The sequence below is a fragment of the Cricetulus griseus genome, chromosome 4, assembly GCF_003668045.3.
Source record: "Cricetulus griseus strain 17A/GY chromosome 4, alternate assembly CriGri-PICRH-1.0, whole genome shotgun sequence".
NCBI lineage: Eukaryota > Metazoa > Chordata > Mammalia > Rodentia > Cricetidae > Cricetulus > Cricetulus griseus.
The window spans coordinates 56,790,634-56,934,226 of record NC_048597.1 but is presented as its reverse complement, the minus strand read 5'-3'; the positions used below and the strand labels follow the sequence as shown (position 1 = coordinate 56,934,226).

Below are 143,593 nucleotides of genomic sequence, written 5' to 3'. Positions count from 1 at the left end.
GTAGGTGAGAGGGGGTTTAGAAAGTATGTTTATTACACCTATAAGTTATAGTTTAGAACTATATCACAGGAAGGAAAGCAGAAAGGCAGGCAGGCATTCAGAAGAGACTTACACCCTTCCTAAGGGACTGATAGTGTAGCCAGGTAGGATAACTGAGATTTTTAAGTATTTGTAGAGAAAAGAATGTTAGTGACTAGCCTGAATTAACAGAAAAATTAGGTTTTAATGAACTATTTCTCATTTTATAGGTAAGACATCCAATTGATGGGAAACCTCTCTATCGAGACAGCAATTGGATCAGCAAAGTGTACGTTGAGAAAAGTAGACGGGGCTCTAAGCCTACTCTATCCTAAGCCCAGTTCCACCCATGGGGACTTGGTTATCAGGGAAGGGTGCTGCCTGGTAGGTCTCTGTTTCAGAATACTTGCTAAAGATTGCTCTTGTTCTCCTTTCAGTGAGGATCTTTCCCTTGACAATGCTGCTTTCCCCTTTCTTGCATATTCTGGAATCCCAGCAGTTTCTTTCTGGTTTTGTGAGGTAAGACTGAAGAACTCAGAAACATTTTCATTAGATTTTATAATGATTAAAACCAAATTTCTCAGTATTTAAGATGTTCTTTAACTTGTAATTATTTTAGATACCCATTGAAAGTATTCCAGGTGCTGAAAAATGTTCTCTTAAGCAGCAACTAAATAAGTGTAGGGTAACTGAGACAATGTTGAACTGATCACATTGTTATAAAAGCCAGTGAGAAGGCACTGAAAGCCAAGCAGAGCAGACAGAATTATTAACTATCAGTTATTGATCCACTAGAGGCTAGGACCCAAGTGGGCTTGAATCACTTTGGAAAGTCTAGGGAATAATGAAACACCTAGATTTGGAGATTGACATGACTGGGATTTATTTTACTTAAGAAAGGGTTACTGTGTTTGTGGGCATATGTTAGGCCCAGTGTGTATGGGGGTCAGAGGACAACTGGTGAGTTCTTTTTACTATATGAGTTCTGGACTAGAACACTGTGCTTTCTTACATGCTCTCTTACCTTGATGGTACACCCAGAAGGTAAGGCCCCTGCTCTTAGCTCTCACCCATATAAAAAATAGCCTTTCTTTGTCTTCTAGAATGAGGACTATCCTTATTTGGACACTAATTTGGATACCTATGAGAAACTAATTCAGAAAGTTCCTCAGCTGAACAAAATGGTTCGTGCAGCAGCAGAAGTAGCTGGTCAGTTCATAATTAAACTTACCCATGACATTGAACTGAACCTGGACTATGATATGTATAACAACAAGATACTGTCATTTGTGAAGGAGCTGAACCAATTCAGAGCAGATATCAAGGTAAGTGACTCAGTTTTTAACTGGCCTATATTTTACTCTACTTAAATGCCCTTACCCCTCCTCCTTGCTACTTCCCCAGCTTCTGGTAACTGCCATTCTATTCATCTATGAAATTCGATTATGTGTGTGTACACATGTAGTTTTCTGTAGAATCTTGATGCAGTCCAGGCTGGCCTTGAACTTGGAACTGTCCTCTGCTTCAACCTTCAAATATTGGAATTATAGCTGTGGACCACCAGTTACAGCAGCTTTTTGCTTTTTTCCTCTAGCATAGATTGTAGTAGCATCTTTTTGTCAGGACTGCCAGCACTCAAAAAGTGCCATGGAGACTTTTTATTAATTATAAGAGCTTGAGCTTTAGCTCAGGCTTGTCTCCAACTAGGTCTTCTAACTTAACTTGTTTCTGTTAATCTATATTCTGCCCCGTGGCTTTTTTATCTCTTACCATATGTCTGACTTAGTACACACATCATTGGTGTCTCTTTGCGTACCTAGATTCATCCTCTCTGACTTGCTTCTCCATGCCTGAAAGTCTTGTCTAGCTATCTTGGCCTTTCAGCTTTTTATTAAACCAATTACAGTGACACATCTTCACGGTATACAAAAAGATTATTCCACAACAGTAGGTTCCATTACAACACTTGACTAGATAAACTTCTTTTTGGTTTTCTAGACAGTGATCATCTCTTTGTGTAGCGTTTAGCTGTCCTGGAACTCACTGTAGACCAGGCTGTCCTCAAGGTCTGCCTGCTTCTGCCAGGACTAGGAGTCGATCATTTAGATCCCTTCAAAACAGTTACTGGATCTTAGTTATGATGGGTTTCTTGAAATAAACTGTTCAGAAAATGGAATTTACTAAATAGAAAAAGATTTTCAAGTAATATCAAAGTGTTGGAAGTTTCCCCCATAGGGAAATTAAACTGGAAACCATATATGCTTTTTTCTTAATTATGCTGAATTTCATATTACTTTCTACATGAGGCTAAAAATAGATAATTGAATTATCTTTCTGGCTCAAAAATGAATTTATTACTGTAGTTTATAGGGCCTCTGATATAAGGTGCTGAAGTGTAGCTTTTTGGGTCTTGAATTTACATGTGAGTCATTTCTTTTAGAATTAATAATGGTCCAATCTAAACTGGAAAGATGTATATAGTAACATATAGATGTAGTATAATTTCTACATCTAATCCAGTATCTAATTCCAGTACTCAGGAAGCTGAGGTAGGAAGATTGTCTGGAGTTCCAGGCCAGCCTGGGCAACTGTAGTGAGTGCTGGCTAACCCAGGGTTATAGAGTGTGTGATTAGTGCCCTTAAAGAAACATAACATCTAATGAACTATCTAATAGTTTAATCTGTCTTTGACAGGCAATGGGTCTGAGTCTACAGTGGCTGTATTCTGCTCGTGGAGACTTTTTCCGTGCTACATCTAGACTGACGACTGATTTCCATAATGCTGAGAAAACAAACAGATTTGTCGTGAGGGAAATCAATGACCGTATTATGAAAGTAAGTATGTTCTTAGGAAAGAAGGAGCTGAAGTAGGTAGTTTTTTTGTTGTTGTTTTGGTTTTGTTTGTGTTTTTGGTACTTATAGACAGGGTTTCTCTGTAGCTCTTGGATTCTGTCCTGGAACTCAATCTGTAGACCAAGTTGGCCTCAAACTCAGAGATCCGCCTCCCTCTGTCTCCTTCCTGAGTGCTGTGATTAAAGGTCTGTGCACTGCCTCGAGGCTTTTTTTCCTAAGTAGGTAGTTTTAGTTAGCAATGCTATCTATATAAAAGTGGCGAGTACTGGGGGCCACTTGTTACGTGTGAATTAAACACACAGGGAATGGAGAGATGGCTCAGTGGTTAAGAGCACTGGCTGTTCTTCCAGAGGACCTGGGTTCAATTTCATGATCTTAAAGTAATATCTAACCTAGACATACAAGAGACATCAATTTTGTGTTTTATGTTTCAAAAACATTTAGAAATGGCAAAGAAAGCTCAGGAGTAGTAAATTTATGTGTATGAGTGTTTTGCTTACATATACATATACATACCTGTATGTTCCTGGTATTGGAGAAGGCTAGAAAAGGTTGCTAATGATCCTGGAGCTGGAGTTACTGCAGTTTTAAACTACCATGTGGGTTCTGGGATCCACACCCAGGTCCTATACAAGAGCAGCAAGTGTTCTTAACTTCTAACCACTGAGCAATCTCTCTAGTCCAACCCTAGTAATTTTTCAGAAGAAATCTTTAGTATTAGTCATGAGTGAAACCTTACTTATTATCCTAGTCAATTTGGGAGAAACTGGATGTGTTATAAGATTTATGTTAGTTAGGAATTAGGCTGGGCATAGTGGTGTGTAACTTTCAGTTTTAGCACTGAGGCAAGTAGATCTGAGTTGGAGGTATACATAGAAAATTCAGATCCATCTGTAACTATAAAGTGAGACATTGTCTCACAAAAGCCAACCACATCAGAACCCAAGAGACAACTCAGCAGGTCAAAGCGATTACTGTGCAACCTTTGTAAAGGTGGCAGAATTGACCCCACTATGTGGCATGTATACTCAGGTACACAACACATGCAGGGTCTCACTGTGTCACCCTAGCTGTCCTGGAACTCACTTTGTAGACCACACAGGCCTGAACTCAAATCCACCTGCCTCTGCCCCCCAAGGCAAGTAGTTGGTGCACCCTGACTCCATACATTACATTTTTTAATTAAGATATCTCTATACTCGTTGGGTGGTAGTAGGCAGAGGCAGGAGGATCTCTGTGAGTTGGAGGCCAGCCTGCTCTACAGAGCAAGTTCCAGGACAGGCTTCAAAGCTACAGAGAAACCCTGTCTCAAAAAAACCAAAAATAAAAAAGTTAATAATATAACTAAGCTCTCAGTAGTCTCAGCAAGTTTAACATTTGAAAGGAAAATGAGTCACAAGTTAAAGCACTGTGCAAGCTGCCTTTCTTTTGTAGGTGGAATATCACTTCCTGTCACCCTACGTATCTCCAAGAGAGTCTCCTTTCCGACACATCTTCTGGGGTTCCGGCTCTCACACTCTCACGGCTTTAGTGGAGAACTTGAAGCTTCGTCAGAAAAACAGTAGTGCTTTTAACGAAACACTCTTCAGAAACCAGTTGGCCCTAGCTACTTGGACTATTCAGGGAGTTGCAAATGCCCTCTCTGGTGACATTTGGGATATTGACAATGAGTTTTAAATGTAACATAATTAAATAAGAGCAGGGCAGTCTGTTTCTAGACTTGTACTGGTTGTGCTAAATTTTCATTAGAGCTCAAATCTAATGTTATAATTCTACCCGATCATCCTGATACTAAATGTCTTTAGGCAGCAGCTTTTAGTGCAGGGTTGGACCTACACTTGAAGTTACAGTGGATAACACTTTCCATGTTCATGATATCGCCTCAGTTTATCTTTAGAATTTTGAGTTCTTTGTAATAACTTCCTCTTTGCGTTGTGGTCATGAAAATGTGGGAACCAATTGTAAGAACTTTGCTCTAAGTCTTGAGGGCATTAGCTAGTATCTTTTGAGGTGGGAGGACAGTGGATGCTGAGGATCAATGTGCTATTTGTTCCCCACCTTCATCTGACCCTCATTGGGATTCTCCAGATGAGCTGTGTGCCCTTAGGATTAGCTGGTTTCCATTCCCTAAACTAGACAGTTACTTTAACTAGAGACGGTACTTGTTTCTGCCAGCAAGGTTGACATAGGTCCTTCTGATAAAAGGAAGTTTGTCTGCTTACTGCAGGAATAGGCCTTTCTGGTTAACCTTACATTATTTATGAGGAGACCAGGAATCAAAGACGACATGATGTTTTCTCTCCTCTGGCATCTGCCCAGTAGTCTTTAGTTCTTTGTTTTGTTTTTCCCGACATTTTCTGAAAAAGAGCAAGTTTTAGACTCAGTTTGTCAGACTTTAAAGAACACACTGCCAAATTTTGGCCAAAGTGTTAGTCTTTGGAGGAAGCTCTCTATCATTTTGGCACTGAGATATTTATTGTTTATTTATCAGTGACAGAGTTCACTATAAATAGTGTTTTTTTTATAGAATATAATTATCGGAAGCAGTGCCTTCCATAATTATGACAGTTATACTGTCGTTTTCTTTTAATAAAGCAGCATCTGCTAATAAGACCCAACAGATACTGGAAGTTTTGCACTTATGGTCAGCACTTGCAGGCTTTAGGAGAAAGTTACAAGCCAATTAGTACAAGTACAATTAGTTACAAGAAGTAGAAGAGAATTGAAAGTAACAAGGGATTCCTAATCCAGTTGGACTTTCAACTGTCCAAAAAAAAGGATAGTTCTCCTAGGTGCAGTGAGTTGTGGCCAAGTTAAAGGCTGTGGTAGTACTTACATCTGAAAATTTTTACAGCTCAATTTATTCAAGATGTAACTCAAATTCAATATTGCAAAATTTCCAGTACCTTTGTCACAAACTTAACTCACATTATCGGGAGCAGTGTCTTCCATAATGTATAAAGAACAAGGTAGTTTTTGCCTACCACAGTGTCTATATCGGAGACAGTGATCTCCATATGTTACACTAAGGGTGTACGTAATTATCGGGAACAGTGTTTCCCATAATTTTCTTCATGCAATGACATCTTCAAAGCTTGAAGATCGTTAGTATCTAACATGAATTCCCAACTTCCTGTAACTCCTTAGTTTTAGTTGCAAAAGCATTTGTGGTCATTAAGCATTTGGTGGGTAAATTCAACTGCTGTACAGAAAAATCATTACTTCCAAGGTCTTTTTTTTCCCCCAATTTAATGTGGGTGTTTTGTTATCTCTGGTTTCTCGAAGTTTTCTGTTTATGGAATAGAAGCATACATTTGTAATGTTTGCTGGTGATAAATGAATTTTAACTATCTCCCTTTATTTGCATGTTATTTCCTAAATGTAGTTCAAGCAGGTTTGAATCCATTTTTGGCTTAAAGTAAGGGAATTTTGAAAGATAGGGAGTAAGGAATTAAGGGTGTTGGGAAACAAAGATTGCAAAAGGATCTTGATGTACCTGCCCATCACTATCAGTATGGTAGCTATAAATTATATAGATATGAATGAACAAGATTTAAGATCACGTTAACAAGGACTAGTTAGCCATCTGCTTCTAATCAGTTTTGTCATGGGGCAATTCAAAGCCACCACCTAAGAGTCACTAGGATCTCAAGGTTCTTGGCACCACTCACCCAAGTGACTTTACAGCCTCACTGAATTGTTTTCTATTCAAGTCCCTTCAATCTTCACAATTTTTCTCTTGTACCGATATTTGACTATCATCATACATAACCTTAATGGGATTTCAAGGCACATGAATAAAGGGCATGGGGTTTGCCATAAATCTCTTTAATAAAAATAGCCTTTACTGTGGTGAGGGTTGTTTCTAATCAAAACAGTAAGTTGGTAAGAGGTTTCGTATTCTTAGGTAAAATGTGTATCTGAGTGATAACCTGTTACTCATCAGGTTATTCTGGTAAATTTTGATAAGAAAGGAGTGAGCTTTTGTCATGATGCGCTGCTTTAGGATTCCCATGACCTTTACTGTGTTAGCTTTTGAATGTCCTTTCAATTTTGAACTTGCCAACCTACGCTCAGCTATCTTTGTAGACATGCCCTTATAAATGTATACAGCCGGTATGTAACAATGTGAAGATTCCTTACCTGACTTAATAAAATGCTTGGATATACTGAGTTGTCAGACTCTTTCATAGCAAAACTGGGCATAGAGTTCCCATGGGCCCCAAGTCTGCCATATCCCTCCACCATGACCAACCTCACTCCAGAGTGGTAGTTAGACAGTTATCATCCAAAGACCAGCTAGTTGCATTATTGCTCTCTATTGGTAGACATTTTGATGTAGCTCCTTGTGTTTAGTATATTCAGGTAGATTCCAAAGCAACAAAAATTGGTCCAGAAGTTGAAGGCTCAGAGCACATACTGTTCTTGCAGAGGACCCAGGTTCAGACAGGCATTGGTGGTAGGAGTGTGAGGTAACACATCATATTGTTTCCAGTCAGGAAGTAGAGGTGAGCCAGGCAATGGTGGCACAGGCCTTTAATCCTGGCACTCGGGAGGCAGAGGCAGGCAGATCTCTGTGAGTTGGAGGCCAGCCTGGTCTACAGAGCAAGTTACAAGACAGCCTCCAAAGTAATACAGAGAAACCGTGTCTTGAAAAAGAAAAAAAAAAAGAAAGAAAGAAACCTAAATAAGAAATAGAGGGGAACTCTGGTGCTTAGCTGGTGGCTCATGGGAATATCCTTCAGGACAGCCATGTCTTGTAGCATTAAGTTGTGCTCACCTGGAAAAGAGCACCCCAGCTGGGCATCCTCAAGTGGATGGGAAGGATCATTGTTACCCAGCAGCTCCCTGCAACCTTTATTTCCAGCTGTTCCCCAAGGTGGCCTTGGGGAGAGATTAAATAGGTGGAGAACACTGGGGAAAGAGGGGAGGCGGTTTTCATATCTTCTGGTGAAGACTCCTGGTGTGGCATTTGGCAGGGTCATCCCACTCCAGTAACTTCTCACTTATGCTCTGCAACTGGTTCCCCAAGTGAATTTTGGTGAAATGGTACCATAGTTTGTAGCCTGGACCTAGAAGGTATAGGTGCTTACATCTACCCCAGGGAAGGAATTGTAGCAACAGCTGGCTTTATCCTGTATCCTTTTTATAAACCAGTTTTGGACAACTTCCATAGGATAATGCTACCCACATTCATGATGGGTTTTCCCTCCAGGTAATCTCAGGAAATTGCTTTATGGAAAATGCCCAGAGATGTTTCTGAATCCTGTCAAGTTGACAATAGAGGTTAGCCACAGTTCAGTTACTTTGCTACCTCTGGTTCCATTAGTGATGTAGGAGAAAAAAATGTGTGCACATGTTCATAGGAAGGTCAGGGGACAGCGTTTGGAAGTTCTCTTCTATCTTGTTGAGGCAGGGTCTTTCTTGTTTCTGCCAGTCTGGTACTCCAAGTAAGCTTCCTGGCAAGCTTCCAGGAGGCCAACACCTACAGTTACTGAAGCCTCTCCTAGAAGCATAAGAGAGCAAACTTATCGAGACAAATAGATTTGATTATCCTGACTAACTGTGAGAAGCAAGAAATTGGGTGGCTGCATGCATAGCACTTTTGACAGTTTGTGAGAAAATAACAATGCTGGCTGATCGCTTCTAGCATCTCTAGATAAAATGGTCAAAGACAAGCATGAGCCCCATGATAAAATTAACCAGCTTCTTCTAGCATCTCAGCATACAGTGAGGAAAGACAATGAACTCTGATAAAATTGACCAGGCTCCAGATACACAGAATCTTCTCTCCAGAAGCCACATTAGCTCATTTCAGAAAATCAAACCCAAACCCCCAGTAAGATTGGCTGAATTAAGATGAAAATTCAAGTCACAGCCTTGGAGGGTGCCAGCAGTTAATGTACTGGTTGGTAAGGAACAGGATGCTGTCATAGGATACAGACTCTCGTGAGAGACCCTGCTGAGGCTGGAGACTTGGAATTCCCAGATTCTCAAGGCTTTATCTAACCTCAGGAAGAAGTCTCCCCCCTCATGCCCAACCCCTGATGTATTGCTCTACCAGCCTTTGCCTGGGGAAATTAATCCTTCATTGTCTGCCTAACCAGTGTAGAAGACTTTGCTTGAAGGAGATGCCAGACAAGACAATACTGATGTCACTGATGGCCCACCAACAGTTGCCTCTAGAACTATAACCAGACTTAAGGCTAAGCAAGCTCCGGGAGGGGAGGCAGAAAGTGTAGCCCATGAGTAGGTGTGCTACAACACTAAGGAGCTTAATGAGTTTTCTAATTCATTCAAGCAAAAGTCTGGAGAAAATGTGTGGGAATGAATTGTTTTTTTAAGGGTGTGGGATAATGGGGAAGGAACATAAAACAGGGTCAGGCTGAGTTTATTGATATGGATCCACTAAGTGGAGATTCTAGGTTTAATATAGAAGTTTGTACAGTTAGAAATGGTGTTAAGGAGAACAATTCCCATGCAACGATATGGTGGCTCACAACCATCTGTCATGGACTCTGGTGCCCTCTTCTGGCGTGCAGGCATACATGCAGGCAGAGCACTGTATATATAATAAATAAATCTTAAAAAAAAAAAAAAAAGTTTTTTTAAAGATTCAAAATGGTTCGAGAGCACCAGCACATTTGAAGAACTTTGTCATAGCCCTTTTCCTTGCGCCAGACCTTAGGGTTGGAGATGCTGCTCAGTTGGATAAATTAAATACAATGGATTTAATTGGGCCCTGGGGTAGCAGGAGCCAGGTGGCAGCCCTGAACCACCAAAGGCAAGATGATTGTAGCTTTTGTAATGGTCACCATAGACCAATATCTATAATGGCCTGACCTGTTAGTGGTCAACACAGGAAAAGTGATTTTCATGGTGGCATGACTCCTATGGACATTTGGTACTGGCTAATTGGTCACGGTGTTTCTAAGCATGAAATAGTAAGAAGCCTACTGAATTTCTTTTTTTTTAAACATTTTATTTATTTATTATGTATGCAACATTCTGCTTCCATGTATATCCACACACCAGAAGAGGGCACCAGATTTCATAAGGGATGGTTGTGAGCCACCATGTGGTTGCTGGGAATTGAACTCAGGACCTCTGGAAGAGCAATCAGTGCTCTTAACCTCTGAGCCATCTCTCCAGCCTGCCTACTGAATTTCTTGTTTGCTTTGTATAAGCAAATAAATTCTCAAACTGATGAAAGGAAAAGCTACACTGAATTGTGACAAGAGGGAATCTCAGCCCGTGAACCAACTTCCAGACAAGCCAGTTTTCAGATCCTCTGGTCCTCTGGGTGGGGTGGGGAGAACCTAAGACAGTGGTTCTCAAGTTGTGGGTCAAATCCCTTTGGGGATTGCGTATTGAATATCTTGCATATCGGATAGTTACATTACGATTCATAACAGTACAAAATTACAGTTATGAAGTAGCAATGAAATAATTTTATGGTTGGGGGTCACCACAATGTGAACTATATTCAAGGGTCGAAGTATTCGGAAGGTTGAGAACTCTTTTTTTTCTTTTTTAAGATTTTCGAGACAGGGTTTCTATGTGTAGCTTTTGTAGACCAGGCTGGCCTCGAACTCACGAGATCCCACTCTCTCTACCTCCTGAATGCTGGGATTAAAGACGTGTGTCATCACTGCCTGGCTAGAACGCTTAGGTCCTAAGAGTTTTTCTGTTGGCCTTTCTCCCATCCTTCCCCAGTGGCCTTTTACAAGGGTAAGTAACTACACTGGAGGAAAGAACCAATCAGACTTTCCAGGGTCTATTGGATGCCCTCCAGTTAAAGTAGGGGCTTATACAGGTCAGATAATTAATTGAGTTTTGGCTGAAGTTCAGCTATCAGTGCTGGACTTACAGATGTGTGTCACCACATCAGTCTTTGTTTTTGTTTTGTTTTGTTGTTTTTTGAGACAGGGTCTCTCTACACAGCCATATAGTTGTGACATGTTTGTGTTGTTTCCTCTGACTGAGAGATGCCCTTGAGGAACAGAATGTAAATGTTAAGGATTTTTGTGTCTTCTATTTGGTTGATTGGTTGTTTTGAGACAAGGTTTCTCTATAGCTCAGACTAACCTCAGATATACTGCATAGCTCAGGCTGGAATGCCTGACTGCTTGTGTATCTTAAAATAAGACTTCCATTGAACATTATGAAATGTTTGGCTGGATATAAAGTTCTATTTTGAAGTAATTGGTGTTATTTTCTTTACTATATTGTTGAAAAGTCCTGTATGTTTCTGACTCCTAACTACTCAGGTTCTAGAGACTGAACCTAGGGCCTTACACATACTAAACAGACACTCAACCCTGAGTCACACATTCACACACATGCATGTGCACACATACTTGTTGTAGAATATTATTTCAACGATGTAAGGATGTGTTAGCTTTGTTTATGTTGTAGAGTATTGCTTTAACTGCGTAAAGGTATGTTACATTTATTTTTGCTTCATTTGTTTAATGATGTAAAGATGTGTGTTTAATTATGTAAAGATGTGTTGCATTTGTTTCACCTTGCTTACCTAAGGCACCTGACCAGCCTCAGAAAGAGCTGAATGGCCAATAGCTAGGCAGGGGAGGGCTAGGTGGAGCTGGCGGGCAGAGAGTAAATAGCAGGAGAAATCAAGGCTGGAAAGGAATGAGAGAAGAAATGAAGAGAGGATGAGGGAGATGCCTGCGGCCAGAAGCCTGGCAGCTGCCAGCCAGCAGACACGGAGTAAGACATACACAAAGAAAGAAAAGGTAAAAAGCCTGAGGCAAAATGAAGATAAAGAGAAACAGGTTAAGTTAAAACAACTAGCCAGACTCCAAAGCTACACAGAGAAACCCTGTCTCGAAAAACCAAAAAAAAAAAAAAAAAAAACAAAACAAAAAAAAAACTAGCCGGAAGCCTAGGCCAAGCATTCATAACTAATAATAAGTCTCTGTGTCATGATTTAGGAACTGTTTGGTGGCCCAAAAGGAAAAGCCTGGTACACACGCGCATGCATGCACCTGGTTTGTTTTTTCTCTAAAAATATTTATTCTGGGTCTGAAAAGATAACTCACAATTAAAAGCACTCTTCCAGAGGACTCAGGTTTGATTCCCACCACCCATGTGGTAGTTTATAACCACCCATAACTCCAGTTTCAAAGAATCTAATGTTCTCTTCTGACCTTCAAGAGGAACTGGACCCACACATGGTGTAATACATAGGAACCTACAGGCAAAATGCTCACACACATAAAAATAAATAAGGAAATCTAAAAACCATGATATTTTGTCTTGGAGACTTTTTCATGAGGGATTATATAAAGACTTCTATGATTTTTAGCTTTCCTAGAGTCCCCTGTTTGAATATTAGGCTGTTTGGACTCTGTTAACTTACTCTTCAACACTGTGTTTCTGGCAATTTGATTTATGCTGGGGGAAAGTTTTTCAACTTTGTTTTCTAACTCCCTCTTGAAAATTTTGCTACTATAATGTTAACTTTCAAGAACTACTTTCTCTCTGAATATTGCGTTTTACACCCACGTATTTTTTGTAGGTAGAGCATGTGAATAGGGTTCTTTTTAAATATATTTTCACCACTCCCTCTCTCCTCCCCTCTCCTCTTCCATCCTCCCCCTGCCCCCCACCATACTCCCAATTTACTCAGGAGATCTTGTCTTTTTCCCCTTCCTAGGCAGACCCATGTATGTCTCTCTTAGGGTCCTCTTCATTACCTAGTTTCTCTGGGGTTGTGGACTATAGGTTGTTATCCTTTGCTTTACATCTAATATCCACTTATGAGTGAGTACATACCATGTTTGTCTTTCTAGGTCTGGGTTACCTCACTCAGGATATTTGTTTTCTAGCTCCATCCATTTGCCTGCAAGTTTCATGAGGTCATTGTTTTTTACTGCTGAGAAGTACACCATTGTGTAAATGTCCCACATTTTCTTTATCTATTCTTCGGTTGAGGGGCATCTAGGTTGTTTCCAGGTTCTGGTTATTACAAATAATGATGCTGTGAACATAGCTGAGCAAAAATCCTTGTGGTATGATTGAGCATCCTTTAGGTATATGCCCAAAAGTGGTATTGCTGGCTCTTGAGGTAGATTGATTCCCAATTTCCTGAGAAATCACCATACTGATTTCCAAAGCAGCTGAACAAGTTTGCACTCCCACTAGCAATGGAAGAGTGTTCCACCTACTCCACACCCTCTCCAGCATAAGCTGTCGTTAGAATTTTTGATCTTGGCCGTTCTGACAGTACACCCACATATCCTTGTCTCATCGATGCAGTTTTATTTCATCACTCAGTATTAACATATGTTTGAGGCTTTCTCCTGGTTTTGCATCTCACTATCCCTGAGTTTGTTCATTTTTCCTTTTCCAAATGTGTGAACCTTTTCCCCAAGTATGTGAAGTTTGGTCATCTGTTTATATTTGAGGAGGAGGAGAGGGAGGGAGAGAGAGAGAGAGAGAGAGAGAGAGAGAGAGAGAGAGAGAGAGAGAGATGCATTTGTCTCCCCGAGAACCCCTCAGAAGAGTACTTGGCAGGGCTCTGACACTTCACCGGGCACTAGTATCTACAGGTCTTACTCCTAAATGTGTCTATTTCTCTACAAAGGAGTTTCTGGGAAACTTTTTTTAGTCTAGGGCAGTGGTTCTCAACTATTATGAGAAGATCCATAGTCTGTAAGTTAAGATATCTTTATTTAGATAAACACCAGCCAAACGCAAGCCAGAGCATGCCGGGGCAGCAAGGCAGGCAGGCCAGAGAGAAGGGGCTCCCATGTGCCTTGCAGCCCCTTAAAAACCTATCACTCATCATCCTGACCTCACCTTCTAGCAGGCGTGGCTTACACTGTCCCCTACAAATCACTGTAGGAGGAAAAGCCACTTCTTCTTGCACGTGTTCACGTGTACTTCTCCTTCCAGAACTTCCTCATTGCTATAGAAGTGGGGCTGGAGTCGTGTTCCCTTAGACAGATCATTTCTAATTCTAACATAAAACCCCACACCTGGGCTAGGGCAATAGCTCAGTAGTAGAGTGTACAAGGTCTTGGGTTCTATTCCCCATCACCTCTACAGAGAAGGTATGTATGGAATAGAAACTGAAACAAACCTCTCCCATTGTCTTAGGCTTCCCATTGCTTTGAAAAGACACCATGACCATGGACTCTCTCTCTCTCTCTCTCTCTCTCTCTCTCTCTCTCTCTCTCTCTCTCTCTCTGGTTTTTGTTTTGTTTTGTTTTGTTTTGTTTTTCGAGATAGGGTTTCTCTGTGGCTTTGGAGGCTGTCCTGGAACTAGCTCTTGTAGACCAGGCTGGTCGTGAACTCACCAAGTGCTGGGACTAAAGGCATGCACCACCACCTCCCGGTGACCACAGAATCTCTTATAAAGGAAAATATTAAATTGTGGGTGGCTTACAGGTCAAGAGGTTTAGTTTATTATCATCATGGCGGGAAGCATGGTGGCATGCAGGCAGACACGGTGCTGGAGAAGGAGCTGAGAGTTCTTCTGGATTGGCAGGCAGCAGGAAGAGAGATGCTGTGCCTGACTTGAGCATTTGAAGCTCAAAGCCCACCCCCAGGTGACTCACTTCCTCCAAAAAGTCCACATCTACTCCAACAAGGCCACACCTCTTAATAGTGCCACTCCCTATGAGCCTATGCAGGGCCATTTCCATTCAAACCATCACACCCATTAAGAGTGTATATTCCCCAGCCTGGTTTATAGAGCAAGTTCCAGGACAGCCAAGGCTACACAAAGAAACCCTGTCTTGGAAAACAAAACAAAACAAAAGCCATTTTTGGCCAAAAAAATACTATATGCTGCCGCTATGATGAGCAAATATTTAATTGTGAGGTGGAAAGATGAAGGAATGGAGCTGTGAGTACCTGGTGGGGAGGTGACAGGCATGAGAGAGGGCTACGGTGAATGGGGAGCGTGTCCTGCTGCGTAGGGCTGGTAGGGTTGTGTGCAGCAGTCTGGATCTTCCACAGACTCAGGCCCCAACCTGCTGCCCATCCGCGTGATCGTCCTGTTTCTGAGCAATGACAGGACATCCGAGGTGAAGAAAGGTTCATTTTCTGGATTGGACCTCCTCAAAAGATCTCTATTGTTGGTGCTGCCCCTGGAGGCCATCTTGGCCTCTGTGATCCATAGCCCCAGGCCACCTGAGGGCCATGTAGATGTCTGTGGGCCATGCTGTGGCCTAGGGCCATGCCTGGGTCAGTGGTTCTCCGTCAGCTGGGGCAATGCCCATGTCTGTGGCCAGTGTCAACCACCAAGGGCCATGCAGATGTCTGTGGTCTGTGCTGCCACCTAAAACTATGTTGATGTCCTTGGCCAGTGCTGCCACTGAGGGCTGTGTCTGTGCTTGTGCTGCAGCAGAGGGCCATGGTAATGGCTGTGTTCTGTATTGCCACTGGAGACCATGCTGTGGGCCTTGACACATGCTGATGTCAGAGATCACGTAGACTTTCTGTGGTCCATGCTCCTACTGGCTGTAAAGGGCAAGGAAGCTGCTTTTACAATGGTTTTGATGACTCACAGTTGAGAAAGAGACATAGAAGGCTTCTGTGACAACCTTTACTCCAGTATCACCTGCCCCCCAAATAAAGTAACAAGCTAGGCAGAAAGCCATCGGAGAAAACTCTTAAAAAGTGTATGATAAAGATGCTGAAGTGAGCCGTGTGTTGGTGGCGCACGCCTTTAATCCCAGCACTCAGGAGGCAGAGGCAGGTGGATCTCTGTGAGTTCGAGAACAGCCTGGTCTACAAGAGCTAGTTCCAGGACAGCCTCCAAAACCACAGAGAAACCCTGTCTCGAAAAACCAAAAAAAAAAAAAAAAAAAAGATGCTGAAGTGAAACTCTTCACAATGAGGCTTCTGGAGGGGGTGCAGGTTGGGAAGGACTCAGTTTTCTTCAAGGGGCTGGTCATATGAGTTTTGGGTAACACAAATTGGGCCAAGTGAGTATATGGATAACACAAATTGGACTTTGAGGGGGCCGGAGGAGGTCACAAAGGTGAGAGGGTGTAGGCATGGGAGGACCTGAAGGTGTGATCAGGGTTCATGATGTGAAATTCCTAAATAAACAATAAAGATATTTTTTTGAGAAGAATATGCTCGGGTCTGGAAAGATGATTCAATGGTTAAGTGTATTTGTTGCTCTTGCAGAGAACCTGGGCTTGATTTCGAGAACCTACATGATGGTTCTCAACTATCCATAACTTCAATTCCAGGGGATCCAATGCCTTCTTCTGACCCCCTAGGCACCAGACACACATGTGGTACACAGACATACATGAAGGTAAACACTCGATGTTTACCGCTGTATTTGGTATGTATGAACCTGAGAAGGCGGGGCCTAAATATGTCTCATGCAATAGCCAACTTTATTCAGAGCATCAGGCAATTTTATACTCTGAGGTTTAAAAGGAATCACTTGAGTGAGGTGTGCAATCACAAGAGCAAGCCACACATGGCAAAAACATGTTTTTCTATAGAGGCACATGAGTAACAACAGCTGACATAAGCTCACTCCTCTGCTACGCCTGCTACACCTGGAGGCCCACGAGAACACATTCCAAGAATAATTCTGTGCTCTGAAGACACAAAGGTCACAAGACTTGTTTTCTTAGAGTTTTCTCACAAACACTCAAATTTCTCACGTGACTCCATTTTTGGACTGTGTTCTGACAACTCATTAACGTAAGATAAAATAAGCCTTTAAAAAAATTAAAGGAATCTTTCTTTTCTTGGTTTTTTAAGACAGGGTTCCTTTTTAGCTTTGGATCCTGTCCTGAAACTCTCTCTGTATACAGGCTGGCCTCCAATTCACAGAGATCCACCTGTCTCTGCCTCCTGAATGCTGGGATTAAAAGTGTACACCACCACCAACCACCCAGATGAGAATTTCTTTAAGCCCAGATTCAGTTTTTGTCCTTTTAGGGTGCCTTTTAGGGTGGGGCAGGGCTGGGGGTGCTGCAGTTGGTAGAGTGTTCACCTGACATGTGTAAGACCCTGGGACTCATCCTCAGTGACTTATAAACTGGGTGCTGGGGGTGATGGTGCACCCAGCACTCAGAAGTAGGAGGCAAGAGGTTAAGAAGTTCAAGGTCATCCTCAGCTACCTAGAGTTTAGCTAGCCTCAAAAAGACAACCTGGAAGGGGAGAAGGGGAGGGAGAGGGAGCTGGGATTGACATGTGAAGCAAGCTTGTTACTAATTTAAAAAAAAAAAAAAAAAAAAAGGACAACCTGGAACGAAAATCAACACCTGGCTCAGGGCAGCCTCTGAGCTGCTGGTTAGCGTTGCTTCCTCCTGTCCACAAGTGTATTGGTCAGGGTTCTCTAGAGTCACAGAACTTACAGAATAAATCTCTCTCTCTCTCTCTCTCTCTCTCTCTCTCTCTCTTGAGAGAGAGAGAGAGAGAGAGAGAGAAAGAGAGAGAGAAAGAGAGAGAGAGATGTTTCAAAAGGGGGATTCATTGGAATGCCTTACAGACTGCAATCCAGCTAATCCAACAATGGCTAGCTGTGAACAGAAAGTCCAAGGATCTAACAGTTGCTCAGTCCCACAAGGCTGCGCATCTTATCTGGAATCCAGAAGACGTAGGCTCCCATGCCAGTGAATGAATGGATGTGTGAGCAAAGGCAAGCAGGCAATGAGCACAAGCTTCCTTCTTCTATGTCCTTATATAGACTGCCAGCAGAAGGCATGGCCCAGATTAAATGTGTGCCTTCCTGCCTCAAGATCTGGATTAAAGGTGTGAGTCTTCCTGCCTCAAAGGTCTGAACTAGAAGTGGATTCACCCACTTCAAACCAGGCAGAAAATCTCTCTCAGGTGTGCCCCCCATTTCTGTATTACAGTTCATTCAGGATACAGTCAAGCTGACAACCAAGAATAGCCTTCACACCAAATATGGGGAATATCTTTGCAAACTTCTTCAAGGGCCATTTTGATAAAATGAAATGTGCCTTCTCATGGTAGGCCTGGACAAGGCAGGAAATGCAATAATTCTGTACAAACGGAAGCTGGCTGAAGTAGTGGCCACCGTTCCCATCCCTGGGTTCCATCTGGAGGCCATTGGGGAAAATAGCATCGTCTTTACTGTGCGGGATGTGGCGACAAGGTCCAGCTACTGTTGCACCAATACTTCCAGAACACTCAAGGTTTCATTTGGTAGTTGACAGCAACAGCAGAGTGTGTGAATGAGGCCCATGAGAAGCTCATGAGAATGCCGGCCAAAGATGGGCTCTAAGATGCTGTTCTCCTGGTGTTTGCCAACAAGCAGGACCTCACAATGCCAAGAATGTGGCCAAAACCACAGATGAGCTAAGGTTGAATTCTCTACAGGGACAGGCACATCCAGGTCACCTGTGCCACCAGCATGGCTGGGCTTTATGAGGGACTAGAGTAGCTGTCCAATCAGCTCCGGAACCAGACCACTCCCTCCTTGCTTCCTCTGTCTTCTGCTTCCCTTTCATGTGGCAAATGATGTGACTCTGTGGTCTATTGAGGCAGTTTCTGGTACTCCTGTGCAATATGGCTTAGCTTCTTTTTTTATCGTAAAAAGAAAAGTCATCTCACTACTAGTGCCAAGAAGGGATTTTGGTGTCTCAGTGCCTGGCCTCTGGAAGCCAATGGGCTGAAGATTGGTATGGGAATCTGTTTGCTGGTTGCTTTTTGGAACACACTCCATGTATTCTAAAAAATAATTAAAATATAAGACAGTCAGGGCCTGGAGAGATGGCTCAAGAGTGCTCATTGCTCTTGCAGAGGACCAGAGTTTAGCTTCCAGCAGCCCATGCCAGGCAGCTCACAACCACCTGTTAACTCCAGTTCCAGGGGATATAGACAAACACACACACACACACACACACACACACACACACACACACACACACACACACAAAAACAAATCTGTAAAGTGATGCTAAAAAGTTGGGCTTGGTCTAACATGCTTTTAATTCCAGGTTCTTGGTGAGTTCAAGACCAGCCTGATAGCCTGATCTACATAGTGAGTTCCAGGAGAGCTAGCACTACAAAGAGAGAGAGATCCTGTCTTAAATACATAAATGAAAATAAATAAATAAATAAATAAATAAAGCAATGCTAGATGTTGTGATGTTGTGTGGTATTCACCAGAGAAGCATGCTCTGACATGGATTTAACCCAACAGCTTCAAGTCTTTATTAGATGCCTGGCACCGACAGTGGGTGTTAGGGATCCCAGTATGGCTCTGAGCTTTTAAGTACAAAAACCATGTTCTGGGTTGACATACTTCAGTTAACAAGAACAGTTGACCAGAAGCAGAACTACGGAAGCTAAAAAGCAAGGTTAGTACATTAGAGACTTTCCCAGAACTATATGGACTTTGATGAATTAGGTCTTTGTTTTAGTTTTGGCAGGAGGTGAATGGTACCTCCGACATGGAGTTAGTTGTACTAAGGTCTGGGGCCTGTTACACCAGACAAGAAAACTTGAATACATAGAAGGGAGACTGTGCCTAGTATAGCTTTTGCCATATAGCCTGAAGCTAGTCCATGGGGTTGGGCTGTTTCCCTGTGAGAATGAACTACATCCACAGCATGGTCACAATGGAGCCTTCATGACTTGCTTATCTTTGGGTCACCTGCATTCTATAGCATTGTGCTTGTATTCATGCTCCTATGACTACCTAGGGGTGAGCTGAGACCTCTATGAGGTTGCAGGGCCCAGCCTTGTCTTTGATTAACGAATGACTGACTGGGCAGCAGAATTCCCAGCTTGCTCTTAGACATACTTGGAAATGCTGCCAGGAGGCCTGAGTCTCACCAGCAAGAACATGTGCCAACTGGGAGGCTTGGTTCACTCAGAACCAATTCCTTGAGTGTGCTAGCTCTACCTGTGAAGTAGCTTCTTCCCTCAGCCTGAAAGAGACTGATTTAATGACTGGCTTAGTTAGGGTTTCTATTGCTGTGAAGCGATACCATAATCATGGAAATTCTTTTTTTAATATATATATATATATATATATATTATATATATATTGACCACCTAGCTATTGACCATGTAACCCCTTACTAAACCATTCCGAGTGACAAACCTTCACAGTGTACAAAGGGATTGTTCCACAGCAGGAAACCTCAGAAATGATTTACTTGGGCATTGTGGACCCTTCCACTGCTTTCAATAAACAATTAGTAATCAACCAATAAGCAGACAAACACAGGATACATTTGTAATCTTTTCCTCTTCATTCAATAACCTAGAGGTGCCTCTTGGGACCTGTATCAATCTGTTTACCCTGCAGACAGCCTCCCAAACTTGAGCATCTGTCCTGATTGCCCCTGTTAGTATTCCTCTTGGTCTTACCACCGGACCACGTGAAGCCACTAATACTAAGTCGTCTTGGGTGACTAAAGTGGCATTCCAGGAACCTGCTGTCTTATTAGGGACATGCCTGTTCTCGTAGACACCGTAGGTCAGCACCCTCACTTTTGCTGTCCACCGCCCTGATTTCTGACACACTGATCACCTTGTCTTCTGGAAGCCCGATTTCCAAGAGTGGTAACTCACAGACCTGTGTTGGCTTCTATTTTCACACTGTTGACCCCTGGGTACTTAATTTCCCACTGTGTTGCCGTGATGAATCAATCCCCATAGGTCTTACCCTGCTGTGGTTTACCAAACCCAGAGGGATTACCAGGGAGGAGCCATGAAGTCGTTAAGTAAGAGGGGATGTGATGAAATTGAGGTTTTAGGAAGATTAACCAGCTATTACTGAGGAGGCAGAGTCTGAAGTCAGCAAGGTCATCTGGAGAACGCTCACAGTAATGACACCAATCAGGGGTGTAGATGTGGCAGTATTATCTCTTCTAATCCTAACATCCCTCTGAGAGAGGATCTGAGAAACACGCTGGCTGGCCTGGTGAAAGCGTCTTCCCCACACCACATCTGGCATGTCAAAGGTGTGTGGCTTTGAATGAAGACTGCCTGGGGAAAGCCGGGACTTGGGTGGGACACGGGTTCTCTTTAGGTGTCCTGAAAATGGTGAAGTGAAGCAAGGGGATGAAAGCCTGTGAACTCAGGCACTGCTGTGGTGCTGAAGGAAGAATTGGCTAAAAGAAGCTGCAGAAAACCAGAGTCTGAGGCAGGCAGCCGAGGCGCACGCCTTTAGTCCCAGCACTTGTAAGGCAGAGGAGGCAGGCTGATGGCTGTGAATTCCAGGTCAGCCTGACTACACACTGTGACCCTGTCTCAAAAACAAACAAACAGAAACAGAATCTGTTTTCTGGGTCAGTGAGAGAGCTTTGAGGTGGGGTGAGATGCTGGATTTGCATTCGGGATGTTGCTAACTCCTCAGATCCACCTGACCAAATAGAAATGCCCTGCAGTCAGCTGAACATTGTTACCAGGAGGTTGCCAGGGGGGCAGGAAGAGCTACATATGTGAGCCTAAATACCTCATAGGTAGTAGGGTGGCAGAGTGGAAACAAGCTTTCTAAACTAGAGGGAATCCAAAAGCAACTGTAAGAATGGACTGGCCTGGGATGGGCACCGTTGTGACAGCAGGAGAAACACAGGCAAGGATTGTGTGGTGTCTCCATTTTAACAGAGGCGCTGAAGAAAGGTACACGGGTGAAAATAAAAATACCCCACTACGGCCACGCAGAACAGTGGGGTCTCATTAGTCTTGACTTCCCAGAAGTTTCTTTGTTGTTTTGTTTTTGATCATGTAGTTTTGCTGTTTGAAACGGTGTTTCTTGCAGTCCAGGTTGGCAGAGGATGACCTTAAATTTATCTTCCTGCCTTTACCTTTCAAGTGCTAGGATTCCAGGCAGGGCTCACCACACCCAGTTTACTCAGTGCGACTGTGTGTTAGGCAAGCAATTCGGCTACATCCCCACCTGCTTGATCATGATAACACCTGACCCTGCTGGACCACAACTGGACAGTTGGTGGAGCACTATCCTAACTCTAGTTGCCCAGCAGGGGGCGTCAGATCTCAGGACTCCTTGGTATTTCCTTTAGGAATACAGCCCATGTTGACCTCAGGGTTTAAAATCTTTGGACATTTCTGGCTCTTACTCCAGCTAGGCAGAGGAGGCAGGCATGTGGGAGAAGCTGGCAGCAAACTGCTCCTCCTATGCCCTAGTATAGTTTTGAAAACTGAATTCCCCGGGGGCGTGTGAACAGGGCCTGCTGAGTAAGTAGCTCCCAGTAGCTCTGACCTACTGATAGGTATGGGCACCGTCTGTTCTTGGTTCTGAGAGAGTCTGGCCTGGCTTATCAGATACTCTCGTGCCCATGGAATCATCAGAATTCTGTCCTTCACCTTCTTCTAATGACCCCTTCCTGACTCCAAAATCCTTTGACTCCAATCATTGACTCTGATAACAGAAGACTTGTTCAGACTTGTTCCAGGCACAGGGTACAAAGGCCAAAATATCTGGTCTCTCTGCCTCCCTACCCAGTTTCAGCAAGCACTGTCCATTTCTGGTAACATGCTGGAATTGCATGAGGAGCTCTTAAAAGCTATAGAGTTGAAAGCTCTGGGAGTGGAGGTATAGGTTACAAAGCCTGAGGAACCCATATACTCCTGAATTCACATGGCAGAGGGAGAGAACCAATTCTGCATGTTGTCCTTTGACCCCCAAGTATGTAAATTTGTGTACTCACTCACACATACCTGTAGAAAAAAAAAAAAGAAACCCAGAGATGCTAAATTCTATGCCAGAGATCACAATTTAATTATGATAGGATATACAATATTCTTTACATTTTTTCGTGAGAGATGGCTCAGTAGTTAAGGGTATTTGTTGCTCCCAGCACCAACATGGCAGTTCAAAGACATCTACAACTTCAGTTTTGGAGCATCCAGTGCCCATTTCTGACCTCCTCAGACACCAGGCACACACGTGGCACACATCCATACACAGAGACAAAACACTGAGGCACATAAAATAAATAAATCTAAAACAATTAAAAATAAAAATACATTGTTTTCCATGGACCAGTACCTGAAAAAAAATCGATGGAAATGTCAGGCTTCAGATTCCCTTTCCAACCTGCTGAATCCAAATCTGCCTCTCTCAACATGACGCCCAGGTGGCTATGAATCGCTGCTCCAGTTAATATACCATTCCCTTCATGCATAACCATAGGGTTATTCGTGTCATGGCAATGGCTGTCCAAATTTTTTCCTTGTAACCTACAGAAAAAAAAAGGTTTTTACATTAAGATGCAGAACACATTCATATATATATATATATATATATATATAATCAAAAATGTCATAAAAACAATATGCTCACTACCTATGCTACACACTCATCCACCCCACAAGCATTCTTGGCATCTGTGTTGTGTTAGGCATTATTCCAACTGCGTGTGCATAGGAGAAACATTCATGCTGTGGTGGAGTTTAGACTCTGCTGGGGTGGGAAATGGAGAGTGTCAGGAAGTCAAAAAATAAGCCTCGGATCCCAAAGGCATGCTGGAAGATTAGTAAATCCCTTCATTAAGAAGCATCTTGAGTAAGGCTGACTCAGAAACTGGTTACATTCCAGAACCCTGATATGAATGCCCTTGAGAAGAACAAAGCTTTTGGATTTCTCTGGGCCCATTTTTGTACATTTTGTATTTTAAATAAAAAGTCAAAACGAGCTCTGTTTTGGTATTTTCTACTTTTTTTATACTTTATTTAATGTGCATTGGTGTAAGGATGCCAGGTCCCCTGGAACTAACTGGAGTTACAGACAGGTGTGAGCTGCCATGTGGGTGCTGGGAATAGAACCTGGGTCCTCTGGAAGAGCAGCCACTGCTCTTAACCACTGAGCCACCTCTCCAGCACCCGGTATTTTCTATTTTTAAAAAGATTTGTTTTTACATGCATTGATGTTTTGACTGTATGTTTGTCTGTGTGAGGGTGTTGGATCCTCTGGAACTGGAGTTACAGACAGTTGTGGTGGCTGGGAATTGAACCTGGGTCCTCTGGAAGATCGCCCAGTGCTCTTAACTGCTGAGCCATCTCTTCAACCCGGTATTTTCTATTTTATTGTCATTTGATTAAAAAAAAAAAAGCCAAAGCACTGAATTTAATTCAGGTCCTGCTGGCAGCCTGCAACAGTCGTTTTACAACCTTGCTCTAGTCAGAAAAATAAGGGGGTGGGGTGACAAAAAACCAAAACCTTGGTACAATGATTCCAGAGCATCCTCCAAGTCTTGGCTGAGTGTCTTCTGCAGGTGTGAGCCAATGTGTCTGCCACCCCTGCTTTGCCGTCTTGTTCACAGTGGAGATTCTTCAGGGAACCACCAACCCTGGAGCAGGTTGGCACACTCTGTTTTGAACTAGACCCGACAAGCCCTTCTCCCTGTAGAGTCACTCCGCTGTAGGCAGCTCTCTTAAAGCTCCAGGTCTGGGAAGAGTCTGGGTCGGGCACCTCCTGGGTCTCCTGAGCCTTCAGCTTCTAATCGGAAGCTCATTTCCTCCATTATGCCATCAGCTACCCTGGTAACAGAAATCTCCCAGTACAGTTCCAGCACTAGATGCCCTGGTGAAGGACAGGGCAGGACAGAGGAAGCAGGAAACTTCTGGTACCCTCAGATCTGAAGCTCCAGGTAACCATGCACCAGGACTGTGTGAGGGGCACAGATCTTGCTCTTGTGGGTGATTGGATGAGAGATGGGAGAAGGGGGGGGTGAGCTTACGGAAGGTCATCAGGACCTTCAGGATGGAGCTGTGCTGACCCCTTGCTCTGTTTGATTAGGAGCTGGATTTACTGGCAGGGGCATTTTGGCCAAATCAGTTGTTTGCATCTCTTGACCACAAAAATCCAGTTAGTCCCGATGTTTCCTGCAGCATAGCTCCTGCACTGTCATTGTTTTATTTTGCTTGAGTGGTTCAGAGAACAGACTATGAAATCAGACAGTTGGGTTTGATTTCTGGCTTTACTACTGTCAACTGAGTTATTCTGAAAAAAAGTCACTTAATCACGAGGCCTCTGTTCTATCACTGTAAACTGAGAATGGTGATGTGCACTCATGGCTGTGGGGTGCGAGGGGAATGACGCAGAGTGCAAGGCTGTGCTCATAGGCTCTGTAGATCTTAGCCACTGTCATTCCTGAGGCATACAGTACGAGGAGGTTGGGGACAGACTCTCTGCTGCCTCCTACCAAACACATTGAATCCCTTTTTTCCCTGAGGCCAGGCAACAAGAGGGAAGACTCTAACTGAGATACAGACTATTCACCCCTTGGCTCCTGGGCAAGAGTCTCTACCAAATGAACTGCAAGGAAATGATTCAGCTTGTTTCTCTGTTCACCTCACAGAGCAAGCCACCATGACCCAAATCCAGATTAGGTCCTGTCTCGCTTATGTGGAACTCATCTTCTGATGAGTTCTGAGAACTCATCAGAACATCTTCTGAGAACTAATTCTGGTTGTCCTACCTATCTACCTCCTTGGTCATAGCCTTTGATCTCACTGCTGGACAAGTAAGTACAAAGCAGGACCAAGGCCACCTGCCCACTCCCTGAAAGCCCAGCACTTAGGAGTCAAGGGCTGATAGGGAGAAAAATCAAACTTATTAAAATGTTTACCCTCTGATCAGATGAGTGGAACTATCACCCCCCAAAAAACAAAAACAAAAACAAAACGATTAAGTGCATAAAAGAGCTGCTATCATCATTATTTATTTATTTATTTATTTATTTATTTATTTATGTTTTGGGGGATAGGGCTTATCTGTATAGCCCTGGCTGTCCTGGAACTCTCCCTGTAGACCAAGTTGGTCTCAAACTCACAGAGATCCACCTGCCTCTGCCTCCCGAGTGCTGGGATGAAAGGGGTGCACCACCACCTTTTACAAGAAAAGAATAAGAGGGAACTGGAGAGATGGCTCAGCAGTTAAGAGCATTGGCTGTTCTTCCAGAGGACCCGGGTTCAATTCCCATCACCCACGTGACAGCTCACAACTGTAACTCAGGTTCCAGTGGATCTGACTCCCTCACAGAGACTTGCAGACACAACACCATTGCATATAAAAATAAGAAAAAAATTAAAAGAAAAAAAAGGGGGGGCAGGTCCTGGTCTGGTTAGGGACAGGAAGAACTCCTCATCCAGGGTTTTTATCTTTTGTTTCTTTGTTTCTTCCTCCCTCCCACTCTTTCTTCCTTTCCTCTCCCTATGGAACATTTGACCTTAACTGCCTGGGGTTAGCTCCTGTTATTTGTCAGATGTACAACTTTTCTGTAAGTTAAAACTCCCAGCATTTTGCATGCTTTTTGTTAGGTGACACACAGGACTAGAATAAGGACTTTATCAGAGATAAGTTACCAGATGTGGAGTTTGTAAACCTAAAGTATCTGTCAACATCTTAATCATTTAGGGTCTGCTTTTCTGGAGCATTTAGGGTGCTATGAAAGGAGTGGAAGTCAAGGCTAACCCACACACAAAGGACAGTTGCTACTCCTACCTTCATGGTTGGCCTTCATCCTTATTGTCTTATTATGCCCACTTTATAGATGAGGTGGGGACAACGACGGGGCTCAGGGGCACTGAGCCTGTGGGTTCTAGGTCTTACTGCTCAGGCCTGCTTCCATTTGGATTAGATCACATTGCACCGTCACTGAATTCCACTCTATGGTTTTGTTGTTGTTTTTTCGAGACAGGGTTTCTCTGTGTAAGAATTTTGGTTGGCTACTCACTCTGTAGACCAGGCTGGCCTGGAACTCACTGTTTCGGCCTCCCGAGGGGATTGAAGGTGTGTGCCACCACCCGGCCCCACTCTATTTTCTCTTCCCGGGGAGAGAGGGGCTATATACACTTGCAAGGAAAGAGAGGACCCAAGGGGGGGGAGGTGATGGCATTGCTTGGGTCCAGTTTTTTTGTTTTTTGTTTTTCGTTTTTCCTGTCTGATTGCTAAATCAAAGCAGAAGCAATTGAGAACAGGCAGAAGTGAGTTTTCACCCCCACAGAGTAAATCCGCAGCAGCTGAACCGCCACTAGAATTCCACACACTCAGGAGGCAGCGGCAAGGAGCTTGGGTTGCATCCTGAGACCCTGTCTCAATGTGTCGCCCCTCTCCCCCGCCGCCCCGTTCAGATGCTCATTCTAGGACTTCCGCTCACTTGACTTTGTTCATCCTAAATTTTCACCTTTCTTTCAGTATCGTGTGTGTGTGTGTCTGAGAGAGAGCGGGTATGTGTGTATGAGAGAGTGTGTGTTTGTGTGAGAGAGTGTGTATGTGAGAGAGGAGAGAGGGAGAGGGAGAGAGGGAGAGAGAGAAAGAGGGAGGAGAGAGGTGTATGTGTGTGAGAGTGTGTGTGTGAGAGTGGGTGTGTGTGAGTGTGTGTGGGAGAGGGAGAGAGGGAGAGGGAGAGGGAGAGTGGAGAGGGAGAGGGAGAGGGAGAAGAGAGAGTGTGAGCGCGAGCGCGAGCGCGCGCGAGCTCGCGCGCAATAAAGAGCCAGGGCCCTTTAAGAGGGCGGAGCGACTCCAGTGGGCCCCACCCCCCGGGGCGGCGCAGGCGCGCGCGCGCGGGCTCTGGGAACCCGGCTGGAGGGCCGCCGGCTCGCGGGCCGCAGCACCTGCGGCGCGGCGCCCGGGTGGCCGAGGTTGACTGCGGGAGGCGGGGGGCGGGCGCGGGGGCCCTCAGCCCTCTCGGGGCCGAGGCGGAAGCCGCGGGGCGGGGGCGCAGGGCAGCACCATCTGGAGGGGCGGGAGCGCGCGGCCTCTGGGGGGCAGGCGTGTGCGCGCCGCGGCGGGCTGTGGGGTCGCCGGCGGGGGGGCGCAGGAGGAGCGTGGCGGAGTGAGCCCCGCGCTGCCGGAGCAGCAGCCGGCGCGCGTCGGGCGGCTCAGCTGGGGGCCGCAGCTTCTCCGCGGGCTGAAGCTCGGCGTGGAGGAGCAGGGCGGGGTGGGTCCGGCGGTGCAGGAGGAGGGCGGCGTGGGGCTGGGGGTGCAGGAGCGGGGCGGCCGCGGTCACGAGCCCAGCCTGGGGGTGGTTTGGGGGCCGCCCGACGCCGCGGACTGGAGGCGCCCGGCGCGCTGGACGGGCTCGGCCGGCGGGCCAGTGGCGCAGGAGGAGGGCCTGGGGCCCCGCAGGCAGCAGCAGGAGAAGGGGGGAGGCGGCCCCGCAGTGCAGGAGCGCGGCGAGGCCCGTGCCGGGGTGCAGGAGCGCGGGGAGGGCAGCCCACGCAGGCTTCTGCGGCAGCCGGAGGAGCTGGCCGAGTTGGCAGACGGCTCCTGTCCGCACACGGAGGAGCTCGAAAGTTCGGACGAGCGCAGCTGGGAGAGCTGCGGGCACCTGGGCAGGGAGGCGGTGGTCCTGGGAGCATCCCCCGCGAGTGGGGACAGACTCGAGCTGTTGGGGAGGGCCAGGCCTGTGGGACCCCGGGGGCCTGAAGGAGAGGGTCGCCGGGGGGTGCAGGAAGCAAATTGGCTGCCCGGGGTGCAGGAGGGCCAGGTTGTGTGGGCTGTTCAGGAAACGTATCTGAACGGTAAAGGGTCCCCAGGGCGAGAGGAATTCCAAGAGGGGCACAGGACCCGCAGGCGCAGACGGCGGCGGAGGTGGTAACCTGCAAGCTACCTCGCTGGCATCAGTAGTCTCCAGTGCCAAGAGTAATGCAGGAGGGTATAAGGGTTTGGGGAGCAGAAGAGCGCTGTGAACCTGACCTTTGGAAGCCATTGCCGGAGGGCAGGCACTGGCCTGCAGGATCCTCTCTGCTACCTCAAGTCTGAGCATCCTCGAAGCAGTGTCTGCCTTGGGCAGCTGAAAACTCAGGTAAGAAAGGTCAGTTTTGTTCTCAGCTGGAGTTGATGTGTTTGGAAGCACTGGAGAATGGACTCCTAACAGCACTCTACTCTCAGGTTGACCAACCCGGGGAGCACCCCAACACACACACACACACACACACACACACACACACACACACACACACACACACGCAGCTGCTGTAGTAGTCAGTCACCTCTTTCAAGTCTAGACTGGCTGTGGAACTGTTTGAGTGGCAGAGGGAAGGGAGGGTAGGGTAGCCCCAGGGCTAAAGTTGCAGGGAAGAAGTCATCCCCTCTACCTGTCTGCTGGTGTGCCTCCGTGCAACAACTGACTGTAGTGCAGTCTGCATTGGTGGCCTCACATCCTCCAGAAAAGAGAAGTGGGTAGTATTGCATTATCAGTGCCTTATCTTGTAGTCTTGTGGGTCACGTGAGGGTGGCAGTCAGTAGTGACTTGGGCACGAGCCTGACCTGCGCCTGCCACACGGTTTTGTCACGGTTGATTATGCTATGGGCCCAAAGCCAAGGGATGGGTAGAAGAGCAGAGAGCAACTGGTGAGGTCTTCTTCTCTGAATGCAACGAGAGGAGGGTGTACCAGCGGCTGCTACCCCCTCTTTGGCCCAGGCCTGACCTCACTCTGTGGAAGGACCGTGGCAAATAGGAGGCTGTGATATCCTACTGAGGCCCTTTCATACCTCCCACCCAGTCTTTCTTGGCACAGCCTAGAGGTGGAAACTACATGGGCCAGGGTCAGTGTCTACATTTGGTTTCTTGTTGACACAGGAACCCACCAGCTCCTTCCTGGTCCATAGTGGGCTTAGCTGGCAGTTTATAGCCTCTTTCTTTCCCACCCCTGTCAAGAGTTCTTGCATCTCTGCTCCACCAATGGGGATTGATCCAGAGTTCCCTTAGCTGGGAATGTCTGCCCCAGCCTACCTTGTGCCTGTGAGTCAAGTGACTCCCATACCCCCGTTCTGAACCAGACTGGGTGGAGAGGAGAGGGTTCTCCTGTGGTGGTGGCTAGGACTGGCCAAGGAGCTGGTTTGCCGGCTCAGGCAAGCCCAACCTGTCTGTCAGCTTCCTCCCGTGCCTGTCACGATTGCTGTCTAACATTCTGACACTGGAAGTTTAGCTGCTGTGTCCATGGTGCCAGGAGCTCCTGGTGTGACCAGACTGGCTTCAGTGGAGAGAATTCTGCTCTTGGCATGTATAGCAAACATCTTCACACCTACTTTAGAGCGACTTTCCTGAACTTTTGGATGAACAGGAGAACCACCTGAGCTTACTTACAGTACCTATCGTTTAGTGTGAATGGAAATCAAATAGTGACCTTTTAGAGTATGGCTTCTTTGGCTCAGCATCATTATTTCAAAACTCACTCATGTTGTTACATGTATCATTATTTCATTCCCTGTCATTGCTCCATCTTTAGATCCATGTACCTGGTGATGGGTAGGTTTCAGACTTAGTATTACAGATACAGCATCTTTGTATGATTGTGTTAGTCTTTATGTGGATATATGCTTTGATTTCTGCGAGGTAAATTTTTTAGGACTGGAATGTTTGCATTATATTGTAGGTGAACATTTACTTAATCTTTAAGGGACTTCTAGACATCACATAGTCCCATTAATAGCTATCATATTTTCATTTCCACAAACCAGTTAAATTTCATTTAAAATGTCTTTTTGTTTGTTTGTTTGTTTTTCGAGACAGGATTTCTCTGTGTCACTCTGGAGACCAGGCTGGCCTTGAACTCACAGAGATCCGCTTGCCTCTGCCTCCTGAGTGCTGGTATTAAAGGCGTTCGCCACCAATGCCCGGCTTAAAATGTTTTTTTTTTTTAACAAGTGAGAAAATAATATTAAAAATAAATAGCTGGCCATGGTGGTATATACCTGTAGCCCCAGCTACTTGGGATGTTGAAGCAAGAAACTTACTTTCGCCAAGAAGCTAAAAGCCAGCCTTAGCAACACAGCAGGACCCTAGCTCAGCAAACAAACAGCAACCTCCCCTCATCCCCAAAGAAAACCCCAAACCTGCCAGACAGGCTGCTTTTCAAAGTGGTTGAGCAATTTTATAAACCCACCATACATTGTATGGTGGTGTCTTTAGACGTCTAGGAGGTCTATGGTGTATCTGATATGGCTGTAATTAGTGTTCCCTTAGTGACTAATGTTGGCATCGCTTCATTAACTCATTTGGTGGGTATCTATTCATATTAGCTATCTGTTGTTCAGTGGGGTTTTTTTTGTTTTAAAGAATTATATTCAGAATATAAATGTTTTATCAGATGCATAATTTGCAGATAGTTTCTTATAGTTTGTGGCATGAATTTTAGTCATCTTTCTCCCCTTCTTCCTTTATTATCCTCTTTGCTTTTTTTTTTTTTTTTTTTTTGGTTTTTCAAGACAGGGTTTCTCTGTGGCTTTGGAGGCTGTCCTGGAACTAGCTCTTGTAGACCAGGCTGGTCTCGAACTCACAGAGATCCGCCTTCCTCTGCCTCCCGAGTGCTGGGATTAAAGGTGTGCGCCACCACCGCCTGGCCCCTCTTTGCTTTTTTAAAAAAATTATTTTTATTTTATATTTGGTGGCATTTAGCGTGCATATCTGTGTGAGTGTGTCAGATCTGGAACTGGAACTAAAGACAGTTGTGAGCTGCCATGTGGGTGCTGGGAATTGAACCTAGGTCCTCTGGAGAGCCGCCACTGCTCTTAACTGCTGAGCCATCTCTTCAGCCCCTTGCTGTTGTTTTAATTTAATTTTATTTATATTTGTTTAGTTAATGTGTATATGTTCATATGTGTGGAACCCAGAGAAAAACCCTTGGGAGTCAGTGTTCTCTTCCTATGATGTGGGTCCCTGAATCTAACTCAAGTGGTCAGGCTTGGCAACAAGTGCCTTTACCCAGTGAGCAATCTTGGTAGACTTTTTTCTTTTTGTAATCTTTAGACAGAATCTTATGTATTCCAGACTTCAAACTCCCCCTGTAGCTGAGGATGACCTTGAACCAATCTGGTGCACATAAGATAAAGACAACTGTCTAGATTAGGTTATCTTTTGCCACCTGTAGGATCCAGAACTTGAACTCAGATTGGCTTTCAGTTTTCCGTCCTGCCTCAGTGCTGAAACTCCCGATGGGTACTACACATGGTGACCATTGATGGAGCCTGAATCTTGAAACCTCGCAAAACTGACTTAGTTGTAACAGCTTTTAGCTTTTTTGGAGGGTCTACTTTCTTGGTAGTCTCCATGTTATCAGCTAGCAAAGACAGTTTTGTTTTTCCTTTCTGACCCCTGTGCTTGTAGTCTGTTTCCTTTTCTTTGGGGTCATAATGGCTGTGTCATGTGGTATGGAAGAGTAGATACCTCAGTGCTGATCCCTGAGGAAAACATTAAGTATTTCACTGTTGAACATGTTGTTAATTGTAGGTTATATTTTTTATGTACAAAAATGCATCAGTTTGAAAACTTCCCATGTGGGCCTATTGGGGAGAGTTTTAATCAGAATGATTGTTGGGTTTTCTGTTTTGATTTGTTAATGTGAATTGCATATGTAAAGAATACACACACACACACACACACACACACACACACACACACACACACACGCACACGTTTTCTACGTGTAAGTAAATTGCTAAGGTTTTTGTTTACTGTGGGTTTTTGTTGTGGTTGTTTTTGAGGTTGGGCATCTACAACCCAGAATGGCCTTGAACTTGCTGTGTAGCTCCAGCTGCCTCAGTTTTCCTAGTGCTGGGGTTACAGGTATGTACTACCACACCTGGCTTGTTAAGATCTTTTGTAGAGTCAGGCATAGTGTTGCATGCTGGTAACCCCAGCACTCAGGAGTTCGAGGCAAGAGGACTAGGGTAGCCTGGGCTGTGTATGGAGTAACACTCTATGTTCAAAAAGGACTTATGAATCTATGTTTACAGATGGCTTTTTTTTTTTTTTTTGTATGACTGTAGCATTCATAGTATGCCTCTTTTACTTATTATAGTTTACCTTCAAGTGATATTAGTATAAGAACCTTAAATGATTTGCTTTCACTTATCCCTCTTATGAAACAGTTGTTACAAACCCCATACTATGTTGATACTGGTTTGTTTAAACACTCGATTTATCTTTTAAAGTCTTTTGAATAATAATGAAAAAACACTCTAATTACTCATGCTGATGAGAGCAGGCACTTTCCTGGTGTGTGCCAGTACTGTTCCCTTCTTATTCTTTGAGTGGTCCTTTCTCTGTCAGTGCCTCCACATGCGAGAGAGCAGTGCTCAATGGATCCTCGAGGGGGCCTTTGGCACAGCTATCTGGGGCTGTCTCCTTTCTGGCACTCTCTCAATTGTAAGCATCTAAATGTTTCCTGGTGTCTATGCTCCAGCTTCTCAACTTAAGGTGTTTTAGCTCTCATTTTGATCAGGATTGCAGCCCATTATTTTCTTTCTTTTTAGATTTTACTTATCTTTATGTACATTGCATGAGTGTTGTGGCTGCATGTATTATGTATACCACATATGTGACTGGTGCCCATCAGAAGTCAGAAGGAGGCATCTGATCCCCTGGAACTGGAATTACAGACAGTTGTAAACTGCTGTGTGGATGCTGGGAACCTGACCCAGGTCCTCTGTAAGAGCACCAAGTGCTCTTAATGGCCAAGCCATCTGTAGCTCATCCCCCTTTTGCAAAAGAATTTTATTGTCATACCTTTTTTACCCCCTTGAGACAGGGCTTTATTGTGTATTCCTAGTTGGTTTGATATTTACTCTCTAGACCAGGCTGACCTTGAATTTAGAGAAATCCATGAGATCCATTTGCCCCTGCCTCCCAAGTGCTGGGATTAAAGGTGTGCATCACTATGCTTGACTTTTATGTATTTATTTTTAAGCTCATTTGACACATTCAATTATGTAAAGAAAAATGTATGCAACTGCATAAAAAGAGCCACATTGTCATATTACTAAATACAGAGCAGTGGTTAAAATAGAGAACTGTAGAGTGGGCTTCAGGATTTAATGATAAAACACCCTGTACAGAAAGGTTTCAGGCTTCTAACCAAACTGAATCTCCAGTATTGTAGTGCTTTAAATAAAAATGGTCCCCATAGACCCATTGGGAAGTGGCACTATTAGGAGGCATGGCTTTGATGGAGGAAGTGTGTCACTGGGGGTGGGCTTCAAGGTCTCAGAATCTCAAGCCAGGTCTGGTGCTTCTCTCTCTCTTCCTGCTGTCTTCTGATCTGGATGTGGAACTATCCTTCTGCAGCACCATGTCTGCCTGCGCTCTGCCTTGCTCTCTCCAGGATGATAATGGACTAAACCTCTGAACAGTAAGCCAGCTCCAATTAAATGTTTCCCTTCAGTTGCAGTGGTCATGGTGTCTCTTCACAGCAATAAAACTCTAACTGAGGGCTGGAGAGATGGCTCAGAGGTTAAGATCACTGACTGCTCTTCCAGAGGTCCTGAGTTCAATTCCCAGCAACCACATGGTGGCTCACAACCATCTGTTATGAAATCTGGTGCCCTCTTCTGATGTGCAGATATACATGGAAGCAGAATGTTGTATACATAATAAATAAAATTAAAAAAACTCTAACTGAGACGAGTGTTAAACTTTCAAACTTCATTCATTTCTTTCCTTCCTTCCTTCCTTTCTTTCTTTCTTTCTTTCTTTCTTTCTTTCTTTCTTTCTTTCTTTCTTTCTTTTTTGAGACAGTTTCTCTGTGTAGCTTTGGAGCTTGTTCTGGCATTCACTCTGTAGACTAGGCTGGTCTCCAACTAATAGAGATCTGCCTGCCTCTGCCTCCTGAGTGCTGGGATTAAAGGCGTCGGCCACCACCACCCAGTGAGATTGAGACTCTTTATACAGGGTTAGGTCCTTGCACTTTTGAATCCATCTCCCTAGCCCACTGTATGTTTTGTTTTGTTTTTTTTTTAAGACAGGGTTTCTCGGTGTAGCTTTGGAGCCTATCCTGGCACTCGAACTCACAGAGATCCGCCTGCCTCTGCCTCTGGAGTGCTGGGATTAAAGGCGTGCGCCATGAACACCCGGCCCGCTGTATGCTTTCTTATCTGTGATATTAAAGTGACACATGAACACACACACACACACACACACACACACACACACACACACACTCACACTCACACTCTCACACTCACAGGCTATGGCCCTTGTGTGGAGGTCAGAGGATAGCTTGTTTAGGTTGGTGCTTCTTCCACTCCGTGTTTGCTGGGGTCAAACTGAGGCTCAATCTTAGGTGACCCTGCTGGGAGACTGGCATGAGTCTTAACAGTTGAGCCCCCTCTACATCCCAGTTGTTTTTGAAACTTTGCTACCCTGGTTTAAAAACAAAAACTCCTGTTCTTATTTTGTGGATATACTTTATCAATTTGAGCATTTTACTGAGTTATTTATCTGAAGGTTTGATCAGCAGAGCCTGTTTTGTTTTCTTTTCTCTGTTGCTTTTGTGTGTGTGTGTGTGTGCTTTTTGTTTTCTCCCAAGCCAGAGGCTTTCCTTTGTTACTTGGTAAATTTTTGTTGTCTGCTTCTAATCAAGGAAGACATTTGTGGGGACTATGGTGCTGGGTGTTGAGGGTGGCTGGTTGACAGTTTTCTATGGTGACTTGGATAGGCCATTTATTGGAAGCCTTTAGTTTGGGTGTCTTTACATCTTTCTTGTCCTGGTCAGAGTCCAGAAGACATCACTTGTCTTTTGCCAGCATGGAGGCCCCAGGTTTCTAGAGCAGGTAGAGAAGGGAGCTGTCATCTTGGCATTTACTGTGTGTTCTGCTTGTTTGAAATGTTGCAGTCCCTGTTGTCAGTAATGCCTCCTGGGATACTGTACAGAGACCTAGTGTATTTCTCTATGGAGAGAGAAGGGCCTCTGCAGGTTAGTGGAGGGCCAGTCACCTGGTGACTTGTGTTGGGAAGGTAGACAAAGCGGTATTGTTTTCCTTCTAACGCATCACCTCTTGGTATCCACTCCTGATGACTCCATCTATGCTTTGGACCAGGCATATCCCTTGTCCATTCAAAATCTCATTTTGCTTGTGACCAAACAGGCAGAATACAGTGGGATGCTTCTACCCCCAGACTCTCCTAGGGCCTCCAGCCTGCAGTGATTCCCATGTTCCAGATGCTGGGGCTTTGGTCTGAAGGGTGTGGACAGTGCACATTGCACTGTCAGTGTTCTGCAGTGCACAGTTCTGGTGCATCTTTGCTACTGTTCCTTTCCTTACGCCGCTGCAAGGGCCCAACAATAGGCCTCTTCAGCTCTGGGCTATTGCTGTTGGAGTGGGGGTGGGCAAAGCAAGAGCCAGAAGTAGGCAGGGTGGCCAGCTGGGTGGCCCTGCCCAGCCCTGGAAAAGCTCTGGCAATGGCTGACTCTAGTGGCTGACTGCATTGTCTTTTGACCCCCCTCTTTTCCCTGGAGACAGTGCTGGGCCTTGGTGCCAAGAGGGTGACTGGACAGGACACTGGGTGAGAGGTCTGAAGTCCTGATGCAACAGTGTATGTCACACATGGACAGGAAACCTGAATAGCTGTAGGGATTTGTCCCTGGTCACACATTGTTAGTTAGGGTATTGACAGGAAGATAGTAGAGATCAAGGAGCATGATAGGACTCTAGGTGACCTGTGGATAGCAGGGTTGATGTGCTTCTCTTTAGCTGGTGGAGCACAAGTCATTACTTCATAATCAAGACCAACAGGCGGGGTGTTTAGTGCAGGCTGAGGATGCAGATCCTGCACACCCCCTGGAGGTTGGAGTAGGTTCACCATGGGAGGGCTTCCATGACCAATGATTCTATTTTATTCTCTCCCCCTTACACTCTGCCCTCCCCTCCCTTTCCCCCTCCCCTCCCCTCCACACCAATAAGGCTGAGATCCTGATAGATTCAGGCCTCCATCTGGACAACCCATGTAGCATTTTGAACCCAGATGTTTCCCTGCAGTCCAGTAAGAAGGCCTTGTAAAGACTGGTTCAGACTCTGCTCTGACTGAGTTGTCCTTGGTTCTGAGATGTCTATGGAGCAACAAAGTAGTTTAGTGAATGGGGCAAAAGTATTGAAATGATCGACAGCCCCTCTTTCCATGAGGGAGTTGTCTTCTCTGGATTGAAAACAGTGAGGAGAAATAAGGCCTGGTGGTACACATGGTTAATTGTCACAGAGGCCAAAGTCTTAGAAGCCTGCACAAATGACTATCTCAGTAGAATAATATACCAACCAAAAGAGTTACACAAATGATAACTCTTTAAGGACTGAAATATGATGCATTTTTATATGTTTGCATGTTTTGCCTGCTCGTATATCTGTGCACAATACATCACATGAGTGCAGTGCCCACAGAAACCAGAAGAGGGCATCAGGTCCCCTGGAACTGGAGTTACAGGCAATTGTAAGCACCATGTAGGTATTGGGAATTGAACCGGAGGTCCTTTGGAAGAGCAGCTGTACTTTTAAGCACTGAGCCATTCATCCAGCCCCATGATGGATAATTTTTTAAAATATTTTTGCTTCTTCCACATGTTTTTGTTCTCTTATTTATGTGAAATTCCTTCAACAAAACAACAAGGGAGCTTAGTAGAAGCAGCCATTTGGGGATTAAAAAAAATGGGGACTTAGAGAAATGTTAGCATTTGACTATAGGAGTTCATCTTGACTGGAAGAGACTGGGTATCACAAAGGAGAGCTCTTCAGTGTGTGATCCCCTTGGTGTAGGTGAGAGGAGTGCGGAGGAGGTTGAAGGGTGGGTTCTGGCCTGGGGTGGTTTGTGCTATTTGCCATTGGGATGCTGGCAGGTATTGGAGTAGGCAACCCTAGCAGGAGTTAGCATGAGTGGAGCACTTTGTTGGGATCAGGGCATCATCCTGCTGCAACTACTGTGTAAAGTCTGATGTAGGAGTTGAGAGCTGCAGGATGGCAGTAGGACCTAGGAATGAGGAAATGACCCCCAGGGAATTAACTCTTCTTAGAAAAGAAGGAAGGGTGAGGTTTAAAGTTTTTAGGAATAGCAGTTAAGAAGGAGAATAATAGAAGCTGATAGGGATGGAGAGTTATTTTCCTCTGGGGTGTGGCTACTGGTAGGTCGCCCATACTCCAGTGGATGGCTCAGACCCATGAGCATATGGGCAGCACTAACTGGACTCAGTGGGTTATAAAAAATAAAATAAAATAACTGAAATAAAAGAAATACAAAGGCTCAGAGAATGAATGACACTCAAAAAGGATATAGTAATTATAAAGACAACCTACCTTAAAAGTTAGGAATGCTATTTACATTCTAATACTTTAAATATTAATTTAAATATCTAATGCTTTAAAATATTCTCTTGTTCTCTAGACATTATTTCATTAATTGGATTTCAAGTAAAATATTCTTTAAAAATATAAGAAGGAAGATGAGTCGCGCGGTGGTGGCGCATGTCTTTAATCCCACCACTTGGGGAGACAGAGGCAGACAGATTTCTGTGAGTTCCAGGACAGTCAGAGCTACAGAGAGAAACCCTGGCTTTGGGGGTGGGGAGGCAGGAGAGAAGGAAGAGATTTCAGGCTGGCCTTGGTCTGTAGGCCCAATATCCGTAGGGAAAATAGCTCAGCCTGGCCCAACCGCAGGACCTCAGCTAGCCAGCTCCTTGGGAGTGAGTGGGCCCCTTGTCCCTGGAGATGGAGAGGGTGTGGACAGCCATGGTGTGTGTCTGAATCACTCCCTTCTCTTCCTTGGCCTTTGGCCAGCTGCCTCCTCAGACCAGTGATGTCATACCACGCTGACCTGAAAGTGTGGGGTTGTCTGGTACAGTCCCCTCTGGGATGAGGTCTTGAGGGGAACCAGCCTGGCTTTGGTCCAGAACCTTGGGCCCTGCATACATAGAGGTGAGTTGAGCAGATCTGACTTGGTGGGGTTCATATGGGAGGTGAGAGAATCCCGTGGCTGTGGCTGGAGAGGAGCTGTGGCCTCCATTTCTTTCCTAGTATGTTATTGCTCCCGTGCTTACTGGAGAGGAAGAAGGGGAAGGGGGAAGCTTGGTTGTTGGTTTGGCATATATTCCCAAGAATATGGTAGATTGTTTTGGCAGGGGAAGAGGGTAGGGGGAACAAAATCCTCTTGGTAGGAAGTTGCTTGTCATGTCTACTCTGTGAATTTGGGATTTCACTGGCTCTGTTGGTGAGGCAGGGAAGGTGGGTGGGCTCCTTTTAGTTATGAGGTATGGAGAGATAAAGGGGGAGAGAGAAGTACAGTGAGGGTATGTATGTGGACTGGGTTCCCAGATCTCAGAGGTAGTTTGGGTTCTATGGATTGTTTTGAGTAAGACCTTCATTCGGCCTGCCTGGGCAAAAAGGGATGAGCAAGGCATAGTCAGCTTTGCTTTCTCATCAGCCTGCTGATTTTGGATTCTTGTAGCTGTTCCCCAGTCTAGTTTCTACCATTGTCGTGATAAGATACCAAGGGAACTTCCAGGTAGACTAGAACCCCAGGGCCTGGCAGAGTCCTCGCCCTACTGTGGCTGCTCCAAGATGGGCTGTGTGAGGAAGAAGCCTGCTGGGAACTCAGGGAGTGCCCTCCTAGGATATCTTTCCTTTGCCAAGGGACTGGTGCAGGGATATCTACACAGCTCTCTTCAATGCCCCATCCCAGGGAGTGGGGGAATGCCCTGAACTCAGCTGAGCTCTAAATACCTGTTTGGAAGGAGTCAGAGGATGCCTCAGATTCCATAGGAATGAGGGCATGCACATGCGTGGTGTGTGTGTGTGTGTGTGTGTGTGTGTGTGTGTGTGTGTGTGTGTGTGTTACCTTGGCTCCCTGAGGGTGGAGGGAGGGAAAAGCCTCTGCACTGGCACTTCCTGCTAGCTGGCAATAATCTTACCCCAGGGTTCAGAGAAACAACCTTTCCCAGCATGTGTTGGAGTGACTTCTCCAGCAGTCTGGGCACTCCAATGCTGAAGTCACAAGAGTCTGGCCCCAGTGCACTGGTCTGTTTAGCATGTCCAGGCCCAGTGCTGTCTTCAGAGCTAAGGGCAACGGGATGGCCCTGGTCTGGGCAGAGTGTCTGGGTCTGTCGGCCTTCTGGGGGTGGGGTGGGGGTGGGGTGCGGGTGTGAGGACGACAACAGATAGATAGACTGATGGGCAGTTGGTCGGGGATGTGGCTTCCAAGACTGGGTGAGGAGTGGGTTCGGGGGTTTAGAACTTATAGGCCTGCCCAGCAGGTGGGTTCCAAGCATTCTTGGAGTAGAGTAGACTTGGGGGTTGATGGTGGAGGAAGATGTTTGAAATTGGTAGGAAGGGCTTGGTGAAGTAAGAGATAGGCTTCTGTGGCTTCTTTAAGTGACTCCCATATTATTAAGTATTAGAGTGTTTGGATCTCCGAGGTCCTAATTGGTGGTGTCCTCATGTGCAGAGGAGCAATGGCTCTGAAGTCAGAGACAGTGGAGCCTGTTCTCTGGTTTCCTAAGGGTCGTGGCTGCCACTGCTTGCTGGTTAGCTGCTTGAGAGGTGACTCTACAAAGAGACGAATAGAAACTGGGGGAGGAGGCTGTGGGGAGGGGATACCCGCAGGCCCAGCCGGAGCAGCGGCTGTGATAACCTGCTGGTTGTAGACCTGGGCCTTTGGAGTTCATGCAGGTGCCAGGATTGGATCCTTTCCATCCAGCCGAGGCGCTTTAGCAGCCCCTCCCCTCCTGGAGGATGCTCGAGTGCTCGAGGCCCGCCCCCCCCTCCCCCGACGCAGGGGAGTGACGCTGCGGGTGCTGCTGCTGCTGCCGGTGCCGCTGGAGGGGCGGGGGCTGCGGGCAGCACCGCTTCCCTCCCTACCCCAACGGTGGGACTGTGGGCCCAATGGGGGAGAGGTCTGCTTACCAGCGCCTGGCTGGGGGCGAGGAGGGACAGCAGGTAATGGGGGTAGCTAGATACCTGGAGCTCAGGCCTCATCTGGTGGCGATCTGTGGGGCCCAGCTCTGCACTCTGTAGCCTGAGTCCAGGGTACCTGTGCTTTTTTTTCTCTCTGTCCCACCCGTCACCTCTCAAATCCTTAGGGCTAGGAGGCTGGGCGCAGAGTGGTGTGTGTGTGTGTGTGTGTGCGTGCGCGTGTGATGTCATGTCATGTCTGAGGTGGTGGTGAATTATAGATGCTGGTGTCTGACTCAGTGAGCATGGATCACTAGGGGCTCAAATAAGCTACCCTTTGGGCTTCCTGCATTGTGGGCTAGGAGCCTAGGAAACACAACTAGTATTCAAGTACACTCTGTTATAGGAAGAAGCTATGTTTTGGGCGTTCCTATTTATTGGCCCGTTGAATATGTATATCAACCCAATATTCCTGTGTGCTTTGGAAAATGGCACGGTATTCACAGGGCCGTTTCCTTTCCCTTAGAGATTTAGCACTTTCTTTCCTAACCGGGAGAGGGCAGTAGCTGGCAGGAGAAGGGAAATGTGACTGGGAGTTGAGAGGCAGAAAGGTCAGGGCTGTTTTCCCAGGCAAGGAAGAGGTCCAGAACTGATCTGGCTTCTGACCCCACAATATACGTACGTTGCCACTCTTCAAGTCTCCATAGCTGGATTCTGGGTAAGCTTCCATGTGTTCTTCTTACCTAGACACCTGAGGGAAGGATCAGGCATGGGGTTTTGGTGGATTTGGGGCATGCCTTTCTGGGGTGCTTAGAGTTTTTACATTGGCCATTCTAATCAGCCTCAACTTGCAGTAGAGGAAATAAGCCTGTTTAATTTACCGACAGGCCCAGGTCTTCTTCAGGTGGTATCTTATGGAGAAGGCTAGGCTGTAGCCTTCTCCAGTCTGAGGGTGTGGTCAGCCAACCTGTGGAGAAAGGCAGCGTCCATGTATCCTCAGCCTGACCTTGTCTTGAACATTAGCTTTGACCTCAGTCCTCACAGTGATTATTTGCTAAAGCCCAAAGAGAAGCTGTACTGGGCAATCCACAGTCTTTGTATAAATTTTGGCAGTGGGGAAGCGCTATTGCTGGTGCCCCCCCCCCCATCAGAATAGGAAATGGCTGTCCTTCTAGCTAGGGAGTTCAAATACTGGAAGAGATCCTGGAAAGAGAGTGTGGGATGCTGACTCCCCAAAACTCTCAACCTTAGCTGCCTCCCTCATGAGCCAGCTGTGGTTCTCTGAGCTGGCAGCCAGCTGGGTAGGGACAAGAGAGCAGTGTACAAGAAACAGGGGCTCCTTACACATGGCTGAGGGGAGTGCTGGGATCTGGGGAACAGAGAGGACTTCCTGCAGCTGTCAGGTGTATCTGGGAGCTGCAGCAAGAGGGTATAGAGCAGCTGGCACCCTTGAGGGGCAGAGGGACCATTTGTCAGCTATAGAAATATGGGGGGCCCACGGGGGCTTGATGGAGTGCCTCCAGGGCCCCCTAAGCTGAGGCTGTGTGGTGCTCTACAAGATCTATCCTGCAGCCTGAGCTCCTGTAGCTTTGAGGTAGGAGCATCCCAGCTGAGGGCTTAGGACATGTTTGTTTATTTGGAGAGAGTCTTGGATCTTTGCCAGCTAATCTGGGGAGTGGGCACCCTGGTTGTTGTGGGCAGTACACAAGGCCATCCCAGGGGAGGGGTGGAGATTCTCACCCCCTCCCCCTGGCTGGACTGTCCCACTCTGGCAGGCTGCCGGCCTCCTATTTCCGTCGGGCACCAGGGTAACAGGGCCACATTAGGGTCTGAGCCAGGAGACATTCAGCCAAGGTTGGGACGTGTATGGGGGAGGGTCTTTGAAGGATCTGTCTGCAGGGTCCAGGAAAGACTCTTGAGTCCAAGCCCCCAATTCAGGCTGCATTCAAGTCCCCATAGATCCAGAAAAGCTCTTATGGGGGCTTGTAACCCCTTTTTATATATACTGTTTGGTTCTCAGCCCCCATGCTGAAGTCCCAGGAGTTGTCTGCAACCGTGAGGGTTGCAGTGGAAGCTAGAGACAGGGAGCCTTGTGTATGGGGAGTCAGTAGGGCCAGTGCTGGGAGGAAGAGTGCCCCCCCCATTCCTGCTGTCCTCTTGGCAGTGATTCAGAAAGGTCTTTTTTCAGCCAGTGTCAGAGCTGCTCAGCTGGGGAGGGAGGGAGACAGGGAGGGAGGGAAGGAGGAGGACAGGCGGGCAAGCAGGCAGTGGGGGAAGCCTGCCCTCCCAGAGTAGGACTAGAGCTGTGAGCACTGCCCTGAGAGGAGACAGGACAGAAGACACAGCCTGTGACCAGCTGTGGAGCACAGCCACCACTCCATTCTTCCCTGTTTCCTTCTTCTGTGTGGGATTTGGGGGATTCCTAGGACAGGTTCCCCACCCCCTGGTCAGTTTCCTTTCTGGGCAGAGCATAAAACTCAGAAGCTGAGGCCCCTGTCTGCCCACTTTAGCTCTGACTTGCTTAGGGGCTTCAGTTCGTGGAGATGCCGGCAGCCCGTCGGTTCCCTGGCCTTGAGCTCTCCTTTCCTCTCCTGGCCAGACTGCGGCGGCGTCTGTACACAGTGAGTGTGTGTGGGGGGGCTGGGGGCGGGAATTGGACTGGCTGTGGAGGTGGTTAGCTCCTCAGTAGCACTTTACAGAGTGGCAAGTGGTAGGCATGACCGAGGGACACCTTCCTGAGGCTTGATGGGAATGTAGGCTGAAGTGCTTTCCTTTCTAACTGCTGTGTTCATTCTTGGGTGTGTGTCTGTGTCTGTGTGATGAGTCTAGCGTATGCTTACATGCAGGCCATGGAGCCGCATGTATCATACACAGCTGCTGCAGATTCCCTACCATGCAGTGAGCCAGACGAACACAGAATTAGAGAATTGGAGACTGTCCTAGCTGTGCTTCACAAACAAAGAAACTTGGACTGGAGGGAGATTTAAGGGAGGTCACTCTGGGCTTAGCAGTAGAAACAGGACCAAACCCCCACCTGACTCCTTTTTCTTCACCAGAATGCCAGTGTTCTTCCTAGGCTTCATGTCTCTCCTCTCTCACAGCTGCAGGGTCCCTGGGTTGGGGACCAGGGAGGGGAGTGTCCAGCTGAGCAGAGAGGTTAGCTAGTTGATCAAGGAAGGGGAACAGGCTGGGCTGTGTTTTCTAATTAGCATCAGGAGGGCCTCTGGGTTTCACTGAGCTTCCCTGACTCTTGAGGGTGTTACTTTGAGCTATTGTCTGGAGTCTGGGGAAGAGAATGAGGAACCTGGGGTCCTAGGGCTTGAAGGTGTGGGAGGAGCAGAAGACCCATGGCTGCTTCTCCTGATGGGGGCCAGTCGCCCCTCATCTTGAAGTCCTGCCATATGGCCATTGGGGCCACTTTGCTTCAGGGCCAAGGCAGTGAGTGAATGGTGGAGCCTGGTCCAATGATTTTTCACTGTGCACCTTTGGGCTTTACTCTGGAGAGCAGTGGTGCACATCTGCTTAGCCCCCACACATGGTTTGCAAACAGATGGTTTTGTTGAGGGTGAATGAGTCAGTACAGCTAAATGTTTAGAACTGGCGTAGTAACTGTAGTTCTTTCAAGTTTGTTTTATCTTATTGTTTTATGTACATGGGTGTTTTGCCTGCATGTGTGTCTATGCATCATGTGTGTACTTTGCCTGAGGAAGCCAAAAGAGGGAGTCAGATCACCTGGAACTGGAGTTAAAGTTGATTGTGAGCTGCCATGTGGATGCCGGGAATTGAACTGGGTCCTCTGGAAGAGCAGTGAGTGCTCTTAACCTCTGAGCCGTCTCTCTCCAGCCCTAAAATATAGTTCTGAAGTATTAATATATTATTTTCTTTTCACAAATAAAATTAATAGAAATTTTACATTTTAATATATGTAGGGTCAATAAACATGGTGCTAACTATAATACATAGAGAAATAAGAGGAAAGGAGTTTGTAACACTTTATGTATTCTGTCCTGTGCTAGAGGAATAAGGAGGGAGCAAAGAGGCTCAAACCCCAGGGGAGCCACTCAGAGAAGTTTTGAGATAATAAGGGTATATTCTTTACTAGTGTTTTTAATCTAGTCAGTGGACTTTTGCTATGTTCCTAATAGATGAGAATTTTTCTCAGTTTACATAGTAAATAGTTTACACAGTTCCAGCAAAATCAGGCCACATTAAAACTACAAAAGCATCTTGTTGTTTAAATGTAAAATGGAATCTAAGTCTAGGTTTGGGTCATTCTAAAGGTTTTCACCTGCATGAACAAAGTTGTGTGGAATTTGTGTTCGGGTCTGTCCTGTGCATTGCAGAATAACTTGTGTTCTTTACCCGTATTACCTGCTAAATTTCACTAGACCTCACCCCTCACCCCCCCACACACACACTATGACAACAAAAATATTCTCTATCTGGAGGGTTATACAGCCACTTAGCCATCCAAATAAAGAGTTACAGCTTAAAGTTTGAAAGCCACCCACCAGCCCAGCTAGCTGCCTGACCCATTCTCCTTGGTGGTAGAGCCAGGGTTTGAACCCAGAGCTTGTCATTCCCATTGGTTACTCTTTGTGCCGCCCTGAGCTGCAGGGAAAGCCTGAGCCCTCCTGATGGGAGCTGTGGGGGCAGGAGGCTCATGCTGGCCCCACTGCTCTTGCTGCATCTGTGCTGAGAGTGCTCTGTGTTCAGGAGGGGCTCACCTGGCCCCCAACCAGACAGCTGGCCTTGTTGCCATCCCCAAAATATTTTTGAGGATAATATTTCATACAAATTTAGAGATCTCGTACTGTAGAACTGACAAGTTTTAGTTAAAGTACTGGGCCTCACTCTTGTGACAGCTGTTTATGGGAGGTGAGCTCCCGTTTACTGGGATGTCTGAAAACCCTCTCCAGCCCACACCTCTCACTCTTCATCTTATGGCCCTCTAGGCACCTGGGATCAGTGGGAAAGGCCTGGTGATGTCAGGCAGTGAGAACTGGATTGAGGTCTTTCTGTGGGGTCTGATGAGGGCTTCAGTGGATGGATCTCAAAGGGCCATTGTGCCCCACCCCAACTTTTTTTTTTTTTTTTTTTTTTTTTTTTTTTTTTTTTGGTTTTTCGAGACAGGGTTTCTCTGTGTGGCTTTGGAGCCTATCCTGGCACTTGCTCTGGAGACCAGGCTGACCTTGAACTCACAGAAATCCGCCTGCCTCTGCCTCCCGAGTGCTGGGATTAAAGGTGTGCAACACCAATGCCCGGCCCCCACCCCAACTTTTAAGTGGGATTTTAGGAGTAAGTTGACTGATGCTATTAATCTGTGATTCCCCGAGGTCCCTGAGTGTGGAGGTTGATGTCAACCGGACTTGACTCGTCTCAGCTGCCCCATCTCAGCTGTTTTAGAGAGCAAGAAAGTGCTTTGAGTTCTATAGAATGTGGGGAGCCAAGGGCACTGATGGGCAGGTCTCCTGCCACCTGCTCATCCTGGTCCCTCAGCTTTTCTTCCTTTTCCACAGAGGTTGGGGGGCAGCAGCATGCAGCCGGAGGAGGGCACGGGCTGGCTGTTGGAGCTTCTGTCTGAGGTGCAGCTACAACAGTATTTCCTGAGGCTTCGCGATGACCTCAACGTTACCCGTCTGTCCCACTTTGAGTATGTCAAGAACGAGGACCTGGAAAAGATTGGCATGGGCCGGCCTGGTAGGAAGACCTTGAGCCTTGCTTTATCCTCTGACCTTGTATGTCTTTAGCGTGGCCCAGCACACCAAAAATCCCTTTGTCATAGCTGCTTAGAACTTTGTCACCACCCCTAGACCCAGAGCCCCTGAGATGAGGAGGTATCAGTAGACAGCTGCTCACAGGATTCCCTGGGAGTGGTTTGTAGTTGTAAATGTGAGTTAGAATTTGAGGAGAAGGGCTGTTCAGGGCTAATCGCACACACCTTTTCTGGCTTTCCCCTCAGCACTGGGTACTGAATTTAGCGCCTTGCCTGTACTACCCAGGTGCTCTGCCCGTGAGCACATCTCCAGACCCACCCCCCCCCCTTTTTTTTTTAAAGAGCTTCTAGGAACCCAGGTCTTTCACATGCTGGGCAAGCACTCCACTACTAAACTTTAGCTCTACTCCTTTGTGTACTTTGTGTTTTGAGACAGAATCTCAGTAAGTTACCCAGGATAGCCTTAAACCTGTTGTGTAGCCCAGGCAGACCATGAACTTTAGTCCCTGGTAGCTGGGATTGCAGGCCTTTGCTACCAGGTCAGTTTTCTAGTCCTCCTTCTTTTTTGATCAGATGTTCGTGGGGTGTGTTTCCTGTGTCTCTTTTGTAACAGAAGAATTATTTCTTCTGTTTCATTCTGAAACAGTGGGGTCAATGCCAAGAGATCTACAAAGAGAAAGGAAGACAAAACTCTTAGATGGGGCAGAGAGATGCCTCCATGGCTAAGAGCGTGCACTGTTAAGAGTCAGGTAGCTCGAGACTGCCTGTAACTTCAGCTCCCATAATGACACCTCTTCTGGTCTCCATGGGCACTTGCCCACATAAGGCTTACACATACACACTGACACACACAATACATAAGTAATAATTTAAAAATCTTTTAGAGAACATCTCTCGGATGGTTTGCCAGCACACAGAAACTTTATCTTTCCATTTCTTTCTAAACTAAAACTAGCAGTTGCCAGCTGCAAGTCATGGCATTCTCTGTGGAACGTCAGGAATCATCAGGTTGCAGTGGAACTCACTTGTTCAAGAACACAGTGGTGGGTCTAGCGCTCAGGAGGTGCAGGCAGGAGGATTAGTAGCTCAGTAGTCAGCTACATAGCAAATTCAGCCAGCCTGGGCTACTATAGACTGTCTCAAAAAAACACAGTCAGAAACCTTGAGTGTTCAACTCAAAATAGCCAAATGTTTTATAAGCTAAAAAAAGGTGACACTAACTTATGCTACTTTGGGTCTGGATAGTTGATTTCTGTCTTAGTGTTACCATTGCTATGATGAAACACCATGATCAAAGCAGGTTGTGGAGGGAAGTGTTTATTTGCCCTACACTTCTGTATTACTCTTCATCATTGAAGGAAGTCAGGGCAGCAGCTCAAGCAGGGCAGGAACCTGGAGACAGGAGGTGATGCAGAGGCTGTGGAGGGGAGCTGCTGACTGGCTTACTCCTCGTGACTTGCTCAGCCTGCTTTCTTATAGAACCCAGGACCACCAGCCCAGGGTTGCCCCTCTCCCTTCAATCACTAATTAAGAGAATACCCTACAGCTGGATCTTCTGGAGGCATTTTCTCAATTGAGGTTCCTTCTCTTCTGATGACTCGAGCTTGTGTTGTGTTGGCATGAAACCAGCTAGCACAGTGTCTGATGTCAGTAGTGTAAGGAAATTTTACAGGAAGTAAACCTTAGAATGGAGGAAATTCTGTATATCTCCTTACCTGATTTGTCTGGAGAGTTGGAGACATAATTGCCCACCATGAGTGTTCAGTGTTGGTGAAAAACACTGAACAGTTTGAGAATCATCCAGAAGCAGAATTTGGAGATTGGGTGAATGAAATTCCTGGTTGGTTGAGCAACTGATTCAGTTGGTGTCCTCGTGTTGAGCTGTATCTAGTAATGGGCCTACCCTAGGAACTGAGGAAGGCTGCCAGGTGGACAGCAGTCTCTGGGCGAGCCTGTGAGCTCTCTGACATCCCTGGGCTCATTTTCCTTCCTTGCAGGTCAGAGGCGTCTGTGGGAGGCTGTGAAGAGGAGGAAGGCCATGTGCAAACGCAAGTCGTGGATGAGCAAGGTGTGTGAGTGGAAGGGCCACGCTGCTGGCGGGCCTAGGAGCCGCCTCCTGTTCCCCAGCAGGAGTAATCTCACCAGTTCCCTCACACTTTGTACAGACCTCCCTCCTCTAGGCTTTTATCTGGCAGGGCACTTGTGGAGCTGCATGGCTAAGTGCCTGTCTCCGGTACAGATGGACACGTGAACAGCCTATATGTAGTGAGGGCTTCACAGCCTCTCTGTGTGCAGGGACAGGGACTTGTTGACAAGCGTTCCTTCCTTTGAGAGTCAGGCCAGTGTCCAGCCTGGGGTAGCCGGTACTGCCTGGACATCTTGGCTTTGACACGCTGCCCGGTGTCCCCCATGTTCTCTGGTCTTCAGGCTGCTTTGGTCATCTGGCTGTGCTGACAGCTTCCTTCCCCACAGTTCCCTCCACCCATCCTAATTTGGGTCTGTGGTGTTGTGACTCAGTGGAACTTTGCCCATTGTCTGGAAGACAATGAGAGAGGAAGTGAGCCAGCCAGGGCCTCCCTCCCCACTCCTGGCCTCAGAACTGGGGTGGGGGTGAGCAGGACAGAACAGCCGTTAGGGATTGGGCAGTAGAGAGTTCCTGGCGGTAGTCTGGCAAAGGGGCTGTCTCTTGAGAGCCTGTGGCCTTTTCTGGGGACACAGTCCTGGTCCTTTGCCCAGGTTTTAGTAAAGGATGAGTGTGCTGGGCTGATTGGCGGTAGAAAAGAAAAGCAATGTGGGATTTTGGGATCTATCCATGGCTCATAGTAGGTCCCTGGGTGATCAGTGACCCTCTCCAAATTGTCAAGTCTTCAGTAAACCAGCATTGGCCTAATTACCCAGATTACCTTGCAGGGCTGTGGGAAGGGTCCTCCTGGATGCAATGGCTGAGGTAGATCTTTTAAGCTGAATATTATTAGCAAATATTAAGAACTCTAGTTACTGGGAGGAAGGAACAGAGTCCAAAAATGTCCCCAGATTTGAGTGGCACATGCAGGTAAGGCTGGCCAGCCCTTAGGGAGGTGAGAGTCTGCAGCCTGGAACTAGAGCTTTGGCTGCTACAGCAGAGGTGGTCAAGTCAGACTACCATGGCCAGGTCTGCTCACAGTCCTTCTTTTCCTGTCTCTTGACCTTTGACCCTTTCCTTCTCAAAAATAGGCCTCAGAGACCCCTCTAGTCTTCCTTTCCTCTCAGCCTCTGACTCTAGGCGCCCCTCCAGAAACCCAGCTGTCTTCCCAGGCCCTTCTCCAGCAAAGACTGGCTTCATCTGCACCACACACACACACACACACTCACACACACACATAACACACACCCATGGTTCAACCTCAGACTAAAATTATCTTCTCCCCTGGGCAGGATGAAGGGCAGCCGACTCCCCAGGGAGGGTAGAGACAGACAGCACCAAATGGTTAACCCAGAGAAGGGGCCAGGGCTAAAAATGGACAGGGAGGTGTTTGGAGGGCCCCTCAGGCTCCTACCCTCTCTGTGTGCTAAGGGCAAGAGTGTATGATGGATAAGAGGTTCATGAAGGGAAGGGTAGGATGGGGAGGAGCCGGAGACCAGGGGTCAGGGGCTGGGTGTACCTAGAGGACTTTGTACTTATCTCTGTCTTCAGAGACCAGTTGGGGGTGACTTCAGCCACAAGTTGCATTTTTATGTGTTTTTGACCCCTACCCTGAGGCTTCAACTGTGGGTTCCCAGTTAGGGTATATACTGGAGGGGAAGTGTGGGCCTTTAACAGGCTCCCCTGAGGCATCTTGGCAAAGCCAGGAGCTGTCTGAGGCTTACCAGTGGGGTGGAACTGAGGAGTTCTGGGGCCCTGCGTTCCATCTGGCTCCTGGCTGCTTTCAAACAGGTGTTCAGTGGAAAGCGGCTGGAGGCTGAGTTCCCTTCCCATCACTCTCAGAGCACCTTCCGGAAGCCCTCACCTACCCCAGGGGGCCCTGCAGGGGAGGGGACCCTGCAGAGCCTCACCTGCCTCATTGGGGAGAAGGACCTGCGCCTCCTGGAGAAGCTGGGAGATGGCTCCTTTGGCGTGGTGCGCAGAGGCGAGTGGGACGCCCCTGCGGGGAAGACGGTGAGCTCTGGGGTGGGCCCATCTCACCTTCTTCCAGGAGATGACTAACCAAGAACAGGTTGTAAAAGTACTCACCCTCCAGCCATGTTCAGGGTTAACTAAGCACAGTGGTTTCTTTTTTCTAGTTTAAAATAGTTTGTTTACTATTATAAACTGGACACTCAAAAACCAATGGTCTGTAGTTCCCTTACTTGACTGAAGCAGAGCTGCGAGCTGCCTTCCTTCCACCCCCACCCCTGCAGGTGTTTTGTTGGGTTCATTTAAGATACATCCCCTTTGCCAGGGGATGCTGCTGTTTCAAGCAAATTACTGTTCTGTCTTTATACTGCTCATCTCTTAACTTACTGTCACTGCTAACGTGGGAATTTTCCTAGAAAGAGGAGGCCTCCATTTAATGACCTTTAGAGGTCAGTCAGCTGCTGTCCCCATGCCAGGGACATAGTATGTAAACTGGTGGCATGCTCACCCACTCAGGTGAACAGGTCTGAGACAAGGATCTTTGTGCTGAGTAGGAGCAGTTAGTTAAGTGTTGGGGACCCTGCTAATCCTGCTCTGGCAGGTGAGTGTGGCTGTGAAGTGCCTGAAGCCCGATGTGCTGAGCCAGCCAGAGGCCATGGACGACTTCATCCGGGAGGTGAATGCCATGCACTCACTAGACCACCGAAACCTCATTCGCTTGTATGGTGTGGTGCTCACACCACCCATGAAGATGGTGAGTGCTTAGGTAGGAGGGAGGGAGGGAGGAAGGGAGGGGAAGAGGGAGGGACAGAGAGCAAATTGCAGGTTCTGGGCCCCCAGATGTGCTCTTCTTCCTGTCTGTTGTAGTGCACCACGTGCGGCAAAGGGGTTTACCTGGGTCTTGCCTAGTACTGTCACTTTTAGATTATCTAGTGCTCATTGACAAGGAGATGTGCTCACAGGAAGGGCCAGCTTTTAACTGGAGCTGGTCTTTGGAATATCTAGTGTGAGCCTCTTTGGTGTACTAATGTCTGGGTCTGAGGTTCCTGGGGTGGCCGAGGGACAGGCCTGAGAAGCTGTAGAACTCAACTCGTGGTGGCTTTTTGCACACAGATTAGGGAGGTACATTGAGTATGGCTATGACAGACCTCCAGAAAGAACCTGGAAGCCTTCCTTCTCAGAGACAGGCAGAGATCTACAGATGTATCCTGTGTCTTATGTCTGACCTCAGGTGACAGAACTGGCACCCCTGGGATCTCTATTGGACAGGCTACGTAAACACCAAGGTCATTTCCTCTTGGGGACTCTGAGCCGCTACGCTGTGCAGGTGGCTGAGGGCATGGGCTACCTGGAGTCCAAGCGCTTCATTCACCGTGACCTGGCTGCTCGAAATCTGCTGTTGGCGACCCGTGACCTGGTCAAGATTGGGGACTTTGGACTGATGCGAGCTCTACCCCAGAACGATGACCACTATGTCATGCAAGAACATCGCAAGGTGCCCTTTGCCTGGTGAGGGGCAGGTGCTGCTGGCCTGTAGGGCCTGAGCTCTACCCCGGTCTCGGAAGACCCACAAACTTCTGGGGACTCTGTTACCCACCACAGGACTGTGTCTGTCCTGGCCTGTCCTTATCTGTTCTGGGCCTGGGGTGCCTTTCTTATGTACTTATATGTTTGTACGCCCATCCAAGGAATTCTCCAGTGGGATCCTGGAAGGTACAAGGGTAACTGCTCTTGAGATCCAAAGGGCTTGGTACTTGGTAGGGTACTAAAAGTCTTCCTGGAGGACTTGCTGTTAAATTTACAATGTAGGGAGAGTAGCCAGACAAGAATGGTCAATAGATGTGTTTAGGTCAAGCTGGCAGCAGGAGAGAATAGATCGTGTTTAAGTTAAACTGGCGGAAGGCTGGGAACAGATCTTGAAGGCTGTGACTAATGCGTCCGCCTGCATATTGTGGTGGTACCTGCCCTACCTTGGGCCCTGTTTGGGCTGGTCCTTTGCTTAAATCATAGTGTTTCCTGGTGCCAGAGGTAGCCAGAAGGGGGTAGCAGGTAGGGGTCCCCAAGAAGCCTTCCCTTTGACCCTTATCTTTTGTTAGGTGTGCCCCTGAGAGCCTGAAGACACGGACTTTCTCTCATGCCAGTGACACCTGGATGTTTGGGGTCACACTGTGGGAAATGTTCACATATGGCCAGGAGCCCTGGATTGGCCTCAATGGCAGCCAGGTGAGGGGCCTAGGAGTGGGGTCTCCATAGGGTGGGTGGGAGTAATCCATCCCTGGCTCCCAGCCTGATCTTGTTGGACCTGACTCTTTTTCTGATAGACTTTGATCTCTAGATGCTCTGTGTTGATATGACCTCTCTGAGAGCTTAGCCAAGAGAAGGGCTGCTGAGAATGTCACAGGACAGGGATGGGGGTGGGAGGACATGGATGAGAGTTGAGTCCTGGGCAAGGCTAGGCTGGAAATAAAGATTTCGGGCCCTGTGGACAGAGCCTTCCTAGAACTTGTGCTGTGGTGAGCAGACACAGGCAGCATCTTCAGCTGCAGGTCAGATCAGGGGAGACAGAAGTGAGGAGGTGAGAGCTCTGCTGCCCCTGACCTCTGCATATCCTGGCTGGCAGATCCTGCATAAGATTGACAAGGAAGGGGAGCGCCTCCCCCGGCCTGAGGACTGCCCCCAGGACATCTATAATGTCATGGTCCAGTGCTGGGCCCACAAGCCAGAGGACAGACCCACATTTGTGGCCCTTCGGGACTTCTTGCTGGAGGTGAGGGACAGGTGTGCCCACAGTGGCTGGGGAGTGCAAGCAGGGGGTAGTGTGAGGCTTAGCCTGGACTGGACAATGGCCTGTTTCTGCCTCCAGGCTCAGCCCACTGACATGCGGGCCCTTCAGGACTTTGAGGAGCCAGACAAGCTGCACATCCAGATGAATGATGTCATCACTGTCATCGAGGGAAGGTAGGGCTGTGGCCTACACTGGGGCCCAGGATTGAGAGGTACATAAACAAGCTCCTTCTGCCTCCAACAGTTCCATGGCAGCAGGAAGGCAGGGGTGGGCAGTGTCGGTGACAGGCCTCACACTACCGAGAGCTGCTGGGATGGATTTTTCCTGCTAACCCCAGCTGCCTTTTCCCACTGGGCTCCAGCTCTGGCTGTATTAGGGCCAAACTGCCATTGTGCCAGGGTTAGGTCGCAGCCCAGCTTGACCTCAGAGCTGGAGGCCAGCACCAGACTTCCCGAGTGTTCTTCTCCTCTGTGTTTCCAGCATAGGATTCTTCCCCTGATTCATTTCTTGAGAGAAGGTCTCATGTAGCTCAGGCTGGCCTTAAACGTCTTCTCCTGCTGCCTCTCCTCCCAAGTACTGGCTTGTGAGTGTGAGCTGCCTTACCCAGCTGCATAGGAATTTGACTACTCACCTTGGTACCTTTCAGACCCCAAGCAGACCCCCCCATCCCTCCTGTCAAGCTTCCCAGGGTCCCCCAGTCACAGCCTCCCTCCATCTGCTGACTGGACCTCCTGCCCCTCTCCATTTCCAGGCCTTCCTGGTGAGGACTGCTGTGTGTCTGACTTACTTGAAACTTCTGTTGTAGCCTCCCCACAGCCTTCTACCTGTGTGCCCCACGGGGTTCTAGTTCCAGCACCTGCCCTGGCCCTACCCTGTGCTGGTCCTGCCTCCAGTCATCTGTGTGTCTGAGGAACTGGTTGGGGGTGGGATGTCTTTGCTTTAGCAGTATGGGTAAGTGTTGAGAACCAGGAAGAAAAGTGAAGCAAGGGAGATTTCACCATTCTCCCCCTGCTGACTCAGAGCTGGGTAGATACTTGCAGGGGGCCTACCGGGCTGGTGAGTGGGGTGAGTCGGGCTGGTGAGTGGGGTGAGTCGTAGTCTGAGTCAGCGGAATGGGCCCTGCAGCTGGGTGTGTTAGATTTACCTGTATCCACTGTGGCCCCTGTCCCACTGCCACAGGCCAGGGCTCTCTCATGTTTGGCTCGTGTTCCATTCTTGGAACAAGAATGATGTTCTAGTAGGTTACAGAGAATGGGAGAGGGTGGTGATAGAAGAAAGAAAAAACTACTAGGGGAGACATGGAGGCAGGAAGGAACCATGTGTGGGTTTGGACCTGAGGGGCAAGTAAGGGGTTTAGGAGACAGTACTCTGGAAATAGTCTGAGACAGGAAGATTTCAGGGTGGGTGGGGGACCTCCTTGGAGGTACCTGGCAGAACCTTAATGCTAGAAGTTGGCCTGTAACCATTCCCACTTCCAGGAGCCAGAAAGCCCAGGACCCAACTCCCTTTGTGCTCCTGTGGCCTCAAGTCTTTACCAGTCTGTTTCCCACTCCAGTTGAAGCCTGTGTTCCCTGGGTTAACACAGGAGCTTCCTGTGTGTCTCTGAAAGTGGTGCCCTGGGTCACAGAGAGCAAAGCAGGCTGCAGGAGGCGCCAGGGGAGTGTCTCTTCCTGGGAGATTGTCCTGGGTGCACTCTGTCCTGCCCTTCTGCCCCAGGCTCCCACTGACTTCAGCTGCTAGGACTGCCACAGCTGATGGTTCTTCTCCTAGAACACGTCCCTCTGAGTTGCCAGCTCTGGCTTGGTCCCTGGAACTGCTCAGGAGGTGGGAGGTGAGGGGCACAAAGCCCCAGCAGCCAGCAAGCCTTGGGAGTGGGCCCGTGTACCTGTGTTCCTGGAGCTTTCCTCTGCCTTTTCACCCCCGGATTGCTCTGTTTGTTTGCCTGAGTGTCTCCATGTCTCCAGGTGCATGGACTTTGAGTATCTCTTTGGGTTGGGTTTGTCCACAAGACTCTCTCTTCCTCTGGGTCTTGCCTGTCTTCCTTGAATTTCTCTTTTCTCAGGCTGTCAATATGTTTTCTAATTCCAACTCTAGGATGCAATTTGTCCCAGTGCTCAGACTCCATAAGTGCAGTCCTTTTCAGGGTATGGGGCAGATAGAGGACATCTATGTATTCTGTGATCTGAGCTCAGGGGGCTCTGTCTAGATTTGGAGGTATGCGGAGCATGGTAGGTAGCACATGGTAGGCTTTAATCCTAGCATTTGGGAGAAAGAGACAGGAGGATCTCTGTGAGTTCCAGGCCAGCCTGATCTACAGAGGGAATTCCAGGACAGTTAGGATTACATAGAGAGACCCTGTCCAAAAACAAACAAAAAACCCTAAAAAAATAAAAATAAAAACAGACTTGGGGATAGAAACGATGATGGGACTTTCTCAGGGGTCTTCCTTGGAGGGTAGGATAGCTGACAGCCCCTTTGTGTGTTATTTGGAAGTGTTATTGAGTGGGGGCAGAGATTTTGAAATCCGCTGTCAGGTTCTTGGCCTGGCCTGGCCTGCCCAACAGCCTCCACTTCCTGTGGTAGAAGGGGTGGAAGGCACCAAGCCTTTGCCCTTGGAAGAGACAAGGTACAGTTGTGTGTGTTGTGAGCAGAGTATTTGGGTAACATTTCTACCTCTGCTGAGTTAAAGAGCACCTCAGGAGAAGGGCAGAGTAGAGTCTAGGGCTAGCAGCCAGGGAAGGGAGGGGCTGCCTTGTGGGGGAGCTGCTGGTGTTGGGAGAACAGCCCAGGGTGCTGGGCAGGCATTGCTGCCCTGTGCTTTTCATGGACAGCTCTGGTGATATGTTAAGGACCCTTTCTCTCCTTGGAATGGCTCTGCTATTTTCAGATGAGATTGTTCCTTCTCAGGGTGTTGTCCTTTCTTTTTCCTTCCTTCCCTGCCCTTCCTACCCTGAAGGCAGGGAGTAATGACAGGGTTGCTGTGGCTAGTGGCGGGCCAGTGGGCAGCCTTAGTGACCAGAAGGCAGCTGTGGCAGTGCATGGCACCTCCCCAGCCCCTCTGCTGTGGCTGATTCACTGGAGGCACTTCTGGGTCTGGGACAGATGATGTGACCGTGAGGACACAGGGCAGGACAGGCAGTGGTGGTGCGGATATGTCCCAGCAGCATGACTGTCACCACTGATGCCCTGATCCGGACTCTGTCCACATCTTCAGGTATGAGCAGCAGATGAGACGCAGAGGCCTCAGCAGTCAGCTTTGGGGCATCTGGAGTGTTCAGAGAGAGCTCTATTCTTTCCTACTAGTTTGCATGCTTTGTAGGCCTCAGCTGGGCTTTGACTGGGTCAGACATGGGTTTGCTCCTGGTAGTGCCAAACCCCAGGGAAGAGAAGACCTGGGTCTCCATGTGCTCCTATTCTACATCTTGAAGATCTGCATGTGAGGGCTGAATAGTAATTGGAAGGCATGGTCCTAAACTCATAGGATTCCCTTTGGTTGCTCTATCATTTAAAATTCCTGGAACCCTGCTGAGGGAGAGGATCTAGTGGCCCCAAGACCAAGGCAGGACCCCATTGGAGGAAGGAAATAGGTGTATTGTGAGCGTGCATTGGTTTTGCAGACATGATCGATTTGAATCCTGGGTCTGTGGCAACCATTCTGGTAAATAGGTTAGTCATGTATGACACTTGTTGGAACCCATTTCCTTGTTTGTAGACTGTAGGAAAAGCTACCTGACCTACTCAGAGGAGCTTAGGGTAAGGCTGAGCAAATAGCCAGGCCCTCTTCAGGGAGTGGCAGGTTTGCGGGGTTGTTGTTGGACAAAGTAGACTGGTGGGTGGACTGATCTTGAGGTCTTATCCTCAGTGCTCACCCGTTGCCATGGTAGCCAGCTTCCATAAGTAGGGACCTTGGTATGAGAAGGGTCCCTTTGCCTGGGGTCACTTCCACCCCCATACCTTGTATTCAGTGTGTTTTCTCTGTCATACAGGGCTGAGAACTACTGGTGGCGTGGACAGAACACCCGGACGCTGTGTGTGGGACCCTTCCCTCGAAACGTGGTGACCTCTGTGGCCGGCCTGTCAGCCCAGGACATTAGCCAGCCTCTACAGAATAGCTTCATTCACACGGGGCATGGTGACAGTGACCCCCGCCACTGCTGGGGGTTCCCTGACAAGATTGATGAGTGAGTACCCGGACAGAGACACCGACCAATCTGGTCCTGGGCTCCTGAGATTAGCGGCCCCTCACCACACCACACGCACAAGCTCTTGTAGTTCTAGAGATGGCACTGTCTGTTATTGGTGAGGTGAAGGCTGTAAGTGTGCTCTGAATTACGGTGCTGTTTAAAGCAAAGCCATACCAGGAGCTGGCAAAGAGCATCCCAGAGACTTTCCCAAGGCCAGGAGTGGTCAAAGTCTTACCTTGTTGGCCTTTCCAACCAAGTGAAGTCTATCATGAAAGCCCCCAGTTTCAGTTTTTCCTAAAGTGGAAAGCTGTTGGGCAGTGAGACTACCTTTGCCCCTTGGCTGTGGGTCACCTGCAGAAAGTGTCACCACACTTTGGCACTTACACATACTCTGGTTTCCTAACCCAAGCCCTCCAGCTGTGCTCATTCATACGATTCTTCCTGTAGTCAGTTGCTTTTCTCTCTCATGACGGGTTGCCAACCTCAGGGGCACCGATGCGAGCTTTCTCCATCCCTGGGCTTATTTATCATTTGTCTTCAGGGATCCTTCCTTTGGTGTGACACTTGAGCCACATACATGTCTCTACTGTGTTGTTTCTCCTGTGCCATTGTGTATGACGGTTTCCCCTTTCCTTGCGATTGCCTCCTTCTGTACTCTGGTTTAGAGGACGCGTGGGTTAAGCCCAGCACTGCACGCTGACTCTGCGGGGGGGGGGGGGGGGAGCGACATGCTGCAGGCCTCTCAGCCCTGCACTGTGCTGCAGCTTTGCCTTAGGACAGATGTGTAGGTGTCTGAGGCATGAGTAAGCAGAGACCTTTTCTGCCCTTGGTCCCAGCTCCGCTGCGGGTTCTTAGTCTTACCGTCCTCCCGTGGCTCTCGCTGCATGCCTTACTCATTCTTTTCTCTTTTAGCTTCTTTTGTTCTAGAATCCCAGCTAGCAGACAGAGTGGCATATGGAGCTGGGGTGGGACAGAGGAGGTGCCAGAGGAGGGCCCAAATTGGCTGTGAGTGCCGAGGGAGCCCGTGGGGGTAGGGAGGCCAGGGTGCTTCTTGCTGAGCTCCCCAGTCTTCTCTTTTCCCCAGTACCGCCCTGCCATATCTGTGGGGCAGAACAGCTCTGTCTGCATAGTTTTCCACTGTCCCAAGGATGGATGGACTTGTTTTTTACTTGCTAAAAAGTCCTGTCACCCACCAGAGGAAGTACCGCTTTCTGGCACATGGGGAGATGCTTCAGAAGCAGTTCTCTCAGGATACCTGCTTCCCAGTAGCATTTTCCTTCAGGGGGTTCCAGAGTTCTAGAGCTCTGAGCCTATGAAGTCCGGTCTCATGTCTGTACAGGTCCAGGCAGGAGGGAGTTTGCTTCCCAGAAGTGGGCACAGGCTTTGGTGTGTGTTTGGGGGGGTGGATCTTAGGGAGCAGTGTGCCTTCTGTCTATTCCCAGAGTCACTCTGCTTGGGGCGGGGGTCACAGTCTTCTTTATTTATTATTATTATTATTTGTTTTTTTGGTTTTTCAAGACAGAGAGTATGTAGCTTTGGAGCCTATCCTGGCTCTCACTCTGGAGACCAGGCTGGCCTCGAACTCACAGAGATGCACCTGCCTCTGCCTCCCGAGTGCTGGGATTAAAGGCGTGTGCCACCAACGCCCAGCCACAGTCTCCTTTAGATAAAGGGTGACATCACTGGGAGCCATCTGGGGAAAATACAGGATTAGAAACTTCATGGTACCTTAACCACCCCAGGTCAGCTCTGTTAGCTCTCATGCTAGGTCTCTGTCTCTGTGGCCCTTTCTCTAGCCACTTCCTCCTCAGGGCATGGTAAAATAGGCCTTTGTTCTTCCATTCCCCACACTCCAGAACATCAGGCTCTCAGAGGGCTCTGCTTGGGTCCTCTGCTTCACAGGAGCCAGGTAAGGGCCTATGAAAGTAGGGGAGGGACAGGGGCAGGAGGCCCTTGCAGGAGGCCTGCACCCTCTGCCCCACTCCTGTTGTACCTCAGCCAGCCCAGCCTCATTCTTCCAGGCTTTAATCAGCTTTAGTGACTAAGTCCCAGATCCCAGATCCTGACAGCAAGTGTAGGGCTGGGGTGAGTGGGGTGCCTACCCGGCAGCTTAGCCTCCTCCCCATTTCCTGTGGTTCAGCAGGGAGCTGCCTCCTGCCCACCCTTCTAGGGGCTAGCAAGCAGCAGGTGCTTCCCTCAGTTCAGTCTCCCAGGAGGGTCTGAAGAACAAGTGTATGCCAGCAGGTAGAAGCCTGGCACAGGTTGGGGGTGCAGCCGGGGTTATCAGGGGTCGGCTTTGCCCTTGTAAGCTACTGGAGTCCATGAAGGCACAGGCTTTTCAGCCTGGGTCAGGTGTGCTATCCCCTGTGGAGCCGCCTCCAGTTGAAGATGATCGATTCAGATCCAGGAGTCTGGGAGCCTTGCAACCCAGCTTCCTCTAAGATGTCTTAGTCTTTGCATGGTCCTCTAAACACTCAGGAATGTTTTTTTGTTTTGTTTTGTTTTGTTTTTGGCTTGACCTTAGGGGATGGACCCAGCATCCATCTGCCAGAGGCGTCTCTGCCACCGCTCCACCTTCTGACCTGGTTCTCTCCCAACAGGCTGTATCTGGGAAACCCCATGGACCCGCCTGACTTGCTGAGTGTGGAATTGAGCACCTCCCGACCCGCCCAGCATCTAGGAAGGGTGAAAAGTAAGAGCCCTTCCATGCCCTGGTGTTCCCAATTCACTGGCTACCTAGAGGAGGTCACTGCTGTAAGCTACCCTGAGCCTGCTGTTCTACTCTGGGGACAGTTGGGTCAGACAGAGCAGCAGGTGGGACAGCTGGATCCCTGGCTCTGGCCAGGCGTGGGGTGGGAGAAGAGAGGCAGCTGTATCCGCAGAGGTGGGTATCCTTGGGTTGGTCCACACTGGCCCTGCAGCCTCAGCTTCCTCCTCCCTCCTTCCTCACCAGGCTGTTCAGATCCTGGCTTCCCTTACTTGCCTTAATCATCTCTTCTCTCCCAAGCCAACACCCCACACACCACTCTGGGCTCCATCTCAGCCAGGGGCCCCATCCGCCTCCCAGACCCTGTGCCTGTCATTCTGGAACACCATTGTTCCATCCTGCCTCCCCATTCCCTCCCACCTCCCATCTTCAGTTGGGTTTGTACGTTTGCTCACTCCTGTTCACCTCTCTCTCTCCCCCTCCCTCCCTCCCTCCCTCCCTTCTTCCCTTCTCCTTCCTTTCTCATCTAAACTCTTCCCTCTGTCTGGCGCTCTCTCCCACCTCATCCCTGCCCTGCTTGGTCACCCTTCTTTTCTGCCTCCCCTGTCCGCATGGACTTTCTTACAGGGGAGCCTCCACCTCGCCCACCTCAGCCTGCCATCTTCACTCAGAGTAAGTGGGGCTGCTCAGGGTGCCTTGGCCCCTGCCCCCGCCCTCTCTCTCCTCTCACTACTCCTCTCCTGGAAGGTACAGAGCCCCAGTGGCTGGCTGTGTGGAAGGGGAAGCGGGTGTGTGCTGTGAGCTTTTGCTGCTGAACTGGCCGGGCAAGGCATGCCTGCCTCCCCCATCTGTACCCTCAAAGCTGTGTGGTCCTGCTGTGGCTCAGCCAGCTTACACTTTCAGACCTGCAGAGGTTGACTATCAGGATCTCTGTCCTCTGAGGGAGGTTCCTGTTGGCCCATGCCTGCTCTAATGGTGTGCCACAATAGAGGTGGAGAGAGGGTTACTAACCAGGCCCTGAGCAAGGAGTTCAGGGCTCTTTTGTTATGGAGGGAATGTCAGAGACAGGTGTGAGTGGGGTGTTGCCTGCTCTCACTTAGGTAGAGTTGGGTGTCCCTTCAGCTCACTTTGAGGCCTGAAGGCAGACAGAGCTGGTTCTGTTCTGTTTGCTTAGGGTCAGGTATGTCCGTGGTGCCGAGGCTAACCTGTAGGGGAGTTGACCGTGGGGGCATACTTGGCTTTTATTTTTGCATATCCTACATTTCCTTGTTCCCCATTCATACCTGACACTGTCTCCCTGTTGGGGTCTCCCTTTTTTTAAATCACAGAACCAACATATGACCCTGTGAGTGAGGACCAAGACCCCTTGTCCAGCGACTTCAAGAGGCTGGGCCTGAGAAAGCCAGCCCTGCCCCGAGGACTGTGGCTAGCAAAGCCTTCAGCCCGAGTGCCAGGCACCAAGGCAGGCCGCAGCAGTGGGGGCGAGGTCACACTCATCGACTTTGGCGAGGAGCCTGTGGTCCCAACCCCACGGCCCTGTGCACCCTCACTGGCACAGTTGGCCATGGATGCCTGCTCCTTGCTGGACAAGACCCCACCACAGAGCCCCACACGGGCACTGCCACGACCTTTACACCCCACACCTGTAGTAGACTGGGACGCTCGCCCGCTGCCCCCTCCTCCTGCCTATGACGATGTGGCCCAAGATGAGGATGACGTTGAGGTCTGCTCTATCAACAGCACGCTAGTGGGTGCAGGACTCCCTGTTGGGCCAAGCCAGGGCGAGACCAATTATGCCTTTGTGCCTGAGCAGGCCCAGCTGCCCCCTGCCCTGGAGGACAACCTATTCCTTCCACCCCAGGGTGGCGGCAAGCCACCCAGCTTGGCCCAGACTGCAGAGATTTTCCAGGCACTACAGCAGGAGTGTATGCGGCAGCTACAGGTCCCCAGTGGCCAGCTGACCCCCTCCCCAACCCCAGGAGGTGATGACAAGCCCCAAGTGCCACCCCGGGTACCTATCCCCCCTCGGCCCACACGTCCACGTGTGGAGCTATCTCCGGCTCCCTCAGGTGAGGAAGAGGCAAGCCGGTGGCCTGGACCTGCCTCCCCTCCCCGAGTGCCTCCCCGGGAACCCCTGTCCCCTCAAGGTTCCAGGACCCCAAGCCCCCTGGTGCCACCTGGCAGCTCACCATTACCACACCGGCTCTCTAGCTCACCTGGGAAGACCATGCCCACCACCCAAAGCTTTGCCTCAGACCCTAAGTATGCCACTCCACAAGTGATCCAGGCTCCCGGCCCGAGGGCTGGCCCCTGTATCCTGCCCATCGTCCGCGATGGCAGGAAGGTCAGCAGCACTCATTACTACCTACTGCCGGAGCGCCCTGCTTACCTGGAGCGCTATCAGCGCTTCCTTCGGGAGGCCCAGAGCCCTGAAGAGCCAGCCTCCCTGCCTGTGCCCCTGCTGCTGCCCCCACCCAGCACCCCAGCCCCTGCTGCCCCCACTGCCACTGTTCGACCTATGCCTCAGGCTGCCCCAGACCCAAAGGCCAACTTCTCCACCAATAACAGCAACCCAGGGGCTCGGCCACCAGCCCTGAGGGCCACTGCTCGGCTGCCACCGAGGGGCTGCCCGGGGGATGGGCAAGAGGCGGCACGGCCAGCAGACAAGGTCCAGATGGTGAGTACCAGGCCCACTTGAAGGTGAGGGGCAGGGGCCTAAGGGACCCAGAGGAATGGGCCCAAGTGGTGCTGATGGGTGGGTATGCCCAGCTGCAGGCCATGGTGCATGGGGTGACCACAGAGGAGTGCCAGGCGGCCCTGCAGAGCCACAGCTGGAGTGTGCAGAGGGCTGCCCAGTATCTGAAGGTACCATCACTTCCTGCCTGCTCTGGCGTTCAGGGGCCCTGAAAACCGGTTCTGCTGTACCTGACCCTCCCTGCTGGCTCTGAGTCCTGTGCCCGACCCTGGTTTGGTACTCCAGTACCTCTCATGGCCCCACTACCCTCTGACCCTCAGGTGGAGCAGCTCTTTGGGCTGGGTCTTCGGCCGCGGGTGGAGTGCCACAAAGTGCTGGAGATGTTCGACTGGGACCTGGAGCAAGCTGGCTGCCACCTGCTGGGTTCCTGTGGCCCTGCCCACCACAAGTGAGTGAGTCACACACTCCGCCCCATCTCCCTCGCCAGGAGCACTAACCTTGGGGTATGCCACTATAGGAAAAGCTTACCTACTTCCTGAAGGACCATCCATAGGCAGGGAGTCCCCAACTGATACCCCGGGGAGAGGGCACGTGCAGGGCCCCAGAGACAGGTGGTTTGGTTGGAAAAGAACTAAATGAATCCACCTTGGCTTTTTAGACACTTGGTTTTTATCATGAATGGATGAGTGAAAGAGGCACCCTGGGCCCCAGGTGGAGGCGCTGGCTTCCCAAGTTCCTCTCAAGTGCTTCACAATGCAACACTTTAGTCCTGATTACTTAACCAAATATTTCTTACCTCTTTTATCGTATCGCTGTTTGACGTGCTGATTAGTACTGAGGAGAAGGGTGGCTCAGTGAAGAAGTTGCTTGATGGGAAAGCCCGAGAACCTGAATATGAGTCCCCAGACCTGTGTAAAATATGAATGTAACTTGAGCCTTTGTAATCCCATTGCTCTACGGAAGAGATGGGAGGCAGGGACAGAACAGCCCCCCAGAGATTTAAAGGCTGTCTAGCCTGGCATACAGTAGCAGAAAAACAGGAGACCCTGTCTCAAGAAGAAAGGCAAGTGCCAGCACCTGAGGATGTCCTCTGACCTCTACATACCCACTCTGGCACATGCATGCCTGTATTCATGCACAAACATGCTCACCCTCTCATGCCTTTTCCCATATATGTTAATGTTAATGCTTTTTGAAGGAGTAGACATCCAAAAAAATCTCTTACTAAAAGTTTATATATGTGTACTCATATAAAATAAAGCATACAGGTCACTATTAATCGGAACCTTTATCAAGCCCCAAAGCGGCAAAACAGGCAGGGGTGAAGCCTGCTTCAAGCCAGAAAGCTAGTGCTGCTGGGTGCTGGGAGGCAGGCGCCTTGGGGTCTGCCAGTCTGTGCTGTTCTTACACAGTAAAACTTTGTACTCTAATCAGAAACAATCAGAAACACAATGGGAGAGGCTATGCCTTTCCGCACACTGGACAGTCACTAAGCTGTAGTGTCTGCTGGTGGTTGTCCCTGATTTGCATCCCGACAAGCTTGGGCTTCCTGTTGGAAACTCCAGTACGAAGTAGTACTATTTCCTTAAGTCAAAGTTTATCAAAAAAGACACTTTAGTCTTTCCTAGCCATCCACCATGGTGGGTGGGTGAAAGACCTGAGCTAATATTGGGGGTTAGCTCGTTAAACAACTATAATAAAGCCTCATGCAGTTTGCATCAAAAAAAAAAAAAAAAAGACACTTTAGAGTAAGTTCTAAAACTTGCAGGGTTTTATCCATGGTACCCAAAGGCAGTAATTCCCTGTGCTGCCCCTGAATTTCCCATTTAGCCCATGTTGATGGATGAACTTTTTGGTTATTGCCTATCTTTCAGACGCTGACAGTTGTTGCAGAGCAAGGGTCTGCCCTAAAGGAACCACTTGAACCTGCCTGTGGGACAGGTTGGGAGATGCCCAGTCTCAGGCCTGCTGCAACCAGTGGACAGTGAGACTGAGGCAGCGGGAGGCTGGAGCCCCACCTTGCTCACCTCACTCACTCACCCACCCGGCGCTGTTCTGCACACCTTGGTTCAGCCCTCAGTGCCCCAGCCAAGAGGTGGGAAGGAGCCTTGTGACGGCAAGATGGGAAGCTGCCTGGCAGGCCCTGTGTGTGACCTGCTTCTGGCTCCAGATCAAAGCTGGGCTAGTGGCTAGAGTGTGCCCCAGGCTTTGCCCTAGGGGACTGAGGAAGCCAGGCTTGACTTGGGCAAGAAGGATGTGTTGGCCACGCAGAAGGGTAGGCCAGCATCCAGCAGGCCCTCCTCTGGGCTGGGCCCTTTTCCAGGGAGCCCCTGTAGGCATTTGGAATGTTGGACAGAATGTGACCTGTGGCTTCACTGTGAACTTGTGTGTTTGGCTGCTCTCGGGGATCTTATACCTGGAAACAGCCCCAAGTGGCTCAGAAGCAGAGAAATGGCAGCAGGTTCTTCTGGCAGGGCCCAGGGCCCAGGGCCCAAGGCCCAAGGCCCCAGGTTGGAAGGAGACCCCAGGGGCACCAGTACTTTCCTGTTTGACCCCTTCTCTTCCCCTGTTGCTGTTCGATGTGTTCCCATCCGCCCCCTGTTGCCAAAGTTGCTGCCCCAGCTATGGATATCTGCTTCTTCAGAGAAATAAATTCCGTTTCTATTTTATGTTACCCGCTCATACCTGCCTGTTTCTCTGCTTGTGTCCCCTAGTCTCCACAGGGGGCTGCTGTCCAGAGCAAGCAGGTTTTTATTGCCTACAAGTGGAGAGAGGAACTGCAGCCTGGGAGAGCCTATGTACCCTTACAGAGCTAGCCCAACTTGTTTCATCTGGTCTAGGAATGTCAGTCTTTGGGGATTTTGTTCCATGAACTTCTGTAGGGCAGACCACACTTCAGGAGACAGTCTAGTAGCTCAGTTAACTGGAACTAGGTCAGAAATGGATAACATCCAGGGCTTCAGTAGGTCCAAGCTTTTGAAGTCTGTTTCTCTGAGTAATGTATTTACATGGTTCTCAATTCAGAAGGTGCTGGAGAGTACCCAGCAGGGCACCCACCCCAGCTGCCCACTTCTGCTGCCCTCCCTGCCTTTATCATCTGTTTCTTGTTCATCCCCCTTTTGAAAAATCTTACAGGAATTTGGTTTGGCTTTTTGCCGCCCTTAGCAGTCACAGCCACTGTGGCCGCACACTGGCAGCAAGCTCCGGGCTGATGATTGAGGCTGCGGTATTGTTCAGTGGTCACCCCAGCAGTGAGCTGGCTATATGGTAGGCAGCCTCCTGATCCTTCCCAGACTGCCTCGAGCAAATGGTGGTGATGGTTCTCATTTACATGTCTCACTTATGAGTAAGGAGACTTTCGAAAAGTAAGTTGGATGGCTGGAGAGATGGTTCAGTGGTTAAAACTATTTACTGCTCTAGCAGAGGACCCTGGTTCAGTTCCCAGCATCTCCAGGGCACCTGATGCCTGATCTCTGGCCACCACACATGCAGTGCACATACACCTGCACAGGCAAAATATTCATACATGTAAAAATAAGAAAGATATGTTTGTAAGAAAATTGAGCTGGGGGTGGGTGTTGCAGTGTTAAGAGTGCTCTCTGTACAAGCCTGTGGACCTGGATTCGAATTCTCAGCAGCACTGTAAACTAAGTAAAAAGCTGAAGCCAGGAATGGTGGTGAATGTAATTTCAGCATTCAGGAAGCTAAGGCCAGAGAATCGTCACAGTTTCCTGGTCAGCCTGGGCTGGGCTGGGCTGGGCTGGACTGGGCTGCATCATCAGATCTGTCTCCAAAAGAAAAAAAGAAAAAGAAAAGGCTGGAGAGATGGCTCAGAGGTTAAGAGCACCGACTGCTCTTCCAGAGGTCCTGAGTTCAATTCCCAGCAACCTCATGGTGGCTCACAATCATCCGTTAAGAGATCTGGTGCCCTCTTCTGGTGTGCAGATAATATATGGAAGCAGAATGTTGTATGCACAATAAATAAATAAATAAATAAATAAATAAATAAATAAATAAAATCTTAAAAAAAAAAAAAAGAAAACAGAAAAGAGGGGGCAGCTAGATGATTCAGTGGTTACAGACATTTACTATGTAAACCTGAGTTTGATTCCTGGAACACACACTGGAAGGAGAGAACTGACTCCTGAAAGCCGTCCTCTGATTGTCACGCCACACATGTACACAAACACACACACACACACATATATACTACACACATACATATACACCATACACTATTAATATCCTTGGCTTTATTTACTTATTTGTATATTTATTGATGCTTTTTAAGACAGGGTTTCTCTGTGTAGTCCTGGCTGTCCTGGAACTTGCTCTGTAGACCAGGCTGGCCTGGAACTCACAGAGATTAAAGGTGTACACCACCACCATTCTGCCGTGGATCATTTTAAAAGTAAGATTATTAATTTCTTGCTTGTTTTTAGGAAGCTACCAGGAAGCCCTTTTGAATTCCCCAGATTATGTAAATGTTGGGAAGAAAGATAAGTCATGAAAAGCAAACTGGCAGCTGGGATTTGTTAAAGACAGCAGGCGCGAGGCACGCTGCTACTGTCCTTGAAGGCTCTCTGTGGAGGCAGAGCCAAGTGCGAGGTCTGTTCGTGTTACATGACAAGACCCTACTTAAGACAACCACATAGAAACATTCAGGGTGTGCTGGGCCACTGGGGCTCTAGACTGCAGTGGGTGGGAGCACAGACACTGAGAGATGGAGTCTTCAGACCCAACCATGCTGTAATTAGGAAAGGGACTGGTGGCCTATGCCCAGCTGGCACAGCCTACAGAGTTCAGATAGATGTCCTCTCAAGCTGACTTGTTCTTCACCCTCTGAAGAGAAGAAAACAGTGGCAAGTGGATAGGGTGTGTGTGTGTGTGTGTGTGTGTGTGTGTGTGTGTGTGTGTGTTGTATGTATGTGTGTGTATGGTATATATATGTGTGTGTGGTGTACATATGTATGTGTGTGTTGTGTGTGTGTGTATGTGTGTATGGTGTATATGTGTGTGTGGTGTATATGTGTGTGTGTGTGGTGTATGTATGTGTGTGTTGTATTTTGTGTGTGATATGTGTGTGTGGTGTGTCTTTGTTGAGGGGGACAGTTTAAGTTCCCTCGCCTAAATGAGAAAGCTGTCCCCATCAGACCTTAAATTCCAGGCAGCCCAAGCCACATTATACAATATGTGTGGTCCTTTTGTCATGCAAATCCTGATTATATTATTTCAGTTAAAATGAAGTCATAAGGAATTATGGAAACGATGGATTCTAGGTAAAAATGCCTAGAATCTAAAGTTAACTCATTTTCTAGAGCCCTTGCCTAGATGGGGGTGGAGGGGTTGCTTATAAAATAAAATAAAAATTTAAAACTCTAAAAATATTTGTTAGCCATAACGTAAGTGGAGAAAAGTAAGCAGTGTTAGACCAAGAGATTGTTTTTTTGTTTTTTTTTTAAAAGATTTATCTTACTCATACAAGCACTTTGCCTACACGTATGTTTCTGTTCACCCCAGGCATGCCTAGCACCCGTGAAAGTGGTTACCCGCCATGTGTGTACTGTGAATTGAACCCTTCACAAGAATGAGTGCTCTTAACCCACTAAGGCAGTCAAATCTCTAGACCTGGCCCAGGGTCTTTATTCAGCTCTTCTTCATCTCAAAAAAGTCATTTAACCACGGGGTGGTGGTGCACACCTTTAACTCCAGCACTCAGGAGGCAGAGACAGGCAGATCTCTTGAATTTGAAGCCAGTGTGGTCTACAGATCAAGTTCAAGGCCAACCAGAGGTATATAAGGAAACCCTGTCTCTGAAAACCAAAAATAAAGTCATTTAACCTGGGTTGGAGGGACAACTCAGTAAGTAGTATAGTTTATAATGGCCTTGTAGTGACTTACAACTGCTTATAACTCCAGCTCCAGTGTATCCAAAGCTATCCTGGTCACAGGCACTGGCACTCATGTGTATACACCCACACATAGACAGACACACAGGTATAATTAAAAAAATAAGCTAGGCATGGTGGCATATACCTTTAATCTCAAGTACTCAGGAGGTAGAGGCAGGTGAGTTTTGAGACTAGTCTGGTTCAGGCCAGTCAAGACTGTCTAGTGAGACTCTTAATAAATAGACAAAATCTTTAAAAGTGTGAGAGAGCCCTGGCTGCTCTTCCAGAAGACCTAGATTCAGTCCCCAACACCCATGTGGCAATTCCCAACTGTCTGTAACTCCAGTTCCAGGGTATCCAATCCCCTTTTCTGGCCTCTGCTGCCATGAGGGAGACACCCATACACAGAACACAATAAAAATAAATGTCATTTAGCCTTCCTGAGCTTCTGGATAGAAGAGCCACTTTACCAGAGAGGATGCCTGTGGGCCTAGAGATGGGGAAGGCAGGCACTTTGTCTAGTGCACCAGCCACAGTAAAGCACCCACTAAAACCAACAAAGGGCAAACATCAGCTATTCTACACCATCTGAGCCCTGTTCTCATTTCCCCTTAGCGTCCCCGCTCCCACTTTTTGACAACAGAATGTTCTTTTGTTACATCCAGAGATATCTTACAGACCAATTTTCAACTCCATTTAAGATTAAGAAAAAAAAAAGACTGTGTCATAGAGAATGTGTTTCAGAAAGGCTTTCGCAGGGGCGGGACGCCAGAGCAGCTGCGGCTCCTGGGGGATCAGGAATGCAGTGCACTGCTCTTGCTGAGTTTCCTAAACTCCAGGCCTTCCTGCTGGCTTCCCCCAATCGACCTGCCAGCTTGTGCAGCATCTCCATGTGTAGCAGAAGCTGATCTGGGTTTACCAACCCCGGGGAATCAACTCGGGATTTGTTGTGCAATCTGTCAGCCCTGCTGACAGAACCAAGGCAAGCTGAATAGACAGTCTGTGCCCCTGGGAAAGAATGACATCATACAGCAAGATGGTGAAGCCCCGTAGTCTTTGTGTGCTCGGGGAGGTGGCTCCCCAGATGGTGATTGCTGACTTGGTAGAAGTCCGGAAGATGAGAGGGGCGGGCATGTGTTTGAGAGGTTAGCTGCCAGCTCTCATCATGGACTGGTTTGCTCTGAGCCTTTTCTCTTCCTGTTTTGGGCAGTAGACTGAAGGTGCTTCTCAGATCCTGGTTAGTGACAGGTCTTGGTCCTGAAGCTGCTGAATTCCTTTTATTCTGTAGGCAGAGGTGATGGGTTCTCTCTTTAAGCCAGACGGATCTGCTTAACACTATCCAGGGTAGCCAAAAGGAAAGAAAAATCTAGCATGCGCCCCCTTGCACTTTGAAGGCAAAAGGTGTTTTTCACTTGAAGCAAGTTAATTTTTACAGAACTTTCAACTTGGAGACTTGCTTCTGAGCTTCTCAAAGACTGTCCCAGGGCTAACAAGTTTTGGGTGAAATGATAAGATCAAGAACTAAACCTTAAGGTTTTTCTTTAAATGTTTCCATTTATAAAAATCTCTTAGACAAGTCTCCCTTCGTTTTTGGTAGTAGTGGTAGTAACTTTGCTCCCAGACCTTATATTTGGATGCTCTGTCTGCATCCAGAACTGCTTGAATGATCTTTGCAATCCACTTTGGGTTGAACCCCTGAGCAATTGACCTTTGTGTCAGCAGCGCCACCTATTGAAAAATGGAGACACTGCATTTTTTAACTAAATCTGAGAGCATAGGATTGTATGAAGTCATTGCCCAGCAAACCATTAAGTGTCCAAACCAAGGGGGCTGGAGAGATGGCTCAGTGGTTAAGAGTACTGACTGCTGACTGCTCTTTCAGAGGACCTGTGTTCAATTCCCAGCACCGACATGGCAGCTCACAACTGTCTGTAATTCCAGTTCCAGAGGATCTGATACCCATGGCAAAAGCACCAATGCATGCATATATATATATACACACACACATGGGCTGGAGAGATGGATCAGAGGTTAAGAGCACTGGCTGCTTGCTCTTCCAGAGGTCCTGATTTCAAAAATCTATAATGAGATCTGATGCCCTCTTCTGGCATGCAGGCACACATGCAGGCAGAACACTGTATTCATAATAAATAAATCTTAAAAAAAAAACCAAGCAGGGTGGTGGTGCACGCCTTTAGTCCCAGAACTCCCAGAGGCAGAGGCAGAGGCAGAGGCAGAGGCAGAGGCAGAGGCAGAAGGTGCCAAATGGGGGTATCTAGGGTCTAAGGTAAAGAGAAAGGGCACATGAATCCTGCCTGTTTCTGTGAACAGGTTCGGAGGCTCTGAAGGAGGGATGCGCTGAGCATGTGGCCTCCCAGCCATGTGCTAGGATGCCGAGGGCTCATCGGGGAGCAGGCAGTCACTCCTCAGGAAGTCCTGACACCACACCACTTGGGGTGCTTGGGTTTCTACTGTATTTGTCTCTGTTCTTTTTATGACTGTCTGTCATATTGCCCATTGTGGAATTGGGGCAGTCAGCAGAGCACAATCAGAAAAACACGGGAAATTTGGGATATTAGCTTTATTGGTGCACATGTGTTATGTATTATAAAAATGAGGGCATTGGCATGAATTGATTACAAGGGGCGGTGTGTGTGTGTGTGTGTGTGTGTGTGTGTGTGTGTGTGTGTGTGTGTTTGTGTTTGGTTTTAGAGACAGGGTTTCTCTGTGTAGCCCTGCCTGTCCTGGAATTCACTCTGTAGACCAGGCTGGCCTCCCACTGGGATTAAAGGGGTGCACCAACATGCCCGGCTAGCTGCTGCTGCTTTTTAAGATTTATTTATTTTTATTTTATGTGTGTGAGTGTTTGTATGTATGTCTGTGCACCACATGTATGTCTGGATTGCAGGTAATTGTGAGCCACCTGATTACTCTGGGAACTGAGCGTGGCGCCTCTGCAAGAGTAGCAGGTGCTCTTAATCACCGGGCCATCTCTCTCTCCAGCACCGTAAACTACAGATTTTCATCTTGAACGTCCTTGAAACACTACATATATTGCATTCTATGTATAGACTCTTGTTGTGTAAGGCATTATTTTCTTAATACTCTATTTTTTGCAGATATTTAAATTTGAATTAGGAACAAGATTGTTTTACAAGACAATCCCAGTTCCCTCTCCCTCCTCTCCTCCCCTGCTCCCCACTAAAACCCTACCTATCACATACCCTTTCTGCTCCCCCTGGATGGTGAGGCCTTCCATAGGGTGTCATTAGAGTCTGTCATATTCTTTGGCATAGGGCCTAGCCCCCCCCCACCCCGTGTCTAGGCTCAGGGAGTATTCCTCTATGTGGAATGGGCTTCCAAAGTCCACACCTATGCTAGGGATAAGTACTGAATTACTACAGGAAGTCCTGTAGATTTCTGAGGTTTCCTCACTGAAACCCATGTTCCTGGGGTCTGGATCAGTCCCAAGCTGCTATTCCAGCTATCAGTCTGGGGAGCAAGAGTTCCCCAATGTTCAGGTCAGTTGTTTCTGTGGGTTTCACCAGCCTGGTCTGGACCACTTTGCTCTTCACTCGTCCTTCTCTGCATTTGGTTCCAGTTTAGTTCAGTGATTAGTTGTGGGTGTCTGCTTCTACTTCCACCAGTTGCTGGATGAAGGCTATATGATAGCATATAAGTCAGTCATCAATCTCATTATCAGGGGAGGGCATTTAAGGTAGCCTCTCCTCTGTTGCTTAGATTGTTAGCTGGTGTCATCTTTGTAGATCTCCAGACATTTCACTAGTGCCTGATTTCTCTGAAAACCTAAAATGTCTCCCTCTATTATGGTATCTCCATTCTTGTAATCTTCTATTCTTCCCCTGACTCAGCCTTTCTGCTCCCTCTTTTAATGAATTATTTTAACATGTTTGTAAATGTATTTTCAGGAAAATAGATCTCCTTTTCTATAGTCTGAATGTCTCTTAGGAAAGGACGTAGATTCTCAAGGTATTTTAAAGATACCTGGGAATGCTAGAGCAGATGGTCTAGCTGCCTGGAAGGCTCCTTCCAAGGCTCCAGGGTGGTGGCTGTAGACTGGCAGAGGTTAGCTCCCGAGGTTGCCCAACCTTTCCACAGCTCCCCAGGTGGGGAGATGCCCTTGGCTCAGCTACCTTCTCTGGAGCTGTCTGAAGATGTCTCATTGTTTCTACAACCCCAAGGGATGTGTGGTTCTCCACTGGGGCTTTCTCATTCTGACATCTGAGGTAGGGACAGAACCACCTGTCCTGAGGAATCCTGAAAACCCCTCCAGTGCTTTGGTGGAGTCCCTCCCCACCCCAGGGGAGGTTTGCTTACCCCTTGGCCTATGTAAACAGTCACATGAGGTCCAGCACCTGGAAGGCCTGTCCTGGACTCACTCGACTGAAACCTGTGCTACCAAGATCTCCAGACAGAGTAACTGTGCAAAGCTCCGAATGAGGGTAGCCCTGCTCTGACCCCACAGAGATGGCAGGCCTTAGAGTCCTGCCTGGATCCAGGATCCCTACCCTGACAGCCATCCTCAGTTCGAGGCCAGCCTGGTCTACATAGAGAGTTGCAGGACAGCCAGGGCTGCACAGTCTCAACCTCCTGCACCCACCCCCCCAAAAGGTTCAACGGTGGTATAGCATGGGTCAGAATTGCCTTCTGTTTGAAGGCTGAATCACAGTCCCCCGAATGAATCCACTACATTTCTTTGCCTATTTCTATGGACTTGGGTTGCTGCCACCCTTTGTCGGCAATATGCTGCCGTGGGCATTAGTGTGCCCGTATCAAGACTCTTCTTTCAATTCCTTTGGGTATTTGCCCAGACACAGGATGGCTGGGCCGCATGGTAAGTCCATTTTTGATTGTTTGGAACAAGTTTACATTCATACTAGCAGAGCACACACATTGCTCTTCCTCCATGTCCCTTCCAGCACTGGTTACTTCCTGTAGGTGTGAGTGGCATCATGGCATGGCTTTGGTCCCCACAGAGCAGCCAAGTTCTTTGCCTCAGGTTGTTCCCTGTCCTGGTTGTCCTTTCTTGACCCTCACAGCCAGCAGTCTCGTCTCTCGAAGTTGGGACTTTCTGTCCAGCATGTGTGGGCCCAGTTCGCTCTCCACACTCTGTCCAGCCTCCTTCCCTAAGATGTTACTAGCTTGTTCCTGAAGCATCAACGTCTGTGTTGTCTCCCCTGCCCCAGCAAGGGCTCGGCAGTGTGTGCTTTCCATCCTACAAAAAAGCCACCTTCCCTACCGCTCCCTTCTAGCCCAGGCTGCCCCATCCCATTGGCCACCATTCTCTTCACGGAGGTCCAGTCTAGCCCTGAGCTACCCTGGTGGTGGTGGCACTCACCCAGTCTTTGGGAAAGGGTTTGTGCTGGGTCCTGAACCTCTTAGCATGTGCTGATTATGTCCTGTTTAACCACAGCCTAGGGCATAGAATGCACATCCATTTCCCTTGTCTCGAACACCCAGCTCTCACTTAGAACAGTTCTTATTTCTAACCCCTTCCTCTATGAGAAGTTTTCAAATGCAAATATGTTATCCATGCATGCATTCATAAACTCTCCAAAAATGAATCCCACCAAATGAGCTCCCTGCTCCGGCTGCCACTTGGCACTGTGCTAGTAGCTGGGGCTGTTAACAGGCACTGAGATGACTTAAAGTGAGATGACTATTGTCCCCCCACCAAAATAAAAGACGGATCCTTGCCCCAAGTAAAACATTTCCTTTCTTTGCCAAAGGAAATTCTTCATTATGAAGCTTCAAGAACAGAGAAATAAGATCTCCGGCTCATTGTTAGTTCTGATCCTTGCATGCAACCACTGTTTACTGTATCACTGTTTCTACTCTTGTGTGTGTGTGTGTGTGTGTGTGTGTGTGTGTGTGTGTGTGTGTTTACTCATAAACAGTCTGTGTGCTGTTGGTCATTTGTAGAGGTTGTGCCTGTTTCCATTTATTTATTTGAGACAGGGTTTCTCTGTATATCCCTAGCTGCCTTGGAACTTGCTTTGTAGACCAGGCTGACACCTGCCTCTGCCTGCGCCACCGTTTGGTTAGATTGACTGTCACTCGGCTCCAGGGACCCACTTATCTCTGCCTCCCCAGTGTTGGGGTCATAGCTGCATACAGTTGTGCCAATTTTAAATAAAAAAAACACATTTAGTTCTCTCTCTCTCTCTCTCTCTCTCTCTCTCTCTGTGTGTGTGTGTGTGTGTGTGTAAATAGGCATGCCATGGCATAAGTGTGGAGGAAAACTTAAAGAAGTCAGCTCTGTCCTTGCATCATGTGTGTCCCCAGAATGGCACTTGGGGCATGGGGCATGGGGCATGGGCAAATGTGGGTACCTACTGAGCATCTCTCTGACCCACTCTGGCCCACTCACTCAGCGTTTTAAATGAGATCTGGGATCCATTCTTGGGTCTTTACTCTTGCATGGCAAACACCCCATTAACTGAACTGTCTCCCTACCTCCTGACCACACGCCTATCTGCCTTCTGTGAACTGTGATACCAATGTCACTCCATTTTCAGGTCTGTTTAATTTCCTGGATCTGTCTCACACAGGTGTGCCCCTCTGATGAGTGGGTTCGAGCCCTGCATTGGCGCTGGACTAGCACAGCGTTCTGAGGTCTGTAGTTTGGGCGGCTCCATTGTCACGTCTCCCACACTTCCTTCACTGGGTTCCAGCTTGGCTTCCAACGGGTCTGGCCCCAAAATGATGGTGTCTGCCTCTCTGCCCTGCTATACACTTCATCATCTGGGGCCAAGCAAAGGGAAGGTGGAGAGAAAATCAGAGGGGATCCCCATGATTCTGGGTGGTAGACTGTCTGGTTGGAGAAAAGTCTCCTCCTCAGGAGTTTTACGCCCTGGCTGGGCCCTTGTAGTAGGCTTGCTGCTAACTGAACCCCCACAACAGACCAGCATGGGCAGGTGGTGTGGATCACTTGGAGGGAGGCGCAACCTAAGATCAAGAACCAGGGGCCTGGCCTCAACATCCCTGCGGCCAAAGAGAGCCAAAGTGCGCCTGGGTAAGGGACCTTAAAGGATAAGGGGACTTGCTGTGCAAGCACAAGGATGGGGAGTTGAGTCCCAGCACCCACATAAAAAAATGGTCCTGTTCACCCACATGTCTATAACCCCAGTGCTGTGGGGAAGATAGACTGGTCCTGCTGGCCAAGGGTCCAGTTCCAGGTTTGGTGAGAGACCCTGTTTTAAGGGAATAAGGTGGAGAGTGATAGAGCCGATCCTAAACCCTCCTCTGGCCTCTGTGTGTGCACAGTCATGCCAGCACCCACATCACACACACACACACACACACACACACACACACACACACCTCATACCACACACACATATACACACATACTCATGCACACAAAGAACCAAATTGGTGTTCGCAGGGTGGGAGGAAATTAGACACTGATTTTCAGTTGTCTTAGGGTTTTTATTGCTGTGAAGAGATACCATAACCACAGCAACTCTTATAAGGAAAACATTTAATTGGGTGGCTCACAATTCAGAGGTCCAGTTCATTATCATTATGGCGGGACATGGTGGCACGCAGGCAGACATGGTTCTGGAGAAGGAGCTGAGAGGTCTATATCTTGATCTGCAGGCAACAGGAAATGAACTGTGTTACTGAGTGTAGCTTGAGCATAGAAGACTTTAAAACCCTCCCCCCCAGTGACACACTTCTTCCAACAAGGTCATCCCTATTCCAACCATGCCTCACCTCCTAATAGCACCACTATCTGTGAGACTATGGGGGCCGATTACATTCAAACTGCCACAGCTGGCAGATGCCTCATGCTCCTGCTTCAGTTTGAGATACCTCAGAAGGCCACCTCTCTGAAGGTGCCATCCCAGGGCCACCTCAGAGGGAGGACACCAGCTGAGGCTAGGCTGTGCCAGTCTCACAGCTCCACCTCCTCCTCTGTGGGATCTTGCAGGTCTGAGACACACCCCATTAACACCTGAACTCTGCTCTCTCAGAGTCTGTCTGCTGGGCTGGGGGACTAGATCCAAGATGGCACCTGCCACTCAGACGAGGAATAGAAGAAGCAGACATAATGAAACCTGCCCTCTACCTGTCACTGCACACACCAGGCTGTGCCCTGTCCCACCTCTGGCGGCACAGGGAACTCTGTGCTCTGACAAGACCCCTCGGGTGCATGCACCTTAGAGCTTGAGAAAGAGGGTGAAGAACAGTTCTTCACCCTCTAAGAGGGTGAAGAACAGTTAGAAGGTCCGATGCATGTGCCCAGGGGAATTCTGCTCCAATGTGGCGCCTGGGACTACTGCCATCACCTCCATACCACAGCGGCAGTGCTGTGAGTGGTGAGATTTCCCATGAAGTTAACAGCTCTTGGTGACGTGCCAAACAAAACACACAGCTCCCTCAGTTTGCACAATGGTTGAGTTCCTGGAAAATTCAGTTTGTCTAAAAACTGTACAAACCTTCCTTTGTCACGTAGACTACGGGACATTTCTTCTCAGGCATGACTATGTTGTGGGGTCCCTAGGCCCTGCCCTTGTACTCTCTGGCATTGTGATAATTAAAAATAGCCTTGGAATTTCTCAACTTGTCCCCGAGGAGTGGCCACTGCCTTTCCCTAGAACAAGTGTTCTCTTCCAACGGCCTGTGCTCGGAACTTTGTGTTTATTTATTGAATCAGCTTAAGATGCCAGCACCAAAAAACAAAAACAAAAACAAAACTCCAGGTGGTGGTGGTGGTGCACTCCTTTAATCCCAGCACTTGGGAAGCAGAGGCAGGCGGATCTCTGTGATTTCCAGGCCAGCCTGGTCTACAGAGCGAGTTCCAGGAGAGCCAGGGCTACACAGAGAAACCCCATCTTGAAAAACAAAACAAAAGAAAGAAAACCAAAATTCTGGTCATCAAACATTTTCAAGAGGCCACACAGCAAGGTCTGGTCTGGGCCTAGTGTCGCCTTCAGTCAGACCCTTGTTTTCTGTCCCAGGTTCCTTCTAACAGTTAAGCCCTACATTTTGGGCTCATTCACTCCTGTGGGCACAAGGGAGCTGGGGTAACTTGAGGCTGAGAGCAGCTGGGCCTTATTATTTGTTACCGAGACAGATGCCTAGCAAAAGCAACCTAAGCAAGGGTCAGCTTTTAGTGTTAAAGCTCACTCATCATGATGGGGGCAGGGGTCATAGTGGGCAGAGCATGAGGTGGCTGGTCATATGGAATCTTTACAGTCAAGAAACAGAAAAAGATTTTTACTGGCCCTCTGCTCACTTCCTCCTTTGTATTTTATCCAGAATCCCAACCCACGGTGGGTGGTGCTACTCAAGCTCAATGTGTGTGGGGGGGCACAGGGGTGGGGCTGGGGTCTTCCCTCTTTAGTTGAGCCACTCTGAAGATTCCCCTGCAGACTTTCCAACAGTGGAGATCAACTATCACGCTGGCGCAAGGCCTGCAGAGCCTGGGTTGGTGGATGGAGCAGTCTCAGACCCCCTTCCTCAGACTCACCCGGAGGTGATTGTCCATGTATCACAGAGGGACCTGAAGAGGCCGGCAGCCACTCCGATGTGGGCCCCAGGAAGCAGAACTACCTGTGTCTGGCTCAGATGGCACGCTGCCAGCAAACTTCCTCCCCCCACTTCCCTAGCCCTGGACATCCCAGGCTCCTCACCCCTTCCCTAGCCTCAGGCATCTCTGGCTCACAAACCATCCTTCTCTCCCTTCCCTAGCCCAGGGCATCCCTGGCCCCTCTCTCCTTCCCTAGCCCTGGGCATCCCTGGCTCTTCCCCGAGCATGCGCCTCACCTCTCATGCATCTCACATCCTCTTCCGGTATGAAGAGAAGCACGCAGATCTTAAAACCCGGACTCAGGTGTCTTTGTTCTCTGCTGTCCATGTCCTCTAGCACGTGAGCACCAGGAGCCCTGGGAAGGCCCTGTGTGGCTACTCCCCACATCTTACCTGCTACTGCAATGTCTGACCTGAAAGAGGGCAGCTGAGACCCAGCCACTCGGCCACGATCATGACAAGCTCATCCCCAGGGAGCAAACATGTCAAGATCCTTTTCACAGGTGGAGAAAGAGCTATGGCAACATCTGAAATTAGAGCCAGTGGCCCCAACGGGATTGGCCCTTCTTGCCTCAAACGCTTCCATGTGGTTCCTGACCCTGAGGATAAACAATCCACAGCCTGATCCCCAAATCTCGGAGACTCTGGTCTTCTTGGACACAGTCAGACTTATTATTTATTATTTATTTATTTTAACGTGTATGGGTGTTTTTGCATGCATGTCTGTGCAGCACATGCATGCAGTACCCGTGGAGGCCAGAAGATGGTGCTAGATCTCTGGAGTTAGCTGTCATAACGTTGCTGGGAACTGAAACTATATCCTATGCAAGAAATGCTCTTAACCAGAGCCATCGCTCCAGCCCTACATTTATTTTATTTTTATTTTTTCCTGGGTGGTGGCGTGGCGGATCACATGTCTCAGTGCACGTGTGGAGGTCAAAATTTGTGGGAGTCGGGCTGGAGAGATGGCTCAGCGGTTGAGAGCACCAGATCTCATAACGGATGTCTATGAGCCACCGTGTGGTTGCTGGGAATTGAACTCAGGACCTCTGGAAGAGCAGTCGGTGCTTTTAACCTCTGCGCCATCTCTCCAGAAAATCTTCATTTTTTTGTTTTGTTTTGTTTTGTTTTTTTTCGAGACAGGGTTTCTCTGTGTAGCTTTGGAGCCTATCCTGGCGCTCGCTCTAGAGACCAGACTGGCCTCGAACTCACAGAGATCCTCCTGCCTCTGCCTCCGGAGTGCTGGGATTAAAGGCGTGCGCCACCAACACCCGGCTTGAGGCAGGTTTTGAAGGATGGCTGTTTGGCAGCTGCACACAAGAAACACCAAGACTTGGGGGTGGGGCTGAGCTGGAGGCAAGAGGGGTCTTTTCCCTGAGCAGAGTCTCCCAGACTGAGCCTGAGTCAGAGAGCTGGAGTGCTGTGCTAGGGGTACCTTGCTTGGGGTGCCTTGCTGGGGAGGCCTTCTTTGGGGGTGCCCTCCTGGAGATGTCTCACTTGGGGGGTGCCCTGTCTGTGTTTCTTCCTTGAGGATAATCACATGCTTCCCCAGGGAGGGGCCGAGGGCTTGTGAAAGCGCACAGCGGGTTGTGTTGATCCAGGGTCTTCAAGAAGCAGTTGGGATTAGTGCTGAAGACCCTCGGAGGGGAGGTAAGTGCTTGAGAGAAAACTAGCAGGAAGAAAAGAGAGGCCTATGACTGCCATGCAAGTCTGAACCCGAGGGAGGAAGGACAAGGCAGACTGGAGCGCCTGCCTGGTGGGCTCTGACGTTTAAGGAAGACTGTGCATGCCTCTTATCCCTGCCTGGGAGGCACGAGGGGGCTGCCACTCTACACACATGTGATGGGGTTCACAGGGCTGCAGAGGGCCTGGTAATCTGAAGGACCTCTTTCCCTTGGCTGTCTTACCAGTGTCATGGCTGGGAACATGGGGTCTTTAAGCTACGACTGCCCGGTACACTCCATGTCTTCACACACAAGATATGGGCAAGTTTCTCAGACTTCCCAGGCTGCGGTTTCACATGTGTATCATAGGCCCAGCAAGACAGTTTGCTCACTGAACTCTTGACTCTCCTAAGAGAAGTACAGTGCTCACCAGGAGGTGGAGACTCAGGGCGGCGGCCTGGGCTTAGTTCATGCCAGGCCCTAGTTTGGGTCCTCACCACCTCCTCCAACCTCTTTAGCTATTGTCCTTTTAGCCATTAGCCATGCCGGGCGATTGGAAAAGTGTGAAGATAGGGACTAATTCAGAAGGAACCTTTCCTTATAAAGCAAAGGACAGGGAAGCCATGCTCACTGCCCACTGGTCCATGCAGAGTCCTCACCCTGTCCCAGCGTGGAGGAACAGCAATGCCATTGGTAGGGTGCCTGAAGCTTGCTCCTGCTGCTTCTCCCTGTTCCATAATCCACTATTTTACCCTTGGACATGTGGTACTTGTCAGATATTAAATTGACACAAACACACGACCCTGGATCTCAGTCAAGAGGCTGATGGGAGGAGGGGAATCTTTCCTGTCCTTCTCCACATTAGGTGGGTGTCATTCTCAGGACCAGCTCAGTGTGGGTCATTCCAGAATGATCTAGAGGCTACAGGGCCGCGAACTGTGACCTCGTTGTGCAGCGCAGACTTCCTTCTTATCCTCCTGGTGACCCCGTCATCTTTGCTACCTGGTGCTACTTACCTTGAGGCAAGTGACTCATACACAGAAACCTCCCCAGGATGAGGAGGGACCAGGCCAAAGTGTGAAATAGAAACTAAACCTAAATTAGCATGGCTGGGGAGGGGGTAAGAGGCATGAGGCCTGGGCAAGGAAGGCTTTTTTTTTTTTTTTTTCTTTGTGGTCCAAGTATTGGTGATTTTTATTAAGAATAACTTTGGTTCTAAGAATTCCACCCTCGATTCTGTAATACTTTCCATTAAAAAAAAAAAAAACAATTCTACAAGAGCAAATACAAAAAATATTAAGTTATGAAAACAAATCCATTAAGGCTCCCTTTATATATATTATGTACACTCAAACAGGTCGAGATTCTCAGAGTAGAAGAATAAAGTCAACTGTTATAGCTTAGAAAGCAAAACTACTTTACTAGCAGGAGACTACAAAACACATGTCTATTTTAAGAAAACTACAGAGTGGAAAAATGGAGCCCCTTTTCCCCCTAAAAGTGGCTCAAAGCACAACACTGCTCAGATGTTGACAAGTCCTCGGGGTTTGGACTATACAGTGTTAGGAGCAAAGAAAGAGTGACAGCATTCTAAAATGCAGGCTCCTGAGCTGATGTGAGCAAGTGACTCCTAAAAGCCTCACTTCCTCACTACCTATGTGGTCTGGGATCCAGCAGAAGCCATCACTTCATGCCATTCTTAAGTCTTTTGGCCTGACCCCATAGCGCTAACCACCGAGGAATATCACAGGTCTGAGTGCAACCAGGAAGGACAGGTTTGTAGTTAACCTTTCCCCAGTGGTGTATGAGCTCCTTGGTCTTAGGAACAGAATCAGCCCTGTTCTTAAGGAGCTGGTGATGGCCCTTGAAGATCCTTGGTCAAGCAGTGGGTGGGGGTGGGGAAGGGGGCAGGAACCAGGTTTGCCTCCTACACCTAGGGCCTGGCAGGTGGCTCAAATGCAGTAAACTCTGAACGAACACTTGGCTGGCAGACTGATTCACTTTGAACAGATTCACATCGAGGGGCTGCAGAGAAGACAGTGAGAATGGCATGGGGATGAAAGTCGCTTACTCCCCACTGGATAAAAGTAGCAGAGCCCTTTTGTACCCCAGAATGGCAGCCCTTTGAGAAGTCCCAGTGGGACCAAAGGAGAAGCCTCCACCTGATCCTGGGTAGCTGGAGGGAAGGTAGCTAAGTAAGCTGAGCACATTGTCAATTCTCGGGGCACCGTGTCCAGGTGTTTCCACCTGTGGGCCTGCTCTGTGGGCACTGCAGAGGTCTCCCATGTCCAGTCTGGCAGCCGCTGTTGTCTCTTGGATATGGCTAGACCAGACCGAGTGGAGTAAATACACTAGGATTTCAGATACCCTGTGGGAAAAGATGGCTCACTCAAAATTTTATGAGTGTTGAAATGATAATGAATGAAATAATACTAAGTTGAAATGATAATGTTTTAAATAGACTGGGTTAAAGAATCATTAACATTGATTTTACCTATTTTTTACAGTTAATGTGGTCAATAGAACATTTTAAATTGTGTTTATAGTTTCCATTCTATTTCTGGTCAGCACTGCCCTGCACTGGGTCCACACTTGTTTTTCCACAGATCTGTTGTGGGAAACATGGCAGCCAACCCGCCTGTATGGAGCGGTTTCTTTTCAGTGTGGCATGCAATTGCATGAAGATGCTGCAATGAGGGAGACTGCAGGGACTGCAGAATCTGCAGGGACCCTCCTCTGAGAGCTGCGAGCCTTGTGTCTCAGGACACAAGGGACCTCCAAGGGTCACCTGCCAGGTAGTCCGTGATGGGGATACTTTGGTCACACAGAGTGACCCAGACGCCACCCAGAGGGGACTCACTATGACTGTGTATTGTTGGAGAGAACCCAGACCTTGATGGTGAGGAAAGGCCTCTGCTGGGAGGAGGAGGAAGAGGAAGAGGAAACGGGAAGTGAACAGGTCAGTCAGAGAGTGACTTAGGAGCCAGAGTGACTCAGCCTGAGGAGGTCAAGGGGTGAAGAGGACTTACACCAGGAAGAGGAAATCCCAGTGACCCAGTGAGAAACTTCAACAGAGGTGGAAGTAATTTGATGGATTTACTTTAAAGGTAATCCATTCCATGTTAGCCTGTATTATTTACGTGGTGGCTGTTGAGTCATGCCTGAGTAAGTCAATAGTCCCCCTCTGAGGAGCATCGTAGTACAGACAAATAGATTATAAACAAATGGATAAACCAATAAGACTTTTGTTCATTCGTTTGTTTGTTTTTGTTTTTCATGACAGGGTTTCTCTGTGTAGCCCTGGTTGTCCAGGAACTCACTCTGTAGAGCAGGCTGGCCTCAAACTCAGAGATCCGCCTGCCTCTGCTTCCTGAGTGCTTGGATTAAAGGTGTACACCCCTACCACCTGGCTAAACCAATAAGACTTTTTTTTTAAAGATTTATTTATTTATTATATATACAATATGCTGCTTCCATGTATATCTGCACACCAGAAGAGGGCACCAGATCTCATAACAGATGGTTGTGAGCCACCATGTTGTTGCTGGGAATTGAACTCAGGACCTCTGGAAGAGCAGTTGGTGCTCTTAACCTCTGAGCCATCTCTCCAGCCCACAATGAGACTTTTAAGGTTAGCGGGGCAGTAGTGATGCATGCCCTTAATCCCAGCACTTGGGAGGCAGAGGCAGGAGGATCTCTGTGAGCTCGAGGACAGCCTGGTCTACAGAGCGAGTTCCAGGACAGGCTCCAAAACTACACAGAGAAACCTGTCTTGAAAAAAAAAAAAGACTTTTAAGTTTGGCTGTGTATGTCAAGAATGAAATGTGACAGTGACCGGGGTGGGCAGAGCCATGACACCCCCTTTCTGTGAGTGATATTAGCATTGGAGTGAAGATTTGACCACAAAGAAGGCTCTACTGAGAGAGATAGCCTTGGGACAGCAGGTAGCCTCATGGGCTCTCTTCTGGCTGGGTGGACAGCATGGGATGGGGGAAGTTCAGCAGAGTGAAGAATATCTTCACCCCTGCCTTCCTTTGTCAGGGCCAGAGCTAGTGGCTCTGTGGGCTGGATGAAGATGTCTGAGGGGTGAAGAGGGACATGTCCTGAATGGACCTAGGCACCTCCACGAACAATTTGGGAATTGCCCTGTATGGTTCTCCTTCTTGCTCAGGGATTGTTGGCCACCAGTCCAGAAGCATAGAGCAGGGTTCGGATGGCTGTAGATGTAACAATCATTAGCCCTCTGGGATAATGACTTCAGTGAGACAGCTCAACTTTATTCCAGAGTATACGGAATATGTAGCTGGGGACGAACCCTAATTTGCACGCAGAACTAGTGGAAGCATGGCTCTATCAAAATGTCTAGAGCATTTACCTAATTACCACGTGGGCAGCAGTGGAAGAGCATTTACAGGGAACTGTGTCAAGGGTCATCCTTGAGATAAGTTAGGCATCTGGGCCTAGAGACATCCTCCAAATACGGGCAGGTAGACAGCAGGAAGCCTCAGTGGGGAGGAAGTCCTTCATGTTGCTGAGCTTAGAGAGAGCTGCCAGGCTACGGTAGAATGCAACCTCTAACCAGCAGGGCCTCCCAACAGTCCTGAGAACCATGGATCATTGAAGGGTTCTGAACAAGACAGAGACTCCATCAGCTATGAAAATGAAGGTCACTCCTGCCACTATGTACTGAGTAGATGGAAGAGCCAGGGCCACATTTCAGGGGACTGGCAAAGTCATCTCTGTGAGAAAGGAGGACATCCTGAACTAGGGTGGGGCTCATGACAACAGAGGACAGACAAAGGGTCAGGGAGAGAGGTCATGGGATAGAGACAAGACTTCTGTATTGTCTGAGGGTTCTGATGGTGAGTGGGAGGAAAAGATCAAGGAATACGAGCAAAGGGGTGGTTTAAAACAATGGATAACGCTGGGCAGTGGTGGTGCACACGTTAATCCTAGCTCTCGGAAGGGGGCGCAGAGTTCAAGGCCAGCCTGGGCTACAGAGTGAGTTCCAGGGCAGCCTCCAAAGCTACACAGAGAAATCCTGTCTCGGGGGGAAAACACACACACACACACACACACACACACACACACACACACACACCAAAAAACCAAAAAAAAAAAAAAAAAAAAAAACCCACTGGATAAGGGGTGCTTGATGCAAGTTTGGAACCAGTTGTGATAAACCCATATTAAGGAATCTTTTATTATAAAAGAGATCGGTATACTAAAGTATGCTACAGCATAGATAAACCTTGACTATATTCCACCAAGTCAATAGTCCCACTCTCAGGAGCCTTATGGTGTAGACAAATAAACAAATAAATAAACTTCAGCCCTGGGTGAGTTTAGGACCCAAAAGTTTTTTGTTAGGGGCAATTTCTAGTAAATCTATCCCCATGGTCCTTTCCCATGGTATGGAGTCTGATTCCCCAGGTTTTCCCTATTTCCCAAATGCAAGAATTTTTTTTTTTTTAAGGAAGCCTCAGTTTTATAATCCCAATTTTTACAATAGAAGCTCCCTTGTTTTTGGCAACTAGGGGGCCCAGCCACAGGACATGCATAGACTTGTAAACTCTGTATTCCTATCTCATATCTTTCCTTTCTTTAATACAACCAGACATTTAAAGTGGGGGGCATTGGCAAGCAAAGTCAAGATGAATATGGCTAATGCCATTCCTGTATCTGTCTTCCTCAGTTCCCAGATCCAGGCCTGAGGGTGTAGGGATTGGACTCTGACCCTGACCCTGTACACCCATAGGACAAAACACAAGACTCAGGAGGAGGCAGAGAGACTGGGAGTGGAAGGGCCTGGGGACTGATGAAACCTAATGGGTCTGTAGTCTGGGAGACACTCCATTTGGTAGTGACATCTGTGGCTTCTGGTTTCTTGACCTGGGTGTGGTGGATCCATGGTGTAATGCTGCTACTTTTACAGCTATAGGAATGAAAAAAAAAAAAACACCTTGTAGGGTCCTTTCCAAGTTGGTTTCAGGGTCCCTTTGGCGCCCTGCCTGACCCAGACATTGAATGTGAACAAGAGGAAACTGGTGGTGGATTAGGAGGTGGCCTGGGTTTCTCAGATAGTCTGATGAATAGCCTTTGTGGAGAACTGGAGGGTTTTAGTGACTCAAGAGAGGATTGATTAGAGAGTTCTGCTAACTGCTGGTCACTGAGCCTGGGAAGCAGTGAAAGAGGTCTTCTGAACATAATCTCATAAGGGGTAAATGCCCCCACCCCATATGGGGTGCAGTGGGCCCTAAGAAAAACAAGGGAAGCCGGGCATTGGTGGTGCACGCCTTTAATCCCAGCACTCTGGAGGCAGAGGCAGGCGGATCTCTGTGAATTCGAGACCAGCCTGGTCTACAAGAGCTAGTTCCAGTACAGCTTCCAAAGCCACAGAGAAACCCTATCTCAAAAAACCAAAAAAAAATAAAAACAAAAACAAAAACAACCAACCAACCAACAAACAAAGAAAAAAAAACAAAGGAATGAGGTCTATTTATCTGTCTTAGTAAGGGTTTCTATTGCTGTGAAGAGACGCCATGACCACAGCAACACTTAAAGAGGAGAAACGTTAATTAGGGTGGCTTGCATTTTCAGAGGTTTAGTTCATCATCATGATGACGGCATGTGGCACGTAGACAGACATGGTGCTGGCTACATCTTGATCAGAAGGCAACAGGAAGTAGACTATCTCACTGGGCATGGCTTGAGCATGTAAGACACCTCAAAGCCCACCTCCACAGTGACACACTTCCTCCAACAAGACCACACCTACTCCAACAAGGCCACACCTCCTAATAGTGCCACTCCACTCCCTTTTCTTTCCAGTCACCACACCATCCTTTACTGGACTCTAATGAGAGTTTTGTTAGATCTTTTTTTCTTTTTACCGGTCCAGAACTCTGATGTCTACATGCATAATGGCACAATGAAGTTTCCAATTGAGAATTTTTGCTATGAAAGCGGGTCATTGTCCTACCCCGATGCTAGCGGGAGATCAAATCAGAGAACTAGTTCCTGGAGGAACTTTAAAAGCTACTATTTAAACAGTTTCAGTCCAGATGGGGAATGTGTCTACCCACCCAGAAAAGGTACCTATAAAAACCAGAAAGTTCTTGTATCCTCCCCTAGTAGTCTGGATCTTGGTGAAGTCAGTTTTCCCAGAGTTCTCAGGGACGCTGGTCTCTCATTTGGACCTCTTCTTGGGTAAGAGCTCTCTGTTTTGGATTTACTTGAGCACAAACCTGACAGCTGCCTGAAACAGAAGATAATTAGTGCATTATTTGGCATCAATCTCCCTGTGCAGCACAGGTTTTTTTTCTTTTTCTTTTTCTTTTTCTTTTCTTTTTTAGGTTTTGAGTTTTTCAATTATATGAATTATTGGTTGAAAAGAAGACATAAATCATGAAAGAGGAAGGAATGGAACTTTCTCTTTTTCTTTGGTTCAAGTTCAGCCAGGGGGGCCTTTCCTCCTTCCTGAGGCTGCTCGGAACAGTCATGTAGCAGAGGGAATGCTCACCCGGAGGAGCTATTTCTACCTCCCTGTGGCCATTCTTAGATGACAGGGGTCCCTGGAGAGAGGTCTGGCCTCCCCACCTCCACACATGGACCAACCCTGACACTCTGAGCAGGAGACAAGCAACAAAACAAACAAGTGTTCCTGCTCCTAGAGCAGGACAGGGAGTGTTTTCTTTTCTTTTTTTCTTTCTTCTTCTTCTTTTTTTTTTTTTTTTTTTTTTTTTTTTGTAGGTGGTTCTCTGGGAAACCTGTAAGAGACTAAAGGATTCAGGTCCCCCAACAGGAGGGGCACAGGTCTTAAGCCAGGGGTTCTCACACCAGAGAAAACCATTGGTCAATATAGGCAAGCAGAACTGACAGAGACACATGAAAAGAAAGGCAGGCAGGCACACACCACATACACACACACACACACACACACACCACACCACACACCACATGCACACACCACATACACATACACACCGACCACATACACACACCACACCACACACACACACACACACACACACCACACAACACACATACACACACACACACACACCACATACACACACACACACACACACACACACACACACACACACACACACACCACACACACACATACACATACCACATACACACATCACACATACCACATACACACACACACCACATATACACACCACACACACACACCACATACACACACACCACACATACCACATACACACACACACCACATACACACACACCACATATACACACCACACACACACACCACATACACACACACCACACATACCACATACACACACACACCACATACACACACACCACATACGCATACACACCACATACTCACACACACCATACACACACACACCACATACACACACACCACACACACACTACACACACAAAACACATACACACTCACCACATACACACACTACACATACACACACCCCACATATACACACACACACCACACATACCACATACACACACACATCACATATGCACACACACACCACACACCACATACACACTCACCACACACACACTACACACACAAAACACATACACACACACCACATACACACACACCACATACACACACCCCACATATATATATACACACCACACATACCACATACACACACACACACACCACATACACACACACACACACATCACATACACACACAACACATACACATACCGCATACACACACACCACATACACACACCCCACATATATACATACACACCACACATACCACATACACACCACACATACCACATACACACACACACACCATATACACACACACACACCACATACACACACACACACATCACATACACACACAACACATACACATACCACGTACACACACACACCACGTACACACACACCACATACACACACACACACACCACACACACACTATACACACACACACACACACACACACACACCACATACACACACACACATCACATACACACACAACACATACACATACCGCATACACACACACCACATACACACACCCCACATATATACATACACACCACACATACCACATACACACCACACATACCACATACACACACACACACCACATACACACACACACATCACATACACACACAACACATACACATACCACATACACACACACCACGTACACACACACACCACACACACTATACACACACACACACACACACCACACACACTATACACACACACACACACACACACACCACATACACACACACACACACACACACACACACACACACACACCACGTAGACACACTAAGGACAACCAAGGGTGGCCACCATACATTCATATAGTTGAACACACCACAAGGGGAATCCAGGGACGTCTCACTTGGTTCCCAGACACGGACTGGATCAGCTACTGTGTCTAACCTCTACTATGTGTCCAGACAGAAGGCACCTTAACCAGACATCTCCGGAGGTGATAGATCAGGCAACTTTCTAATTTGTTTCCTTTTGGGGCGATGGTGTTAGAACGCCCCTGAAGTAGTAGGCAGCAATTGACCTGAAACATCTCAGGTTGTACACCTCTAGAAGTGCCCTGGCCATTTCACTCTTCCTCCCTCCAAGGGGCTCTGAGACCTGGTGTCTCTAAGTCTGGTCTCTGGGCTCTTGCTGGGGCCTCCAGAAATGCTGTGGGGTGTTCACCAGAGAAGACTGCTAAGACATGGGTTTAAGCCAATAGCCCCTTGGATAAAAGAAAGCCCTACCACAATGGATGGCCCGCTGCCAGCACTAAGATTAGCCCTCATCATGTACACACAGTCTGACTTGGAGGAGGCAATAAGAAGCACTGTACCCTGAGATTGGGTGTGGGGAACTTTTCCTGGGGCTCTGAGTGTTGGTCTTCTCTACAATGCATCCAATAACGAGCTGGCCCACATCAAGACCCTGGTGAAGAACAGCATTGTGCTCATTGACAGCACACTGTACCGTACCGTACCGTACCGTACCCACAGTACCACTATTATTGCCTCTGGGTCGCAAGAAGGGGGCCAAGCTGACTCCTGAGGAGCAAAAAATATTAAACAAAAAACAATCAAAGAAAATTCAAAAGAAATATGATGAGAGGAAAAAGAACGCCAAAATCAGCAGCCTTCTGGAAGAGCAGTTCCAGCGGGGGGGGGGGAGCTTCTTGCCTGTATTGCCTCAAGACCAGGCCAGTGTGGCGGAGCAGAGAAGGCAAGGACCTGGAGCTCTACCTGAGGAAGATCAAAGCCCGGAAAGGCAAATAAACCATCATTCAAGGCTCATGTAATAAGTTTTTTATTATTATATTAAAAAAACACAATCTCAAAAATCAATAAACAACAAAAAGCTCACTCTCAAATGCTCATTTGACAGGTTTTATGAGACTATTATCACACACACACACACACACACACACACACACACACACACACACACGCACACACACGCCTGTGGGTGGGGCTGATGGACCATCTCTAGGCACTAGTCTCCGTCCTGCCTGCATATGAATAAAGTGTATTTCTCCCCATAAAAAAACCCAAAAATAAACAGGATGGGTGGTGGTGGCGTACACCTTTAATTCCAGCACTCTGGAGGCAGGGGCAGGCAGATCTCTGTGAGTTTGAGACCAGCCTGGTCTACAAGAGCTAGTTCCAGGACAGCCTTCAAAGCCACAGAGGAACCCTATCTCGAAAAACCCAAACAAACAAACAAATAAACACCATTGCAGGCCTGAGAGATGGCTCTCAGTAGGCAAAAGCCCTGGTAGAAGAAGTCTGAATACCTTCATTCAGGTTCCTGGAACTCAGTAAATGAAGGATGCTGTGTCAACATCTGTATTTCCACCACTCCTCTGGGGGGTGGTGAAAGCAGGAGAATCGCCCAAAAGCTCACAGCCCAGTGTGCAGCCCTGGCACAAAAAACAAGACCCTGTGGAGGTCACTAACCCTGACCTCCACATGCATGCTACAGCAGGTGTGTACCCTGACACATATACTCACACACACACTCCCTCATCCAACACACAACACACACTCACACACACTCCCTCACACAAACACACACGTATAACACACACATATAACACACACACACTTTCCCTCACACACAACATACATACACAGCACACACACATATAACACACACACACACTCTCCCTTTCACATACACATCACACATACATATAACACACAACACACACATATAACACACACAACGCAATACATATACACACACAATATACACATAACACACATTCTCTCTCTGTCACACACCATACATACATATAACACGCTCTCTCTCTCTCTCTCTCTCTCTCTCTCTCTCTCTCTCTCTCTCTCTCTCACACACACACACACACACCACATACATATAACACACACACACACACACACACACACACACACACACATACACACACAGAATCTGACACTCTTGGCATTTGAGGACACCTAAAAGTATTGCATACCACACACAAAGAGAATCTGACACCCTCTTCTGGCATTTGAGGACACCCACACATTTGTGCAACCCTCCACAAATAAAAAGTAATAAAAATTAATAGTTTTATAAAGAATGTTTTCAGTTTGTTGTGGTAGCACATACCTTAATCTCAATACTCCAGAGAGGCAGAAGGATTGTCGCAAATTCAAGACCAGCTTGGAATATATAACAAAACTCTGTTGAAGAAAAAAAAAAAAAAACCCAAATCAGGATTGGTGAGATGGCTCAGTGGTTAAGAGCCTTGGCTGCTCTTGCAGGGGACCCAGGTTCAGGTCCCACCACCCAAAAAGCCACTTTCAGCTGACTTGTTAAACCAGCTCCAGCTGATCTGTCACCTTCTGCAGGCTTCCTTGGGCACCAGTGCACTTACATACATGCAGGCAAACAGCTCACACATAAAGTTAAAGCAAAACCAAACCCCTGAACATTAACTTTTCTGAAGATCACAGTCTACAGCTTCCTTTAAAACTTCTGAGAAAGCAATACATTTATTTTTATTTCTTTGATTATTATAGACAGTCCCCATCCTCCTGCCCCCCGTTTCACATTTTGCATTTATAATCCCCTGTTGGGGTGTAGCCCAGTGGTAGAGAGCGTGTGCTTAGCACATGTGAGCGCTGGGTTCAATATTCAGCACTGCAGAAGAAATAAAAACAGTCCCTTCCCTTTCTCAAACGACAAAAGGCTTACACAATCATCCATTAATCACTTACTGTGTATTTGAAAGCCCCAGTGCAAATATTTGATCTCTTCCTGTGATGCTTTGATCTTTTTCTGTTGAGTGAGTAAGAAAACCAGTGGGTCATTTCCTCCCAGCCTTACCTCTCAATCATCTTTAGAGAATGAGCATTGGTGTTCTCGCCTTATGACTTATTAGGGAGTGCACTGACAACACCCTGGCAGGCCAAGGGGCCTCAGGAGGTACCTTCCTGAACTGTATTGCCGATCCCCAGTTAGGGTGGGCTCGGGATCTCTCTCTCTCTCTCCTTCCTTCCCTTTTTCTTCCTTCTTTTTAAATCTAGCAAAGATCATTATTTTACAAAACATCTTCAGAAGGCAAAATTCTTATGGTGGCAAAAAGGATGTGTGGTTTCAGGAAGGAAGGGACGAATAGAGGGTTAAATAGGTGTAGCACACAAGATTTTTTGGTTTTTTTGAGACAGGGTTTCGAGCCTGACCTGGAACTTGCTCTTGTAGACCAGGCTGGTTTCAAACTCACAGAGATCTGCCTTCTTCTGCTTCCCAAGTGCTGGGATTAAAGGCGTGTGCCGCCACCCAGCTAATTTTTTTTTTAAGCATGGTGAAATTATTTTCTCATTCAAGCACTACCAGGCCCGACACTACCTAGCTTCTGAGATCAAACATGGTTTGGCCAGGTTGCAGTGACTCATAACTACCTGAAACTCCAGCTCCAGGGGACCTGACACCCTCTGCTGGCTTCTGTGCGCCCCACATGTCTATCACACACACACACACACACACACACGCACACACACACACACACACTTAAATTTTAAAGACATATAATATTGAAGATGCTTAATACAGTGAATAAAACAACAGAATGTAAATGTTGATAGAACAGGCTGTTAAAATACCTAATAAGAACGTTAAAAATTGGAAGCAGAAATAATTAAAGTTATTTGTAGAGAAAGCAACAGGAACCCGGCTGAGACAGGAGGGAAGAGTCGTGGTCCAGCCCTCCCTTGCTACCTCCCTTCCTCCTGCCACTGGATCCCTCCTCCATCTGCTCCGGACCTCCTCACAACGACAGCCTGAGGAATATCCAGCTTCTCTCCCTGTTGTCCTCTACGGAAATCCAGCACTGCAGAGGTTCGGGTCCGGTCCCAGAAAGCTTCCAGAATAACTGGTAGTGGGCAACAGCTTGCCTCCTGGGGTTACCTGGATGCCCCCACCTCTCCTCTCAAGGGTGGGGAGACAGGTAACTGGGGCATTTGCTAAATGTCATCCTTTGCCAGACAGCCTACCTCATTATTTGCTTGGCTAACTTGTACAGGTTTTAAAGACCAACTGAAGAGTCCCATTTTGCTAAGGAAACCTCCTCCTCCAGGGCTACCCAGGCTGGAAATGCTGGGAAGAGCTGGCAGAGCGGAGGCTTCGAAAGCACATACTGATGGAACAGCAAAGCACTGGGATTCGGTTTGCATGACCCTTGACCTCAATCTTCTCCCCAACAAACACTGTTTTGTTTTGTTGGTTTCTTTTGAGGCAGGGTCTCACCAGCTAGCTTCAAACTCATGGTCCTCCTGCCCCAGCCTTTGGAGAATCAAGGGTTACAGCTGTGTGCCACCAAGTCCAGACCTCCCATATGTTCTCTTTAATTTGAAAAATCAGTTATTTTATGTTTATGGTGTTTTGTTTGCATCCTGTTTGCTGCCATGTGGGTGCTGGGAATTGAACCTGGGTCCTTTGGAAGAGCAGCCAGCGCTCTTAACCTCTCAGCTATCTCTCTAGCTTCCATGTGCTATCTTTTAATAAGCAATATCTTTGCTTAATTTACGTGGCATGTGACTGGGGGAGACACTTTGGTGTAGCAACCATCATGGAAGCGTCCATTTAACAGCTACCACAGCGGGAGCATGACAGGTGACACCCCAGGTGCTCCCCCTTTATCATCCCCCAGTGCAGCGCCTCCTGTGGCCGTTCTGAGCCAGGCCTGGGCACAGTGAGTATGCTATTAAGGCATCTTCCCACAAGTCATGTGACGCCTCCAGCAGTCTCTGTGGGTAAACACATACAGTCCTGATGGAGATGTCCTTGGAACTGAGCTAAAGTTAGGTTCTGGCTGCCCCGCAGTCTGCATTTCCCCCACAGGAGCCAGATACGGATAATGTACAAAGCTTCCCACGGTCTCTGCCTTCCAGCCTGTGGGAGCCTCTAAAGAGCCCCATATCCTGGGCCAAGCAAAAAATAGCCAATCTTGGGCCAGAGATGGCTCTGTGAGAAAAACCACTTTCTGTGAAAGCCTGGTCCCCAGCATCCATGGTGGGGGAGGCACCCATCTCCTGCAAGTTGCTCTTTGACATTCACGCTTTCACCACGACATGCGTGCACACATTAATAATAAATAGTAAGTAAACTTAACCTCCCCAAATCCTACTGAACACTCAGAGACTTATATTAATTATAAATTTGTTGGCTGATGACTAGGGCTTCTTATTGGCTAGCTCTGTCTTAATCTATGTATTTCTACATAGTTTTATCTTATCAGAGAACTCCTGACTCAAGTCTTCTCTTCCCGGGATCACATGGCGACTCCTCTCTGTCTGTACCTCCCAGAATTCTCCTCATCTTGCTTCCCTATTGGCCTACAGTGCCAATCAATCAACCAATAAGATAAACATAAACAGAAGGACAACCCCATCACCTCCTCTTTTCTGTCTAAATAAAAAGAAAAGTTTTAACTTTAACATAGTAAAATTATATGTAGCAAAACTGTTATCAAGTAAGAACTATGGTTACAATATTTAGTCCATTAACATTTAGCGAGATTTAAAGAAAATAGTCTATTATCTATCCTATCTTTGTGAGTCTAAAGTCTTTTTTTTTTAAGATTTTTTTATTTGTTATGTATACAATGTTCTGCCTAGATGTATGCCTGAATGCCGGAAGAGGGCACCAGATCTCATTACAGATGGTTGTGAGCCACCATGTGGTTGTTGGGAATTGAACTCAGGACCTCTGAAAGAGCAGTCAGTGCTCTTAACCTCTGAGCCATCTCACCAGCCCCGAGTCTAAAGTCTTATATGTAACTTATCTTTTATCATAACTAAGAAAAACCATAACTATCTGTCTTCAACTCCATCAAAGACTTCAGAAGGATAATATATAAACTCTAGAATTGACAGAGACATCTCGCTGCCTGGTCAGTTACTCAAAGTTCCTCTGAAACATTGGAGCCGCAGTCATCCTCCTGTCAGTTAATCCCACAACCATCCCATAGTGCAGTTTATGTATCGGAAGTCAGTCACAGCAAGGGTAATATCGGAATGTGGGGCGTGCCGTGCTCACCATGGAGGGTTCTAGATGTGTCTCTGTGGTGTGACTTTGAGGAGCCATTTCACTCCTCTGGACCTCAGTATTACCGTTTTTATAATGAGATCACTAAGTAATGGCTCGAATGTCCCTTTATGCCAGTTACAAAGGCCCCTGGAGCCCACGCTTGTCTCTGAGGAAAAGAAGCAAATGAGAAGATGGCATGCAGACCCATGCATGTGTGGGTGCAGACACAAAAGCAAACGTCACTTAGAGTCACCTCATCCTTGAGGTCTAGGGGAAAGGTTGATCAGATCCCATCTCAACACAACAGACACTGACACCCTGGTGGTCCTGGGCCACACTCCAGCACCACTTCAAGGGCCAGCATCCTGCCTCAGGGCTTCTTAGGCTGCCTGCTCCACACAGGCCCTTCTGCTTTGTCCTCTGCCCCTGTGTCAAGCTGAATACGAGAGAGACATCTCGTTTGTCTACTTGACTACTGTCTCCACATCTCCCCTCCACAGGGCACTCAGCCGTGGTGGGACATTGACTGCAGGCTCCAGGCCACGGCCAGGTCACACTGCCCAGCAAGCAGCTACCTGTCACAGAGAAGCATTGTCACCTTCTCCAGGCTCCTCCTACCCATTTGTCCCCACAGCTGGAAAAATTTCCCTTCCTGTTTCTGAGGAGGGCTACTGAATACAATAAAGGACAGTTGTGATGATCTGAATTTCACTGAACAGCCTTAGCATGTACATGCTTGTGACTTTGTAGGAGCGCTTTACTGGAAACTTTAGGCTTAATGTGAAATTGACAAGCAGTCGCTGGTCTGTTTTTATTGTCAGTGCTGCCTCATCCCCTCTTGCAACGCCCCCGCCCCCCCTACTCAAACACCACCCTCTCTCACTTCCGGATTGCCCTGACATTCCAGATTCCAGTTGCTGCATAGCTAGACTCCGTGCACCTCACCCCAAAACTGTGGCTCACACCTGCACAGCTAAATCCCTTTAAGACACCTGCTGTTTTACTAGCTCAGGGCACCTGTAGTTTGTGTTCACTTTGGTAATTCCTTCAGCTTGTTCCGAAGTGCATCCTCCCTGCTCTGTTGCTGGTGTGGAAGCTGCCTGAAGATGGCTTAGGACTGACATCAGGGTTTGGCAGACGTGTCCCAGCTTAGATGATGCTGATACCAAGCATGAAGAATTTGCCGTTGGTGGTGGCTATGGAAGGACAGGAACTGGTACCAAGAGGATTGGCAATGGGAAGGAGTCCTGGATATGGGAACCCCACTCTGCGCTCCTTACAGATCTGAGGGGTCAGTGCCAGCCAGCCAGCCAGCCAGCCTTCCCCTTGCATAGAGTTAAGGAAGTCAATACTTTGGGAGCATTTCTCTAACTTGCCATTTACTCCCTAGTTGGAAACTGGAGAACATGTGCTGTGGATTCCCAGGTAGAGCCAAGCAGCAGCCCTCTGCAGGCTTACCTCGCTGTGGAGTTCCTGAGGGAAAACTAGCTCACATAAGAGTGCACTGCTCTGGGGAAATGTACCTTACTCTTCGCCCTCTAGGCTCGTTAGGCTACTCAACTTATCTTTAGATACCCAGAAGCTGTAAAGGGGAAGCCATTATCACTCTCAGGAGTGCTAATCCTTGCAGGAGGGGCAGCCCCAACAACGATTCAGAGAGCCACACAGGCAGAAGCATCAGGCATTTGGCCAGTCCGGGATTTCTGTGAGTTCACAAGCCGGCCTGGAGAGGACCTCGATAGCAGAAATTGTTGTCCCAGAGAGACAAGACCTGACTCTGCTCCTGGGCAGAGAGCCCCACCTGGAGGCCGCCCCTCACCCCCCACAGAGCCCTTTTGGACTCTAGAGTTCATGCAGCCTGGCACCTTCATTAAGGTTCGCATTGCTCTGGGTTAAAGGGGTCACATTAGCAATGGCACTGGAGGGGAGAGCTGAGCCGGGAGGCCAGCAATCACACAGGCAGGTGGAGCAGGCGCCCAGCAGGAGGGTGGCAGGATCTACTGGATGAGCAGCAGGTGGTGGGGTGAAGCAGGCTGCCATGCTGCTCACAGGCAGGAGCAGAGGCAGGCCTTGCCTGAGAGAGCCGGGCAGTGGCTTCCACTCTGCCTGGGATGACATTGAGGTGTATGTGTGGGGAATGGATAGAGCAGAGGTGGTCCTCAGGGGAAGCTCGCACACTGGACTCTGACCTTTGAGAAGGGTCCAGTGCAGGCATGGGCCTTGTTGGAGTCCAAGTAATAGAAGAAAGGTCTAGAACTGATGACATTTTTTCATACGAATGTTCCTGCAGCCATTGCCCTAGTCCTGTTCCTTTGGCCCTTTCTGGTTGTGTGAGGCCGTGGGGGCCTGTTGGACCCTTCCAGAGTGTTCCTCCTCACCTCTGACTGTTCACCTGTTTCTTCTGTGAAGTCGGAGGACCTGAGTCCACAGTACACCTCCCCCCCAGCAGGATAGGGACAGGGACAGACTTGTCACTCCTCGCCCCGCTCCCTGTAAAACTATCATGGTTCATTTCCCACTCATTTCTCAGAGCAAGCTAGATGGAGACTTAACTTGAGACATCTCCTTGCTTCCTTGTTCCTTTTGGCACCTGGGTTGTTTCAGTTCCAGCCCCAAATCCCCAATGTGCGAATGCCCGCCAGAATTAGAGGCTCACCCAGTCTGCCTCAAAGCTTGACAGCTTGGAGCAGGAAGAGACAGGCCAGGCCAGGAAACCCTGAGGTGGAATGGGGGAGCAGCTGCCCCAGGTCATGGCAGCTGGGAGAGTTTCCAGCAGTGAGGATCCCCATGACCCCCTGAGCCAGAGCAGCTTCCACAGAGAGCCAAGATTAAAGCCAGACTGCCTCTCACTGCCTCCTCACTTACATCAGGCTGGATGCTCTCTCTGGGTGGACCTGGGCCTCAGGCCACCCAGCCAGGCTGACTCCAGTCCCTACTGGGCCCCAGTTTGATTTCATGGAGGCAGAGGGTAAATGGCTTACCTTGCTTCAGTGTATTTAGGAGCCTAGAGGGACCAGCCCTGGTAAACCTTTCTTCCTCAGAGTGGTTATGTGGAATTCAAACAGGTTCTGGAAAAAAAAAAGCAATGAAGAAGTGACTTGCAACGGGGGCTAAGCCCGTGTGGTGGACATTTGGCTTAGACGTTTGCTTTGCTGACTCTGTTCCCATGCCCAGAATGCACTTATTCTACCTTCGTATACCTATCTGACAGAGAAGGTTGTGAGCCGTTTTCCTCTGTGTGTGTTAACCTTGGGTGTTCTTCTTCAGGAACTATTCACTTTCTTTTTAAAAACGCATTTTTGTTTTATGTATGTGCTTTTGAAGATACATATGTAAGTGGCTTTGGATCCTCTGGTACCAGAGTCACAGGTGATTGTTTGTGAGTAGTCATATGGGTGCTGGGAACCGAATCCAGGTCCTCTGGAAGGTCAGTAAGTGCTCTTAACTGCTGAGTTATCTCTCCAGCCCTTCACCTTGTGTTTTGAGACAGGGTCATTAACTGACCTGGGGCTCACCGATTAGGCTAAGCTAGGTCAGCTGGCTAATGGATCCTCCCAGGCACCAGGATTACAGCTACTGGCTCCCCCCACCCTTTTTTTTTTTTTTTTTTTTTCCAAGATAAGGTTTCCCTGTGCAGCCCTGGTTGGCCTCACACTCACAGAGATCCGCCTGCCTTTGCCTCCTGAGCGCCCCACCACTACAGGCCTGGCTTTTTCTAATGTGGGTTCTGGGGTTGGAACACTGGTCTAAAGTGCTTAACTGACAAGCACTTCACAGTCTGAGGCACCTCTGTAGCTCTCCACGGGCCTCTTAGGGAAGGACAGTGGCCTTCTGGCTTGGGAGTTAGGTAAAACTAAAGTCTTGACTCTGCCACACGACTTTGGTCATATACATCACTTCTCTTCTTCTGCCTCAGTCTCTGTGGTTTGCTTTTTGTTTTGTCTTTTTTTCCAGATTCTTACACAGACAACAGTTTGTCCCCTCAGACTTTAGTACATGCTAACATGCTCACAGCACCCATGTCCAACCTCCTCTACCCCAGCAGAGGTGTCCCCGTGCTCACCCCACACCCTTGCCTCAAGTCCCTAACACTTGTTAATTCTTCCTAATTAATAGCTTATTAATAGGTTAATAGCTTCCTAACCACAGCTATTAGGGCTTGCCGGCTTTCCCATCCTAAGGGCCACACCAGACTGATGGTGGCAGACACTGCCACCCCTGCTCCCACAGCTTTCACTTCGGTTTCTAATTCTGTCTCCGGCACAGTGACATGGCTCAAGAAGAGAGGAGCTACCCTCTCTGTTCAATTTGCCATCTGAACCACAGGATAGCAGCACCCACTGCAAGATTGCCAGCAAGAGGCACATTCAGCTGGAACTGATCTGGAAACATCTAGCTAGCTTTCACGGTGCTGGAGGGTGTTATGTAGACTGCTAGGGGAGAAAAAGTAGACCCTGCATGCCACCACACACCAACCTGCCTGGCAAGATGTGCCCACCGGTACAAGAGTAGGTGACTTCTGTGGGGGTTACCATCTGCTTCCAGATGGGATTTGAGGCCCACTCCACAGGAGGGAAATCATGTTTGTCATTATAAACCTGAATTTTGGTTAACCCTCTTCCTGATTCCTTCCCTCCTCTCCCCAACCATACCCCTAGTCCCACGTAAACTTTTCTATCCCCAGTACTCTCTACTTTTGTTTTCCCCTTGCATGTCTTCAGGTATTGCCCTTCCCTAAATGAGCCTCCCCCAACCCCCGACCTCATGGTCCCTTTCTATGTCCCTGACTTCTACAGACATTCACTCCAACTTAAAATGCACATCTAAAATTTGAAGCTAGGAACCACCTATGAGAGAGAAGGTGCAGCATTTCTCTGTGTAAACCTGGGGCTAACTCACTTAAATATTTTCCAGTTCCACCCTATTGTGTGGGGATCGAGAATCACTAGAGGCTAAGTGAAGTTTACTGGGGGGGGGAATTCTTGTACTTATACAAGAATTGGGTGACCACCACAGATTCCAACTCCAAGGATCCACCCAGGCTGTCCTCTGTGACCTGACCCGGAAGCAAGAGAGAGCGCTGGGGTCAGGGACCCCAGATCTAGTCCTACCCTCCCTCAGGTCCTCACCTGTGACCACGCCCAAATAGGCGTGGCAAGCACAACAGGTGTGGGCAGGGTGGATATCTCACTACAATTCCCCTTTTAGTCTAAAGAGAAAGGCTTGATACGAAACTATATACAAAGATAGCAAATATCAAGTATGCTCTAGGAGAAGGAAAAGTAAGAACTTAAGTCCTATTGCCAATGAAGCAGCTAGAGCAAATGGCAAGAACTACATATCCAGTCCTAGGGTAAAGGCATAACAGAGATTACTATAGAGTTGTCCTAAGCTGGAAAGTTTAAGGTTTTCTTTTTTGTTTGTTTGTTTGTTTTTGGTTTTTCAAGACCACTTTGGAAGTTCTGTAGCTTTGGAGGCTGTCCTGGAACTAGCTCTTGTAGACCAGGCTGGTCTCGAACTCACAGAGGTCTGCCTGCCTCTGCCTCTGAGTGCTGGGATTAAAGGCGTGTGCCACCACCGCCCAGCAAATTTAAGTCTTGTATCTAATATTTCTATCTAGGAAGAGAGAACAATAATTGTGACAGTCTAATCTTCAACCTCATCAAAAACCTGAGAAGGAAGATAACAATACTAGGGTAGGCAAGAAGTGCAGGTGAGCAACTTCCAAAGGTGCAGCGAAGACAGAAACAGCAGGCTACCTGGGACAGTCACCCAGAGTCTCACAGCAGCATTGGAGCAACCAGCTTTGGCTAAGGCCTGGAGTATCTGACTGACCAACACAGAAGCAGGAAGGTCTTACCCTGACTTGGCAAGGTTCAGCAGTCTTCAAAGTTTATCTCCTGCAAGCACAGTAGGGCAGCATGTCCAAAGTCAGTGGTGGAAGTGGGGGCAGTTTTTTGCCCAAGAGGCCATTGGCCGAGGAGAGAACGGACTCCAGAAGGAGTGACATCAGTGTCCAACATTTTTTCAGGAAAGCTTGGTATTGTCAGTAACAATTGTGTCTCATGTCAATGGAGTACTAATATTAAAACATTTGAATGCCATACTCTGCAGGTCTATGAAGTGTTTGAAGATCGAATATCTATGTCTGAGTAATCTCATAGATAAGAAATAGGGGTGGTAAAAGTCTGTAATTCTCAGAAACATAGTTGTACAAAGGCTGAAGCTTCCCAAAATAATTTAGCAAGGACAATGACTTAAAAATGTGTATACATATATATGTATATATATTTCTCACTAACAGAGATAGAACTGTATGTCCTGACTGAAATGTCCTGACTAGAGGCAGAACTGTAAAGTGCAATATTATAAAATATCCTAACTTGTATCGGCATACAAAATGTATACACATCAAGATAGTTTTATATTTGTGTGCAAAATATTGTAAACAGAAAGAAGACCCTAAGCAGTCAACATACAACAATATAACAATTTACTTATAGCTAACAGTTGCTAAAGTTAGTTCACTAGAAAATATGTTAACCTACCAAATCCCATCTTAACCATATATTTCCCATCCACACCCTTAATGAACAATGCCCAAATTCCCAAATATTTTAGGGTTTTTCTTGACAATGAGAACTGCTCCTGACAACACCAACTGTGTCAGAAGGAAACATGGACATCGAAGAAACTCATATAGAGTTTGCTTCCAATATGGCAAGACTAGCCATTTGGGCAAGAAACTGCTCTTGCCTGGACTGTTTGACTTTATGCTTACCCACAGGAAAGTGAAACAAGATGGACATTGCTACAGGGTTCCTGCTTCATGGAAGAGTCTGCCTGACAACCTACAGGACACAGAAAAATGTGACTGACAAACTACCAATACAGGCAGACAGTTTAAAGTTTCCTGCTTTGCTGAGGAGTCTGCCTATGAGCCTATAGGCCTATGGGCCAAAGAAGGAACATTACAGAAGAACTTTGGGTGACTGACCAGGCAGCGAGTTGTCTCTGTCAATTATGTGGTCTTTGATGGAGTTGAAGACAGATAGTTATGCTTATAGTTTTCCTTAGTTATGATAAAAGATAAGTTACATATAAGATTTTAGACTCACAAAGAAAGGATAAATGATAGAATATTTTCTTTAAATTTTGCTAAATGTTAATGGACTAAATAATTGTAATTATAGTTCTTACTTGATAACTATTTTGTTATATATAATTTTACTATGTTAAAGTTAAAACCTTTCTTTTTATTTAGATAGAAAAGAGGAGATGATGGGTGAAGTCTTCTGTACATATGTTTCTCTTATTGGTTGATGAATAAAACACTGTTGGCAAATAGGGAAGCAAGAGAGTGTGTTGGGGTCAGGGACCCCAGATCTAGTCCTACCCTTCATCACATCCTTATCTGAGACCATGCCCAAATGGGCGTGGGCAGTGCTATGTGGGGTGGGGTGGGGTGGATATCTCCCTACAATTTTTTTTCTCTCGAGACAGGGTTTCTCTGTGGCTTTGGAGGCTGTCTTGGAACTAGCTCTTGTAGACCAGGCGGGTCTCGAAATCACAGAGATCCACCTGTCTATGCCTCCCAAGTGCTGGGATTAAAGGCGTGCGCCACCAATGCCCAGCTTATCTCCCTATAATTATACCATCCATTGTCCTAAAATCATTTCTCCTTATGGCTGAATAAAAGTCCATTGTGGCACTTGGGAGGCACAGGCAGAAGGATCTGTGTGAGTTCAAGGACAGCCTGGTCTACAAAGTTCCAGGACAGTCAGAGCTACACAGAGAAAGCCTGTCTTGGAAAACCTTTACAAAAGTCCACTGAGTATGTGTATATGATGTATATGTACACGTGTGCATATATGTATGTGTGTAACACCAAATTCCTATTATCTACTCACCCACTGGTCGCCATCTGTTTCCCTCTCCTAGTTGTTATTCGTAGAACAGCAGTGAACACGGATGTGAGGTTTCTGCAGTAGGATGTAGAATTATTTGGGGGAGGGGGGAAATACCAAGGAGTGGCTTTATTTTATTTTATTTTTTGTTTTTGAGACAGGGTCTCATTGTAGCCCTGGCTGGCCTGGAGCTCACAGAGACCTGCCTGCCTCTGCCTCCCAAGTGCTGAGGTGAAAGGTGTGTGCCACTGTACTCAGCAACATTTTGTTACTGGCAAAAAAAAAATGTATATAGACTTATAAGGTACAACTTAATGTTTCAATAATGGGTGCACCATGAAATGGCTACACTGAGACGTGTACTACTTCACAATTTGTAATTCTTTGTAGAAAGAATACTTAAGTGTAGTTTCATAGCAATTTCCAAGCACATAACTGCTCATGTTATGATATACACACAGCTCTCTCAAACTTATTTCTCCAGTTTCACTGAAATGTTGTGTCCTTTGATCAACACCCCTTTAACCCGCTTAACCCCAGCCTTTAGTGACCACCTTTAGACTGTGGGCAAATTTTAGAGTTCAGAGTGTTTCTGTGCTTGACTTTTATCACCTAACACGACATCCTTCAGGTTCATCCATGTTGCTGCAACGACAGGACATCATTGTCTGTATGGCTGAATAATATATTTTTCCGTTCATATGACTACATCTTCTTATCCATTCCCTGTACGTTGATTCACCCATGCATTGTTAGGGGACACAAGGTTGCTTCCATCTCTTCACTGTGGCAACTGATGTTGCAATAAGCACAGTGTAGATGTCTCTTCAACATCCTGATTTGACATCCTTTGGACGAATGCCCACTGGCAATGTGATTGCTGAACCATGTGGTTGTTGCATTTTTAATTTTCTTGAGGGATCTTTGCATCATTTTCCTGGACGGCCGTGCTAATTCTCATCTCCCCTGAACTCGTGCAAGGGTTCCCCTTTCTCCACATCCTTACCAACACTTGCCATTCTCCTGTTTGTTAAAAGGAGTTCTATTGGATAGGAGGCTTTAGTTCACAGTGGCTTTAATGTTTATTCTCTGGCTACTAGTGGTGTCTAGCCTTTTCCACCCAAATGCCCGTTGGCTATTTGTATTCATACTTCTGAGAAATGCCTACTTGGATTTTCTGCCTATTTTTAAATCAGGGATTTGTTTTCTTATGATTGAGTTGTTTGACTTCTGCATAGATTTTGTAGGTGAGCCCAGATCGGGTATAAGGCCCGCAGCTACTCCCACCCCACCCCGATCTACAGGCATGGCTTGCCTGTGTCATTTGCTTGGCTGTGCAGGTGCTTTTATCGACTGTACTATCCTACTTGCTTGGTTTTGCTTTTGTTGACCTTGCTGTTGGGGTCATAGCCCAAAATCCAGATTGGTGTCATAGAAATATCTTCGTGTTTTCGTCTCATAGTTTCGTGGTTTCGGGTCTGGTGGTTCGATCTTTAATCCACTCTGAGATGATGTATTCGGTGTGGGAAGAGACTCTGACTTCATCCTTCTGCCTGAGGCAACCCAGACCTCTCAGCACATTGTGGAAGGGACTGTCCTTCCCGTATTGCTCTTGGCATCTCTGTGGAAAATCAATTCATTTCTTGGATCCTTATTCTTTTCCACTGGTCTGTGCCTCTGTTTTGGACCAGGGCCATACTACATTCATTACTGAGTTTGTAGAGTTCGGGAAAGACAGTAGCCTGAAATGTTAATCACAGTAGACTCTTAATAATTACTGTGTGTGCACACGTGTGGGCATGCATGCATTCATGTGTGCATGTATATGTGAATGTGTGTGTGCATATGTATGCATGCGTGTGGGCCCAGGGAGATGGATCCCCAGACTCCTGGAGCAGGTGCTAGTGCTCTTATAGCAAGAGGGGATGTGGAGACACTGGGGGCTGGCTAGCCAGGTGTATATGGTGGAAAAACAACAAAAGACGGTCTCAAATATGGTGGAAGGCAAGGATGAACCCATATGATGCACACGTGTGCTTGGGTGTGTGCATACACATACACGCACACATTAAATTTTTAAAAGAGAGAGAAAATTTAAAAACCACAAAAGGGTGAGATAGTGGGGAACCTGGTAGCAATGAGGTTGGCCTGGAGTTAATGGTTGTGAGCCCATTCCCTCAGCTGGCCATTTTTGAGCTATTGTTAGCTGTGTAGGAGGTGACTTGCACTACTGCCCTTTAGGGCCCTTTGGCTGCCTTCAGAGGCTGTGTGGCCTTGAGCTGCCCTCTGGAGGAATATACTTGGTCTGGAGGACCATGACGAGCTGAAGGGCTGGTGGCAGCAGTGCCCTGAGGTGCAGAGGTTGGCTCCTCTCTGTTTCAGGCTCTGGAGGAAGGAGGAGGCTGTCACTCACCAACCCTTATGGGCAGCACAGCTCGTCATGAAAGACACACTCCCCCATTCACAAAGGAGTGGCCCAGGCAAAGGGTCTGGGACTGCCTTTGGGTGGATGTATAGTGCTGGTGGTTCATTTATGTGTAAAACGGTCTGCGTGGCGGCCTGAGTTCCAGGGTGGGGGCTCGAGTTTTAAAAGATGGAGTAGTTAGAACTGCATCTTGAGAAGAGATAGTAGAAAGTGAGGGCCCCAAAACCTGGTGGCAGGAGTTAGGGAACTGCAGAGGGAAATGGGGAGACAGTGGGATTAGGGGGCTCTGAAGTGTGTGTCGGGGAGGAGGGCAGGGAGTGGATGGGTGTGATGAGGACCAGAGTTTGTTAAGTGTAAGATAAAAAGATCTTAACCTAGGTGATGACACACACATTTAATCCCAGCGCTGGTGAAGGGAGTTCAAGGCCAGCCTGGCCTACAGAGTGAGTTTCAGGGCAGCCAGGGCAACACAGAGAAACCCCATCTCAAAACAGACAAAAACAAAAACAAACAACAACAAACAGACAAAAAAATGAAAAAAACGCAAGAAAGAAAAGAAGAAAGGTCTTCTTCTAACAGTTTGTATCATCAAGACCAGGAAGGTACTGACTTCTCTTGGTCCCCTTCACTGGAAGGACTCTGCCAGCCCTGTACAGCGCCTGGTGGGGGCACTGTAGAGTAGCACTTCTCAACCACGTGTGAGGTCAACGTTGGTGTTGCTCCTCTGCATCTGTGTACCTTTTTGGGGAGTCACTGTCTCTCACTGGGTTCTGGGGCTCACTGATTAGGGTGTGCTGGCCTGCTAGCAAGCTCCAAGGTTCCTCCTGCCTCTGCCCTCCCACACCAGTGCTGGGATTACAAGAGTGCACCTCCATGCCTACATTTGGTGTGTGTGCTTTGAGTCAAAAGAAGGTCTTTCATGTTCCTTCAGCAAACACTTTATTTTATTGGCTCAGCAATCTTCTCAGCCCCTCAAACTTTATTTTCAGATTAAAAGTGTGTTTATGTTTGTATTTGTGTGTGTGTGTGTGTGTGTGTGTGTGTGTGTGTGTGCGCGCTTTGCCTGCATGCATATGTGTCTGTGTACCAGGTGCATGCCCAGTGCCCCAAGAGGCCAGAAGAGGGTGTTGGAAACTCTGGAACTGGAGTTACCAATGCTTGTGAGGTGCCATGTGGGCGCTGGGAGCCAGACCTAAGTCCTAGAGAAGCCAGTGCTCTTAACTACCAAGCCATCTCTTCACCCCCCTCTTCAGCAACTTTTTAAAACATTGAAAGCTGCAAAAAATAGACACGGCATGTTGCAATACTCTGTAGAAATGCACAGGCTTTCAAAGCAACGGGGCTGCCCCTCCCACAGTCTCCACTTCAGTCTCCACAGCAGTGCTCAGGGTAGCCTTCCGTGGGGCTGCCCCTCCCACGGTCTCCACTTCAGTCTCCACAGCAGTGCTCAGGGTAGCCTTCCGTGGGGCTGCACCTCCCACAGTCTCCACACAGTCTCCACAGCAGTGCTCAGGGTAGCCTTCCGTGGGGCGGCACCTCCCACGGTCTCCACTTCAGTCCCCACAGCAGTGCTCAGGGCAGCCTTCCGTGGGGCTGCACCTCCCACGGTCTCCACTTCACGTCAGTCCACAGCAGTGCTCAGGGCAGCCTCCCGAGGCTCTGTAGATGCGTCAGGAGGTCCCTTCAGGCAGGCTTCTCTGGAGATCTCCTGTCTTTGCCTCTCTGTCACTGCCTCTCTTGTCACCAGCGGCTGTCCTCTCAAGGAGCTCTGTCAACATCAGCGGCTCATGTAGGCAGATAAATCTTCATTTTTAAAGTCCATAAAACTTTTAAATATAAAATGATACTATGTTAGAGGGAAAAAAAAAACCCAAAAGCAAAGAAGGAAAGGGAAGGATGTAGAAGGAAGTTTAAGTGGGGAGAGGAACTGGGGAAGGGAGGGTAGAGGAGAGGTTAGGAGGATGTTTGAAGAAGCCATATGGAAACCTACTATTTTATAAGCTTCCTATGTGTGTCCCAATGAAAGAGTTTAATTGGAGTGACTCTACACAGGGAAGACACTCCTCCCAGATGCCACAGTTGCCAAATAAAACCTCAATGCTATGTGTGGGATCCCTTCCTCAAGTTGCAGGTCAGAGGTGTCCCAGAGACCCCCCAATAGCCTCTTTATTTTCTCTGCCAATACCTGGCCACCGCCAGAGTCATGGCCACATAGCAGCAAGGGCATGGAAGAAGAGTTTAATGTTGATGTTGGATTTCCCACTCCCACCCCTGCCGTGCAGGGCTCTCCGGAAGGCTCCAGAACGCTCCAACCCCGCCTGTTGGCCCTTGTGTGGCAGAGCCACCCACCCTAGTTCCCCGATCCGGGCTTCGCTTCCATTCCTGTACACTCTCACAAAACTCCTGGCTCTTCTGCCTTCCGGGAAGCCGAGCAGTCATGTGGTCCAACTCAGGTCTGGAAGCTTACCCCATAGAGACGCCAGGGACTGCGGGGTGAGGGTTGGACAAAAGACAAGGCTTTCTCAAGGATGCAGGTGACTGGGAAAGACATCAGGCTGATGTCTCAAGCTCTTTTTTGTGGGGGTTGAGGTAGGAAGTGGAGGAATATTAATGTGAGGGTCAGGTTAGATGCTATATAAGAAAAATAGCATTCACAGGGGCCTGAGTTGGGCAGCCTGGTGTTTTGGTGCCTACAGGGGTAGCGGGTCCCTGAGATGAAAAACATTTAACTTTCTGTCCTCTTTCATAACTCCTGTCCATTGCTTATACTCAGTCCCTCCCATCCTCTGATATTTAGCTTTTCCTGTTTTCTTTTTTTGCCTATTATACTGTACATTTGTTTCCATATATATGTATATTATTGGCTAGATTCCACATATGAGAGAGAACGTTTGATGTTTTTCTTTCTGAGATTGTGTGACCCTCTTAATGTTATATATTCTACGTACCTCCATCGCCTTACAATTCTTTAAACTGCACTTTTCTTTAGAGCAGAGTACAAAATTTTCGTTATCTGTTGATGAACAACTAGGTTGGTTCTAATTCTTTGCTATAGTGAATAGAGTAGTGATAAACACGGGGTGTAATACCTCTCTGGTGGAGTGTGGGATTCTCCGGGTGTAGGCCCAGGAGTGAAACAGAGGGGTCGTGCCGTAGTTCTGGTTTCAATTTTTGAGGAATCATCAAACTGATTTCCACAATAGCTGTATTAATTTTTGCCCCCAGAAGTCATGAATAAGGGTTCCTTCCCTGCATGTCCCCCCAATATTGTTGTTATATTTGTTGATGATAGCTATTTTAAGTGGGGTGAGATGCTGTCTCAGAGTAGTTTTAATTTGCATTTCCTGATGGCTAGAGAAACTGAATAGTTATTCGCCATTTATGGTTTACTTTTTGAAAACTATCTGTTCAGTTAATTTGCCCATTTGTTGTTGGTAGTTTTATTTCCTTAGTGTTTAATTGCAGTTCTTTGTGAATTCTGGATAACAGCCCCTGGTCTTCAGTGTAGCTGGTAAAGATTTTCTCCCATTCTATGTGCCATGTGCTCTGATTTTTTTTCCTTTGCTGTATAGAGACTTCACTGTCATGTAGCCCCATACTTGGGGGGGGGGTTAGTTCCTGCACTGTTGGCGTGCTGCCCAAAAAAGTACTTGCCCACCGATTTCTTGAAGGGCATCTTGTGTTGTTTCCTTTTAAAAGTTTCAGTGTCTCAGGTTTGTTTGTTTTTTTTTTGAGACGGGGTTTCTCTGTGTATCAGCACCCTCACTGTCCTGGAACTTGCTTTGTAGACCTGGCTGGCCTTGAACTCACAGAGCTACACCGCTCTCTGCCTCCTAGGTCCTGGGATTAAAGGTGTGCACCACCACATCCAGTGTGGCTCACGTTTTAAATTAAGGTCTTTGACCCATTTTTGAGTTGGTTTTTGTATCAGATGAAACATAGTCCAATTGACCTTTTGCAGATGGAGACCTAGTTTTGCCAGCACCATTTGTTGAACAGGCTATCTTTTTTCCAAAATATGTTTTTGCCTTCTTCATCAAAAATGAAGTGGTCATAGCATGGTCATTTTATATCTGGGATCTTCTATTCCATCAGTCTACCCATCCTTTTTTATGCCATTAGCAGGCTGTCTTTATTGCTACAGGCCTATAGCATGACTTCTTTATAGTAGGAATCTGACCCACAGGGCAGGTAGCTCAGTGCTAGAGCACTTTCGTAGCATGCACAGGCTCTGAGTTCAATCCCCAGCACCACTTAAAAGGAAAGAGGTGGGGGAGGAAAGAAAAGAAATCTGGCTCATAAGTTAATGTAGCAAAAGGGATGGGCCCGGCATGACAGTAGAGATGCCAAATCTTTTTACCTCATCGTAGTCACCCACTGGATATCTGCAGGCCCAAGAAAGGAGTCACTATTTTCAACAAAAAATGCCCCTGATCCTGAAAAAGTAACCTAGGCAACCATTATTGTTATAACCCAGAGACTCTGTACTGGCCAGCGTGTGATCAGCCAGCAGCAGGGAGGAGGAAGGGCTTATTTAGCTTCCCCACCTTCTAGCAGGAAGAACGAGGAGGAGGAAGACTTGAGCTGTGTAAGCCAGTAAGGTTGCTTTACCTCTGAGCTTCTCAGAGGCGGGTGGGTCTCTGCATGCAAGCAGTTTGCTACGCACCAGGAAAGAACATCCGTCAGACAGCTGTCAATGAGCCAAAGCAAAACGTAGCATAAAAAGGGGGCAAGAGGCAAAGGCAGTTTGGGAAGAATGCTGTGTGTGTTTACACTCTTCCAGCCATCTGATGGACAAGTGTGCCCCTAGGCAGACTGGCTGTGGCCCCTCCCCATCTCAGTGATACTTAGGGATTCGCTGGGAGGCCCTGGGAGTTGAGCCATACAGAATGTGTGGATTTGCACGGTCCCTTTCCTTAGCCACCACCCTCACATAGGTGGTCTCCACCCCTTGCTCTTCAGAATCTCACAGAAACTTCTTCACAGACTACAGCAGCAGTCTGAGTCATCATTTTTTAATATTAGATCAGTCAGTGTTGCTATAGCTTGGCTTTACACACTTGTTCCAGAGAGAAAGAGAGAGAGAGAGAGAGAGAGAGAGAGAGAGAGAGAGAGAGAGAGAGAGAGAGAGAGTACAACTTGTGAACTTGTGGGAGGCAGTTCTCTTCTTCTTCCATGTGTGTCCCTGGGGATGGAACTCAAGTCATAAGGATTAGAGGCAAGCACCTTTGTATTAAACTTTCTTGCTGGCCTAGGCTTCCTTTGTATTTAAGCCATTTATGTGTTTATACATGTTTTGGCTTGGATGTGAAATGTGTCCCAAAAGCTCATGGGTTAAAGACTGGGTTGTTACCCACTGAGAGAGTCACGCTCTGATGGCTCTACTAGAAAACGATGGCGACGTAGGAGTGGAGACTACTGGGAGGACGTGGGTCACCAGGCATGTGCTTTTTTTTTTTTTTTTTTAAAGATTTATTTATCTGTTTATCTATTTATTTATTTATTTATTTATCATGTATACAGTGCGTGCCAGAAGAGGGCACCAGATCACATTACAGATGGTTGTGAGCCACCATGTGGTTTTGAACTGGGAATTGAACTCAGAACCTCTGGAAGAACAGTCAGTGCTCTTAACCCCTGAGCCATCTCTCCATCCCCTAGGCATGTGCTTTTTGAGGCTATATCTTGTCTCCTGGCACTCTTGGCCTCTCTTCTTGTCATTTATAAGATAGCAGCCTTCTCCACCACATGCTTTCTTCAGGATGTTTCTGTCTTGCCAAACATCAGGGGAGACTGGAGCTAGTCGACTGTGGATTCAACCTTCTGAAATCATAAGGTAAAGTTCTCCACCTTCCAGTTGATGCTCTCAGGTACTTCCCACAGTTACTGAAACTACAAAATTCTATAAACACTCCGCCTTCATCCATTTATTCATGTGTCCATCTGACAAACATTTGTCTTTTCAGGATTGGGCGCTGGACAAGGCATAGTGACTTGAGGGAAGGGACTCTGTGATCCCTAAATGAACCACCCAAGGAAACCGAGGACAGGGATAGGGCCAACACCCTGTACCAGTTGAGCCTTGGTGTCCCCTGCCTCCTGGATGCTGGGAGACAATTTTTTGTGACTCAGTCACATTTCTGCAAATCTCAAGAGCAAATGCATTGACAGCCTTTTGTTCTGGACTCTTCCAGAATGTTTATACAGTGAGATCATTGGATGACAAGGTAGCGTCTCCCTACCTTGTCTTAGAAGGTGGATAGCAGATGGATCTATTTGCTGTCAAATATCATAAAGACAGTTTTTAGCTCTGGGGAAAAGGGCAAACAGGTTTGTTTAATGGCCATAGATAAAGTATTGGTGTTCCCTAACCTGGGACTGGGCAGCTGGAATGCAAGCCTACTTTGGGTCACAGAACTGATCTGGGCCTGCCACTGTGTCTCAGGGGAAAGCCAATGAAACCATGAAGTTGATGCTACTGCTGTAACAAAGTTCTTTGTCTCTAAGCCAGGCTCTGGTGTAGCATCTGTGAAACTGTGGCAGGCTGGCTTGTGACCTAGCAAGATATCAAGGCCCTTCACAGTGGTTGACAAGCATGGATCCATGTTTTCAGGCCAGTCACTGGACAGTGACGCACATCTAGGAGGGAGCTGCAGGAGGGTAAGCCTGGGCACCGGGCACCTCTGGGTTCTCTGAAAACATCAGGGTAAAATAGATAAGGAAGCTGAGGGCTGACTGGAGACCAGGCTGGCCCACAGTGACACAACTACTCTCTATTGGCTAAGCTTTGGTCAAACCCTGATGGCCTTTGGAGACCAGGCAAGAGGAGTGGTGACCCTTAGAGGCCACTGCAAACTTCCTCCTCCATGCAAAGAGAAGGAAGACCCAGGGGAAAAACCAGGGCATCATGAGTGAGAGGGGACCTGGCCCAAACTTCCTGAGGTGGGTAGGAAGTGACAAGCAGGCCAGTGAGGACAGGCCTGGAATTCAGAGTACTCCGCAAAAAGTCCTCTCTCTCTAGATGGTGACAGTCACCTGGCACAGTCTATCTTTCAGCTCTCCTTCTATGAACTTAAAGTGAAAAAGTAGAGAACCACCAAGCGTGGATGCCCTCCACAAGGAGGAGCCCCTGACCAAATCCCAGCATACCGCATGCTTCTGGAAGGCAGCCACCATGCTGTGCCCAGCCCCTAGGCTCAGCTCTGTGATATTCCTCTTTCCGATGCTTCTCAGTAGGATGTGGGCTTCAGACAGGTATGTGGAGGCCTTCTAGGTGAGCCAGCCTGTATGTCTCCATTCCTCACTCTGTCACATGGGCCAGAGCCTCACACTATAGGGACTCTGGACTCAAGTGGCCTTGCTTATTCTTGTTCATACTTCTGTGCCTGCCCGGGCTTGGGTCCACAGCTGCCAGACTCCCAATCCACCTTAGACAGGCTTGTGTTTCCAGTTCCCATGAACTTGGTCTCTTAGGTGGTTCAGCGTCTGAGGCATGAGCCTGAATGGGACCGGCAAGTTTGCTTAGCACTTCCTGCAGACTGCACCACCTCCCTATCTTTACATATTGGATGAAAATACAGACTCAAGGTCCCGAGAAAGACGCATCACCGCTGTTCTTAAATGCATGGGCTCATAGATATGTGTAAAGCACAAGAGGCTTTTTATTTTGCCTCTCATTCTGATCAACCAGGAGATGAGTATTAATATTGGAAGCAGAGTGAGTCTTCACTTTGATGCCAAGAGGCCAAGGTGAACTGTCTTTTCCCTAGAGCCAGGGTTCTCAGAAAGTCAGGCCCTTGCAGGCTGGAAGCCAATACTCTTTCTTTGTCAAGCTGCCTTCAGACCCTGCAGCTGTCAGCTGGGAGGAGGGAGGGTCCAGTTAACTGAGGGCAATTGGCTTAATTGCCTCAAGGCAACCTGGGGCTCAGAGTTTCACTGCCCAGACTTGTTAAGGAGGATCAGACATCCAGGGTCACCCCAGACATTTTAAAGCCTTTTTATGTTTTGTTTTTAGTTTGTAGTTTTCTCAAGCTGGCCTAGAACTCACAATCCTCCTGCCTCAGCCTTTGGAATGCAAGGAGTATGGGAATACCCTGCACCTGGCTCTCTCAAAACATTTTAAGTTAGTTTCATGTGTATTGTGACCTGTTGCATGTTTTATATACATACACCGAATGTTATACTATATAAACTCTATCTAATGTCACAGTTACACAGCAGTTGACACTGTATCATAAAGTTATACATTCATTACTTTAAGACAAGGCCTGAAGCATATTGGAGCCTAGATTTGCTTCATAGCAGGTTGTATCTCGGGCTTGAGGCTCACTGGAATTGCTCTGTGAAATGATCTAGTGTCAGAAGTTTTTAAAAGCTTCCAATAAGGGGCTGGAGAGACGGCTCAGCAGTTAACAGCACTGACTGCTCTCTTCCAGAGGACCTGGATTCAATCCATGTTCAGCATCTGTGTAGCATCTCACAACCATCGCTAACTCCATTCCAGGAGAATCCATGTCCTTTTCTGCCTCCTTGTGCAGCAGGCATGCATGAAGTGCACATACATATATGTGGGCAAAGCACTCATGTTTATTAAAAAAATGTTAAACTTTTTTTGTTGTTGTTGTTTTGTTTTTCATGACAGGGTTTCTCTGTGTAGCTTTGGAGCCTATCCTGGCACTCGCTCTGGAGACCAGGTTGGCCTCGAACTCACAGAGATCCGCCTGCCTCTGCCTCCCGAGTGCTGGGATTAAAGGCGTGCGCCACCAACGCCCGGCTAAAAAATGTTAAACTTTTTAAGTTTAAAAAACTGTTCTCCTGTTTTCCATTTTGGTCACATTCTTTCCCCTCTCCCAACACTTCCCAGACCCTATCCATATTCACCCAACTTTCACTTCTCTCTTTCTCTCAACAACAAAAATATTTTTTTTTTCCTTTTTGATAAAGAGTTTCATTATGTAACTCTTGTTGGTCCAGAACTCACTATTGGACCAGGGTGGCCTAGAACTCACAGAGATCCATCTGCCTCTGCCTCCTGCGTACTATGATTTAAGTCGTGAGCCACAACACCTGGTCTCAATAAATAAATAAATAAATAAATAAATAAATAAATAAATGACTCTCTGCTCCTCTTCATTCCAGAGACAGCCACATCTTCTAGTTCAGTGCCAGTCTTGTCCCCCAAATGTGACAGTGAAGGTCACAGAGGGAACGGATTTGGCCATTTTGAACCAAAGCTGTCTTCAACTCTGGCACAACGGAGAGTGTTGCCATCAATGACCTATTCATTGACCTCAGCTACCTGATCTATACATTCCAGGACGATTCTACCCACAGCATGTCCCATGACAGCACCGTCTAAGGCTAAGAAAGGAAACTTTGTCACCAAAGGGACAGCCGTCTCCATCTTCCAGAAGGGAGATTCTGCCAATGTCAGACGGGGCAATGCTGGTGCTAAGTATGTTATGGAATCTACTGGTGTCTTCACCACCATGGAGAAGGCCAGGGCCCACTTGAAGAATGAGGCCAAAAGTGTCATCATTTCTGCCCCTTCTGCTGATGTCCCCATGTTTGTGATGGGTGTGAATCATGAGAAGTATGACAACTCACTCAAGATTATCAGCTATGCCACCTGTCCCACCAACTGCTTAGCCCCCTGGCCAAGGTCAATCCATGACATCTTTGACATTGTGAAAGGACTCATGACTCCATACAATTCATGCCTTCACTGTCACTCAGAAGACTGTGGATGGTCCCTCTGGGAAGCTGTGGTGTGATGGCCATGGGGCCACCCCAAGCATTATCTCTGCATCCATTGATGCTGCCAAGGCTGTGGGCAAGATCATCCCAGAGCTGACCCGGAAGCTCATACACAAGGTCTTCCATGTTCCTACCCCCAGTGTGTCTGTCTGGGTCTGACATGACACCTGGAGAAAGCTACCCCTTTGGAGAACGTGTCTTTATAGCCCCAGTCAGCCCAGAACTTACTATGTCACCCATGCTGGCCTCCAATTTATGGTAGTCTTTCTGCTTCAGTTTCCCAGGTGCTGGGATTATAGGTGTAAACCACTGTTCGTGGCTTGGGGAAGCAGTTCTGAGGTGGTAGGTGGAGGCTGAGAAGCCACATTTTTCTGTAAAGGGAGAGTCTGGCATGTGCAGCTAAAAGGGAGATGTCTAGGTCCAGCTCGTCCCACCCGGGGAGCCGTGCGTGATCAGGGAGAGCACATGGGAAATTGACCGGCACACCTGGCTGTGGAATGCTTGAGGTTGGGGTGGGGTTAGCTTATTCCTCTTGTCCCTGTGCCCTCTCTCACCCTTACTCTCTTGGAGTTCTGGAGGAAGTTAGAATGTGTGAAACTGGCATTTAACTGTAGCCAATCCGCTGTTAAGAGAAGATGGCTGAAGTCAGAGCGGGATGGCTGGCACCACCAGGCTCTTACCTTTCAGCTTCTACCTCTTCTCAGCCCTCTTGGAGGTGGGGGCTCTTACCGTGGGCCAATGAGGTACAGTTGCCTGCCAGATTTCAAGCCCCAAGGAGATCTGGTTAGGAATTAGCCAGAAGTTTCTCTTGGTCACCCAGCCTGGCTGTGACTCCTCGATTCCCAGGACCAGCCCAGGATGAAATGGGTCACTTGCTGGCATGCTCTCACATAAGGTCACCAATCAGCTAGGGCAGTGACTGTTCTAGCAAATGCTTTACCCCCAAACTTCCATGTAATGACCCCAAGTTTACTGTATGGGCTTTGTATTGGACCCCAGAGTATCAGCTGGCAGCTCAGCACGTGGATTTATTTAGAAATGTCCTTGAAGATGTCGTTGCTTAAGTCAGACTGAGGCCATACTAGATTAGGGTGGGCCCTTGACCAGTGACAAGGTACCTCTAGAAAAGAGGAGGGATGAACAGCAGGAGGATGACCGTGTTGCGTGTGACAGTGAAGAAAGAGATAGAGGACTGAGTCCAAGAGCTTCAAGGACTGCTGGGCACTACAAAAGCTAGGAGAAGGGCAAGGACTTGTCCTTGGAGCATGGTCCTGCGACACCTGATTTTAGACTTCATGCTCCCTTAACTGTGAGAGAATATCTTTTGGCAGCTTGATGCTGCCAGGTTTGTTACCTGAGAAGCTCATATAAAGGTCTTTTGGCCTGCCCTTACTGAGCCTTCTCTCTCCATGCACAGCACACATTGAAGTCAGGGACACAGAGGCCTCTCCTTAAATGTCCCCCCCCATTCATGTCTAGGTTCCCCCCTACACAGTGGCCCTGGGGATGCAAGGCCTTCCTCTTGTCCATTTCATCAGTCCCTGCTCTAGGCGTGGTACCTGGGACATGGGGTCAGGCAGTTACTGGCTGCTGGGTTTCCAGGCTGACCACTGTTTTACAGTGTGGGTCAGAGAACTTGCTAGAACTCCCCGACTCTGTCCCCTCTGTCCCCTTGGACAGAGGGTCCAGCCAGTCCCTCTCCCAGAGTGGGGAAAGAGCCAGCCTCACTCCCCAGACGTGACAGCTTTCACCAGCCTCTGCTCTACACTTCTGGCTGATTCAACCACTCCTCACACCCTTTTTTTTTTTTCTTCAAATTATTTTTGCAACGTTTTCTGTAGAATATTCACCTGACCAGACTCAAGGCTAAGGTACTCAATTGAAATGCCTGGTATTTGGTCATGCATCATGGCTGGAAGTTCACCCAGGAAGGAGTCTTGGGGGACTCCACCTGTTTCTCAGCCTCTGTGCAAAGTAGTAATTATCCCATTCTGCTCTTGCTTGTGCCTCTACCATTAGGCTGTCAACATTAGAAGATTTAATCGACCCCCTAAATGTCCAAGAAAACATTTTATATCCTGTAATAAGCTAATTCATGTCAACTTCCTGCTATAACCTGTGGAAGAAAGCACACCAGGATTGAGTCTAGCTTGAAAAAAATGAGCCTAAACATAGAAGGGGCTATGGGTACAAAAACTGTCATCTCTTTATGACTGTAACAGAGACAACTATAAACAACCCAAGCGTTCAACTCTGTTAAACAAGTTATATACACACAGGATGCAAATGGTGGCATTCGGTGACATATGACGTTGTCTTTTAAAAATATGCAAGAGAGCTAGGTGTGGTGGCACACACCCTGTCACTCAGGGAGCTGGAGCAGGGGGGGTGGTGTGTCACAGGCCACCTGAGCTACATAGCAAGGCTGCCTCAAAGAGGAAAAAAAGTGAATGAGATGTTTGTAATAACTGAAACATGTAGGTTTAAAGTTAGTTCTTAAGGTATGGATACAAATTACGTCAAGAATATGATAAAAGTTAGCCAGGTGTAGTGGCACACACCTTTAGTCCCAGCACTCGGGAGGCAGAGGTAGGAGGATCTCTGTGAGTTTGGGGCCAGCCTGATCTACATAGTGAGTTCCAGGACAAGAGCTGCATAGTGAGATCCTGTCTTAACAAGTAAAGACGTATATGATATATATAATGTATATATGGACTGGGTGTGTGACACCTGCCTTTAATCCCAGTTTTTGAGAGGCAGCAGCAGTAAGATGGATCTCAATGAGTTCAAGGCCAGCCTTTTCTGTCTATTAAGTTCCAAGCTACCCAGAGCTGCAAACAAAACAAAACAACAATAACAACAAAGTATCTGTAAATTCTCCTGGGGGAAAGCCCAGAAATCTGTCAAAGTATTAATAGAGGGTGCTTTAGTTTCTTTTTACTTTTTTAATTTTTGAGATTATAATATTATTATAACATTTCCCCCTTGCCTTCCCTCCCTTCAAATTCACCCCTCCCAGCTCTGCTTCAAATTCTCGGTGTCTTATTTTATTAATGCTTATTGCGTGCGTATATGTAAATACATACATGTTCCTAAGTATAACCTGCTTAGATGTATGTTTTCAAGGCTGACCATTTTGCACTGGACAGCCAGTTGCTCTGCTCTTCTCTGGGGAAGCGACTTCACCCTTTCCCAGCGTTTCTCAGTTGCCTACAGTTCTTCGTAAGGTTGAGGCCTTGTGGGCTTTCCCTGTCTGCTTTGTCATGTCCTTTGGTGTCCTTGTTCAGCTCACATTTGGGCAGTCACACTGGTGAGACCTTATGGATGTAGCTTCTGGCATTACTAGGAGACATAGTGTCATAGCAAACTCCCTGATCCTCTTCTCTCCACCTTGTTCAGAGGGTGTTATTCATGTTCATCTTTTTTTTCAAGGCCAGGGTTTCTCTGTGTAGCCCTGGTTGTCCTGGAACTCACTCTGTAGACCAGGCTGGCCTCGAACTCACAGAGATCCACCTGCCTCTACCTCCCAAGTGCTGGGATTAAAGGTGTGTGCCACCACTACCTGGCTAATGATGTTTATCTTCTCTTAAATGTATTCTATGGCTCCATAATGAGCATGTATTATCTTAATAATGGGAAAACAGTAAGTTTAAATAAATTAGTTATTTTTTAGTTGAGACAGGGTCTCTCTAAGCAGCCCAGGCTAGCTTTGAATTCGCAATCTTCCTACTTCCACCTTCCAAGTACTGAGATTATAGGTATTACCACCTGGATGAGAAAAGTCATTGAAGAGATTAATGGATTAATTGTGATGCTGGTAATTAAACCCAGATCTTTGTTTATACTAGATGAGCACTCTATCCACTGGGATACATCCTCCAATTTTATGTGTATGGACAACTTTGGGTCTGACTGCATTATCGATCCCATGGTCCTGACTGGAGAGGGCAGCCCATTGTGGAAGCATTGCTTCATCTTGCTAATGGTAGAGATTTAGAACGGGTCGGGGGCATCAGTTCTAACTGGTCTATTAAGAGAACATGGAGGCTAAGTAGAAAGCAAATAGGAAACCTGTCTGGTTTCAACCACCTTCAAGCTGAGTGAAAGGGCACACCTCCTCCTTGGAAGATGACTTAAATTCCATGGCTACCAGTTTAGGTTTTAAAAGAGTGAGCCCAGCTAAAGGACACAGGTGAAAGATCCGAGGGCCTGGATGCTTCCATTCCAACTTATTGTAGTGAACTTCCTGCCTTGGTTTTTCTTCTGACTAAAGCTGGCCAAACAGAACAATTTGAGAATCCTGGGCTTTAAGCCAACCCTGACCTTCTATGCCTCCTGGGCACCCAGAGCAGCCCCTGATTCATGGGGAGACTGAGCCCAGATGTTGGTAAAGTGAGAAGGGAAATGAGCTAATTGCTATGAAAATGCTTGGCACCTTCAGAGAAAGAGGCCGAGAAACCCAATCTTGGGAGAAGGATGCTGGCCTTTGTGTGGTCCAAATGCCAAATGCCTTCACCCTGGCCTTGGGGCTGGGGTTGTGGGCTTCCCTTCGTCACCTTGGATTTCTCTTTTGCAGAGGCATCAGCATACAGCGCACTGTTGCTGGATCCAGCCATGAGGACACTGGTGTCAGTCCTCTTCTCATTATATTTTAGAGCATGAGAATCTTGCCTTTGCTCAAAGGTCACAGGCATCGCACAGTCAAGGACCATGCATAGCGGGGTACAAGGGCCAGCAGGCCATATTCTGCCTTGCAGTATTGTTGTCTATGGACCAGTGGGAGAGGCCAGGCTACCAGGTAGGATTGACTTAGGTCTGAGTTCCACCTCAGAGGGCCAGTTCCTCTCTCTGAAATGAGTCTCCTTTGATGTCTTAGGCTGGGTCCTGTTGGAAATGCAGATGGAGTTGGGGTGAAAAGGCCGGCCCAATATTAAGGAGGTAGGATCCGACGGGAGGACACAGCAGAGCTGACAGAGTCACAGCTCTGCCTTGTGGGAACTCTGATGTACACACTACCTACCTGAGGGAGTCCCAGGATGGACGTAGTCTATACTGTGTGCAGCAGTTGGCCACAGGGCCACCTGAAGAAGGGCATGATGACAGCTTAAAAGCAGCTGGGGTTCTCTCCTTGCAGCTAGCCATCAAGTCAACTCAATGACGGTCACCTCAGTGTCTGCCATGGGGAATTAACATAGAGCCAAGCATACAATAAGGACTCCCAGTTTAATTCTCTTCTTTCGCTTTGGGCCCAGGAAGACCTGGCTTGGGCTCCAATTTAGTGTGTGAGTCAGGACCAGAGCCATGAAAGGAATCAACACTCTCGGTTTCACTTGATCACCCAGCCTACCATGACGTAGTAATGAGGGGAGTGCACGCTCACCTCTTGTAACCTCAGTCTTCCCCCAGTGAGATGAGGAAGTAATAAGTACTGCTCAGAGTCGGGGACACAAGCTAGGGCCCACAGTCTAGCTGTAAATCTGTTTGCTCAAGACTTAGTGAGTTTTAATGAAGGTTCCTCTTCCTGCTGTGTCTCACAGTAGTACTTTCATTTAGTCCAGAGTAGCTTCATCAGTACTCCAAGTCATATGGAGGTGTAACACATGTGTAGGTGAGTGACAATGGGCACCCCAAGAAATTAGGGACTAGAAATCTAAAGGGAAATGTCCTTAGGATGGCTGGGGAGATATCTCAGTTAGTAAAGTACTTGCTTTGCCAGCACTAGGACCCGAGTTCAAGCCCCAGAACCCACATAAAATATGCCAGGTGTGACCATATGTGCTTGTAATTCAGTATTTTGGAGATGGAGATAAGACAGATTTCTGAGGCTCCCTGCCAGTCAAACTAACCTATTCAACCAGGTAATGAGAGACATTGACCCCCTCCCCCAAAAGGGGATAGATGGTGACTGAGGAATGGCACTAATGTTGTTCTCTGACCTTCACAACCATTTATGTCCATGTGCATATACATATACACACAGAGGGTTCACACCCATTCATTCCATGAGCATGTACATATACACACAGAGGGTTCACACCCATGCATGTCCTTGCCCATGTACACATGCACACAGAGGGTTCACACCGATGTATGTTCACGTACACATACACACAGAGGAGCCATCTGGACTTTTCTGTCCTGAGCTCAGCTGTCTGTTTCAGTCAGTCTTCCTATCATGGGGAAAGCCTTTAGTATCATTCCATTATCCCAAGTTCTAACAGAGTTCTTTTTACCCTCCTCTTCCCCATATCAGAATCCTGACTGGAGCAAACCCAGCAGCCGGCAGCCATAGGAGGTCTTGACAGGGCACAGCTAGGAGAAACCAATGGCAGTCTCCTCTAATCTACCCATAGGATGCATTGGGAGGGCAGAAGAAAAGAAAAAAAATATTCCTCATGACTCAACCAGGTGAAGAGAGAGGCATCACTACAGACACCTACCACTGGAAATGAGCAGGTTGAGGAGCTAGGCTCAGAGGGAAAGCCAACGGGAACTGAGAGAGAAAGGAGGGGATAAGGAGACTCTATCAAAGACCTCCTCTCATGAGTTTCTGGTTCCTGGAGACCTCTATGGGCAGACAAGCTTCAGTCTCCACCCCAGGCTCTTCCTCTTTCCTGGCCTGCTGCATTTGTTTCTCTCCGCTGGATGATATCAGGATGTACGTATCAGCTAGACACCCTCTACTGATGTCTTAACATTGGTAAAGCACTCTTTCATCTGTAAGTTCACTTCAGTCTCACAGATGAGAAAAACAAGGCTGAAAGACACTGTGATTTGCCATGGGTAACAAAGCTAGTGCTAAAGGTCAGGTGTCCTGATCAGCCCCTAGAAGATTATCCGTGTTAGGTTGACACCAAATGTTAATCTGGTGTGACCTGGAGTTTTTATTGTTCTCTGTGGATGAGACGGTGTAATCTAGAGAGCGTCACCAAAACAACAAAACGAAAGCAAATGACTATCACCACCACCACCACCACCACCATCAGCACCATCACCACCATCACCAACAATGGTGAGCCAGACATGATAGCACATTCCTGAAATCTCAACACTCTGGAGGCTGAGGCAGGAGGAACAAAATTTCCAGGCCAGCCTGGGCTATATAGAAAGATACTTTTTCAACAAAACCAAAGGAAACAAACAAAAACCCAAGTGGCAAATTAGGGAGAAACGATGAACAAGAACTGACATGGAGGCTGGATCAATGGTTCGGTGACAAAGAGCATGTTCTGCTCTTGCAGAAAACCCGGGTTCAGTTCTCAGCACCCACATGGCAGCTTAAAACTGCCTGGAACTCAGTGTTCCAGGGGACCTGATGCCCTCTTCCAGCCTGAAGGTTTCTGTGGTGTACATAAACACATGCAGGCTTATGCACGCTCATGTAAATTATATATTAGTAAACTTTAAAAGAAAAAAGAATGACCCCTAAGGTACCCATGCAAACTGTCTTCAGTGACAGCTTCCTGCTATCCTGTCAAGGCACTTGATGCCACACAGCCCTGTCTACCATTCTGGCTTTTCTGTTCCTAAAAGGCGATGGCGTGATTTTGTTCATACCCAGGTGGAGGGTGCCTGGCATGTCAGGCATGTTTCTGTAGTGTATAGTAATATCTACATGGTAAGGGCACAATGTAGCTTGGGCTACATCAGAGTGTCTCACTCACACGGTCGACAGGTGGTAGGCCTACCATGGTCTCCTGAGGTGGTCCTGTGAAATGGAACTGCCAGCCACTACTTTGCATTGGCAAGGCTGGCTCTGCCTGAGAATGCTGAAATGCTGACTTGGCATCTTGGGCTCCGCCCTTGCTCTGAGACCAGCACTCCACGGACACTCTTGGAGGATGGCACCTTGATGCACTAGATGCAGATTCATGCTGTGGTTAAGGAGAAATCCCCCGTTTTCCTTCATATAGCAGTACATATAAGCCCCATGTCAACTTCAGAGTCCTGCCTGGCACACACATCCTATCTTGCTTGAGTTCTGAAAGATGATCCAAAATGGTGAGTTCCAAAATGGGGTAACCCAAGCCCCCCAGATTTCTAGAAGCACCCTCAACACCTCCAAGTTATAGGTAAGCATTCTACCTAGTTTCTACATCAACCCTGCTGACCCTGGCAGATCCCTCAAGCTGTTTTCCCAGCGGCCTCAGGTACTCCATCCTGGACAGAAGACATCCACCATGTTTCACATGCTACACTGACCAGATGGTCTAACCTCATCACCCCTTCCAAAAGAGGGCTTATGGGGTGTTTCTATTTCCACCCCTTACTGTGCATGGTTGCCCTCTTTTTCTCATAAATAAATCTCACTCTTTTTCTCCTGTTAGCATAGCCCCAAAGTCATTCTCTCTGTGCCTTTTCTTCCTTATTGTCCCCACCCTTTCTTCTGAAATAAGCCAGCTGACTCCTATAGTAGCTGCGGCCATTGCAGACCTAGAAGAGGGAGGAAAGGGTCCCAGGGACCTTCGTTAGGAAGGTGCTCTCTCACTTCCTGTCAGTCTTGTTTCTCTTTCCCCACATCCCTCTCCTCCCTCCCCCTCCTCCCACTTGGCTCAAGCTGACAAGGAGCTGAGCTGTGGGTGTACAGGTATTATTTTTTTCCTGGTGGGGAAGGGGGTGGGGATTGAGGAAAGAAAAGGTCGGGCAAGGATGATTGGCATGAGGCCACGCCTTCTTTTGTCCTCCTCCCCCTGGTACTCATTCTGGCCCTTTCAGGGAAATACACCTGTTTAGGGCCAGCAACCAGTGTGGAGAGGCTCTCTTCTGCTCCTCCCGCTGCCACTTCTGAGCTTTGGAGCTTCCTAGGGGAGCCTACAGGACTCTTTGGAGCCATGAGAGGGCCTCACTGGAGGGTGCCCTGGGTGTGTCTGAGCTGCCTCTATTGTTGCCTCCTCTGGCTATCTGGTAAGTGGTGCATCTGGAGTAGAGTTATGGGGTAGGGGAGGCTGGTTTCAAGGAGGGAGGAAAGAAGACAGGAGGGGGAGAGAGAGGGAGGAGGGAGGGAGACAGGAGAGAGCATCGGTAGTTATGGGACAAGGTGAAAGACGAAAGGTAAAAAGGGACAAACACTAGGAAGAGAGAGAAAAGAAGGGGCAGGGCAGAGAGAAATAGAGATGTTTTGGGGACAGGAGGTGGCCTTGTTTGGGGAACCCATGGTGGAGGGGACTAGAACTTCATTTGCATAGAGAGTGAAAGAGGCAGAACCATATCAAGAGAGTCGAGGAGAGACTGTGAGGGAAAAACAGAAAAGCCCGTGACAGTTAGGTGACAGGAGCAAAAGAAAAATTATTACAAAGATGTCAAATCTGAGAACTATAGTGATGTTTTGTTTGGGTGAGAAATCAGTGAATCAAAGCAAAATGGATAAAGAGGAGAAAACTGTAGGAGAAAGAGGATAGGCCGGCTTGGAGAATGGTGGGGACAGAAGCTAGGCAGGGGAGGCAGCAGAGATGCTGAGAGCAGGCACTGGGCTGTCTCAAAAAAAAAAAAAAAAAGCCTCCTGACATTCCAAAACTTCGACACCAGTCTTGGATTTTCACAGCCTCATCTCCCTAGGGAAGGATAGGCACAGGGCCTGATGCTCTCCGTGTCCCTAAGCCTTCTTCCTGCCACTTCCCTGGCTGCAGGCCTGACTCCAAATTGAATTTTCATTCTGTGCATTGGGGTGACGGAGTGTTCTGTAAAGGGCGAGGAGTCAGACACCCAGACCAAAGTCAGGGTCATACTTCTTTCCCCACCTCAGCAGGTCTGGGGAAGCTTTCACGGAAGGTACTGCTTTACGGGGAGCAGGTTAGAAGAGGCAGTCGGTACAGAGCGAGAGAGGGTTGCTGGAAAAGTGGGATAGCCTGCCTTTCAGTGGGATAGCTTGCCTTTCAGTGGGATAGCCTACCTTTCTTCCTCTCTCTCCCTCCTCTCCTCCTCTTAGAGAGTGGTTCTCACTATGTAACTCAGTACGTAGCTCAAATCAGTCTTGAATTTGTAATCCTCCTGCCTCAGCCTTCTAAGCACTGAGATTACAGGCATGCACTAGCTTTCCTTGACATTTTGTCAAAGAGCAAATGGCGCTTCCTGCAATACCTGCCTTCTAGGTTCCCGCGCCTCATGAAGTGAGGGAGCACCACTGCCTGGGAGAGAGTCCTGCCACCAGATGTGAAAACAACCTAATATGGCTGCTTGTAAGCACCCCACCCCACCCCAGGAGCCCGAAGGAATAGTACTACAGGGCCCTGGTCTGCCAGCTTCTCGGGGCCTTCTCCTTAGTGGGGAAGAAAGGGTTGCCATGGGAGCCACGTTGCTTTGGCTTTTGCTGCTCACTGTCCTGGTTCTGAGTGTAAGTCTTGTCCTAACTCTCCAGACCGTTCTATATATTCAAAGCTAGGGCAGTGAATGCTACAACACAATTTTCTAAATTCTTAAATTTTTTGGGCATGGTGGCACATGCCTTTAATCCCAGCCCTGGGGAGGCAGAGGCAAGTGGATCTCTGTGAGATCAAGGACAGCCAGGGCTACAGAGAGAGACCTTGTCTCAATACAACAGCAGTGACCACAACAAATTCATAAGTTAGTGTGTTGCTGAGGTTTGAACCCAGGGGTTTTGCACATGCTCAGAAAGCACTCTGCTAATAGCCATGCCCAGCCTGGCTTTGCGTTTGTTTTTGTGGTGCTAGAGATCATACCTGGGGCCTTGCTTGCACTAAGCACATATTATGTGCCATTGAACTATGCCCTCTGCCCAGGTCTTTTTGTTTTTTTTTCTTCGAGACAGAGGTTCTCTGTGTAGCTTGGAGTCTATCCTGGCACTCACTCTGGAGACCAGGCTGGCCTCGAACTCACAGAGATCCACCTGCCTCTGCCTCCCGAGTGCTGGGATTAAAGGCGTGTGCCACCAACGCCCGGCTAGTTCTTAAAGTTTCACATTCTGTGATTTAAACTCAACTCTTGCAGCTGGACAAGGTAGCACATGTCTATAATCCCAGTCCTTAGAAGGTAGAGACAGGTAGGTTGGGAGTTCAAAGTCATCCTCAGTTATATAACCGGTTTGAGGATAGCCTAGCTACATGACACCCAGTCTCAAAACATAAAGTAAAATGTCAGCTCTAGCACTTAGGATGTATCTTAGGGATAGATTGCTTGTCTAACAAGCCTGAAGCCCTTGGTTCAGTCTCAAGAGAAAACAAAACAAAACAAAACAAAACAAAAACAAAAACAAAAAGAATAGCAGTGGAAACAAGCTGCAAGCTCTTAGAGCCAGATCCGAACTAGGTCTGAAGAGCTAAAGAAATGGTTCAGAAGTTAAGAACACTGACTGCTTTTCCAGAGGATCCAGGTTCAATTCCAGCACCCACCTGGCAGCTCAGAGCTGCGTGTAACATAGGGCTCTGACACATCCTCCTGTTCTCTGTGATTATCAGACACACACATGTACACGGACACATGTTTAGTCAAAATACACATAAAAATAAGTGGTTTTCTCAAAAGCCAGATCCGATAGTTCAAGTCTGTCATCAAGCACTCAGGAGGCTAAGACAAGAGCATTACTGTGAATTTGAAAATAGTCTGGCTATTTAGTTAGGTCTGGGCCAGCTTGAGCTATAGTATGAGAGCTTTTCTCAAAAAAAAATCTACTAAATGTGGATATGATCAAGTTTCATTGTTTAGGTATATGAAATTGTCAAAGAATAAATAAAAGATATTTGTAAATCTCTTCCCAAAGTCAACTCCAAATCGTTGATACCAACTCCCCACTTGCCCCAAAGTATCTGGATCATTAAACTCTGTTCTGTAGCGAGGAGGATCCAGTGAGCAGGTGATAGAACAGAGGGACGTGACCAGAGAGGGAAAAGAGGATGGAGAGGATGACTCCAGTTGAGGGCTGGGATACCGGAGCGGGTTCAGGAGAGCGGGTTCAGGAGAGCGGGTTCAGGAGAGCGGGTTCAGGAGAGCGGGTGGGAGCCGTGTTGAAGGTGGGAGCAGGAGATGGAACTTCACCAGGGCCTTCGTGGGAAAATCCAGGCACTAACCAGCTTAAGGCAGCTTCTGGGGGTCTGAGACCCTCCAGTCCTGTTCCTTATGGTTCCCTGAGGGACCTACTAAGGCCCCACATATGTCTGAATCTAAGCTGTCGGCTCACACCAGCTGTGCTGGCAGAACCTTCCCCTGGCACAGGCCACTTCTGAAGGTGTCTGAGCCGTTGGCCCCAGGTCATATGGAAAGTGCAGAGATCTCACAGAAGAGCTGTGGTGTGGACGCTCTTTCCTGGAAAAGCTGGGGCTTTCCAGAGTGAAGATGAGGACAGAGGTGGACTGGACCTGAAGCTCAACTCTGTGGCTCCTGGCAGGAATGACTCAGAAGGAAGCCCAGCAGCCATGCTTCCTTGCTTCCCTGTTAGGACCGTAAGTGACCTAGTTACAGGGGTGACTTTATCCCCTTTGAGTGCCACTGGGAGGATATGTGGCCACAGCTAGTGCAGGATGGAGGAGGAGATCCCTGGCCACAGGACATGCAGTGGGAAGGGTCCCATTGGCCATCTTTCAGAGAGCATCTCCAACCTTGTCATTGGGCTGAGAAAGGCCTCCCCAGCCTGCAGCCTAGGCCACCAAAACTGCATAGTTCCATCTGTCCCCTCTGCCCCAAGACCCTCACCCCTGCTCAGGGACATGCAAAAGAAGAGGACCTTTGTATAGGAGTCCTGCCATGAAAAGCAAGGAGATGCAGGCCAGGGGCTCAGCAACAGGTGTGACAGGAGCAAACTTCAGGAGCCCAGGATCAGAGGCAAAGGCCTATGGCTCTAAGGGCTCAGTATCCTATAAGGTAGTGTCGTCATGAGGATAACGAGATGGCATCAAGAGAAGCCACACAAACTTCTTTGAGAGTGATCCTTCTGGTGGGTGGACAGTAGGGTGCATGTACAATGGAGCCAGGAAATAGAGGGGCACCTCTGTTGATTCAGGTGGCAGGTCTGTGCACCCCAGGACTTACAAGCACTTGGAAATGCTGCCCAGCTTTATCCCGGATGTGGCTCTCCTTGCCTGAGCTTACCGGAAGGCCCGCCTCTGCCATGGGCCATGGGGCCAAGGTATGCTCAGATGGCTGCTGTTTCCAGGGGTCTTTTCTCCTAAGCAGTCTCTCCCATGCCCTGGCCCCTGAGACAGGATGGCCCAGGCCCTGCTTAACAAATGACTGGCTTTGTGTCTTCATTGTCAGGAGAGGCCAAGAAACAGTTGATCTTTTCTGCACTCAAAGAAATGGTCTTTGCTCCTGGGTCTGTGTTCTGGTGTCTTGGTGGGTTAAATGCCTCACCAAGACACACAAAGCAGTCCGTGGGGCCACTGCCCTGCAGGCCCGGTCTGACACCCTAGAGGCCCAGGCTCCTCCTCGTTCGTTTCAACCTTTGCCTTCGCTATGCATCGTTCTGTTAGGCTGAGCTCATTCATTCTCTGGCATCTACTTAGCTGCTGAACCAAAACAGGGAGATTTGTCTGCACCTCACAAGTTTTGTTCTCGACATTTTCTTAGGAATGGGGCGGTTGTGCCATATAAAGCCTCTCACAAGGATGGCTGAGTTCACGGAGGGTCCTGTTCTGTGTGGTAGGCAGCGCTGTCCTCTGTGTGTGTGTATGTTTAAGGACTTCCAGACATCGACTCCGTACTTTGAACTCCAAACAGTGCCATGTGGTGAATTCAGGGGATTAAGGCAACTCAGGCTTAGGAGCTATTTGTTGACTTCCTGAAAATCTAGGCACACAGTGGCTTTAGACATGAAGATGGCTAAGTCATGGTCCTTGCCTCCCAGAGCTCTCTGACTTCAGTGACCTGGTTCGGGCCTATGACCCAAAAGGGACAATAATCCAGGTTTCCAAGTCACATACAACTGTCCACAAACTTCCCAATAAGTCCATCCCACCCACAGAGGAAAGAACGGAAATGCTGACAAGAGGGAACCATCATTCATTTATTGGCTAATGTAGAGGGCCATGTGAGGTAGGCCTCCATGTGCCTGACATTGTTCTGAGGTTCCCCTGTGTGAGCACAGTGAAGAATGAAACACCCCTGGCCCAACTTCCTAGAGCTAGGATCTTGCCAAATGCAGACAAGCATGAAATACTTCCAGAAATGTTCCCAGGGAGTGATTTGAATGAAGGAAATGTTGAGGGGGCTTCATTTAGACTGAGTCTGGGAAGACCTCTGAGGAACTGCTGCATGTATGAGCCAAACCCTGATGGTTGAGGAGGAAACATGGGGCGTGGATGCCAGGCATGAGTCAGCAGAGCAAGAGCATGTGGACCATTCCCGAAGAGACTGGCCCCTCAGAGTCTTAAAAAAGTGGATGGATTATGGAATTTAAGTACTAACATGGGCAGGCAGGGAGGTGCTTTCAGTAAAGGAGTGACCTGCACAGGCTCTAGAAGGTTCTTTCTAGTGATTATCCTGGATGCTCTGATTAAGAAGGGACAGGGCGTGGTTGCAGTGGATCAAAAAGCAGCCAGGAACCAGGGAGGCTCCCAGCAGGAGATGCTGGCTTGATGATGGTGAAGAGACCTGGGAAGAGTGAAGACAACAGTGGCAGACATTCTAGCAACTCTGTAGAGACACAGAAATCGGGCAATGCCAAATGACACCTGGTGAGCTTGGGTAGAGGGCTAAGTACTTCACAGACATCTCCTTGTTGGTGTTACAAGTATCTGTCATTGTCCCAGTTTCATAGATACATACCCCAAGCAAACCTTAGGGGACTCAGATAATTTGCCCAAGTCAGACAGCAAATGTTGGTCAGTGTAACTCTAGATGTTAGCTCTGAGCCGATTCATGGACCCGTTGGCTTCTGCCATTTCTTGCCCACGTCCTGCTCAGAAAGAATCTTGTTAGGGGATGCCAAAAGCACCATGCCTGGCAGGAGCCACAACAAGCAATGTCACCATTGTTTCTTCATCATTGCTTCCCTTCTATCCCAAGTCAAGGAGCACCTGAATGGGGTTCAAGGGAACCATGCAATTCAAACATCACTATCATTACCCTGACTTCCTCAAGTGATTTCATCTTCCCTCATCATCAGTGGACCCACATTCTCTGTGCTGACCTTAAAACCTTCACTGTATCACCAAGGAAGACCTTCTAGAAGTCATGCCCCACAGCAGACTCTAAAATGACTCAACCCTTCTTTCTAGCTGCATCTGCTAGAGTCATCAAATGAGGCCTTAGGGTGAGGTCACCTCACCCACTTCTCCAAGCAAGTGGGAAATGATACATCCAGAAACTCCAGGATAATCTGTGAAGCCCTGAGACCCACAATTACCGAGGCATACCAGCCCAACTTCTGCTCTCAGACGTTTGACTGCCAGCCTCTGCCATCTTGGTTTTAGAGCTTGTCTTTCTTGGCTCCCATCTAAGGTGGGCATATCCACCTAACCTAAGTTTGCTCTTGAGTTCTTTGGCTACTAATGTAGTATGCTATTGTAGGGGAGTGGGCGTCCCAGGGTTACCATGACAATTGCAGGAGAAATGGGTGTAACTGCACTCTCCCTCCAACCTCATTTGAAGGAACTAAAAAGCAGGGCCTGGGGGATGCATTCAAAAGATATTGATGATTTAATGTCAGTAAGCCTGGCCCTGCTCCAGGTGCTCTGCCAGACTCTCTTGAATATCCCTAGTTAGTTTCTTTCCTTGTCTTGAATTCTAAGACATAAAAGAGAAACACAGAGTGGTGGGTGTAACGCTGGTCATAGTTGATTCTGAGGCTGATATGCACAGATAGCCCTGGACTCCCCACAGAGAGTGGAAGGCTCTATCTCCCTCCCTCAACTTCTTCACACTTTGTAGTGTGTTTGCTGCTTAAGAGGCACAGCTGTATTCTCTGCTTAGGTTCTACTCTCTCCCAGGCAACCCTCCAAAGTGCTCACCAGCCAAGAAAGAAAAGTGGGAAGGTGATGCATTGTGGGAGATTTGGTTTGTGGGTTTTTCACCTCTAGTTCCAGGAGAAACCAAAGACAAACAGGCCAGGTGCTAAGATGCAGCCTCAGCCCAAAGAACCTGCAAGGCGCAGGTTGGTTTTCACTGGGAGCCTCTGGGTATGACACACCACCCTTCTGGAATGTTTTCTTCTGTCATCTCCCACACTGCTGCCACCACTCCTCCTTAATCAACAACACACCCATTACCTTCTCATGACTGTGGAGTCACAAGAGGGCCACTGTGAAGAGTGACATCTGTTTTCACTTTCAATCTTGCCGTCCCTGGAGCCCCGAGAGGCACCATGCATCTGGGAGATATTGTTGAGGCTAGAGTGGGCAGAAGGTGTATGAAGGTCTCCAGGACAGGGCTGTGAGACACAGCCCCAAGTCAGAGCCAGTCCACATCAGAGTCAGTGCCAATGGCCTCCCCATCCATGGGTGAAGCTTCTCTTCTCATAGAACCTCAAACCTGTTCTGTTTTAGGCTGTACCTCACATATCCTCAGACTGCTTTTGTCACCCCAAGGGGACAACAGCCCATGACTCACACTGACCGTCACAGAAAGAAGAGCCAGGGAACAGTCAGAAATGTTCCAGTGTTGCGTCTTTGCCTGGCTTGTCCTCAGGCTCAGTTCCCCCATCAACTCGGCAGGCCAAGAATGTGGGGCGACCATCGTAGCTCACTCCATTTCAACACTCCAGATACCTGATGGCAGTCGTGAAGCTGAGCAGCAGCTTACATCTTCAGAGCTTTGTCCTTTGCCTGGTGTCTCAAGCCCTCTGCTTACAGGAGATGCTGGGCAAATTTTTTTAGCCTTGATGAAAATACCAGGCATTAATATTTTTATTATTCATAGAGTTCAAATGTGCTACCAATGGCAAATACGGCAGTTCGGTGCATGGGCTAGTTAGTCACAACATCAGGTTGATGCTCCAGGGCTCAACATGGAGACATGCCTTCCAGTAAACTACCTAGAGTCCAAGAACCCGTGCTTACAGAAGCCATCCTTTCATGCACACAGATGCACTGACAGTATTCTTAGACACTCAGCCACAACCAGAAGAAGGCCAGCCAGTAGCAAGTGGCCTCCCTCTGAGAACTGCTTTGGGATCCCAATCTAGGTATCGTATCACAGCTATGAAGAGATGGCCGGTCTCCCTGGATCTTATGTGGCAGCTAGACCCATGCCCTCGGCGTTCAAGCAATTTCCTTCCGAAGCAGGCAATTCAGACCATTTTATAGAGCAGTTTTGCCTCATCCTTGCAACTAATGTCAGTCCAACAGTAGAATGAGGCAAGCATTGATTGGGAATCAAAGAAGTTGAGGGAGGGAGAACCAGCCTTCGACCCTCTGTGGGGAGTCAAGGGTTATCTGTGCATATCAGCTGCAGAACCAACTTTTTATTACTGTAACAAAATTCCCAGAGGCAGGTTAAGTGGATAAGGAAAATAATTTTATTAAGTGGATAAGGAAAATAATTTTATTAAGTGGATAAGGAAAATAATTTTATTTAGCTCACAGTTTGGAACGCAATATAGACTCTGGGGAGGACCCCATGGCAGGCCAGGCAGAGCATATATGGGAGTGAGTGGTCACTCAGCCAAAACAGGAAACCAGAGGGCGGGGGTCTGGTCATCCCTTCCCAGGACATCCCTTCCCAGGACATGCTTCCAGTTGACAAACTGCCCATGCTGCCCACAAACCCCCCTTGTAAAGGTCTCTCCGTCAGACTTATATGCAAGCTTCCAGCAGATGCACCATTGAGGGACAAGCTCACACCATACCCAAAGCAGGGAACAGAAAACTGGACTTAGGAAGAGCAATGAAGGGGGGTGGGGTGAGAGTGGCACAGCAAAGAGAACAAGGGACTTGATGGGAGGAGTCATTTGGGGGAGTGAGAGTTGGTGCCAAACTACAATGCTGGGGACAAGGATGAGGAAAAAGTGGAAGGTGACTCTGAGGGCTCCAGCCTGGGCATCTGGGAACTGTTATTAACAATTAACAGGAGGAGGGAGAGGGAAGTTTCAGCTTGGGTGTGCTGTGTAGCGGAAGCTAGGAAGCTACTCGGGAGCACTAGAAGGGCGAAGCTTTCAATGTGGGTGAGAAGCAAGGGATGAATTGCAGATTTGTGGACATAGACAGAAAGAGGGAAAGACCTGAAGATGTCACCCAGAGACATTACTAATCCTTCTGGGGCAGAGGAGCAGGGGGAGTGGAGGGAGGGCTCTGAAACTGTACCCTGAGGGCAGTGCTGTGTGGGTGGGTATTAAGGGCAAGGAGAGAAGGTTGAGGGCCTCACTCTGTAAATACTGGTCGGGTGGAGACAGGTGACACAGAGCTACTGGGGCTTGAGGGGATAGTTATTTGTGGTGCGGCGGAGAGTTTGGTTTTGGTGAAATGGCTGAGGTGGAGACCAGAGGCATGGTGTCGATGTGGTGAGCATCAAGCAATCCAGACAAAAACAACAGGTAGAGCAAGAAGGCACAAGATGGATGGATGGATGGATGGTCGACACAGTTTAAAGCCAGTGCATCCTAAATGTTGTTCACGGAGAAGGAGGGGAGAGAAAAGCCTGTTAGTAGACAACAGACAGGACCTTGGGGAGGGGACAGCCATCAGTGGGGAGTCTGCCACTTTTTGCTATGAGACAGGGACCAGAAAAGTCAGCTACTTTTCCTGGAGGACAGGGTCCAACACGGAGGTTAAGTTGGATGGCTTTTGAATGAAATCTGAATGGTCAGTCATAGGAAATGAGGCTTCGAGAGGAAAGGCGGGAGAAGCCTGATTTCTGCAGTGAGGTCTCTGGGCCCTAGTTGTGTACTGCGTGCCATGTGTCTGGGCTGAAGGAGAACACTAGACCCATTGCATTTTGGAAAAGGTGAGGCCAGTTCACCCCTCTGTCTATTGTGGGAGTCGGAATCTGTGCCTGCCTGAATGTTGTCTGTCCCAGTGTCTGTGTGTCCCTAGCAGAAGGCTTTTGCTCCATATTTATTGAACAGCCCAGAAAGCACTGCATGGGGAAGGAATGGGGACACATCACAGAGCTCTTTGACAATTTTACAAGGGATTAAGTCCTCCAACTGACCCCTGCTGACCCAGATAACAAACAATGAATGGTACCAAACAGCACCCCACGAGCTGCTTCCAGCACTCATGGTGGATTTTTGTTTATAAGGTTGATTTTCAACCTATTTATTGCTTTCAACAAAACATTATCATGTCGTGTATACATGCACACCTGTGTTACTCTACAGAGGTGTGTAAGAGTTTGTATATTAATATTACGGTTATACAGCTTAGATTGTAAAAGCTGATTGCATGGGATATCCAAGGCAAGGTTGGGTGTTACCTTGTTCTCTTAAGGGCAGGTTAAACAAACAGGCTGGGTACACAGTGAGCTAGAAGTCCTAAGTCTCAAGTGACCTCAAGGGTGACTTATTAATTTTGGCTTTGAGGTCCAGCAAAAGTTCCAGTCTCATAGAATGCAAGAGATGTTCTCCAAATATCACCACATCCATTATTTCACTTTAAGAACAGTGTCTATTAAAATGTGGTCCATAGGCCACAGAGACCAGAATCACCTCGGACACCACTAAAATGCAAATTCCCACATCGCATCCACACATAGAAAATTAGACTCCCAATGTCAGCCCGAAGATACTTCTTTTGTCGTAGATCAGTTCTCACTTTGTGGTCCAAGACTACAACTAGTAGCCCAAGTTAGCCTCAACCTTGAGACAACCCTTATTTCAGCCTCATAAGTGCTGGGATCATAGGCACGAATCACCATTCCCTGCTACAAGATCACAGTTTTTAAAATGCCCCAAGGAGCCTGATTTATTATTCATAAAAAGATTTATTTATCATTTTTATTTGTGTGCATGTGTGTGCCTATATGAGTTTATATGCACCACACTCATACAGCTGCCCAAGGAAGCCAGGGGCTGTCAGAATCCCTGGAACTGGAGTTACAGACAGTTGTGATCTGTCTGACATGGGTCCTGGGAACCGAACCTGGGTCCTCCGCAGGAGCAGGGAGTTCTTTTAACTGCTGAGTCATCTCTCTGGATCTGTATCCTATCTTTTGAGGACCACTTTCTTACCCAAAACAATGTGTCTTTCCTCACCACTGCTTCATAGTGGAGAATAAATCAGCTAAGATTAGTAGATGATCTGCGAACCACATCCCTAAAGAACTAATTAATCCATGGAAAGAATGGCTTAGCATATACTGTTTGAATAGTGATGAAGGACAGAAACAGCCAGTGCATGTCTGTTGTATTAACATAAAGCCCTTCCTTCTTGAGACAGGCTTAACAGAGTGAGAGAGGGTTTTTTGTTGTTGTTGTTGTTGTAGTTTTGGTTTCTTTTGTGTGTGTTTTGTTTTTTGTTTTTCTGTCACTTACATCCCAAACAGTAAAACCCAGATCAGAACACAAAGCCGCTCTTACCTTCTTGTCGGTTGTCATGAGAGACTAGGAAGACCCAATCAGGATCAGAAAGCTCTCTAAATCAACATCTACAAGCAGGACTGCCAGTTCACAACCCTGCTGAGTGAAATTTAACATCAGTAATTCGATGGGCGTTGGTGGCTCACACCTTTTAATCCCAGCACTTGGGAGGTAGAGGCAGGTGGATCTCTATGAGTTCAAGACCAGCCTGGTCTACAAGAGACAGTTCCAGGACAGGCTCCAAAGCCACAGAGAAACCCTGTCTCGAAAAAAACAAAAACAAACAAACAAAAAACAAATCAGTAATGCAAAGCTAACAACTTCTAGAAGGAGAGGAAGTTGGGAAATGGGGGCTGCCGTACCCTCACATCGGGACTGCCAAGCGTCATGACCCTTCTGCCAAGAAGTTTGGCACTATGCATGAATAACATGAACTTTATACGATGGCATTGACCAGAAATTCTACCAATAGAAACTTGTATTTAGGCAGTGAGCTGAAGTGATGGGAACAAAGCAGAGGTAGTCAATAAACTTATAACCTGCCACAGCCAAGTTACCCTGCAGCAGCAAGTTAGAGCAATGAAAAAAAATAGTGTTAGCACGTGAAAAATAGATGCTAGTTTCCTTACTTGCATTAACAACATACTAAAAAAACCATGATAAATACAACAGATAAAGTCCTCTAATGGATATTATTTAATGTTTTTATCTCGTGTTAGAAATGGTGCCCACTGTTCTGCATGGGTATGAATAAACACTCTCACACTTGGAGCATCACATATATGTACTAGCAACATACAGGACTAGCCCTCGGCAAGATTTATTAAGGGGAAATTTGTCATGAGGACCTGAGTTCGGTCCTCAGCACCACGTAACGCATGGCTACAATCCCAGTGCCAGAAGGCAGAGACTGTGGGTTCTTGGGCTGGCCAGTCAGTCTAGCTGACTCAGCAAGTTTTGGTGAGAAACCCTGACTAAAAAATAAGGCAGAGAGCCATTAAGAAAGACACTTGACCTTGACCTCTGACCTCTGTAGGCATGGAAAATGTTTTAAACTGAAAACAATGGAGTACCCCGGCCCTGAGCTCTCATTACTGCACAGAGGGGTGGGCACACAGCAGATGTCCCTCAGGAGAGGGCCTGTCACTGTTCCCACCGCTCCCATCCGCAGGAACACGGTAATTCAACACAGGAAGGCTCCAGGTGCCGGGGATGCTATTGCTAGAAAGGAGTCTCAGAGCTCAGCAGTTTTCTTGAAGTGTCTCAAGCCTTGCTGTTAGTCTGAGTTCACCCACTTTCCTCTGAGCCGTTCTGAGGTTGGGGACATAAAGACTGATTTCCCTCTGTTTAAGAAAATAATAACACAAAGAAACACTGGTGGTGGAAGGCAGGGTCTGGCTAAGTGAGGCTGCTCACACATACACGCATGCACACTTGTACACTCACACACTGTCATAGTTAGGGTTTCTTTTTCTCTCTGTAGACCAGGCTGGCCTCGAACTCACAGAGATCCACCTGCCTCTCAGTGCTGGGATTACTGCCTGACTTAGTTAGGGTTTCTGTTGCTGTGAGAAAACACAACGAGCAAAAGCAGCTTGGGAGGAGAGGGTTTGTTTCAGCTCACACTTCCAGGTAACCGTCCATTGCTGCAGGAAGTCCGGGCAGAAACTGAAGCCAGGAGCTGATGCAGAGACTATGGAGGGGTGCTGCTTACTGACTTGCTCCCCATGGCCTCCTCAGCCTGCTTCCTTGTACAGCCCTGGAACACTTGCCCACAGTGAGCACCCACATCCATCATTAACCGAGAAAACGTCCCACAGGCTTGTCTGTGGGCCAGCCTGATGGAGGCAATTCCTCAATTCCTTCTTTCCAATATGTTTAGGTTTGTGTCAAGTTGACAGAAACCACACACACACACACACACACACACACGAAACATAGGGAAACCTCGGGGGGGGGGGTAAGAATAATGTCTAGGCAATGAGACTATGGAGTTTTTTTTCAACTGGTTCCCAAAAGAGTAAAATGATCATGTCTTCTTTTACATGTTTCAGGGAGGTTATATATATGACTTTGTCTATAAAGATGAAACATATCTTTAGTAGATTTGTCTTCAGGACTTTATATTACCATATAAATATTACAGTTTTAAAATGTTTGTATTTCACTAACATTTAGGGAAGAAATTTTTTCAAAATTTGATCATTTATGTAAAACTTTGCTAATAATTTATATATGAAAGACTTGTTCCTCCTCCCCTTCCTACCCTCCCCTCCTCCTCCTATCCCTCCCTCCCTTCCTCCGTCCCTCTCTCCCTACCCTCCCTCCCTCCCTTCTTGTGATTTCTGGTTTTGTTCTGGCTGTGGGGATGGCATATAGTGTCTCATACAGTTTTAAGCTGAAGCTCTACCACTGAGCTACAAGCACCCCAGCCCCAATTTGCTTTCTTGTATAAACAATTATATTATCTTCAAATAATCATAGGTTTTCTCCTCCCCTTTCCATATAAAAAAGAAATTGTGCATATCTTTTGTTTATTTTTCCTGTGTTGCTCCTGCTAAGGCCTTCAGCCTAACAGTAAGGAGGAGTGGCTGGTGGCATCTTGGCCTGATTCCTAATTTTACAGGAAATGCCTCCACCAGTTTATCTTTATTGGCAGTGTTATGGTGCTTATTATGTCATATCGGTGACGATAAGGGGGTTAACATCTTTTATTTGCTAGAAACTAGTTTGTTTACACTAGAGTGTGTGTGCGTGCCCATGTGCATGAACGCACACACACACATGTCATGGTATACATGTAGGGGTCATTGAATAACTTATGCAAGTCAGTTTTCTCTTCCCCACTATGTGGGTCCTGGGGATCGAACTCACGTCATCAAGTTTGGCAGCAAGCACCCTTAACATCCATCTCAGCAGCCCAGAACTTTTTTCTCTCTCTACCTTATTCAACTTGGCATCAAACTCATAATCAATCTTCCGTTCTCATCCTCCCAAGCTCTGTGAGCCACCACAGCTGGCTTTTAGGACTTTAAAAGGAAGGCATGATAGGTTTTGTTGGGCAAAAAGTGAGGGAAGACACCACCAAAGCCTGAAACAAAAGCAAACTTTATTAAAAAAAAATCACCATGGGGCACAAAAAATTTAACAGTCAACTGGGACCACAGCCAGAGTTCGGGCTTCTAAAACTGTGGCATGGGGGTTGGTTTTGGGCCTCTTCCTATAGTAAAACCAAGCACCAGGTGTGGTGCTTTTACAACCAAAGAGCTTTTGCAACCTTGAAGTCACATTACATTTTAAGTTTTACAACTTTTAGTTATAGGATGTTAGGGTGTTAGCTTAGGATGTTCCCAAAAGCCTGTGGCTGATACAGCCGCCTTTCGCTGTCCCTGAAAGAATGCAAGGCAGAGAGCAGAGTCACATAGGACAGTTAAAAATAAAGGGAATACAACACAGAGGGTCCCATAGAGGCAATAGTTAGAAGCCAACCTTTGTCTGCTGTACCTGTCTAGCTGGGAAGCTGGGAGGTGGGAGACATTTGTTAAAAGTTACCTCTGTACACAGAGGCTGCCAGGATGTCTGCTCTTAAGGCAGAAAGCTTAATAGTAGCTACCAGCTTTTTTTTTCTTTCCAAAATGGTTTGGGCTTACAATTTTATATCTCTATATTCCTGAACCCTTCATTTCTATATTCTTATTTGTGGACCTTTCAGTTTTAAATAAATTATGTCTCTGGATGGTCAGGTTCCCCCCTCCTCTTGGTTTCTATGGTGATTTTTCATTAGGTCTTACACGCATATTACATTTCTGGTCTAAATTTGGCTTGTCCATAATATACTTTTAAAACTCTAATGTTGGGTTGGGCTTGCTAATGTTTTGTCTAGGATATTTCTGGGTATGTTGTTACCCAGATTTATTCATCTTAGTTCTTCTTTCTGAATTGTTTTGTATAGTTTTAACATTAAAGTTATATTCACATTATAAAACCAGAGAAAAAGCATCCTTCTTCCAAGCTCTGGAAGAGATTATGTAAAGTTGAAACTCCACAATCCTCAAGTATCTGGTAAGAGTTTCCAGTAGGGCAGTCACTCCGCAGTTCAGTCCACTCCTTTGTCTGCGACAGTTCAGACAGTTCCCCAGGAAGCAGTTACTGTTAAGAAAGCACACAGACTTGCAAGTGAGTCACTTGGTTTGTATAAACTAGAGCAGATTCAGAACCCCTCTCACTTGAAAGTCTGAATGGAGCTGGGTGAGGCGCCTTACTCCTATAACGACCCACTAGGGAGGTTGAAGCTGGAGAATGGCTGTGAATTTGAGACCAATCTGGAATACATCGTGTGGTGGAGACAGAGAAGGGAAAAGGGAGAGAATGAATCAGGGGCAACTCTAAGAACCGTAAATGAACCTAAACTCCTCAGCAGCTCATTTCCCTGTGAGCTTACTGTTTTCCGACTACTTGTAAGCACTTAGGTTGACAAAAGGCTTGAAGTCTAGAGGCAGCTAGACTTGTCTGCAATTCCCAATGTCCTTGTTCTCATTTCCAGCACAAGGAAAAAGGAGAAATTCCATTTACGTTAAAAAAGGAACAATGTTATAAAATAATATCTTCCTGTAGTCAACTGAAGTCTAAGCAGGTTAGATGGAAAATTCCAGAAATGAATAATTCATAGGTTTTAAATAACTTATTACAAAGTTATTATTACTGAGGATGACAGGGACTACTATAATCCAAGAACAAAGAGTTACCACTATAGAAGGCCGTTGTCTCCTCCTTGTGGAGGTTACTATTGTCTGTTCACAATTTTGCCATTTTCATCTTGTGGAAGATACCCTCAAGTCAGAAAGTCTTGCTTGTTATAATCTTGGGTGGATAACCCAGAATTTCACATTTGGAAAGTACATGTTTCATCACTGAGCTATATTTCCAGCTCTGGGATTTTTTTTTTCTCCAGTTTGTGGTGGGGTTTGGGTAGATAGTTTTACTATGCAGCTCTGGTTGGCTTCAAACTCACTATGTGATCTAGCAGTCTCCATCTGGGGACCTGAGATCTTCCTGCCTCAGCCTCCTGAGTGCTGGGATTATACACACATGCCAAGAGGCTCATTTACAAAACCTTTTGAAGCCATTCTGAGCAGACGCCTTCTCTGCGCCTGCACCCCCACCTCTCATTGGTCTGATCCCTTTCCAGGCTTTCTCCAAAAACAGATCTCTGAACCTATGAGCTGGAAGAGGTTTTGTTGACCAGTGTTGGCTCACTCAGCCCAGGAGGACATAGTGTCCCAGGCACTTTCTCTCTACCCCAGGCCACTTACTCACCTTCGGGAGGGAAGCTGCCTCCCTTTGTACCTCTTAGGCTATTTAAGGGGAGGAGTATTTGACACCTTTAGCAAGAAAGATTGGCCCCTTCCAATCATGCCAGATATATTAACATTTAATATTTATTCTAAATTCCTTGGGGGGGGACTTTTATGTCTTTTCAATTGAAGGACATTTGTGATACAAGATTTTGAAAAACATTCATTAGTATTATTGGCAAATTTACCAGGATTTTTGCACCTAAGTTGTAACCACTTAAGATGTGAATGGAAAGTTACCCTAGCTACTGCCCTAAGTGTTTTGATTTTGGTTGTCACAATAAATCTTTTGATTAAGAATTTGAAAAATATTTTGGTGGTATGTATTGATTTGCATATTAGGGGAGTTGGGCATAATGTTTCCACACGGGCAGTGCTCAAATCCAACCTCCCTTGTCCACCCTCTCTACTCCCAGTATCTAGAATATTTTTAAAGATTTATATTTATTATTTTTAATTATGTATATGGATGTGGGGCACATGTGAGTGTAAGGGCCTGCAGAAGGCAGAGGTTTTGGATCTACTGGGACTGAAATTATAGGCGTTGGTGAGCTGCTGGGTATGGAGTTCTGGGACCCAACCCTGTTTCTCTGCAAGAGCAGTATGTGCTCTGAATCACTGGTCCTGTCCCCTAATTTCTGGAATTCTCACATTGCTAACCATGTCTTGGAGAAAACAGCAGCATCTTTGTCTTTGGTGGTCACAGTCTTTGACAAATAAGACCTCTTGATCTTTCCGGTGAATCCTTCCGGTCTGAGTACTTTCTGTTGCCTCTCGATGTCCCCCTCATTCCTGAGGACCCTCCTCCTTCTCTTCTGACAGAGTCTGGCACACGGAGCCTTGCAGTGCCTCTTTTCCAGAACTTCCAACATGGCTGTGAAGGACATGAAGAACTCTGATGTGGAGGCTAGGAACTTGGGTATTGTGGTCTTGGCTTTTAGAGATGAAAACTTGGGAAAAGTCAGGCCTCTAAGAAGTCCTTATTCATCTAGTAAATGGGGATAATGGCCCTTATTTGTGCAGATATTGTGAGTGATGTAAGCTTGCTTTATATATTAAGCAGTTGCTGTGTTCTGAACTCACAAATGGTGTTTGTAACCTCTGCCCCTCAAACTTGTTTGCATATCATCCATCTACTCCTCTCAGTGTGTCTTTTTCTGGAAAATAAGCTGTCCTGAAAGACTCTGCAGGCCACATAGATGGTACATTCGAGAGAAGAGTGACTGATCATAGATAAAAATGGAGTGAATAGGGTGTCCTCTAACCATCTCTTATGATTTTCTGTTATTTCCTTACATTATGACTCTCACGGGCCCTAGATACTTTTCTCTTTCAGGATCACTTTCCTCAGAGAAAGAAGAAAAACTAAAATATTTATTTTCCATCTGTGTTGCTAAAGATGAATGCAACTGAGACAAACCACACCAGTGATTATGTTGACTTTCTTTCTGTTTCATAATAAAAGATAATAATAGAAAATATATCTCTGTACCCCTAAAAGTACTGTGAAGCCCAGTAAGTTAGGGTTTACGATGCTGCTTAAGCCACCCTGCCATACAGCTTAAATTGGAAAGACTTTGATGGCATGATCTGTGTGCATAATTTAATTATGTAGTATAACAAACTGTGACATATGGTTCTTGGCTTCTAAGGTTGATATGAGTAAAACAGAGGTTTCAAGGAATCTATCAGATGTCACTATCTTTCAAAAACACCCGAATGGAAGCAAATCACTATTGCAAGTGGCTTACTGTAATATTTATAGGTAAATTGGTATGTGTCTGTGAGGAGAATACATGGCTGTGATTAAATTAACAAAGTCTTACAGAAATAACTCTATAAAGTCCTTGTTTCTTTCAGTTAAAGGAACTGATTCAACAACAACATTAACAACAACAGTGACAACACGCATCACCTCCACTCAGGAATTGTCAACATCTTCTCAGAACCACCACAGTGAAAGCATGGAGACCAAGAGCACTCCTCAAACCACCCTCACAGAGGTGACCACATCAACTCCTTCACCCTCCCCAAGTGGCTCAACTCCAGCACAGACAGTGTCCCAAGTGACATCATCTCCAGTTGAAACAACCAATCCATCTTCTTCCAGTGTCAGCAACACATCCCCAGCCACATCAGAAGAGCAAACCACAGCAACCTCTACAGACTCTGCTCCCGAGAGCACAACTCCAGGAATTACCCAAAACTCTGTAACCACCACAGCAGTCTCAATGAAATCTTCAGCACAAAAACTGTCAACAGTGACAACACCCATCACCTCTACTCAGGAATCTTCAACAACTTCTCAGAACCAGCACAGTACAAGCATGAAGACCAACAGCACACCTCAAACCTCCCTCACAGAGGTGACCACATCAACTCCTTCACCCTCCCCAAGTGAACCCACTGTGTCAC

General features: G+C 47.5%; 2 protein-coding genes and 2 pseudogenes across 19 annotated transcripts in view; all 4 read left to right on the top strand.

The window, feature by feature from the left end:
- The window catches only part of Tfrc (transferrin receptor), a 15,381-nt gene extending 10,647 nt beyond the window's left edge, over positions 1-4,734 (top strand). The window contains 5 exon segments of the mRNA NM_001246819.1: positions 249-307; positions 456-537; positions 1,122-1,343; positions 2,713-2,853; positions 4,306-4,734. Coding sequence (NP_001233748.1) covers positions 249-307; positions 456-537; positions 1,122-1,343; positions 2,713-2,853; positions 4,306-4,548 — 747 coding nt within the window. The 3' untranslated portion in view covers positions 4,549-4,734.
- A 12,843-nt stretch (positions 4,735-17,577) lies between these two features.
- Positions 17,578-18,361, top strand: LOC100762474 (annotated as a pseudogene).
- A 10,066-nt stretch (positions 18,362-28,427) lies between these two features.
- Positions 28,428-65,333, top strand: Tnk2 (tyrosine kinase non receptor 2). Of its 18 annotated transcripts, none has more exons than XM_027412838.2 (16): positions 28,428-28,628; positions 45,991-46,171; positions 48,185-48,255; positions 50,101-50,322; positions 50,882-51,034; positions 51,512-51,789; positions 52,377-52,503; positions 52,901-53,047; positions 53,144-53,238; positions 57,052-57,246; positions 59,850-59,941; positions 60,584-60,628; positions 61,285-62,633; positions 62,726-62,821; positions 62,972-63,099; positions 64,526-65,333. In XM_027412838.2, the coding sequence occupies exons 2-16, from the start codon at positions 46,009-46,011 to the stop codon at positions 64,530-64,532; spliced, it is 3,168 nt and encodes a 1,055-aa protein (XP_027268639.1). In that variant the 5' UTR covers positions 28,428-28,628; positions 45,991-46,008; the 3' UTR covers positions 64,533-65,333. The 18 variants fall into 18 exon arrangements, with proteins under 18 accessions (XP_027268639.1, XP_027268640.1, XP_027268648.1 ...); XM_027412839.2 differs by having other exon boundaries at positions 28,428-28,637; XM_027412840.2 differs by lacking the exon at positions 28,428-28,628 and adding an exon at positions 38,375-38,500.
- Positions 65,334-78,326: 12,993 nt separating this feature from the next.
- On the top strand, positions 78,327-90,078 carry LOC100762760 (annotated as a pseudogene).
- The last annotated feature ends 53,515 nt before the right edge of the window (positions 90,079-143,593 follow it).

Bases quoted from the DNA above. Each gene is read 5' to 3' on its own strand.
- Tnk2 (XM_027412832.2), top strand. From the start codon at position 43,015: ATGCCGGCAGCCCGTCGGTTCCCTGGCCTTGAGCTCTCCTTTCCTCTC. The intron at 52,504-52,900 runs GTGAGGGGCCTA...CCTGGCTGGCAG, and splicing joins TTGGCCTCAATGGCAGCCAG to ATCCTGCATAAGATTGACAA. The intron at 60,629-61,284 runs GTAAGTGGGGCT...TTTAAATCACAG, and splicing joins GCCTGCCATCTTCACTCAGA to AACCAACATATGACCCTGTG.